Raw genomic sequence first — 141,248 nt, forward strand, 5'->3', positions numbered from 1 at the left:
ATTCTACAATACAGTACATATCATTATAAATACACACACCAAAACCTTTTTCTTTCTTTCTTTCTTTTTTTTTTTTTCCCTAGCTCTGGCTAGGACTTTTCTTTTTCTTTTTTTTTTTTTTTGAGACAAAGTCTCGCTGTGTCTCCCAGGCTGGAGTGCAATGGCATGATCTCTGCTCACTGCAACCTCCGCTTCCCGGGTTCAAGCAATTCTCCTGCCTCACCCCCCCGAGTAGCTGGGACTAGAGGTGCACACCACGATGCCTGGCTAATTTTTGTATTTTTCATAGAGACGGGGTTTAACCATGTTGGCCAGGCTGGTCTCAAACTTCTGGCCTCAAGTGATCCGCCTGCCTCTCAGCCTCCCAAAGTGCTGGGATCACAGGCATGAGCCACCATGCCTGGACTTCTGTTTTCTTTTTCTTTTTTTGATGGATATCGTGTTATGGGTTGAATTATGTCCCCACCCCTCAAAAACAAAAAACAAAAAAACAAGAAATGTTTAAGCCCCACCTACCTCAGAATGTGTCAGAATGTAGACCTGATCTGGAAATAGGATTTTTACAGAGATAATCAAGTTAAAATGAGGTCATTAGGGTAGGCCCTTAATCCAATATGACTGGTATTCTTATAAAAAGGGGAAATTTGGACACAGGCAGACGTGCAAAAGGAGAACACCAAGCTTTGATGAAGGCGACATTAGCGTGACACATCTCCAAGCCAGGGAGCACCAGAGACTGCCAACAAACCACCAGAGGCTGGGGGAGAGGCCCGGAACAGATTCCCTCATGGCCTTAGAAGGCATCAACCCTGCCAACACCTTGATCTCCAACTTTTAGCCTCCAGGACTGAGAAATTAAATCTCTTGCTAAGTGTGTGGTATTTTGTTATGGCAGCCCTAGCAAGCCAATAGCACGTGAAGGAGAATTTACCAGAAAACCCATGTCTGTGGCCCACCAACCAGCAGCAGCATTACACACAGTGACTACATCTCATGTTTTATGCATTCCAACCATCAAAAATTAAAGAGAAAAATTCAATTAACCATGCAAGGGGGAAGAGTGGATTATCTTTCCATTCTATGTTTAGAAAATGATTACAAAACCATTTTCCTGTCAAGACTGTGGTGACACCTGTGGCCGGTGCTCATCCTCCCAACACTACACTGCTCCTGAGTCTGGGCCTTTTTTCTGTTGTCTGCATCTAGGACTTCCCTGGTGCCTGAGTGTGCTCTTTGGGTCCTATTTAGAGAAACAACTGGCTGGGCTCTGCTCCCATGGGCCCAGATATCAGGTTTGAGGTTCTAGAGAATTAAGGGGTCAGAGTGGCCTGGACTCTGTCTCCAAAACTGCCCTTCTTCATCATTTTTCATTCCTTTCCTCCAGCCAGAAAATGAAATTGGAGTTATTTCCTCTCAGAACCTGAAAAAATGTTGCCTTCATGTTTGGCCACGGACAGATGAGCTGTCTCAATTCCCCTGGGAAAGGCCATCTAAACATTGGCGATTCCACTGGGTTTTTCTTTCCACCTTTTCCTCCTCCTCCTCCTCCTCCTCCTCCTCTTCCCCCCAGCCAGGCCTCCAGGCTCCCTTCCCTGCTCCACAGTGTCCTCAGGGGAACCCCAGCCCTCTTCTCCTCCTCCAACCCACCTCCTGCCTGCCTTTGCCACTAGCCTCTCTGGCTTGCTATCATATTCAGGTGACCTGCCAGGGGTCAAGTTTTCCTTAGGGTTCTGTCTGAAGCTCTTGGCTCAGGACCTGGGGAAGAACAGAGGGAATCAAAAAGTGATTCAGTTGCAGGGTCCAGGCTGGCATTTGGTGGCTGACATTGTAGATGGTTCTACCTAGAGCACCCTCAAATACAAGACTCTGAACCCAGCACCGAGGGGGCATCAGTCCGAACTCTTTGGGTGACAGAAACCCAACTTGCCAGCTTAGGGAAGAAGGAGGAATTTCCTGACTAGGGTAACCACAGGGAAGGAGACAGGATGGAATCAAGCTTCGGAGATGACTTGAACTCTTTCCACCTTTCACCTTTACATTTCTTTGGGCGTCATTGTCATCCTTCCAGACAAGTAGCCCTCACCATGACCAGGAAGGAACTAAGAGCCACTCTCTAGGTCCAAGTTAAAATGTATCAGAGAATTTAGACATGGCTGGTGGGAAAGTAAAATGCCCCTGTGGAAAATAGTTTGACGGTACTTCACAAAGTTAGACACAGAATTGCCATATGACCCAGCAATTCCACTCCTAGGTATATACCCAAAAAAGTTGAAAACAGGGATTCAGATATATGTTCCTCATAGCATTATTTACAATAGCCAAAAGGTGGAAACAGCCCAAATGTCCTTTCAATGGATAAATGAATAAATTGTAGTAAATACACACAATGGAATATTATTCGGCCATAAAAAAGAAATGAAGTCTTGATATATACTACAACCCAGATGAACTTCAGAAACATTACGCTAAGTAAAAGAAGCCACATGCAAAAGTTCGTGTATTGTGCAATTCCATTTGTGTGAAATATCTGGAATAGGTAAATTCATAGAGACAGAACCTGGACTGGTGGTTGCCAGGGTCTACGGGAAAGGGAGAATGGAGAGGGTTTCCTTTTGAAATGATGATCAATCAACAGGGTGTAGGGTGGCACTTACAAAAGAAAGGGCAGCTCCCACTGGAGTCACGTGGCTACAGTTGAGGGTAGTCACATTCTTGCAGGGTGGAAGACAGAGTACTCTTTTGGAAAAGAGTATTTATTTATTAAACTATAGTTTAATAAACAAGATGTGACACAATCAAGCATTGGAGATAGGAGAAAACTTAGAACTACTCCATCAACATGGTGGCCACTAGCTGCCTGTGGCTAGTTAGATTTAAATTAATTCAATTCCTAAATAACAATAGCCACCTTTCAAAAGCTAGTGGTACCAAACTGGGTAGCAAAGACGTAGACATTTTCTATCATTACAGAAAGTTATATTGAAGAACATTAATTTAGAGACTGCAGAGTATGACTTTTTTTTTTTTTTTTTGAGACTGGAGTGCAGTGGCACGATCTCGGCTCACTGAAACCTCCATCTCTCAGGTTCAAGCGATTCTCCTGCCTCAGCCTCCCAAGTAGCTGGGATTACAGGCGCCCGCCACCACACCCAGCTAATTTTTATATTTTTAGTAGAGACAAGGTTTTGCCACGTTGGCCAGGCCGCTCTTGAACTCCTGACCTCAGATGATCCACCAGCCTCAGCCTCCCAAAAAGTGCCAAGATTACAGGCATGAGCCACACCATGCCCAGCCGACTTCTTCATTTTATAGGTGAGAAAAATGAGGCCTAGAGAGATGAAGCATCTTATATAAGCACACACAACAATTTAGGGCCGCAGCCATAACCAACACTCAGGGCTTAGTTTAGGAAAAGTGGAGATGATGTTTTTAATTGGGAAGAAGCTCTATTGTCTCTTGTTTATAAAAGGAACATGCTTGTTGCATGCATTTTAGAAACACTCAAAAAATATTAAGAAAAATAAAGACCGACATAATTTCCATGACTCAGAGATTGTCATAGTTAACATTTATATATATTCTTCTAGGCCTTTTTTTTCCTATGCGTTTCCATTCATAGACATATATATAGATTAAAATGCATTTTATTCTGTCTCCTGCTTTTTTCTCATTTAATATATTTCGGACATTTTTTATGTCATTAAATGTAGATTTATGCCATCATTTTAATATCTGTGAGAGATTAATTTTGAACAGGAGATTCTGCAAGACTCTTTTGAGGAAGTGGCATTTGAAAACAGACCCTTGGAGAATCAGGAGGCTGAGACGGTGGCCAGAGCGTTCTCAGCAGAGGGCAGAGTGTAGACAAAGTCAAGTTGGTGACAGGACACTGTGTCCATTAGAAGCTTGCTTTTGACAGATGCAAGAATCAGGGCTCAGAGAGGCAAGGTAATGTTTACCAAGGTCATACAGTGAGTCCTCGTAAAGGGCAGGGCTCGAACCCAGGACTCCCAACTCTCAGGTCTGGGCTTTGGCCTCCAGAAAATCCAGTCTCGATTCTTCACATTGGTATTCGCAGCTTTGCATCACCTGGTTCTCACCCGCTTTGATTACCTTAATCACAGATGACATCCCATCATGGGACATCCTCTGCATCTGCTCCATGCACAGGCAGGGAGGTCAAGGCCCACTGAGGGGAAGGCAGTCTGAGTCATTAAGCAAGATGATAATCGCTGGCATGGAGAGAGCCCTCACTGCGTGTCAGGCCATGAACTGGGGCCTGGTCCGCATCCTACCACAAGACCCTCTCCTCCCTGGGGGCTGTGCCTGTGTGACCCCTGAGTCACCGTCTGCCTGCCTCACTGCTGTGAGTCAGCAGCATTCTTTGTGGCTGAGAGCAGCGCAGCTCAACCTCAGGGCCCTTCCCCTGTACCTTGGTGAGCCTGGCACATCCTCCAGCTAGGCTAGGAGTAAAAGAGTCAGCGGATGAGTGGCCTTGGGTCATGGCCTGAGAGCTGACCTGTGGGGGCCACTGGGATTCGGATGACTCAGAGCTGCCTCCATGCTGTTCGGAAGCTGGACACTGACTCTGTGAAGTAGTACTGGGCAGAAAGTACCAGCAACTGTCTGGGCTGGGAAGGGATGGTAGGAGGCAGTGGGAAGTTTCCCTGATAACCTCCTTTACCCCTTTGAGTACAAGTCACCCCCCATCTCCGGGTGGCTGTGGGGGTGAGGGTTAAGAGCATGGGTTTTGCCACAAGGCAAACCTAGTTTGGGGTTGGAGTCCTAAGTCTGCCTCTTAACAGTGTGACCTTGGCAAGTCACTTAACCTCTCTGGGCCTCTGAAAAAGGGAAACTGGGAAAACCAGTGCCTGCTACTGCAAAACTAAATGAGATCATGTATGTAATGCACTTACCACAGTATAGGACACTGATAAAGCTCTTGGAAATTGGTAGTTATTATTTAGATAATATTATAGTAGACATTACCCAGGGTCTCTTCTAACATTCTCCTTTCATTTATTCACTCATTCATTCATGTGATGAGTATTTATGTATTGAGTACCTATAGGAGTTGTGGACAGAGTTCAGAACAGGCTTTCTGAGGACTGACGGTCACCCAATTGCTAATTGTATTATTCTGTTTTCATACTGCTATAAAGAACTGCCTGAGACTGGGTAATTTATAGAGGAAAGAGGCTTAATTGACTCATCAGTTCAGCATGGCTGGGGAAGGCCTCAAGAAACTTACAATAATGGCGGAAGATGAAGGGGAAACAAAGCACCTTGTTTACAAAGCAGCAGATAGAAGTGCCAAGCAAAAAAGGAAGAGCCCCTTATAAAACCATCAGATCCCATGAGAACTCTATCGCGACCCACCCACCATAATCCAGTTACCTCCACCTGGTCTCTCCCTTGACACGTGGGGATTATGGGGATTACAATTCAAGAGGAGACTTGGGTGGGGACACAAAGCCTAACCGTATCACTGATGTTCATGGTTAACCCCTTCGTTGAGCAAAGAAAATACAGATATCAATAGACATGGTTCCTGCCATCATGGAACTTATATTCTAGTGGGGGAAAATGAGACAATAAACAGACAAATGGACAATAAACAAGAGAATGACAGATACAGTGGAGAGTGATGGGAAGAGGCCACTTTAGATGGAGTGGCCAGGGGTAACCTCTCTGAAGAGGTGGCATTTCCTGAGCCAGGAGGGCTGAGCCATGAGGGGAGCCTGGGCTTGTGAAGAGGCAGGAGGAGTGTCTCAAGCATGGCAAGGTCAAGGCAGGCACCAGTGTCAGGAGAAGGCTTTGCTGTGGAAAACACAGCAAGGAGGCAGTGGGACTGCAGGGAGAAGGGAGCAGTGCAGGGTGAGATGAGGGCAGGGAGTGGCCAGACCTTGTGGGCCATGTTAAAACATGTTCATTTCTTGCTAAATGCAAGTCCATGCCTCTGTAGGCTGGAGTTCAGAGTAAGACTCTTGAATACCTGAATGAGAACTAAGCTGAGAAGAGCTTAACCATCTTTCTGAGGGGCATCCATATCCCATCCAGACAGCTGTGAACATCAGCCCTCTCAGCACCAGCAGGGACCTTGAAAGTGAGCCCCTCCCCAAAGCAGGCAGGGAGACCACAGCAAAGCCACCCTGCACTGTGCTATTTCTGGCGGGGGGGGCCGGGCCCTCCAGCTGCATTCCAGGAGGAAATCTGACCAAATGGTTGAAACTGAGGAATGCAGAGCCCACCCCTACCTGAGACAGAAGGAGCCCTTTCTCACCCAGGCCCCTGAGGTGAGGCTTTCCGGGGACTAGGGGTCACCCGATTTCTCCTGTTTATGGTTAAAGCCTTTGCTGAGCAGAGAAAACACAGCTGTCAGCCAGAGGCTCAGCACAACACCTGCAGGAAGGGACCGGGCCTGGCAGGGGAGGGGGCTGCCCAGGCTTGCTGGGGTCCTCTCCCTGCCTGCAAAGTTCAGTCACACTGGCATTCAAGGACCTGTATCTACCTTGACTATCCTAAGCAGGGAAGACAGCCTGCCACAGATCATCCTCTGAAGCCAGAGACGGACGGGGCCACCCAGCTAGATAATAACAATTGCTAACATCAAGAACTTACTATGGGTCAGGCAGTGGGGTCAGAGCTTGAGTAACATCTAACAAACCTTTGGTGTGGGTACTCGTGTTACTGCCATTTTACAGATGGAGAAATTGAGGCTTCAGAGGTTTAATGACAAGCCCAAGATCAAGCAACTACTAAGTAGAGGACTCAAGATTTGAACCCCGGCCTTCTGACTCTAGAGCTCACTCTGGTTTTCATTGTGTTTGATTTCCTTATATTAATTTTTTCTCAAAAAGAACTTATTATAATACTACTATTAATGGAAACACGTATTAGGCAAAAGTAAAAATAAAAGCAAAAAAAAAAAAAGGAAATAATGTTAGTAAATTCCAGCTGGATACTGTTGCTGTTCAAAGAGCTAAATCTGAAACCTTTATTCAACTGATGAACAAGAGAGATTAACAAATGTTAGAAAGGTATTGATGATACACAAGCACTGAACTGAGTCAGGATTTCTCTTGAAATAATCTGCAAGCTAAAATGAGATTGAAAAGGGAATCAGTTTTTCACTGCGTGCTTCACTGTTATTTAATATGGTTTAGCTATGTAGTCATCATTAGTGCTGTTCAGCAAACATTTCTGGCTTTCTGCCTCCCAGGCACATGGAGGGTTGACACCTCCTGATTCCTTTGTGATTGGGTGGGGCCATGTGACCAGTTCTGGCCCTTTCTAAATGGCACATTACTTCTGGGCTAGAACATTTTAATTCCTGGTGTGAGGCCAGCCAGCCCTCTCTTGTCCAGAGCCTGGTTCCCAGAGTGAGGTCAGTGAAGAGGAGAGACAGCCCCCAGCTAAGCCACAGTGATTATGTAACACAAGCAAGAAATAAGCTTGGTGTTATAAGTCATTAAGACTTTCAGGTTGTTTATTTACTGCAGCGTAACCTAAGCTATTCTGACTCATACAGCATATCATCTAAAATCACATTAAAGATGCAGCCCCTGTCTTTAAAGCCCACAGTCTTAATTGCTGTGTTGTGCCAGACATTGACCAAGCCAAGACTGGAGCAAAGCCTTAATGTTCCTTGTGGAATGCTCTTACCTTTACTGTTGCCTCCTTCCCCAAGTCCACTACCTTGGAAAACTACCCATTTCCCCAAAGTGCCCTTGACTCTCCCCATGTCAGAGCATTGCTTACATTTTTCTCTCTGCCAGGAATGATATATACCTCCATCTCTGCCCCAGTTGGAGACATGGTAAAGAGATAGGCTGCCTGTGTTTCGACGTGGACTCTGCTACTTGCCAGCTGTGTGATCTGGGCTCCTCAGTTAACCTCCCTGGGCCTTGGTTTCCTAATCTGTAAAATGGGATAGTCGTGACTCTGTTATTCACAGAGCTGTTGTGAGGATTTAGTGTGTTAACATATGGAAACCATGTAGAACAATGTCTCACACATAGTAAGATATTTATCAGCATTAAGCTATCATTAGCAACCCTGCTTGTTGAAATCCTGCCTACCTTTTGAGGACTAGCTCACATTTCACCATTTCCATGAAGCCTTCTGAGGTCCCCCAAATGGAAGCACTCTCTGCCCACTCTTATGGCAAATTGCCTGGTGCTTTCAAACTCCCTAGGTTGTAAGCTCCTTGGGCAGAGTCACATCTTCATCATCTGGATATCCCCACCTCCTTCCACAGTGGCCTGGCATACAGGAGGACCAAGGAGTGGGGGTTACATTGAACAGAATAGTCCAGGGTAGGGAGAGCTACCTTGGGCATCATTGAGGTTCACGCAGGGACAAGAAGGCTCTGAGTGTTGGCCTTGCCTCTTGGGAGGAGCTGGTCTTATCAAGTCAGTGCATCAAAAGCCTGGGGCCCTCTCCCTCACTTTCAGGTGGAAAGACCAAATACAGGTAGATTTGCTGCCTGTGGCTGCCATAACAAAGAACCACAAAGTGGGTGGCTTAAACAACAGAAATGTATTCTCTCAGTCCTAGAGGCTAGAAGTCCAAAATCAAGATGTCAGTAGGGCCATGCTCCTCTGAAACTCTAGGCAGAATTTGTTCTTGCCTCTTCCATGGCAGGAACCATGTCTGTTGATATCTGTAATTTCTTCCTTCCTGGTAGTGGCCATCAATCCTTGGCTTGTAGACACATCGCTCCAATCTCTGCCTCTGTTTTCACGTGGCATTGTCCCTGTGTGTCTGTGTTTTCACATGGAATTCCATGTGTGTGTCTCCTCACTTCTTATAAGGACACCAATCACATTGGATTAGACTTCCCCACAAATCCAGTACAACTCATCTTAATTTGAGTTAATCTGTAAGCCTCTATTTCCAAATATTGTTATGTGTGAGTTAACTGCTGGGGTATGTTCTGAGAAATATGTTGTTAGGCAATTTCATCATGTGTGAACATCATAGAGTGCACTTACACAAACCTAAATGGGAGAGCCCATTACACACATAGGCTATATGAGAGGGCCCATTGCTCCTAGGCTACAAACCCGTCCAGCACGTTCCTGTACTGAATACTGTAAGCAATTAGAACATAACGGTAAGTAATTGAGTAACTAAACATATCCAAACAGAAAAGGCACAGTAAAATACCATGTAAAAGATAATTAAAAAAGAAAAAAAAGCTGCGTACAGTGGCACGCACCTGTAATTCCAGCTACAGGAGGTTGAGGTTGGGACTCAGCCTTTACTCTAAGAGTTCAAGATCAGCCTGGGCAACATAGCAACATGGCAACACCCTATCTCTAAAAAAAGACAAAAATAGGTGAAAAAGATAAAAAACATTACACTTGTGTAGGGCATTTCCTGTGAATGGAACCTGCAGGACTGGAAATTACTCTGGTGAGTCAGTGAGTCAATGGTGAGTGAGTGTGAAGGCCTAGGGCATTGCTGTACACTACTGTAGACTTTATAAACACTGGACACTTAGGCTACACTAACTCTTTTTTTGAGACTGGGTCTCACTCTGTTACCCAGGCTGGAATGCAGTGGCTCAATCATAGCTCACTGCAGCTTTGAACACCTGAGTGGAAGGACTCAATTAATCCTTCCACCTCAGCCTCCAGGATAGCTAGGACTACAGATATGTGCTGCCACACCTGGCTACTTTTTATTTTTTTATTTATTGTTATTATTTTTAGAGATAGGATCTCACTGTGTTGCCCAGGCTGGTCTTGAACTCCTGGGCTCAAGCAATCCTCCCACCTCAGCCTCCTGAGTAGCTGGGACTACAGCCATGTGCCACCATGTTCAGCTAACTTTTGTATTTTTTGTAGAGATGGCTTTTGGCCATGTTTCCCGGGTTGGTCTCAAACTCCTAGACTCAAGTGATCCACCTGCCTCAGCCTCCCAAAGTGCTGGGATTATAGGCATGAGCCACTGCACCAGCCTAACATTTTTTTTATGTACAAGTAGAAGGAGTACACTCTAAAATAATGATGTTGATAACACGAATAAAAATAATAAATAACTAAAAATAAAATAATAATAATATATAGTAAATACATAAACCAGAAATATACCAGCTGTTTATTGTCATTATCAAGAGTATTATGAACTGCCCATGATTGTATGTGTTATACTCTTGTACAACTGGCAGCATAATAGGTTTGTTTATACCAGCATCACCACAAACACGTAAATAATGCATTGTACTATGACATCACCAGACAACAGGAATCTTTCAGCTTCATTGTAATCTTATAGGACCACTGTTGCATATGCAATCTGTTGTTGACCAAAGCGTCATTACGCAATTCACGACTGTAATCTCACATTCACAAGAACTGGAGTTAGGCATTCAACGTACCTTTTGGGAAACACAATTCAATCTGTAACACCAGGAGTTAGGAGACTGGGACCTTTGGGCTTCCCCCATTTCATAGAAAGTAGGAGAGAAGGGGTCATCGAAACTAGGAGAGAAGGGGTGAGTTGGGGAGCTCTGGCCCGGGAACCAGGACACCTGGACCCTGCCTTCAGCTCATTCTTCTTCATGGTAAGATGAGGAAAAGTGTCCCCCATGTTCACCAGATAGGTTCTTGTGAAACCCAAATAAGGTAGGGAGCGTAAAGGTAGGAAAATTGCTTTGCAGCCCAAACACCATGCACAGATGAGAAGAACTTCTCCTAGGCCCTAATTGTACTCTTATGCTTCACCCGTGAGTTTGACAGAGAGTTCCTGCAAGGGTACTTTTTCTACACAACCTTATTAACTAGGCACTTCTGATGCTGTTCCCTCAGCCCTCATTAGTTTGATTTTATATTGAAGCAAGCATCATCGCCATAGAGAAATACCACATTTGACATACAGAAAAGCGGGACATGGAGACCACTGCCTCTCTACTTAGCCCCCAGGCCTTCACTCAGGCAGCCCTCTAGCAGCCTTTGCTTCAGCCACACTCAGTTCCTTGCCAGGCTTCAGAAAGGATGGGCCCTGCTCGTTTGGAAACCCCAGTGGTTTGTTGTGTGGCTTGGGGACGGGCCCGTCTCTCTGGTCCTTAGTCTTCTGGTCGGCAGTCTGTACCCTGAGGGCTTTAGGTGATCTGAGAGGCCCTGCCACCTTTCTTTTTGTGTGATTTTAGCTTGGGGTGGTCCTTTAGGACACTTTTGGGTCCTGACCTGAGGATAGGCACGGTGGCAGGAGTTCAGACAAACGCCAGGATGCCTGGTCCTGTCTCCTGCTCTGCCACTGACATGCTTGGGCAATTCCTTCCCTTTTTTTTTTTTTTTTTTTTTTTTGAGACGAAATTTTGCTCTTATTGCGCAGGCTGGAGTGCAATGGCATGATCTCGGCTCACCACAGTCTCCACCTCCCAGGTTCAAGCAATTCTCCTGCCTCAGCCTCCTAAGTAGTTGGGATTACAGGCATGCACCACCACGCCCAGCTAATTTTGTATTTGTAGTAGAGATGGGGTTTCTCCATGTTGGTCAGGCTGGTCTCAAACTCCTGACCTCAGGTGATTCCCCCCGCCTCGGCCTCTCAAAGTGCTGGGATTACAGGCATGAGCCACAGAGCCCAGCCAATTCCTTCCCTTCTTTAGGGCTTTTTCCCCTGCCATCACAAAAGAGACTGGCCTGGATGAAAGCCCTTACAGTTTGGCTTTTTTGGAGTCCAACAGCCAACACCTTTGGAACATGCCATGGTCATCCTCATCACCTGGCCTTAACATCTGCTATGCCCTCCACCAGGACCACCGTTCCCCGCTGTGTTCACATGGTGCATTTCTTCATTCAGGTTTTCACTACTCAGCAGAGCCTCTTCTTTCCACCCAACCTAAAGTCACATGCATATACACAGCCCTGATACTCTTTTTCCCTAAACACTGATCATTACCTGATCTCATACTGCACATTTATCAGTACTTTGTCTTTTTGCCAGCCCCCCCGACCCCCCACCAATAGAATATAAGCCCCATAATGGCAGGTATCTTCTCTAACTTGCTCAACATGGCACCCCAGTGCCTAACATAGAGCTGGGCACCTAGTAGCTACTTGATGTATTTTGGAAGGAAGAGAGGGAAGGAGGGAAGAAGGAAAGAGGGAGTGGGGAAGGAGGGAGAAAGGAAGGAGGGTTTTACCTATCTGTATGAAGTTAGCCTAAGATAACGTAAAATGCCTTTTCTTTCTCACCCTTGCTGTTGCTAGGCTATGTCTTTCTAGCTTGTATTTATCTGTTCAACCAATATGCACGGTTGGCCAGCTCTGCCCAGGTGTGGTGCTAAGCCCAGGTGATCGGAAGGTGAACCTGATACCCCCACCTTCTTTCTGATCTTATTGACCTACATAGTAACCAGGACTATGGTCAGTGAGGGGAGGAGGAGAACAGGGATGAATGTAACTAGGAGACAGAGGACAGGGGGCAGGGAGGGGTCGGAGGGCCTCTCAGTGCAGGTGATGTGGGCCCTGGGTGGTCACGTAGGGTTTGGGGAGGAGGCTGGTGGGGCTGGTGCGACTGGCTCCTGGTGTGGACCATGGCAGTGCAGGGACAGGGCTCAGCCTCCCAGCTGTGGCCTTTGCTATCATTTCCTGTGGGAATGCTTTCTCCTTAGCTACCCACCCTAGGGCCTCCCTGCCCCAGCTAAGGCAGGGCCCTCCCTCCACCCTCTGCACACCAAGGTGGCCAGATCCTTTCCCTCTGAGCTGCCTCTCCCTTGCCGTGGACTTCCGGCTGCCTGGACCCTCCTGGGAGCACCCCTCTCCCCTCCCTCTTGACGCATGATGGGGTCGGTCTCTGGAGACTGTCCCTGGTCTCTGCTGGGCACCAGCTTCCAGACTGGGTTCCTTTCTCTGCAGCCTTGCCTGTAGGACATCATCTCACTGAATCCTTCCACTTTTTTCCTGCCTTACTCACCTTTTCCCTTTCCCTGGAGCTCAGGTGCAGCCTCGCATTTCTTTCCCATGTGAGCCCCAGGTGACATTGCAGGACATCCAAGGTAGCCAATTTCGGGTGGGTTCCACTTAATAATAAAGTGCTTCCCTGTGCCACATGTGTCATCTCATGCATCCTCATGAGAACTCTCATTAGTCCCATTTTACAGATGAAAGCCTGTGACATTCACCATAGTAAGTAGTTGAACAGGGGCTCCAACCCAGGGGGTTCTGTGCTTCTGTGCATCCCCTCCACTCCATGCCTCTCTGGAAGAGCAGTGGCCTCAGAGCCCATCTACTCCGCGACACTGTGCGGGGCTTGCCCAGGGCCTGCTCCTTTTCCAGAGACTCCAGTTGTTTCCTCTAATGAGGGGGTGGGATAGGTTGAGAGGGGACTCAAATCATAGAACTTTCCAAGCTTGAGCAAGACCCAGGAGAAGGGAATTAGATAGGGATCCTGTCCTCTGGATATTCTCATAAATATTAATAATCGCAGGAGCTGACATTCACCTGGGGCTTACTCTGGGCCAGGCACTGTTCTAAGCAATTGCATGTGTGCTCACTGGCTCGATCCACACAAAAACTATCCTCCCCACTTTACAGATGAGGAAATTGAGGCATGAAAACTCATCCACACAGCTACTAAGTGCTGGAGCTGCAAGTGAACCCAGCAGGCTCTGCAGTCAAGCTCTTCCCTTTGAAGCATTTCTCAGGCAGTCACTAACATAGCACTTTGTCCAGGCTACCTTCAACCCAAGCATTGGGACACACAGGGACAAAGGGATGGGTTGTCACATCCCACAGACACCCCAAGCCCCTGTCCTCAACCTTCTGAACATTTGTCCTCCAGTCTAGAGGCCATTTACACAGTGATGGGTCTGGATCCCTTGCAGAAGAAAAATACAATTTTCTTTTCCACTCAACAAGCCTATGTTTCTCTCCCCTCCCTCTAGCCCCAGTGTTTATTTCAGCAAGGAAATGGCCTTTGAAGTCCTCGCTTCTTGAAAGCTGAGAGGGAGAGGGAGGCACTACAAACATTGAAAAGCATATCCACGTTTTGGTTGGAATCTGGAAGTTTTTAAGGATTAATAACAGTTTTTGGAATCCATGGACCCTGTTGCTCTTTCAAGGTGAAAAAAATAACCCCTTGAATATCACAGCTGCTGGGGTCTGGAGGAAAAAAATCATCCAGAGCCATGCCAGGGGTCTGCTTAGGCTGAATGTGATGAGGAACAGCCCCAAATTCTGGTCCAGGGGGCGTGTTCTTAGCTCTGTGGCAAAGGGGCAGTAAGAAAAGGGAGATTTTCCCAAAGCTCCATTCCCTCTTTTGAAAGGATCATCTTTTACGGGGGTTATGCCCTTCCTGCTTTGTTTGATGTCAAAAGTCCTTTCTTTAAGGAATTTGTGACTACGGTAAACAAACGTTATTTAAAAGTGTCTTCAGCAAAAGAAAATAGTTGGCAATCCTACCTCAGTCTCCCAGTTCTTAATCTTTTGGAATGTGCCTGGTTAGGGAAATCTCAGTTCTTCAGTTGAGGAGGAAGAAAGAGATGGACACGTTATCTCACCCTGAAGTAGAAACTGGGGCCTTCATAAGACTCTGCCAAAGTGCAGAGTATGGTTCAGGGGCAGTCGCTGCAGATGCAAGCCCTGGGGAAGGCTTCTCAGAGGGGGAGTGCATCCCTGGGCCGTGGAAGGCAGGTACCACCTCACCTCCACAGCCAAGGGGAACTCCAGGGAGAGGGAAGGAAGAGGCAGCAGAACCTGTTCTAAGGACACCTGAGTGTGTAAGGGCTCCCTCAGACGCTGATCGCATCTACTTCTCACAATCCTGCAATGAGTGTACTCCAGTTATTCCCATTGGACATCTAAGGAAACTGAGGCACGGTAAGGTTAAAGTCACGGTCAAGGTCATGCAGCAATCAGGGGCAGAGCTGGGGTTCTCACCCAGGCCACTCTGTGAGACTGGCTACATAATTTGCAAGGTCAGTACAAAATGAAAATGTGGAGCTCCTTACTCATAAATTATTGAGAATTTTAAAACGGGGACAGCAGACTGTTCAACCAAGCATGGGGCCCTTCTAAGTGCAGGCCTGTGCAGCAGCTCAGGTCACACACCCATGACAGCAACCCTGCTTCTGGGCTTGAGAGTCCAGCTCTTGCCGTTGTTCACCGCTGCTTTCCATTAGATGGTGGAGTTAAGTTAAACAGAGGAAGCAAAACCTAAAATTATCTATTCACTAAAAATCTACAATGTCCCTATTGAGACAGGTATAATATACAATATACCAAATTATTCATCAATGGCTGTTTGGAGGGTGAGACCATGGGGGAATTTTTCTACTTTTCTATATAGCTACTTTTTAATATAAGTATGAATTTCTTTACAATAGAAATGAAGTGGGTGTTTTGCTGTGTTTTAGTAGTTTCACCTGTAGGACAGGAAAGACTTATGGGGTTTCCTGGCCATTCCCCCAGCTTCCCTTCCAGGACCAATTGGCTCCTCTCTGCCTACCATCTCTCTGGCTCTGGACCCCTGCCCACTCCACTTCGGGGCCCCAGCCTGGCTCTAATCAATGGCTGATGACCAGAACGAGAGTGTGTTGTGATCAACCAGAGCATGTGGGCCAGCAGAAAGACCATGGCCCTGGCAGAGAAACTGAGCCTATTCCCTGCTCTGCCAGACATGCGCTGTGTGGCCTTGAGCAAGTCCCTTTCCCTCTCTGAGCCTGATGTTACAGTGGGGCCCTTTAACACAGTGTGGTCTACAGCTCAATGACTGCAACAGCCAATGAAGCAATTCCAGCCACCAAGACCTTTTCTTGAGTTTCCTCCTTTTCCACAAACAGCAGAGAGGGAGTGAAGCAGGATGATCTGGAGCAGGGCAGTGTGGTATAGGGGGAAGAGGAACTCTAATTTGGAAATACTCAGTGAGCAATATCTGCCCCTCTTGAGACCCCTGTCCTCTCTGCTTCAAACTCTCCATGGTTCCAATTGCCTCCGGAATAAACCCCAAACTCCTTACCATGGTCCTCCACAATCCATTCTGCCAGCCTTGTCTGCTCCCATTCCTGATTCTTGCTCACGCCCCGCCTGCCACACTGACCTCCCTGCTTTTGTGTCAAGCTCATTCCCCCAACAGGCCTTTGCACTGGCTGTTCCCTCTGCCTGGAACTCTCTTCCCCAGACCTTCCCCGGACTGCCTCTTTGGATTTTGAGCCACAATGTCACTCTCAGAGAGGTTTCCCTAGCTACACAGCTCTTTATCCCATGAGCCCATGTCAGCGTCTTCACAGCACACATTGTTATCTAACATTTCCTGTTTCTATGTTCTCATGTTCATTATCTTTGCACATCCCCCATCTTTCCAGTCCCATGACACTGAACACCATGCCCGTGACCTACTGTCTGGTTCCCCACTTTGTCCTCAGTGCTTAGACAGTCAATAAATATTTGATGAATGAATGATTGAATGGGCCTCAATGTGCCTAGCAATACAATTAGAGGGTAAGGAGAATTCAATCATTCTGGTCACAGATGTCTTTTAAAATATAATGAAATTTAGGGATCCTCTGCTCAGGAAAGCACAGACATAACATTGTGCATCCAGTGAGGTCCCCACCCCCTTTGAAGCCTACCCCAGAATCCCTGATCATGCTCTGAGGTTTTCAGATCTGGGAACAGAAGACAACAAAGATCAAATGGGTGTACCGTTGATTGTAAAAGGTGCTCAGGACTTGGTGCTCTGTCTTTGCGGAGTTTATATTTCCTCATTTGGAGCCAAAACTATGTCTTGGTGCCCCCTCCCACACTCCTGTCTCTAACTCAGCAGATCCGCTCAGCTGGAGGAAACTGACTCTATTATTCTTGCTCCTTGATTGGCCCCCCGGTTTTCCTTCTGGCCCTCTCCTCTCCTCTTCCTGCTGCTGAGATCTTAAGACAGCAGATTCAGGCCTCTGGAGAAATGGTCTCCCTTAACACCAACATGGTCCCCCATCTATAAAACCTTTCAACTTCATAAACTCGTAACTGCAGAAATCTGTCCGAACATTCCGGGGCGGTTGTAACTATTGGTGTTGGCTTGCAGACCTGAACTGAGCTGCCAGAGCTTTAATGAGGAAATACTTAACAGGCCCAGCCCAGGGTGACGGCCAGGGAGGGCAGGGAGCCCACAGACGGGTGCCAAGGAGTCATGAGCTGGCCTCCGCTGGGCACAGTGGACAAGACAGGCTATCGATCAGCTTCTCAGAAAAATGAAATTGACTTAATCTTGTTACACTTTGAAGGTGTGGGTGGAAGAAGGTGAGATGGGTTAGAGACGGTGGGACAGCTGTCAGGAGTGAGAACCTAGCCAGGACTGAGCTTTGTGTTGAGACACATGTAGCCAGACAGATGAAAAAGGCACTTTCTCCCTCCCAGGCTGGGGCACGCTGTCTTTTCCATGATTAATGTGGAGAGAATGGCTTAGACGCTGTTGAGGGCCGGCGAAGAGAAGTGGTCCTTTTTTTCCCTCCTCCCCAGGCGCCTGTCTGGAGAATGGTGGCAGGGAAGGGTCAGTTGTGTTGATAGGGACGGCTGCGGGGCCACCTGGAACTTGCACAGGAATCCACATCACTGAACACCCAGGGCCCCTGGCACCCGGAAGGTGGGCTGCGGGTGACCTCAGGAAGAGGGGGCTGCTGCAGTCCCAGCCAGGCAGCTCTAGAGAAGCAACTACCCCTGGTATTTCCCCTCCCAGCAGCCACATGAAACAGTTCTTGGGGGACAGGGAGAGAGAACACACTTTGGAGGTGGCTGTGAAAATTTGGGCCTGGCAGACAAGAAGTGCTATCCACAAGAAAGGGGCAATTCTGTGGTCTTGTACATCCTGGAGACTTCATTGAAGGAATTTCCCTCAATCTGATCGTCAGGAGGAAGGGCCCCTTGGCTGTGAGGTTGGAGGAAACTGTTGCCCGGCTGCAGCCCCACGACCCCACCCGCTCCTTGTGGTGCGATGAAGGCCTGGACCCCGATGGGACCACACTTTGTGCCTGTGGCTAGGTAGGCATTTCTAAAAGCTGGATACCCAGAAATACGAAGTCAGAACAGCATCTCTGACCTAACCACATGGCCCAACTTAGAACCATACCCTGAAGCCCTAATTTCCAGGGCAGCTGCCCCCAGGCCAAGGAAGGCCCATAAATTCCAGGTACATGAAGAAATGAAGTCCATGCTTGTAGAAGCAGGGAGATAGGGTTCTTTCTCAGCTGGATGATGGATTTCTCTTCCCTTCATCACACCAACAGTTCTCAAGACCTTGCCTTACTTAATGTCATGGTCCCCACTGAGACTCTCCAAGACTCCCATGGAATGAGGCCCTACTCTGTTTACAGATAAGACCCCAGAAATCCACTTTGCAGCCCTGTGGGACAGGAAAAGAGTGCTTAGGTGCCTGACTATTAGACAAAAGGAGAAACTGAGGCCTCAGAAAAAAAGCTGAGTTCAAGTCATAGAATGGATTTTCCCTTGGAGGCCATCTGGCAACACACTGGTTTTGCAGGTGAGAACTGTACAGCTCTGAGAATAGAGGAGACTAAGTATGTCCCCAACCCCCTCCACACAGCATTGCACCATTCCCTCTGCCCAGGACCCCTGAACATGGCCTCCCCTTCCTCTGCTCTCATCTCTGGAGGGGGCCCAGCAGGCCATCCCCCCACAGATTTGCTCCCAGCTCCAGCAGAGGCCAGGCCTGAGCCTCAAGAGCCTCGCCATAGCTGAGGGGGCCCAAGAAAGTACCATCTGCAGGGAAAGGCATCGAGAGTGCTGATTTCAGTCCCAGATCTCTGCTGGAAAGCCCTGTGACTTTGGGAGACCCTTTACAAATATCTTAATATTTGAAGAACACATTATGTTTCATAAGGCTCTTTCACATATGTTATTTCATTCTGTCCTGAATCTCTTGGGGCCTCAGTTTCTTCACATCAAAATGAGGGAATTGAACTGACAGATGGCTTCAAGGCTTTCTCTCCCACATGCTAATATTTTGTGAGAGACTACGTTTTAAGGCATCTCATAGATTATATTGTTCGTTTTAGGATTTATGGTGCTAAGATGCTGTGTTCTGGGATCCTAGAAGCATCAGCTTCTGAAATTCAATGGTCTTTGATTCTCAGAGTATATGACTTTTTCATTCCATGATTGCATATGTCAGAGTTTCCCAGATTTTACTTGTTCCCGTACCACCTTTAGCACATAGACTGCGTCTGCATACCACCTGTATTATTATTCATTTAGTATTTTTTCTTTAAATAGAAGCTTTTTTAACTTAAATAAATGTCTTTAAAATGGAAACTTTATATCACTATTGCAAATGGAAAACCAGTCTCACCTGCCATAAATAAGAGCTAAAAGTAAAAATAAATACAATAAAAACAATGCTATTAAATTCTAACTAGATATTGTTGCTTGCCAAAGGCTGCAAGTCCAAGGCTTGCTCTTTAAAAAAATGTTTTAATATACATACGTGTATATATATATTAGCAAGGTTTAGAGAGGTATTAAAGACACGTTAGCATCGAATTGAAATGGTATAATGAGAAGGATTGAAAATATAACTGAACTTTTCATCTCTTTCTCAGTAAGCGGTTCCATGTTGTTCAGTGCTGTACCTGGGCATCACCTAGGTTCACTGTGGGGCATGTCCCTTCACTAGGTTCACCTAGTGTAAAACTCCTTGTTCTGCCACATGGTAAAGGAACCTAAACTCTCACCTCTCAGGCCACACGAATATTGTCCAGAGAGTCCATTTGGTTTCTTCTCTTCTGAGCTAGGAAGAGCTTTGCATTATTGCAAAAGCAGTCCCTCAGATTCAGACCTGGGGCTTCCCTCTCATGGTCTTCCCCGGATAAGAAGAGGCAGACTAAAACCCCACAAGCCTATCACCTGGAGATTGTTAGAGATGTCAGTGGTTCTGGAGCTGCCGACAGGACTCAGCTGGACAGAAATACACTTTCTTTAGTGCAGGTCTGGTGACAGCTGGGCCTGCAAGTGATGCTTTTGCTTGTGGGGCAAAGAGAGCAGACACAGCTCTGGGGGTGCTGGCCTCCAGAGCCGGGAGTGGGGGTCTACAGGAAAAGCCTGTTGGAAGAGCTCAGCATACCCCGGGAGGGTCAAGGCTGGACTCATCCTCTCTGGGGCTGGCTGCAGAGCCAGGGTGGTATCAGGCCAGGCCTTGACATGTGGGCAGGAGGACCCAGGTTCTAATCCCACCTGCTGCTGGCCCACTGTGTGACCTTGAGCAAGGCCCTTTTCCTCTGCAGGGCAACATCCTCTCTGTACAATCGGTGCACATACTGGCTCTGACTATCTCTGCAAGGAGTAGGGGTATAAGAATGCTTCCTGGCTCACAACACTATCTTCAGCACATGGTTTCACTCAAATAAATGGCTGCTGCTATTATCATTATAACAATAATTATTATTTGGTCTTCATGATTCTTTGAGAAAGGGTGAGATGAGCAACAATTTTCTCATTGACAGGGGCAACATACAGAAACGTTTTGATACACAGAAGTACTCTGTATATTTGATAACAATATTTCTTTTTCCTTCCTGCCAGGCACCTTAGTGCCTGAGGGCAGCATCAGTCCTTGGCCTGGGCTCAGCTTCTGAAGCTGGCCTGATGACTTCTCTGTGATAGTGACATCGGCCTCACATTGAAGACAGCCTTTCTTTGTCTGACTCCAGAACAATACATGAAAAACCAGGGCTGCCTTTCCCCTGCTCCCTTCACCCCACACAGAGTCCCATCTCCAGGCCTTTGCTATTGCTCTTGCTCTTGCCTTCCCCTACGACGACCTCCTCTCTCCCCATGGCTTGATCCAGCCCTCAGAACCAACCTCCAAAACCCAGGTAATATTAATAGTCCTGGCTCGGCCCCAGATTCTCTGATTGGCTGCTCTGGGCCTCAGTTTCCCCATACAAAATAAAGGGATTGAACTGCATGACCTCCAAGCTCCTTCCAGTCGTGGCATTGGGAATGACAGATGCAGTAGTGCCCACCACGAAAAGGAAATGACCCTGACTGCTTAGAGTCAACTGCTCAATGAAGACCCTGTCAAACTTGGAATCAGGAGAATGGGGACAATCAGCTCCATGGCCTATGTGTATAGCCTTTATCCCATAAACTGTAGGCAACCAGAGGAGAGAGGCCATGTGTGATTTACTAACCCTCACATCTGCAGAGTGTTCAATGCATAAAAGTTGCTCAACAAATAATGATCAAATAAATATACGTATGCTTGAACTGTATGATAAGCATTCTTATTAGAAAACTGAAGTTGAAGTCAAATGCAATCAAGTTAACACTCCTTGATTTTAAACTCCAAGGAGAGAAGCCCCCTCTTTCTTTTCCTCCAGGCTCAAACTGCAGCATTAGCCTGAGCTTGGGGCCGGGGGCAGAGAGGAGAACAAGGCTCTATTAACTTATTTTAGTTATCTAGAGAAAACTCACTTTTTTTTTTTTTTGAGACAGAGTCTTGCTCTGTTGCCCAGGCTGGCAGGCAGTGGTACAATCTCAGCTCACTGCAATCTTCACCTTCCGGGTTCAAGCAATTCTCGTGCCTTAGCCTCCTAAGTAGCTGGGATTACAAGCACATACCACCAAACCTGGCTAATTTTTATACTTTTAGTAGAGATGGGGTTTTGCCATTTTGCCCAGGCTGTTCTCGAACTCCTGACCTCAAGTGATCTGCCTGCCTTGGCTTCCCAAAGTGCTGGGATTACAGGCATGAGCCATCGCGCCCAGCCAAAAACTTCAAATCTATGGGCATATTCAGGCTTTTTAATAGCTTTTCACCCTGCCTAGTATTCAATCATTGATTCCACAAACACTTCTTTTTTTTAACTTTTATTTTAGTTTCAGGGGTACATGTGACTGTTTGTTACATGAGTAAACTTGTGTCATGGGAGTTTGTTGTAGAGATTATTTCGTCACCCAGGTATTAAGCTCAGTACCCAATAGTTAACTTTTCTACTTGAGAATATCTGTGTAGCTGGGGCTACAAAGAGTGTGAAGGACAGGCATGGAATTTGAGGAATCCGAATACTTGGTTTCCAGCCCCAGCTCTGATAGGAACTCTCTGTGTGATCTTGGGCAAATCACTTCTCTCCTCTAGGCTTTAGCGTCCTCATCTGCAAAATGGAGTGTTGGACTTGTTAATATCGAAGGATGTTTCCTTTCTTATTATCTATGATCAACATCTTAACCTGTGAGCTACAGATTCCCAGAGCAGAGGGACTAGAATTTTTTTAAGAGGTCTGGGAAGTAGTCTATGCATCAAACATTATCTGTAAATAATATACAAAATTACGATTCCTTTTGTGTGTGTTGGAGACAGGAGGTTAATGAACTTTGCATAAGGGCCTCACACTTGAAAGGGCAGAAGCTCTGGTGTGAATGGCACTGGCTATCATCCTGACTTGGACAGAGCTTACAGCCTAGCAAAGATATAACCCAAGCAACTTGAATACGATGAGAGAAACAGATGTGGGTCCTGAAAGTTCAGAGGCAGGAGAGACCAGTAAAAGGCAAGAAAGTTCTCTTAGAAGTCATAGACCCCACTGAGAAATTGAGACAATTATTGGCCTCCCCCCACTCCTACCATACCAAATGCACCAAATCTTACATACAATTGCCAGGTGATCACAGGCCTTCAAGTTCATCTCACAGAACTCATCACAGTTCTTAATCAAGGTTAAGAACTATTGATTTAGATAAACCTGTAAGCAGAAGTCAGGCAAGTCTGGAGCAAATCCCTAACTTGAATTCTTGAACAAGGGCACCATACAAGCTTGTAGGAGAGGCTAGAGACACTTTGGGATCGATGGCCCCAGGACCTGAGAGGTCTTGATCAGAGAGAAGGGGGCATGGGGAAGCTTGGGTGAAATAAGCCATGAGCCACCTTCTCTGTCTCTTCTGCTAGATGAAGCAATTTTTTTATGCTGTTTCAGAAGGCTAAACTCATAAGCTTCAAAACATAAACAAGCAGAGCCTCTTAAATCACTGGGGAATTGTTTATGAATTAAATCATCTCTTCATAACAAACAGAGACCAGCCTGAGAATCCACAACCTCCATGATTAGATGTAGACAGGCAAGGAATCAAGAAGGGCCCCTATGGGGATGAGACCTCATCCGAGATGGTCCCATTCAGAGGCAAGGCCACTGGCTAGAAAACCCTGCCTCTGTTCTCATGAATGAGTTCCTTGGGGTGGTAGAAATCTGATGGACATATAAGAAGATTTAAAAGGTGAAAATATGCTTTTGATCCTGAAGTGGTAATCATTTTAAAGGCCACGGCCAACACCACCAGCATTACAATTACACTCAGCAGTCTCGTGGCAAAGGACAAAGGACACAATGGCAAAATGTAGTTTGATTGAGCCAAGGACATAGACCCCCTGAGTGACTGTGGGCGCAGAATGACTCCCGAGTGAGAGCTTCTCCCACTTTAATGTATATCTGAGTCACCCAGCATCCTGTTACTATTTGGATTCTGATTCAATAGGACTGGGATGCAGCTGAGATCCTGCATGAACAAGTGCCCAGGTGATGCCATGATGCTGATTCCCAGGTCAAAATAATGGCAGTGACAGCAGAGCACAGCTAAATCCATGGACTCTGGGGTCAGATAGGTCTGAGTTCAAATCTTGGCTTCCTTATCCCACTGGCTGAATAATATTAGTTACTTAGCCTGTTTGAGATTCAGCTCTTTATCTGTAAAATAGGAATAACAGGCATGATTGTTTATTCAATAAATATCTATTAACATCTTCTATGTGTCAGGCTTGTGCTAGACCCTGGGAATGGAATGGTGAGACAAAGCAGACTCAGTTCCTGCTCTCGGGGATCTGATGGTCTTTGAAATGATGAATGTAAAGTATTTAGCACAGTGCCTGGTACCTGGTAAGAGCTCAACAAATGATACCTATTTTTATTAGTAGTAGCATAGTATCATCAATTTCAAGCACCCGGGGGAGAGAACTCTTCCGTTAAGCACCAACTTCCTGAAAGGAGTTCTGATTCATTCTGTAATAAAGGGGACACTGAGATGAAGAGTATATGGTCCCACCACTTGAGGAGCTCCTGGTTTCATGGAGAGATGTGTATTTAGCCCAGGTGTAGAACAAGTTAGATGTGGGGTTCACTCTGTTCACAGGCTTGATCCAGAACTACTGGCCTCCGTGTGCTTCTCAAAGCTGACCCTCCTTCTCTCTTGGTTGCCCTGCCCCCAACCTTTGCTTTTTGACTCTGCCTCCCATTTTTACCCTTTTCCTACACTTTGACTTGAAAAATGCTTTACCCCCTCAGTAATGACTATAACCCAACTCCTGCTGGCTAGACAGCCTGTAGACCTCCCACCAAAGCTATGTATCACCCCCTAGGCCTCCCTACCTTCCTGCCCACCAGGGTTATACAAATGGATCAATCTAGGCACCTGCTATGGAGCTCTGGAAGAAAATCACAAAGACTTGGAATGCTCTGCATTCCATTGGAATTCTCAATACGCTGAGTATCAGGAGGTTGGAGATCATGGATGGTGTTGATAAGGAAAAGGTAGTGTGCTTTCAGGTGGGCTGGGCGTAGACATCTAGGTCTGGGCCCTCCTGTGCCCCATTCCTGGTACAGACTTCGCTACAGTGAGGCTCTAAGTCAAGGCCAGTGAGAAGGTGGGAAGGAGCAGGGAGCAACTACAAGGAACAGCTAATAGAAGGAGACTCAGAGCCTTAATCTTCAAATCAACTGAAGCAAACCACAGAGACTTATTGAAATTGTCACAAGCAGCACTGGGGCCTAGGGATGAAGTGAGGAGTGGGGCATAGTCCCTGCCCTCATGGAGTTTACCATCAAGCACAGAAAACCAACAATGGCAGGGCATGACAGCATAGCGTGGTGGGCACCGTCATGGCGGACAAACTGGAACCAGTGCAGCCCATCAACAGAGGCTTCCCAGGAAAAGCACTTCAGCTGACACCTGAAGAAGAAGGGTGAGGCCAAGGACGGTGAAGGGAAGGAGCATTCCAAGATGAATGAACAGCATTCAGAAGGCTGGACCGAGAGGACTGCTCCATGTGGTCACAGAGAGAGGTGTGAGACATGGACCTGTTGAGGGGGCCAAGGGCAAGCTGCAGAAGTCTAACCATTCCAAGTGTCCAACTTGGACACCTCCCCGAGGGCAATGGGGAGCCACTGAAGGTTCTGCAGTACAATTCAACACCAGTTATTAGTCTGCTTTTACAGATGGGAAACTGCGGCACCAAGGAGGGGTTAGGTAACTGGCCAGAGGTTACACTATCAAAAAGTGCTAGGGCCAGGATTCCCTGCCATATGAGGCCAGAGCCTACACTTTCCAGCACGTGGTTAGGTGCACACACAGGTACAAATACACATATATTAAAAAAAAAAAAAATACAGCCACGGCACAGGGCTCAGCCAGAGGCCTTACAGGCAAACTCTATTTAAACCCATTTAACAAGGAGCCTCTTAATGATCTCATTAGCCTGGACAGGGCCCTTAGGAAACTTGAGGCAAGGCCCTGCTTTAAATGGGGCTTCTTTGAAGTGGCCACCACCTGAAGCAGCCACCTGAGTGGCGGATAACAACGAGGGCCTGTGAGCCCTGCGCCCGCTTGGGCTGCAGCCACGGGGCCTCTAGCACAGCAAGACTTGGCCTCGGTGGGGCCCAGGATGCCTGTCGGGTTGCTGTTAGCTCACTCCCAGCCACCCTCTCTGCAGGCCCATTCAGATGGGCGATCTGGCTGGCCAGGCCACAATGAGGTCATGCGTCATGATGGCGGTGGCCGGAAGGAGACTGTGGCCTTCCCTAGGCCTCACCCTCTCATGTCTGGACTCCAAGCTCCTCTCGGCCTGGTCTGGCTCCTGATCAGGGATGCCTCATGGTTCTCCCTGATCCCAGGCTCTACCTCCACCCTGTCTATCCCCAGCTGCTCTTATCAGTCCTCTTGCTTCTAGACTGACACCCTTCCCTTCCAGCCACCCAACCCTGATCTCTTCATGATCCCCTTAAGGGTGGGTGCCTGATCTTCCACAGGAGCAGCTATGAGACCCCACCCAAACATCACCCCCAACCCCAGTCACCCTAGATGCCTACTGCTCTGGTCAGCTTGGGGCCTCTGGGCCCCCTCTCCCTCTGCCTGGGGGAGAGTCAGCATCCCAGCAGGGCCAGCCCACACAGCTCCCAAGCTGCCCCAGGAAACGACTGGGGGTAACTGACCTTCTGAGGAATATGCACCTGGCCAATTGTCCCACCACGGGGGTGCAAAACCCAGACAGGCAGAAGGAACCGATTCACCTTTCCAGAACTGCATGCGGAGGCCCTCCCAGCAGGCTGTGGCTGCCGCCCTGCCTATTAATAGTCAAGCAGCTGTTTGCCTCTCTGAATGAGAGTCTTTATTGCAAGCTGCGTTGACAAAACAGATCCTGCTCCTTCCTGCCCAGAATATGTGGGGGTGGAGGGGCCACAGTGAGATGTGCCTTCCTTCCAGGGACATTGAGAAGATCAGCACTGGGACAGACCTTAGCAGAGACCCCTTGAAAATCAGGGCCAAAACCAAGCTCATTCTCACCACCTCCTCAGCCCCTCACTCACTGCTCTGCTCATGTTCCCAGTTTCAGCCAGCAGCTCCACTGTTCCTGGGTACTTTCACAACATTCTCGTCTCTCCTTTGTACCACCCCAATCTAGAAGCCTCAAAGTTGAGGGCTTGGGCCAGCGTAGTGGCTCACGCACGTAATCTCAGCACTTTGGAAGGCCAAGGGGGGTGGATCACTTGAACCCAGGAATTTGAGACCAGCCTGGGCCACATAACAAGACCCCATCTCTACAAAAATACAAAAGTTAGCTGGGTGTGGTGGGTGAGCCTGTAGTTCCAGTTACTTGGGAGGCTGAGGTAGGAGAATCACCTGAGCCTGGCAGTTTGAGGCTGCAGCGAGCCATGATCCTGCCACTGCATTCCTGCCTGGGTGACAGAGTGAGACCATGTCTCAAAAAAAAAAAAAAAAAAGTTAAGGCCTTTTCTGACATCTGGCCTCACCTCCCATGCCCCACCCCCTCAATCAGCTGAGTATGTGACTTGACATTCTCTCCCTTAGCTCCTGGCCTTTGCACATGCCATTTTCTCTGCCCGATGCTCCATTTCCCCAGATCTTCATGTGATTGATGATCCCTTAAGTCATGGCTTGGAAGAGACCACACTAGGAAGGCTTGTCTCCCAAAACCAACCTCGGTGTGCCTCCATACTCTGCTGAACTTACTTCCTTACCTGAAGTTCTTTCTGGGAGGGTAGAGGTGCGGCCTTTTTCTTCCCTTACTTTCCTCTGCCAGCTCCCAGGACACTGACACTGAGCTGAATCAAAGAAAGATACATGAATGCTTCCATCTCCTTCCCGAAGCCCCCATACTCTGACCAGTCAGCAAATCCTGTTCATTCAACCTGGTGAAGAACGAGAGATCTGGAAATAGGTTGCCTGGGTTTGAATCATGGCTCTGCCACTTATCAGTTGAGGGACGCTTGAGTAAGTCATTAACCTTGCAAAGCCTGTTTCCTTACCTGTAAAATGGAGCCAATTATAGTTCCTGCTTCCTAAGGGTATTGTAAGAAGTCAAGGGATGGCTGGGCGCAGTGCTTCATGCCTGTAATCCCAGCACTTTGGGAGGCCAAGGAGGGTGGATCACTTGATGTCAGGAGCTCAAGACCAGTCTGGCCAATATAGTGAAACCTCATCTTTACTAAAAATAAAAAAATTGGCTGGGTGTGGTGGCATGCTCCTGTAATCCCAGCTACTCAGGAGGCTGAAGCAGGAGAATTGCTTGAACCCAGGAGGCAGAGGTTGCAATGAGCTGAGATTGCGTCACTGAACTCCAGCCTGGGCAACAGAGCAAGACTCCATCACAAAAAAAAAAAAAACTGTCAAGAGGCAACGCTTATAAAATGCCTAGCCCAGCATCTGTCACAATCAGTAAATGTTAGCTGCATAAATAATTTTACTCAATGTTTCAACCTGACCACAGAAACTTCCCCTATCCATGCCTCCTCCACCCCCATTTAACCATCATCCACAGTGGTGAATGTCACACAGCACATGCTGTCAGAAATGCCTGTGTAGCTAACAGTCATGCCATTGAACAAGTGAGGCACGTGGGGCCAGAAGGAACACAGGACAGAGCCATGAGCCTACATATTAGACCTGATGGCTTGGCCACATTGCTGCATCTCAGCCTAAGGAGCTAAGCTTGTGGCTGCCTGTGGGTCCAACAGCCTGCAGTGTCAGGTCTCCCAGGAAAGGACCAGGTACCAGGGAGCCACTGGCTTCACATTAGAGCAGGCTGGCACAAGTTTTGGTTCCCATGGACCCTCAGGGTAGCCTAAGGCACGCTTAGGTCAGGAGTTAATGGAGTTTTGCTCCCTCTCTGCTTGATGGGTGCCTGGAGGTGAGGGCTGTGTAAAGGAAGAAGATGTGCATTTAAGCCTTGGTGCTGATGCTCTTTGCCTGCTGGAGGTTGGCTGGCTGCTCCTGCTCCCTTGCGCTCCAGAGCCTTCTTAAATTGTCTTCAGAGAGGGAACACTAATCCCTGACTGGTGCAGGACTTTTCAGTCCCCAAAACACATCGATTTTCATAATCTCACTTGATCCCTTAACTGCCCTCCCTGTGAGCAGACTAAGCCTCTCCTCAACTTGGCCAATTCTAAATGTGAAGGTCAGAAAACACAATGCGCCTTGCCTAAGGCCACAGAGTTATGGTGTGGTCATCCTGAGGCTGGAACCCAGGTATCCTTGCTCCCTGTCCTGTGCTCTTACCGCTCTACCTGGCTGCTGTCCAAGGCATTTAGTGGAATGTTCACTGTGGTGTGAGGGAACCAGGCTCCCCTTTTTTTTAATTCAATATTATTGAGCACCTATTAACTGTTAGCCATTGTATTAGGGATAAAATTACAGGCCTTTGTGGTGTGTGTGTGTGTGTGTGTGTGTGTGTGTGTTAATGGCTTTATTAAGGTGTAGTTGATAAACAAAAACTGCACATATTTAATATATACAGGACCCAGGACTTTCAAGCAAACAGCTCTAGGCCCATAAACATATGAAAAGATATTCAACCTTATTAGAATTCAGAGAGATGCAAATTGAGACCATTATGACATCCTTTTACACCCACTGGATTGGCAAGTAATTAAAGATCCTGACAATACCAAGTGTTGGCAAGGATGTGGATCAACCAGATGCTTATACACTGCTGGGAGGAATGTCTATGGGAATAAGTGACTTGGAAAATCATTCCAGTATGATCTTGTAAAGCTGATCGATCACTTTCCCTGCAGTCTCACAGTTCCCCTCCTAGGCAACATATACTCCCAAGCACATACACACCCATGCTTACCATTGTGAACACACTGGTTGATAGAATCTTGAAATTCTTCCATGCCAGTTGGTAAATAGCTACTATTCCAAGTCTCCCCCACCCATTTACCTGTGACCACCTGTGATCCAGCTGCCCCCAGCCTTTCCTTTAGGTATCCACCCAAACTCCCCATGATCCAACAACTAAAATGTTAATACCCCATAGACTACCCCCAGGACCACATTCCAGCTCCACAGCATCCATTCTGATTGCCCAGTGCCCTCACCTCTCCAGTTGTTTATTGTTATTGTGTCCACCCTAGAGAAACCCTTGCTCACATGCACCAAGAGAAATGCACAAGGTTATTCGTAGAATCAATCTTCTTAATAGAAACAACAATAACCACAACAACCACAATAACCAAACAACTATAAATAACCTCAGGTCCATGCAAGGGAGATGCCCAACCAAGCCACTTCCTTCTGTCAGCTCAAAGAAGCTCCTGCAGGGTTCAGGACAGACAGAAGAGATGGGCTCTTTTTTTTTTTTTTTTTTTGAGACAGAGTCTTGCTCTGCTGCCCAGGCCAGAGTGCAATGGTGAGGTCTCGGCTCACTGCAGCCTCCACCTCCCGGGTTCAAGCGATTCTCCTGCCTCAGCCTCCCGAGTAGCTGGGACTACAGGTGTGTGCCACCACGTCTGGCTAATTTTTGTATTTTTAGTAGAGACAGGGTTTCACTATGTTGGCCAGGCTGATCTCGAACTCCTGACCTCATGACCTGAGATAGGCTCATTTTCTAGTGGGATCCAAGCCCAGGCAGATGGTCATGCTCACTCTGTGCCTTAGGGTTGTATCTTATTTACCATCCAAGGTAGAAGTTAGCATTCTTAATCCCATTTTACAGGTAAGGAAACTGAAACGTACAGAAGTACTATAACTTGCCCAACGTCATACATCGTAGAGCTGGGGTTTGAGCCCATGTCTTTGTGATTTCAAAGTCCAAACTCTTCTTCACTAGTAGGGGCACATTACCATAGGTGGGAGTTCTTGGCATGTGGGCCTTTTTCACTTGGGATCCCCAGCAACTGGCACAGAGCCTGACACAGAGGAAGATGCTCAGTGAACAGACTGTGATACAGCAAAGCAGTCAGTCGATCCACTGTGACTGACTTCAGCCTCTGCACTGGGCCTCACTTCCTACTTACCTCCCTGATTCCTGAAATCCAGGCCAGAAGACCATTTTGCCCTGAGATCCCTTGTTTCCGGATCTGATTTTGAACCTGGACTTGCAAGATACATCTTCTCTGAGACCACTCCAAATATTTAAACACAAAGACTGTGACTCTAGTCATTCATTCCTTCCTTCCATTATTCCTATGTTTTGTTTTGTTTTGTTTTGTTTTGTTTTTGAGACAGAGTCTCGCTCTGTCCCCCCAGGTTGGAGTGCAACGGCACGATCTTGGCTCATTGCAACCTTCACCTCCCGAGTTCAAGCAATTCTCCTACCTCAGCCTCCCGAGTAGCTGGGATTACAGGCATGTGCCACCATACCCGGCTAATTTTTTGTATTTTTAGTAGAGATTGGGTTTCACCATGTTGCCCAGGCTTGTCTCGAACTCCTGAGCTCAGGCAATCCACTCGCCTCGGCTTCCCAAAGTGTTAAGATTACAGGCATGAGCCACGGCATCCGGCCTTATTCTTTAAATATTGATTGCACACCCATATGTGCAAGGCACCGAGCTGAGCTTGGGAGAAACAGCAGTAGCCACACACAGTCCCTGCTTTCTGGAACTCTCAGCCTGCCCTGGGTGCCCCCAACCTTGAAACACATTCCTCAGAGCAGCTGGGTACTGACATGAAGCCCACACGCCTGGCTCAGTGGCCCTTCAACCCAGCAAAACAGCAAATCCAGGAGGCTGACACTGAAGTACCTGGGTGTTTTGTCCCCACATGCCTCCTGTCTGACCTTCTGCCTGAGGAAAGAGTTTGTTTTTGCTCCAGGAAGAGAGGTATAGCTGTGGGAAATTCAATGTGCTTATTTATTTGTTTGGCTTCCCTAATTTAATCTTCTCAACAAATAAAAATAAAGATAGCATGTTTGCCCAAATAGCAAAAGGCCCCACCTGAGACGTTATTACGCTTTCCAGAATTAGTCACACCATTACTGCTAGTGGCCAACGTGCCCAGGGCAACTGAGGGTTAGAAGCCCAAGCTCCCAGCCCAGCTCTGCCGATGATGGTTTGATAACGGAGATGTCGTTTCACCTCTTCAAGTCTTGTTTCCCTCCTTTATAAGATGAAATGCTTCATGCTTACAAAGTCAGAACTTTCACATTCACTACCTCATTTTGTGTTCTTAATATGCTGTGAAGAAGGCATTTTGATCCTATTTTACTGGTGGAGAAATTAAAGCAGAAGAGACAGAAGAGTCCAAGTGACCCAATTGATAAGAAGAGGCAGAGACAGGAGCCGAATCCAAGCTTCCAACTCTTGCCTGGGGTCCTTTTGTCCTCACCAGGGTTTCTCATACTTGAGTAACATACAGATGCCTCCAAAACAATTCTCACTGGTCCAAGAATATGCCCAGAAATCTTAGGAGTCTGCAGACACAAATTTAAGAACCTTCTAAGTTTGATTTACAGAAAAATCTTGGTTTATTCAGGTGGCTGTAAAGTCATTGATTATCCCAGCGCCAATGTGATCACAAAGGCAAACATCAACACAGCATTGAAATCACTTGTCCATACAATGTTATAAGGCAGATGTTCAAATTATCGAAAAATATAATTTTTTTTTTTTTTGAGACGGAGTTTCGTTCTCATTGCTCAGGCTGGAGTGCAATGGTGCAAACTCAGCTCACTGCAACCTCCACCTCCCGGGTTAGAGCGATTCTCCTGCCTCAGCCTCCCAAGTAGCTGGGATTACAGGCGCTGCCACCACACCCAGCTAATTTTGTATTTTTAGTAGAGGCAGGTTTCACCACGTTGGTCAGGCTGGTCTCGGACTCCTGACCTCAGGTGATCCACCCGCCTCAGCCTGCCAAAGTGCTGGGATTATAGGCATGAGCCACTGTGCCTGGCCTAAAATTTTTCTTTTTCTTTTTTTTTTTTTTTTTTTAGAGATCGAGTCTCGCTCTGTCTCCCAGGCTGGAGTGCAGTGGTACAATCTCGGCTTACTGCAACTTCCGCCTCCTGGGTTCAAGCAATTCTCCTGCCTCAGCCTCCCGAGTAGCTGGGATTACAGATGCGCACTGCCACACCAGCTAATTTTTTGTATTTTAGTAGAGACAGGGTTTCACCGGGTTGCCCAGGCTGGTCTCAAACTCCCGAGCTCAGGCAATCCACCCGCCTTGGCCTCCCAAGGTGCTAGGATTACAGGCATGAGCCACCGCACCCGGTTAAAATTTTTAATTATTTTAGATTATCATTGAAATGAAAATTAAAAATCAAACTCTTGAAGAACTTGTCGGAACCGTCCCCTTTCCCATTCTGAGATTCTGTCAGGCTGCCTCCACATTGCCTGAAAACCCCTCCCCGTTCTAACATTCTTTGAGTTTCCCTGGTAACCATCTGCTGGTGGAAATGACAATTAAGCTGTTCAGCTGCCTGGTTCACTTAGTTCCCCCATTATGGCTCTGTGCCAGGGTCAAGAAGGCCTGAATTTACCCACCTGCAGCGATGTGCCAAAGGAGAGAGATCCTCTCAGGGACAGGATGAGTCTCAAAACACAGAGTAGAAAAAGCCTGCACCTGGACGGACATTGTTCATCCTTCCACCACCTCATCCACTAATGCATCCATTCTGTATTCACTCTCGCCTGTTACATTCCAGGTCCTACATTTGTGGGAGAGAAGATGGGGTGAAAAAATAAGCAAGGTTTACCTTCACGTATATAATGTACTACTATCAATATTGTGTGCCTGTGCGTGTGTGTGTGTATGTGTGTGTGTGTATGCAGTCATATCTAAGCCCTGGTAATATTGCATCCTCCTGGGAAGAGAACCGAGAAGCTGGGGAACAGAGGATGGGAGCCCAGGAGATTTACTTTTCTCGGTACCCTTTGCATACCTTTACACGTTTGCATCATGTGTATACATCATCTTCTCCAAAAACAGGCTTCAGTTTTTGAACTACATTCTCCACTGGAATCCAGTGCTCTGGCCATGTGAGCAGGCTGACCTTTCAGAGGTGGTGATGGTGGGGTGACTCACGGTCAGTAAGTGGGACGAAGAAGGAGGCATCATCCAGACCTATTTGCCATGGGTTCTGTGGCCTTGTCCAAGAGGCTGCTGGACCCAGAGGCCTCTGCCTACCTCCCCTCCAAACCTGTTCCTGTGTATGCTGTGCCCAGGATTGAACTGCTCAGAGGTGATGGGGTAGCCCCCTGCCATGGCCTCAAGAGATCTGCTTGTGTGGGCTGGCATGTGGTCACATATGAGTGAAAGTGACAAGGCACATGTGTCCTTTTCTTTCCCCAGACAAATATTCTCTTGGAGCCCTCAGATGCCCTCCCCACCCTGCTGCGAGGGTGACTGGGCAGCTTTGAGTGGCCATGGTGTATGGAGGCCATGGGATACATCCTCCGTCCTCTTCCGGTTTTCTTGAGACATCACGTATGCCACTTCCATATGTTCCTGCTTCCAGAATCACCAAGCATGGCCCCAGGAACAGCTCAGAACCCAGGGCCATGGGTGGGAGGGAAAAGGAGGGAGACTGGTGTCTCATGTCTCGCATGTCCCAGCTCCTCCAGAGACTCAGCTCCACTTGCAGATGTAAAGTTAGATTTGAAGAGACTGTAATCTTGGGGCCAGGCAAGATTAGGACATTCACACTGGATGGCTCTCAGGGAGCAGCATCTTATGAGGCTTTTCTCAGTGAGTCCTCCCTCTCCCTGGGGGATTTCAAGACTTCCCACTGTGCCTTGACCTGCTTCCTCCAGCCTCATAGCACCCCTGAGAGCTCAAGACAGTTCTCTTCCCTATTTTACAAGTAAAGAAGCTGAAACCCAAAGGTAAAATGACTTATCCCCAAGTTCACCAGCCTATAAATCACTCAGCCTGAATTTCAACCCAAGTGGGCCCTGCTCTAAAGCCCGTGCTCCTAACATTCCACCTGAGGTCAAGGCCTCCTGAGGAGAGTGCCACGCCAAGAAATGGCCTCAGCTTGCTGCGGATTGTAGAACCCCAAACAATAGAGGAAGACATTGACGCAGTTCATTATATTCAAACCTAAAGCCTTTGTGCATCGCAAGACTGCACAAATAAAGTGAAAAAATAATTCACAGACTAACAAAAGACAGTCGCAGCAGACCACAAGATTAGAGCTCCTGCAAATCAATAAGAAAGACACAAACAGCACCATGGAAACACGGACAGGGGGTACAAAAGGCGATCCACAGAAGAGGAAATCCAAACCACTAGCACAATTATGAAAACGGTTTAACTCTACTCTTCAGAGAAATAGAACTTAAAAACAAGAACGAGAGACATTTGGCCCCCATCAGAGTGATAAACATCCCAAAGTCTGACTATTGCCAGGTCAAGTCTGGATGTGGAGCCACAGAAACTGACCCTTTCAGATACGGTCAGGCAATGGCAGGGAGCCCCAAGATACTCACACACCCGGCCATTCTTCCCCAGGCACATGCAAGACACGCATGAGGATGGTCACGGCAGTGCGGTTTTTATTATGGAAAATTGGACATCACTCAAATGCCCATCAACAGGAGAATGGATTGATAAACTGTAGTACATGCCCCTACAATGAAATTGATTGAATAGTGGATATGTGTATACTGGTGCTCTGCACATCAAATGTGTATAAATTTCAAACACAATGTTGAATGAAAACAAGCAAGTTGCAGAAGGCTATGCACAATATTATGTCATTTACAGAGAGTTTAAAGCTACAAAGCAACACTTTCTATGTTTTATGAATGAATACATGTATAGCATGTATACATAAACATGTGCAGGAACAACTCATGCCAACTTCCGGGAATGGGCTGGTGACTATCTCTGGGCAAAGGGAAGGGAAATGAACTGAGATGCTCTTATGTATTTGAAATGTCTTTTTTCACAATCTAGGCCGGCTGCTGTGGCTCACACCTCTTATCCCAGCACTTTAGGAAGCCAAGGCAGAAGGAGGATCACTGGAAGCCAGAAGATCGAGACCAGCCTGGGCAACAAAGCAAGATCCTGTCTCTACAAAAAGTTTCTAAAAATTATCTGGGCATGGTGGTGTGTGCCTGTAGTCCCAGTTATTCTGGAGGAAGAAACAGGAGGATCGCTTGAGCCCAGGAATTTCAAGCTGCAGTGAGCTATGATCACCATCTCAGTTCAACCTGGGTGACAGAGCAAGACACTTGTCTCTAAAAAAAAAAAAAAAAAAGTAAAAGAAATCTACGCAGGGCATGGTGGCTCACACCTTTCGCAGCACTTTAGGAGCCTGAGGCATTTGGATTACCTGAGGTCAGGAGTTCGAGACTGGCCTGGATGACATGGTGAAACCTCATCTCTACTAAAAATACAAAATTAGCTGGACTTGGTGGCGCATGCTTGTAATCCCAGCTACTTGGGAGGCTGAGGCAGGAGAATTGCTTGAACCTGGGAGGCAGAGGTTGCAATAAGCCAAGATCGTGCCACTATATTCCAGCCTGGGCAACAGAGCAAGACTCTGTCTCAAAAAGAACGAAAGAAATCTAGATCATGGGAACATGGAACTGTATGTGTGTGTCCCTGCATTTTTCACATGCCAAATATCTTAGTTATTAAAAATCAGGGAGCTGGACAGTTGCCCTAAGGTCAATTGTCTTCCAGGTCACTGATTACTGTTTGAGAGTTTCATCTGGAATTAACTTCCCATTCATTGGCCCTAATTCTCTTCCTTAAGGATCCCATGTGAAAATCCAATGGCTAATGGCATGCATGTGGACTAGCTCCTGCCCTCAGCAGGCTGACTGTTCAGGCTGGCAACTGTGAGAGGAGGCCACGTCTCCCAGCCACCCCCTCCATTGGCATCTCCCTCCACCTTCTCCCACCACCATCCCTCGCCACCCGTCTGGCCTTCTCAGCAGATGGTAGCTCATACAGCCTGTTTTCTTCTGTAGACAGTCCTTGACAAGCCCAGAGGGAGGCTCAAAGAAACCCCACTACTTTTTCAGCGGAGTTGTCTTTGCTAACCATGGACTAGGCTCAACAAGGGACACTCAGTGGGAAGAACTGAGCTGGGAGTCAGGACAACTGCTCTTGACTTGCTGGGTGACTTTGAGTAAGTGACACAACCTCTCTGAATCTCGACAGGTACACTGAGGGAGGTGTGCACTTCGAAACCTTGAAGCCTCAGAATCCACTAGAGAGATTTTAAAAGCCCAGATGTGGGGGTCCCAAAATGGGAGTTGCTTGATGTGAGGCCTTGGAATTGTATTTCCATTGACTAGCCAGGTGATTCCACTGCACAGCTAAACTTAGGAATCATTAGACAATCGTGGCAGGTTGGACATTCAGATATGTGAGCAAACTCTGTCCACATCGCCTATTTTCTCTCCCCACCCCCAGTGCCTTCCTGCATCCTTGTTAATCATCATCACCCTGAATAGTTTATGCCAAGCAGGGTGCTGGGTGAGAATGAGGGAGCAGATGAGCTTCCAGAATGAGGCCCCTTTCAGCCTCCCACTCCTTAGTAACCGCAGAGAAGCTGAGAAAGAAGGTGGGAGGGGGAGCCAGCCCTCGTACCCTCCACAGGTGGAGGAGGGTCTGGGGGGCAGGGGCACATGGCCCATCTGCTGAGTTCCTGACCCTCTGCCCAAGGCCCAGCCTCCCAGCCCTGGGGCAGCTCCTTCTCCCTGTCTCCACCCCTACCAAAGGCAGGAGTCTGCAAATCACAGCATTCTAGACATCAAAGCAGACTAATGTTTTCCCGATTGCAGCCATTCACTGCTGTCTTACCACCTGTATATTATTTAATTGGTACTTTCTTTTACATTGACTCACTGTTTTTTACTTGAATGCCTACTTTAGCCCCATTCTAAGCAATAATATCTGTGAAATAACAGGTTTGATGTGCTAGTTATTTTTTGTCTAATACACATTAAAATAAATACATAATGATTTCCATTTTAAAATGTCCATCTTTTTATCTCTTGAAGTCACTTTGTGCATCACCACACTTTCAGAAACACTGAGCTAGTCCAACCCTGCCTTTGCACAGAGATGCAAACTGAGGCCCACGGAGGGGTGGAGCTAGCCAAAGGTCCTGCCACTGGGGTGGAACCTGATATCCATAGGTGGCCACACTGGGCAGGCCCCAGGCACTCTGGTGACCTTGACCTTTTGAGAGAACTTTCTTTGGTTGTGCACTGCCCCCTCCTGGCTGGTTCTTCTGCAACACATGACCTCCGGGAGGAAGCAGCCAGGGGTGGAGGCAGGGCCACCTTGTCGCAGAACACAGATGACTGACTGCCCGGGGTTGGAAGGCTGGGCAGTCAGGGAAGGCACCATCGCAGAGGCGGCCTTTGCACTTGGCTTTGAAAGATAAATAGGAAACAGTCAAACTTCAAAGAGCAAAAAGGCAGTTCTGTCCAAATGGTGTGAAGGGAGTGAGATGTTCTGAGGACAGAGAGTACTCAAGATTTAGCTGCTGGTTTGGATGATAGGAGACACACCAGAGAACAGACTGGGATGGGCTTTGAATGCCTAAGAAGAAGCTGTGACTTGAGCCTGTGGTCAGCGGTTAAGCTAGGGGAGGTTTAATGAGCAGGGAAGTGATGTGATTCCAAGTGCAGCGTGGAGAGTGGACAGGAGAGGACAAGGCAGGGGCAGCGCGGAGGGAAGAGGATGTGGCTATGGCCCAGGGAAAGGTAGACAGGTACTTCCCTCTGCCTCTAACCTGCTGGGGTCCTTGTCGAGTCACTTCCTGTCACTGGGCCTGTTTCCTTATCAGCAAGAGGAGCGAGCTGGGCTAGATGCTCTCCAAGGACCCTTCTAGCTCTGAGAAATAAAACCACAAAAATAAGAAATTATGCTGATGAGGCTATGAATTGCTACAACCCTTTTGGCAGTTAATTGGGCTTTAGCTATTAAAATAAAACTCATGCATCCCCTCTGGTCCACTTGCAATTACATCATACAGAATTAAAGCTCCAGTCTGCAAGGATGTATTTACTAGGATGTTTAGAGCAACACTACTCTATTAGCCAAAAAACTAGAGGCGAATAACCTGTATCATATCATCTCCCATCTCTGTCTGTTGATGGCCCTACCGAGGGACTGGTTATGAGCCCTCTGGCAGCTGGAGCCTGTCTTGAGCCTCAGTTTCCTCATCTACAACCATTTGACATGCTTTATAGGATGTTGTGAGGTTTTGATTGGTTAGTGTTGGAGCCTGGAAGCACAGCTCCAGCTCACTGCACACACTCAACAAATGATAGCTGTTACTATTACTCAAAAGAGTGTGGCAGATCCCAGCATCTGGAGAAATAGCTCTGCTGTATTGTTATTAGGTGAAAAAAGAGAGTTGCAGAGTTGAGTGTTTAGTATGATTCCCTTTTGTAAGAAAAGAAGCAAAGAAGCCAGGTGCAGTGGCTCATGCCTGTAATCCCAGCACTTTGAGGGGCTGAGGCGGGTGGATCATCTGAGGCCAGGAGTTCAAGACCAGCCTGGCCAACATGGTGAAACCCATCTCTACTAAAAATACAAAAATTAGCTGGGCATGGTGGCACATGCCTGTAGTCCCAGCTACTTGGGAGGCTGAGGCAGGAGAATCATTTGAACCCAGAAGGCAGAGGTTGCAGTGAACCGAGATCAGGCCACTGCACTCCAGCCTGGGCAACAGAGCGAGACTCCGTTTCAAAAAAAAAAAAAAGAAAAGAAAAGAAAAAGAAAAAAGAAAAGAAGTAAAGAGAAGTGAAAAAGGAAAAGGAGAAGGAGGACTAAACCATATGAAGGATGTCTGTGTTTGTCTGGGCAGAGAAATGATGTGAAGGGATTGAATACCAGGCTTCTTTCTGATTGGGAAAGGAAGAGGCTCTAGTGTGGAGAAGTGGGCTGGGAATGGCTAAGAGGGAGGGAAAAATGATGGACTTTGTCTTAATATATCTCTGAATTGTTTAACTTGTTACTTCAGTAACAACTTGTAAACCTTTAAAAGCTCCTGTGAGATTAAAGATTTCGTGTCATTTCACGAAAGGGAAGGAAGTCTTGGGAAATCTACTGGCCAAAATGACTTGGCCCAGGGAAAACCTGTTGTTACAATGGATGAAGGGAGCTACTGGGAAGGGCACCCTTCCCAGATGGGCCCTTCTCTTAAGAGTTCCACTACTGGAAGGGTCTTTGTTCAACAGCTTCATTTAACAGAAGGTAATGCTGAGGACCAGAGAGGGCAAGAGACTGGCCCAAGGTCACACAGCTGAGCCAGGCGAAAAGGGCCTGACTCCTGACAGTAACACAGGGGAGAGGCCCAGTAACCTTTCCCCTGTATCGCTGCTACCTCCCACCTCTGTGTCAGAGCCATTCCTGCTGGGAGAGACAGGTAGAGTGCCCCATCTGTTGAGCTTCCTTCTCTTCTGTTGTTCATTCTTCCTTCATTCATTTCCTAAGTGACCTCGCCGTGCCCTGCATGGGAATCCAAGGTGACTAAAGCATGCTGCTTCCCCGAGAGGCACTTGCAGTTCAGTGGTCTGGGAGCATCTGGCTTCTACCACTAACAAAGGCATTTTCTCTTACTGGTAGAGAAATGCTCTGAGGCTAATTTTTTTTTTAATGCACTGTTTTGTTTGTTGCTGTCTTAATTGTTGCCATGTTATATTTTATCAGTTTAATGTTCTAATTTTGTGCTTGGGCCCTGAGGCAATTCAGTGAAGGGTATGATTTGGAAAATGAGGGAAATAAAGAAATTGTCCACAGAAGAGACAGCCTCCCAGGAGCCGAGGACAAAGCATAAGTGCCGACAATGAATTTTATTAGGAGCAAAACAAAAACAAACAACCTGTTGCCAGACAGAAGGTATTAGACAATCCTGGTGTGGTTTTGTTTTCGTTCTTTAATTTAATTCCAGTTCTGCATTTCTTCCAGGGTCAGCCAAGGATGCACAATCCAGTTCCTTCCCCACTGCCTTCCAAAGCCTTCCACATTCCTGCCTCCAGGCCTAAACTCAGTGAGAACCTTGCCTGCCCTGCCCTCCCTTCTTCTTCAGGAGAGGTCTGTAACCATTCCTGCACTTGCCAATACTTATTAAGTGCCTGCTGTATGCAGGCACTGTGCAAAATGTTGGAAATAATGCAACCAACAAGGCAAAGGTAAGTCTGCCTTCAGGGAGTTTACATTCTACTAAGGCATGCATTCTCAAATGGGGCCTTGATGCCCTCGAGGAAATGAAAACTGGTTCCTGGAGGTGTTGGTGGAAAAAAATCTTAGATCTTACAATGGTTTGTATGCTCATCATGTATATTCATCACCCACCCAGCCACCCAAGCAGAAACCTGGGTGTCACCACCAGTTCCAGCTCCCAGCCCTCTCTGATCTCAGGGGTCCCTCATAAGGCCTGGCCCGTGAAGGATTCCACTCTCTCCCTGCAAACATCCCATCTGCCTTGCTTCCCTCGCTACCCAGTGTAGATCCCAGGACCCAGAATTTTAGCATCTCTTTGCCAATACTTTAGACTCCTGTGCCCTTTTTTCCCCACCCATCTGGCAAAGCCCTAGGCCTGGATAAATCCCACTATGTACATACATCTCCCCAGCCTGCAGCTGGGTAGGTGAGCCCTGATGGAGGAATTCACTCAGCAGGACAGGACGAGACACACATACATAAGGACCACCAACCTCAACTGGGGAGCCAAGGCTGTCAGGCAATTGGGGATTTTGTGGGCAAGTTGCTTCTCAACACTCTGAATGATCATTCTTCTTTCAAACTCCTCACCACCTCTTCTTCACTCTCAGCAGAAGACCTTGCCTCCCACTTTGCAGAAAAAATAGAAGCTCAAAATGAAATCTCCCTTAACATCCCACTATAAACCTACATCTACATCTGCACCCATCCTCTCTTTGTTCCTGCTTTTGGGTTCTAGAGAACTCATCCCTCCTCCTCCCCAAGACGAACCCCCCCAACCCACATGCCTGATCCCAGCCCCTCGCACATGCTTGAGAGAACTTTACTCGCTGATTATCTCCCCTATTTCCTACACTCTTGGTTAACCTCTCTCTCCTGGATCTGCCATTCACTTTTAAACAAATCTCAGGTTTCTTCTACCTTGAAACACACCTCCCCTAACATACATATTGGCCCTAGCACTTTATCTTTCTCGTCCTTTTTATACAAAAACTTCTCGAAAGACCCACTGCCTCCCTCATCCCTCCTGCACTCATCTGACCACTGCCATCTGACCCCCTCCATCATGCCACACGTAAATAGCCCTCCCTAAGTCCCCAACAATCTCCACGCCTGTCCATAAACCAAAGCCCAGGGCTGCACCCTCCTCCTATCTGACCTCTCAGAGCATTCCCTCCATCAAGTCTTCCCAGCTTTCTAAAATGTCTCCCTTGGCCTCCTTCCATAAGCCCACTCTCCTGGGCTTTCTCCAAGCTGTCCAGCCACTCCTGATCAGCCTTTGCAGGCAGATCCTTTTGTACACAGCCCTAATCTGTAGATGTACCTCAAAACTTCATCCTGGGCCATCTCTCTTCTCTCTCCACATTCTTCTCCCTGGGTAAGCTTCTCCTCATCCACAGCCGCAATTATCATCTCTCTATCGACAACTTCTCATCTTCATCTCTAGCCCAGACCTCCACGCCACGTCCAAACCCAGGTTTCCAAGAACCTTCTCAACATCTGCATGTGGTGACTGTAAGGCATTTCAAGCTCAAGATGTCTAATATAGAATATATACTTTCACCTCTCTGTCCACATCCTCCTCTCCTCAATCAAACCACCCCCCTGTCTCAGTCCTCTTCCAGTTTTTTCTATCTCAGTGAAAGATACTGCCTACTTGTTTGCACAGAAACCTCAAGGTCCATTCTGACATTGCCTCTTCCTTCCCCTCCCATTCCAACACACCTCTGTGAAAACTTTAGTTCCTGATTAACTCTGGGAACCTTCCACTCTCTTCAACTCCACTGCCACCAGCACCCTCCCCGCTGCCCCCGCCACCTACCACCCGCCCCCCCCGCCGCCCCCACACACACACACTGTCTTCTCCCTGGATGCCTGCCTGCACTCCTAACCCTGACTTGTCTTCCCACATCTACTCATACCCACCAGACACACTCCACTCTCCACTGGGCAGGCACACAGGTCACAGTAAAATTCAGATTTCATCCTGTACCTCTTGGGCTTACACCGTCAGTGGCTTCCAATGGCTCTTAGGATGGAGAAAAAAAAACCCTGATGTGGCCAATCCTTCACATGGAGTCTGCCCTCTGCCCACCTTCTACACTCCCCAGTCCCCCTGCTCTCCCTCCGGACCATGCTACAAAGGCCTTTTTGTGTCTATTCTCTCAGCTGTACCTTCTGCCCTAAGCCCTTTGCACAGGTTCTTCCCTCTGCTCAGGTTTCTTCTCTCTGACTCTCCCTTACACACAGTTCTGGTTTCCTCATAACCATTAATTTCTCAGGGAATCCTTCCCTAACTCCCAAGAAAAAAATAGATCCCTCCTTCCTGTTATATGCTTTCACAATAATAGCACACACGCACACAGAGAGCGCTATTGTTCAGAGCTCCTCTAAGCATTTCTGCTGAGAATTCATTTACTCCTTATGACAACCCAGTGAGGTAGAAATTATAATTATCTCCATTGTACAGATAAAGAAACTGAGTCACAGTGACTTGCCCAAAGTCACCTAGTTAATGAGGCAAAGCCAGAATTTGAACCCAGGCAGTGTGACTCCAGTGCAGCTTTTAAACACTATATTATTACATAAGAAAACACTATCCTTTTCCTTCCTGCACTTAACCCGCTGTTTGTAACACTATTGTATGACTATTAGTTTAGTATGTGTCTCCTCCGTTAGACTGTAAGCTCTATTGGAGTAGAGACAATTCCATCACTAGACTGTAAGCTCTATAGGAGTAGAGACTATTCCAACCCCAATGGTAGGTACTCAATAAATATTTGCTCAAGAAAAAGGGAAATGTTGAATGTGTACAGACACATAACATTTTCCATTCAAGTTCAAGACAAAGATAACCACATACCTGGACCTCCTAGGGTTAGAGACTCCTGCACCCGTAAGAAACATGCTGCCCTCAGATTCTCAATGGGTCCATGAAGTTAAGAACAGCTCACTCTAACATTCTCCAGCCTACCTCACCTTTTCCCTGCCATCCTTCCCTCAACAACTACAACAGCCTCACATTTAGTATTAATGGTATGTGCTTTGGTTTTAGCAATCTTTCAAAAACACAAAACAGGGTCAACCTCCTCAGAAAAGCCAGTCAGAGACTATCTAATGCCCTCAGAGCAAGTCCAAACTCTGTTGGGGGTGGGGGAGTTGTAGGCCTTGTCTACTTCTTCATCCTCATGTGCCCTCATTTGTTCCCTCTTCCCCACCTCACCCCACCCCACCTGGACAGCCCAGCAGCGCAGACTAGGGGTTCTGGGTTTAGGGTTCCCAGGCAATAGCAGGGTGTTTTCTCATGCCTAGACTCATGCAGCGCCCTCTGCCAGTCCTCTCCTTTGCACCCAGCAATTTCGGGTGTCTTTATGCCTCAGCTATCTCTCTGGGGTTCGGTGCTCCTCCTTGGGGCGCCCATAGGCTGCATCTGTCCCTGACAAGGCACACCAGATATTGAACTATAGTTGCTTGGTTACGGACAGTCGTCTCTGTGAGCTTTGAGGGCAACTGCCATGTATTATGCATCTTTTGAATCCCCCTAGCCTAGCCGGGTGCTAGCCCAAGTTAGGTGCTTACTACAGATTTGTTCAGTTAGCGAATGAATGAATGAATAAACTGGCAACTCGTGTCTGGTTCATGGGCACCAAAAACCGTGCGAAATGGATAAATGAGCAGGTAATGGCAGTACAAAGTTCGGATCTAGAGAAAGATCCAGATTAGGGAGTTCAGAGATGAGTAAAACGCAGACCCAGCCATCAGAGAATTAACAAGGAAGATAAATCTCTTCAAGAAGCCAGCCGGAAGGATTAAAAGAGAGTCGTCCAAGTCCCGGCCGGCCCCGGGGGCGGGTCCCTGTCTAGCCCCGCCTGCTCCGCGCCCATGGGCGGTCTTGTTGATCACGAGTCTCCGCCCCCTTCGCCTTGAGGGGCGGGGCCGGCCACTCCCGGAGAGGGGACTACGTTTCCCGGCGCGCCGCGCGGCCGGAGCGAAAGAGGAGCCGGAAGTGGGGCGCGCGAGGTCTAAGGGCGCGAGGGAAGTGGCGGGCGGGGACTAAGGCGGGGCGTGCAGGTAGCCGGCCGGCCGGGGGTCGCGGGCATGGCCGAGGCCAGGAAGCGGCGGGAGCTACTTCCCCTGATCTACCACCATCTGCTGCGGGCTGGCTATGTGCGTGCGGCGCGGGAAGTGAAGGAGCAGAGCGGCCAGGTAAGCGTTCGTGGGCCGTGTGCGAGGGCCGCGTGCAAGATGTGGAGATCAGCGGCCCGCGGCCCGCGCCCCGTCCCCAGGCGACCCGGCAGGCGCCCGGAGCCGGGTCCCGCAGTGCTCGACGGCGCGGCCAGGGGTACCGGAGGAGCCGCAATCTCTGCCTCCCCACTGCGACTTCAGTTCCCCTGGGCCTCACTTTCCTCATCCGGGCAGTGGGTTGGGCCAGAAAGTGTGCTCGCAGGGGCCGAACTTTGTAATTCCCGCTTCCCTTACCTCCACGCCCTTCCTGGTAGCGGGTATTTTAAGTTTCCTAAGTCTCCCGCCACGTGGCTAGGCTCAGCGCGGCCCCCCCTGGGGCAAGGAGGTTGCTGCGAGTCTCGGGGGTGGATTGCGACCAGCCCCTCGGGGGAGCGCCTGGAGAAGGGACCCTACAGCCTCTTAGTTGAGCTGGAACTCAGGCCTTTAGCGATTGTCTGTACTGAGACGGTCAGCTTTGGTACTCGAACTCGTGGTACAGTCATTTCTTACTTGATTAATTCAACGTTAATCCGGTACTCGGTGCTTCCTGGTGTTCGAATGGTGAGCACCGTCTCTCAGCCCTCCTGGAGCTTACACTCTAGTAAGGTAGACAAATCAAAGAATCACAAAAGTGACTATATGCTTAGCACCGCAATAAGTGTTAAGAATGAGAGGGATGGGCCGGGCACGGTAGCTCACGCCTGTAATCCCAGCACTTAGGGAGGCCGAGACTAGCGGATCACCTGAGGTCAGAAGTTCGAGACCAGCCTGGCCAACATGGTGAAACACCGTTTCTACTAAAAATACAAAAATTAGCTGGGCGTGTTGGCGCACGCCTGTAATCCTGGCTACTCATGTGGCTGAGGCACAAGAATTGCTTGAACCCGGGAGGCAGAGGTTGCAATGAGTCAAGATCGTGCCACTGCACTCCAGCCTGGGCGATAAAGCGAGACTCTGCCTCAAAAAAAAAGAGAGATGGATGGCAGATTGCCCTGGTCAGGAATAGCTGAGGTGTAAATGCCTTGTGGTAGGAGGGAACTTGTGTACACACTGGCCTGGAGAAAGTCCACTCTCTTGAGCCCGGGAGTTTGAGGATACAGTATGAGCCATGATCATGCCACTGCACTCCAGCCTGGGCAACAGAGCAAGACACTGTCTCAAAAAAAAATTTTTTTTAAGTCCATAGCAGGCCAGGTACGGTAGCTCACGCCTGTAATCCCAGCACTTTGGGAGGCCGAGGCAGGCGGATCACTTGAGGCCAGGAGTTCAAAACCAGCCTGACCGACATGGTGAAACCCTGTCTCTACTAAAAATGCAAAAATTAGCTATGCATGGTGGCGTGCACCTGTAGTCCCAGTTACTCGGGAGGCTGAGTCAGGAGAATCACTTGAACCCAGGAGGCAGAGGTTGCACTGAGCTGAGACTGAGCCACTGCACTCCATCCTGGGTGACAAAGCGAGACTCCATCTCAAAAAAAAAAAAATGTCCATAGTGGCTGAAGTGTGAAGTACAAGGGCCAGATGCCCCTGGGGAGATGGAGGCAGGGGCTGACTGGAGTGGTCTGGTGGGCAGTTTGATCTTCCTTGGAAGAGCAGTGGTAAACCAATGGAGAGTTTTGAACTGGTGAGACAGTATCCTAAGTAGTCAGATCCCTTTGCCCTGTGGTGTAGGCTCTGCTCCTAATGCTTGCTCTCAGAACCTCCTGGAGGGACTGAAGGGTGATGGGCCCTAAGACGTTATCTATGCTTTTCCCAATTTCTCTGAACCTCACTTGCTCTTCCTACCGCAGTTATGATACTTCACAGATAAGGGGAGCAAGAGATAGTACCCATCTTCATTGGAGCAAAAATATCCTGCCGTCATGGAGCACACATTCTAGTAGGAGCAGACAGGTGACAAATAGAAAAAGTTTAATAAGTTAATGATATAGTATATCCAATGATGGTTGGTGCTTGCTATAAAAGTAAGGCAGGCAAGGGGGATAAGGGATGTCAGACTTCGATTGTAAGTAGGGTAGTCAAGGAAGTCTCATTGAGAAGGTGTCATTTGGGCAGAGACCTGAAGGAAATGAGGGAGTGCGCTGTGTAGTTAACAGGGGAGAGACCATTCCAGACAACAAGAATAGCAAGGCTGCGTTAGAGGCAGGGTGGCCTGACACATTTGAGGACAGCAAGGAGGACACTTTGCCTGAGGTGGAGCAGAGGGAAACTGACTCTTGAAATCTTAGTGTTACCGCCTCACTGCTGGGCACTGACAGATGGTCTTGTTCAAACCAGATAGCAGCCTGCAAGGTGGGTATCGCTGTTGTCCCCATGTTAAGTAGAAATCTGAAGTTTGAAGACGTGACGAGATTAGTTCAGTCCACCCGTGCCCCACATTGCTTAGCCTCATTAGAGTACTTGATATCCTGGCTTATTGACATTTACAGAGACAGTGGGCCCTCTGGCCTCTGCTCCAAAGGCCTGGATTCCACCTGGTTCCCTCTGCTTCCACCAAGGGACTGGTACCATTTGGGCCCAGTCTTCTCCCAGCAGACTAGTAGACTGTGGTCGTGCCACCTGGATGCCTCAGGTGTCTGGGCTGTGATTCGTGCTTTGGGAAGATTGGCTGGCCACGTCTTTGAAAGCTTTTTTAAAGGTCAAAGGTGGGGAAAACCCTGTCTCATGGCCACTAGGCATGGATAGTGCCAGAGAGGCTGGGAGCTGGATGAATGCTAGCTTGGAACATTCCACCTCTGGCCTTTCAAAGGCGTTGTCTAAAAAGGTTTTAGTTGGGATTGGTTGTTCTTCTTGTCTCTGGAAGGTTTTGGACAGAACTGGCAGGGCCAAGCAGACATACTTCCCAGAGCAAAAAGACCCTCTTTTTTTTTTTTTTTTTTTTTAAAGAAAGGGTCTTGCTCTGTTGCCCAGGCTGGAGTGCGGTGGCACAAGCATGGCTCACTGCAGCCTCGATATCCTGGGCTCAAGTGATCCTCCCACCTCAGCCTCCTGAGTAGCCGGGACCACCAGTGCATGCCACCATTCTCAGCTAATTTTTAAATTTTTTTATAGAGACGGTCTCACTATGTTGCCCAGACTGGTCTTGAACTCCTGGGCTCGAGTGATCTTCTGCCTCAGCCTCCCAAAGTGCTGAGATTACAGGTATGAGCCACCATGCCCAGCCAAAAAGACCCTCTTCTGAACCACCTGTCTATACAAGTCATGAGTTTGGGGAGATCTGGGCCCAAGAAGGATCCTTACTGTGCTGGTGATTAATTGTGGCTCTTTATCTCTCTGCAGAAGTGTTTCCTGGCTCAGCCCGTAACCCTTCTGGACATCTATACACACTGGCAACAGTAAGTGGTGGGGCCGACAGGGTGGAGTAGGGACACCCCAAGCAACTCAGCTTGGAATAAGCTGGGATACCTATCTGGTCTAAGATCCGTCCCCATAGCCCACTGTGGACACCATTGTTGCCTCCAGAAAGCCAGCTCATATCACATGGATGGGTATTTCTGTGTGGATATCTGGTAGTGGGAGGGGACATTGAGAGCTGTGATCTCTTAAGAACAAGAGCTTCTTACCAGCTTGTCAGTTGCTCAGCAAACGTATATTGAGCACCTCCTGAAAGCCAAGTCCTGTTCTTACTTAGTATGCAAATATTGTCACAAGTGAGACAGACATGGTTCCTTCTTTCCTGCAGCTGACATTGTAGCCAAGGAGGTAGGCATGAGTCAAAGAATGAAACAAATGAATGTTAAATTACAGTGGTAGTAAGGATTACAAAAGAGAGGAACCTATTGCCACAGCCACATAAATGGGTAAGTCTGGCTTCATCTGGGGGTCCAGGGGAAGCTTCCCTGAGGTGATCTTTGACTTGAGAGCTATAGGAATTGGAGGAGTGAACTATGCAGTGGGTAGAGAGTGGCAGGCGGAGGGTACCTGCCAGTGGAAATTGCTAATGCTAAGTCCTGTGGCTGGTGGACAGTACAGATGGGGCTAGGTCATCGCATGGATAGCCACGCATGGGCTGGTTATCCATGGTGAGGAATTTTGTCTTTATCCAAGAGCAGTGGGGCCATGGTAGGGTGAAAAAGTGAGGAGATTGCTCTGCACCATGGTGAGACTGGTGGGGCCATGGACACCATCGTCCAGGCAAGAGCTGATGGGGCTTGACACAGGGAGAACAGGGTAGAAAGTGGATTCCCAAGAATCATAGGGAGGAAACCAGGGCCTGTGGATGAGTGGGAGAGGAAGTATCTGATTGACTCCACATCTAACTTGTGTACCCATGCATAGAGCTTGAAGGGAACTCATTTTGGAGGGGAAAGATTTCAATGACATGTTGAGTGTGAGATGCCTTTTAAACATGTAAAATTTATGTACTCTTCAAGGAAGGGGGAATCATCCAAGGATGTATCAAGAGAGGAATGGTTGGAAAATGGAGAGAGTAATTGTGTTCTCTTCATGCACTGGCCTGACCACAGCTGACTAAGGGAGTGAAGGACGTGCAGACATATCCCATGGGGAATGGTAGAGAGTACTGAATTGCCTTGGATGGAAAGGAGGCAGGAGAGGGGTGTGAGGGACCACTGCACATCTTTGAGGACCAAGAATAGTGCGTTCTCTGAGGCCCTGGAGACAGAAGTGGGCCCCAAATGTTCCTGCTTCAGGAAGACAGGTTTCAGCTTCTGAATATAACGACATCAGAGCTATCTAAAAATGAGGTGGGCTAGGTGGAAGTGGTGAGCTCCCTGTCATTAGAGGTGTGTAAACAAAGGCAAAAATGGTGTGGAAGGGATTACAGCCTCTGGTGGAGAGCTAAGGTCATTGAAAACCCTGCCAACCCTCAGTTCTTGGCTGTCCTCTCCTGCTAAGGAGAGCTTAGAGCACAGGGCACAGCCCACACTTCCTCACCCTGACTTGCCCAGGTGAATGGGTGTTATTCGTAGTACTTCCTTCCCCCAAAAAACTGCTTCAGTGAGCTGCTCTGCACACTCTTCCCTGCCACTGGCCACTTCTATGGGTGAGGGGGACAAGGACCTCAAACCCACGAAAGGCAGCCTAGCCTAGCAATTCCCTGCAGAGTTCAAACCCAGCAACTAGCTGTATGTATGACCTTGAGTGGATTTCTTGGCCTCCCTGAGTCTGTCTTCACCTATAAAATGAAAATAATGATGGCAATTATCTCATTGCATTGTGAAGGTTAGACACAGTGCTCCATATAAAGTGCTAAAACTACCGGTTGGAGGCTCCCCCACTTCCTGCACCCACCTCAGTATTTATTGAGCATCTACTACAACCCAGCAATATTCTTGATATAGCTGGGAACAAACCAGAGCAAAATCCCTGCTCAACATTTTTGTTGGGGGAAAAGAGGCAGAATAAATTGATACATGTAAAAATGAAACCTGTTTTTAACAGGAGAATCCTGACAAGTGGCTTTCCTGGGAACAAGGGACCCGAGTATCACATCCCAAACCATGACAGAGCAGAGTCCATCTCAGCTGGGAAACCTGGGGCCTAGACAGTGACTCCCTGGGATGGGGGTCAATGGGCGTGAGACTTGAAAGTCCAGGGCCTCAGCCATCTGGGTGCTTATCCTACCCATGCCCTAGACTCACTTTGCCATGAGCAAGTCACTTAGTTGTTCAGTTTTTGAGACATGTGCAAGGCACTGAGGATACTGTAGTGAGCTGCCAGCTGCCCTCCTCCCTGGGCCTTTCTGTGTAGGGGAGGAGTCTAGGAAGTAAGTAAAATAACAGGAGATAGAGAAAAGCTATGAAGAAAATGAAACAGGATCACAGGGCAGAGCATGCCTTGGAAGAGGGGCAATCTTCGAGGGCCTCTCTTGGGGGGCTACATTAAAGTTGAGATGGGAAGGACGAGGACCTGGGCAGAGTCTTCCAAGAAGGCACAGTACACACAGCATGTTCTGCAGGGGGAAGAGCCTGGGCGGTTCTGTGAGGTGCCTGCATGGGTCAGCTCCTCTCACTTAAAGACTGGTAGCTGCTGCAGCTGTTATATAACATTATCCAGCATTCCTGATTATTTTAAAGACTAATCAAGAATTGTAAAAGCACTTTATGAAGTGAGTGAAAATGCAGAATACAAAATTGTGTCGATACTGTGTTTTCACCACTGTTTAGATTCTATGCACATTGCCTTTAAGAGCTGGAAGGATGCGGGAAGGTCTGTCTAGTCAATTCTTGTGGAGTTGTTCTGTCACCCAGTTGGTATAGACAGTCACCCTTGTCCTGCAGAACCTCAGAGCTTGGTCGGAAGCGGAAGGCAGAGGAAGATGCGGCACTGCAAGCTAAGAAAACCCGTGTGTCAGACCCCATCAGCACCTCAGAGAGCTCGGAAGAGGAGGAGGAAGCAGAAGCCGAAACCGCCAAAGCCAGTAAGAGCCTTGCAGCTTTGGGAACAGGCTATGGAATATTGATTGTTCTAGGGTAGAGTCTACCTCCAGCTTCTTCTCTTATCACTAGAAGACCTAAAAGACCCTGGGGAGGAGATTGAGGGGGGCACCACATATCTTTGGCAGTATTTGAGCCCTTCCTCTGTGCCAGGCATTGTATCTCCATGCTCTGGGGGTGCAAGGCCGAACCAAAACAACCAGATGGGCCCTTCCAGTCTCATTTGGTGTATGGGGCCCAGGAGCTGCCCTGGTACAGGCTCCCAGGTGATTCTTATTAGCTGGAAAGAAGACACACATTCAGAAGTACTGCTGGAGGGGTTTCAGAAAGCAGCTAGCGGACACATTTTCTGTGTGACCTGTGGGATGCTTTAGGAATTGCTGATCTTCGTGTTCATTTAGAATTGTACCCATTAGCACTGGAAGGCTGTACTGGGCACTGGTTTTACACCGTTTGCAGGAGTAACTCAGTCAAAGCTTTTATAGCCCCTTCTTCTTCTAAGGTCCCAGGGCTCCTTGTACTTTCCCCAACAGCAGCCATAACTCTACAGAGGAATTGCTGTGTCTCCTTTGCATCATATTATCTTCTTTTGCTTACATAGAAGACACATTTCTTAATACTTATTTTTTATTTTTCAAGACAAAGTCTTGCCATGTTGTCCAGGCTGGTCTTGAACTCCTGAGCTCAAGTGATCCTCCTGCCTTAGCCTCTTGAGTAGGTGGAATTCCATGCACATACCACCATGCCCAGCTTCCTGAGTCTGCTTTTAAAGTGTTTGAGATCATACTAGATATATATTTTATTATTTTTTTGAGACGGAGTTTCACTCTTGTCACCCAGGCTGGAGTACAATGGCGTGATGTCAGCTCAGGGCAACCCCTGCCTCCTGGGTTCAAGTGATTCTCCTGCCTCAGCCTCCCGAGTAGCTGGGACTACAGGCATGCACCACTACTGCCAGCTAATTTTGTGGGTTTTCTTTTTCTTTTTCTTTTTTTGTTTAATAGAGACGGGGTTTCACGATGTTAGCCAGACTAGTCTCAGGTGATCCGCCCACCTTGGCCTCCAAAAGGGCTGGGATTACAGGCATGAGCCACTGCGCCCTGGATATATATTATATATTGCTTAATTTTACATTATAAATGCAAAACGAGTTCACTTTGAACTGTAGAAGAGCATATAGAAGAAAACTTAAAGGTTTCTTGTTCTCCTACCCTGTTCCCCATCATTCCTAAGTGCATCTCCTCGTAGGTAACCTTTAAAACTTCCTCCTTTGCCTCTATATTCATTCAAACATGTATTCTTACGTGCGTATATACAGACCTGCATGCTATTTGAAACACAAATGGTAAAATTTCTTACTGATTGGCTATTTGGTATTAATCAATTTTATAAGCTGTGATAATGGAGGTGTAATTACATTTTTTTGTTTGTTTGTTTGGGGCTTTTTTTGATACGAGGTCTTGCCATGTTGCCTAGACTGGCCTTGAACTCCTGGCCTCAAGTGATCCTCCTGCCTCAGCCTCCGAGTATGTAATTTTATTTTTTTAAAAGTCTTCACTGGGTTGGGCATGGTGGCTCACACCCACCGGTAATCCCAGCACTTTGGGAGGTCAAGGTAGAAGGATCACTTGAGCCCAGGAGTTGGAGACCCGCCTGGGCAACAGGCAAAACCCTGTCTCTACAAAAAATTTAAAATTTAGCCAGGCATGGTGGCGTGTGCTTGTAGTTTCAGCTGCCTAGGAGGCCTGAGGTGGGAGGATTACTTGAGCCCAGGAGGTCAAGGCTGCAGTGAGCCATGACTGTGCCACTGCACTCCAGCCTGGGCAACAGAGCAAGACTGTCTCAAAAAAAAAGGAAGAAGAGTCCTCGTTGGCATCCTGGGCAACATAGTGAGACTCCGTCTCTGCGAAAAATAATTAGCTGGGCATGGTGGCATGCACTGGTGGTCCCAGCTACTCGGGAGGCTGAGATAGGAGAATCATGTGAGTCCAGGCATTGGAGGTTGCAGTGAGCTATGAATGTGCCACTGTACTCCAGCCTGGGCAGCAGAGCAAGACCCTGTCTCAAAAAAAATTTTAAAAAGCATCCTCATTGAGAGAGAAACATGCTGAAGTATTTGTGGGCAACGTGATAGGATATCTGTCATTTTCTTCAAAGTAATGCTTGATGGGGAAGGGTGAGTGAGATAATACATGAGATGAAAAGATTGGTCACAAGTTGCTAATGGTTGGAGCTGCCTGGTTCTTCCTTTCTATTTACTACTTAAAAATTTTCCATAATTACAGAGAGAGAGAGATGGAGTGAAGTGCCAGGAAAAGAATTAGATCATGCCATTCATCTCAGCAACATTCTTCTTAACAAAAAGAAATCTGAGATTTAAGGAGACAATACCCTGGTATAAAAGCACTGAGAAGCTGGGTGCGGTGGCTCATGCCTGTAATCCCAGCACTTTGGGAGGCCGAGGTGGGCAGATCACGAGGTCAGGAGATCGAGACCATCCTAGCTAACACGGTGAAACCCCGTCTCTATTAAAAATACAAAAAATTAGCCAGGCATGGTGGTGGGCGTCTGTAGTCCCAGCTACTCGGGAGGCTGAGGCAGGAGAATAGTGTGAACCCAGGAGGCGGAGCTTGCAGTGAGCCGAGATTGTGCCACTGCACTCCAGCCTGGGCGACAGAGCGAGACTCTGTCCCAGTAAATAATAAGCACTGAGAATCAGTGAATATCGATATCTAACAGGGCCCAGATGGCATGGTTCAGCCACCTCTCCACTAAGAAGCCATTTGAATTCCAGGCAACTTTCTCTGTGGACCTGAGGCTGGCTGCCTGCCTGACCACTGCCCCTTCTTGCCGAACAGCTTTCAGGGCTACAGTATGGTGGCCTGTGTGAATGGTGCCCATTGCAGTGTGCAGTGCCCAGTAGGCAGCAAGAATTTGGGCCAGTCCTTTTCCCTCCAGGGGCCTCCACGTCTCATGCTGCAGGGGAGTTGGGAATCCATCAGGGATGCAGACACGTAGCTTCATGTTACCATCCTCTTCTCTCTTGCTCCTGGTGGACCTGGCTGATGCATCACAGAGCTCATTCCTGCAAGTCTGGGCTCAGCCTCAGATCCTCACGCCAGCACCAGGCAGCCAATACCAATAGAATTGTTAGGTGAGATGAAACCTGTTTGCCATTCATAGATGAGAAAAGCTCATCTGGCTCCTTTAGCAGATGTTGGTTTCTTGCAGCCCCAAGACTAGCATCTACCAACTCCTCAGTCCTGGGGGCGGACTTGCCATCAAGCATGAAAGAAAAAGCCAAGGTGAGTGGAACTGCCTTCCAAGCTATTGCCTATGGGATTTAAGGTGCCTGGTAGGGGACAGTCTTCCATGTCAGAGAAGGATAGGGTTGTGAGTAATTGCCCCACCTGGATTCAGAGCTCAACCTGTGTCACCAGTTGTGGAATCTTAGTCCCTTCACCTCTCTGGGCCTCAGTTTACTTTTCTATAAAGATGAGGATGATGCCTGCTGCAGTGGGCCACTGGGCACATTCTACACCTGGGGTAGGCGATTTCTTTTCTCTTTCATGCCTGCATTCACCCGTTCACTCAACACATCTTGACTAATACCCGTTATGTTCCAGGCACTGTGCTAGGTGTGGAGGCACCATAGTGATCAAGACATCTGTGGTTCTGAAACTCTAAAAGCATTTTCCAAACGAGAAACTGCTCAAAAAACAAGGTGTCATTTTCTAATAATCCAGAAAGCAGAGTTAGATACATACATGTATAAAGAATTGTGCCTCTGCGATTGCCTGGAGCATTAGCAACAATGTCTCAAAGTAATTATGAAGTAATGATAAGATCAACAACAAACTGCTACTTACCACTTGGTAAATAACTACCATGTCCCAAGAACTGGGATTCTGTTTTCTCAACACCTCGGGTGAGAGGAGGTGCTGTTTTTAACCTCACTTTAAAGATTGGGAAACAGATTGAAGGGGTAGTTTACCCAAACTCACACAGCTAAGAAGTGGTAAGATTGGGTTCAGATGCAAGTGGCCTGTGCTCTTAGTTCACCATGCCATACCAGATGTGTCTGTCACTCTTGTTCTCTGTAGGCAGAGACAGAGAAAGCTGGCAAGACTGGGAATTCCATGCCACACCCTGCCACTGGGAAGACGGTGGCCAACCTTCTTTCTGGGAAGTCTCCCAGGAAGTCAGCAGAGCCCTCAGCGAATACTACGTTGGTCTCAGAAACTGAGGAGGAGGGCAGCGTCTTGGCCTTTGGAGCTGCTGCCAAGCCTGGTAAGAAGCCCCCACCTCTAGGAACCTAGTCCCCAGAACTTGGGCTGGTGAGGCAGGCCTAGGCATTGCTTTAAGTTCTGGGACATTTCTGGAATCAAAAGTTTGTCTCCAAGACAGCCAGGTTCCTGCATCTTAGGACTTTTCTCGTCACCTAGACGAGGGAGGGTCAGCTTACAGGGACCTGGCCTCAGGCTGAACAGCCCACCTGGTGGTTGGAGCATTTTCTGCTTTATGACTCCCTGGTGAGTTACAGGGACAACTGGCAGCTCAGAGACTAAACTGAAAGGCCTGATTTGCCTCTGTTTCCTATGTAGAGTAGACATCTGTCTGGCCTGCATCAGTGGATATGATGGTGGATGGAGGTTCTGTAGACTGTCAGGTGCTGGTGCATGTTTGTTGGGTCCCCTCACAGCCCTTCCCAGGGCCTCAGAGATGTGTGGGAACATAGGGATGGTGATGGTACCCATCTCAGAAGGGGGCTTCACAGCTCAGTGCATGTGAGGCACACGAGGGGTGAGCGCTCAGCACCTGGCTTTGATGAGCAGCTGGTTTGTGGGGAGGTGCTGGGGAGGGGCAGGTGAGGCTGGAAAGGGAGTCCCTCAGTCCCCTCCGTGTCCGATCCTCAGGGATGGTGTCAGCGGGCCAGGCCGACAGCTCCAGTGAGGACACCTCCAGCTCCAGCGATGAGACAGACGTGGAGGTAATTGCCACCCATCCCTAGGAGTTGCCCTCTCCCAGCCTCTAACCCTTCCAGGAACCTGTCTGGGGCTTCAGACACCAGTGGGCCCAGATGAGTTCAGCAACTGTGGCAGGGTGACCAGGAGCTGGAAAGGCTGCAGCCGGGGAGGGGCAGGGAGAGGAGCCTGGTGCTGCTTGCTGCACTCTGAGTGTGAGATCAGCCCTGGGGGCAGGAGAGGGACACCCTCCTGCCTGTGAGACTAGACAAGCCTTCCTGGGAGAGGTGCCCTGGAGTAGGGCCTCAAAGCACAGTGGGCTTCACTGGGAAGGGATGCGGAGGAGGCAGGGCATTCCAGACAGGAAATGGGGCAAGAACAGGGCCCAGAGGCAACAGTGTGGCTGTCGTGGTCTGGCTAGGGCTGCGGCTGCTGAGAGGGTTCTGGGCCAACTGGTGAATGCCAGGCCTAGACACTTGGCTAGAGTTGGGCAGGACTCTTGGGTTTGTGAACTTTGACCTGGAAGAGGTCTCCACAGGTTACTTTTTATTGTGTACCTACTAAGTGGCAGACCTGGGGAATATAGTGATGAGCAGAACAGGCAGAGTTCCTGCTGCCATGGGGCAAGGGAGCGTCCCTCAGATATTTAACTGGTGATGGCTGCTATGAAGTGGAAATGTAGAGGGCCACGCAGGGCAGGAACCTGACATTGATGAGTAGGCGTAAGCAGAAGGAATGGCATGTGCAGCGAAGGCGGCAAAGAGAGTTTGGTGCTTTTAAAGAACATTGATCTTTTTTTAAGACAGTCTCACTGTGTCACCCAGGCTGGAGTGCAGTAGCGCAATCTTGGCTAGCTGCAACTTCCACCTCCCGGGTTCAAGCGATTGTCGTGCCTCAGCCTCCCAAGTAGCTGGGATTACAGGTGCACGCCACCACGCCTGGCTAATTTTTGTATTTTTTGTGGAGACAGGGTTTCACCATGTTGGCCAGGCTAGTCTCGAACTCCTGACCTCAAGTGGTCCATGTGCCTTGGCCTCCCAAAGTGCTGGGATTACAGGCATGAGCCGCCACGCCTGGCCAAAACCTTGATCTTTAAATGAGAGGGAGAAACCAGGCATGGTGACTCACACCTTAAGTGCAGCACTCTGGGAGGCCAAGGCAGGAGGATCATTTGAAGCCAGAAGTTTGAACCCAGCCTGAGCAACATAGTGAGACCCTGTCTCTACAAGATATTATTTTTTAAAAAAACAAATAAATTATGGGGAAAGTGACACAAGATGAAGTCCTAGGTAGACAGGGGCCAGATCTTCTGTCTGACCTTGAGGACCACCATAAGGAATTTGGGTTTTATTCTAGGGGCTGTGAGAAGCCATGCCAGCAAGGAGAGATGGCCTGATTTGCATTTAATAAGATTGCTGGCTGTAGCCTGGGTTGGAGGGCAGTGCAGAATAAAAGCAGTAAGACCATGTAGGAGACTATTGGAGTAATACTGATACTGGCATAAGAGGCTGGGGGCTGGGAGACCAAGGTGTCCACAGTTGGAAAGATGTTTTCAAGGGAAAACCAGCACAAGTCAGGGATGAACTGATCTGGTGCCCAGGGAACTTCTCACTTTACTGTGCTGCCTGGCCCAGTAACCCTGTGAAGGTTGAAAGCTCACCCCCATCTACCCCAGGCCTTACCAAGGGCTGCCCTCCAGCTTCCGTCCTCACCCTTGGGCCCTAGATACCACCAGCTGTAAGGACATCCCTGGCTTCTGTCACCCCAGGCCTTGCCAAAGGGAAGAAGACCACTCCCAGCCCTCCATAAACACACAACCTCAATGGGCTGAGGCTGTGCAGAGCTCCAGTAGCAGATGCCCCAGAAACCCAGGGCCGCAAGGGGTCTGATGGATCTCAGAGGTAGAAGTAGGGCACTGACTGCCTGGGAAATGTCTGAATTGTGGAAGTGTAGGAAAGAGCTCACAGAAGGAAGGAATTTGCCCAAGGTGTGGCAAGCCAGTGGCAGAGGTGGTGTTCACATCCTGAACTCCTGGCCCTCAGGAGGGCTGCTGTGATCAGATACTTGAGTTTAAGGGGCAGACAGGATGAGCTCTCCTGATTGAGAGATGCAAGCCGTTCTCTTAGGCCGAGCCCTGTGTGTGCCAGGTGGGAGATGAACATAATGGTTTTGAGATCTGTTCCAAAGTCAGACAGTCCAGGGTTCCAGTGGGGCTCTGTCCCTTCATATTGATCATGAGTGATTTTACCTCTTTAAGCCTCTTGTACTTTTCTGGAAAATGGATCTAAAGCTAATAACCATCTCAGGGAGTTGCTTAAAAATCCAGTGACATTAGGAAAGAGCTTCATCAACTGCTGAAGCACCTAATACAGAACCTTAGGGGGAAACAGTAATTATTATTCATTTTCTAATTCCATCCTCTTGTTCCAGGGGAAACCCTCAGTAAAACCAGCCCAGGTCAAAGCCTCATCAGTTTCTACTAAGGAGTCTCCAGCAAGAAAGGCGGCCCCAGCCCCTGGGAAGGTGGGGGATGTGACACCCCAGGTCAAAGGAGGGGCCCTGCCGCCAGCCAAGAAGGCCAAGAAGCCAGAAGAGGAGTCAGAGAGTAGTGAGGAGGGATCTGAAAGTGAGGAGGAGGCCCCTGCAGGGACACGAAGCCAGGTGAGGCCTGGAGGAGGGCTGCCCCTTGGAGGACCTGCGGGTCCCCCAGCAGCCTGAGCACTCTGCCATGAGCACCTCTGCCACTGGAGTTGGGGAGAGGGAGGAGTATGGTGTGAAGTTGAAGAGCAAGAACAGCCTGCTTCCCACAGGGGAGTCTTGCACTCCACTTTGTCTGTGACCAACTTTACCTCAGTTTCTCTGCCTAGTAAATGGGCCGCTGTCCTCATCCCAGCCAGTCCTGCTGTGAGGGACTTGAGAAGTTTTGATTGCCTAATCCTCTGACTTCTCAGGACAAACCAGACCCTGAGCAGGCAAACACTATGTTAGCTAAAGGGAATCCAGTTCCCTTCCCCATCTGCTGGGAGTGGGCAGGGCTGCAGCCCCAAGGCCCTGGGTGCATCCCAAGGGCAAGACAGGGGGGCTGGAAAGCAATGGAAGTCAGAGCAGGAAGGAGGAAGAGTGAGGGTCACCCACCGAGCCCCAGGCCTGGGGCAGGACAAGGCGGGGGCATGCAGTAGATAAGCAGATCCCCTGTGTTAGCTGCTGGTAAATGGTAAAGAGGAAAGTCGGGTGGGGGACATAGGAATGGCAACTTGAAGCAGAGTGCTTTGGGCTGGCCTTGGGAGAAGGCGTCTCAGTAAAGACCAGAAGGAGGAAGCACTCTTAGGAAGGTCATTCCAGGCAGGGGCTCAGCAAGTGTCAAGGCCCTGAGGTGGAAGTAGGACTACGAATTGTGACAAATTGTTGTTCCCACCCCATCTACAGGGAACTTCTACTTCTCGGCTGTCTATTTTGCAGTGTCTGGGGGCTACACAGTGTTGGATGGGCATCCACTTTGAGAAGGAACACAAATGTGAATTTTTTTTTTTTTTTGAGACAGAGTCTTGCTCTGTTGCCCAAGCTGGAGTGCAGTAGCGGCAATCATAGCTCACTGCAGCCTCACTCCTGAGTAGCTAGGAATACAGGCACACACCACCACACCCAGCTTGTGTGTGTATGTGTGTATAGACAGGGTTTCACTGTGTTTCACAGGCTGTGGACTCAAGCAGTCCTCCCACCTTGGCCTCCCAAAGTGCCGTGATTACAGATACGAGCCACCGCACCTGGCCATAAATGTGAACTTTTATGTAAAATCTGCTTTCTCCATGTTGGCTCAAAAATTTAAAAAGGAGCTAGCCAAGCAAGACCTGTGTGGAGCAGCCTGCACTTTCTGCATGAGAAGCTTCTTAGAAGATCAGAGCTGCTGTTTTCTAGGGTTGTTGGCCCAGGGCTGAACACCCAGGGCCTTCCAGGGAAGACAGGGCCTGCAGCCACCCTGCCAAAGCCCCAAGACAGTGCAGAGCCCCACCGAGGAGTTAGTGAAGAGGGGGCCAGGTGTGCAAACCTTGCCCCATGAGGCTGAGGGTGGGCTTCCCAGGGATCCTGCTGCTGTCCATGTGCAGAAAGTCCAGTGAGGGCCTCCCTCAGTCCCTTCCCCACTTTCAGACTGCCTCTTCATTCCTTCCCTTCCCTGGGCCTTTGCACACCCCCTCCCCACAGCCCAGTCTGATGATGCTCCCGATAAGCCAGTGCCTGTGCCTCCAGAGCTCTCTGGCCAGTGGGAGCCCAGCAGAGGACAGGCTCTAACTACCCAGTGTGCTGGGGCACCAGGGGGAACCATGTTAAGGAAGTGGTGTCTCTTAGGGAGCCAGAGACAGAGGAGGCAGTGGCTAAGTGAAATGGAACAGGGGGCATGGAGGCTCCAGGAGTGAAAGTGTGTGAAGCTGATCGATTTTTGAGAAACCAGGAGGCCAGTGTGGCCAAAGTATCAGTCAAGGTGGGGAGTGGGGAGGGAAGCAGGAGAGGTCTTAGGAGCCTCATTAAGGCCTCTGGACTTTATCCTAAAGGCATCACCAGAGAGTTTTCACAAGCAGGAGAGCAAGCTGCCCTTTCTTTTTCACCAGGTAAAGGCCTCTGAAAAAATTCTCCAGGTCAGAGCTGCCTCGGCCCCTGCCAAGGGGACCCCTGGGAAAGGGGCTACCCCAGCACCCCCTGGGAAGGCAGGAGCTGTAGCCTCCCAGACCAAGGCAGGGAAGCCAGAGGAGGACTCAGAGAGCAGCAGTGAGGAGTCGTCTGACAGTGAGGAGGAGACGCCAGCTGCCAAGGCCCTGCTTCAGGTGAGGCCTGAGGAGGGAGACTCCATGCAGCCAGGCCCGTCCCCAGAAGGCCTTCTCAGGACTTGTTCTCCCACTCTGGGCCAGAGCCCCGGGCGTGCCTCAGACCCCAGCCCCTTACTCCCCTCTCACTGTGTGGCATCAGTTGCCCTATCTGGTCTTCTGTACCTGGTGTCCTGTGTCTCCTCACACATCCATCCTCTGGGCTGTCTCCCCTTGTCTTGTTTCTCCAGGCGAAGGCCTCAGGAAAAACCTCTCAGGTCGGAGCTGCCTCAGCCCCTGCCAAGGAGTCCCCCAGGAAAGGAGCTGCCCCAGCGCCCCCTGGGAAGACAGGGCCTGCAGTTGCCAAGGCCCAGGCGGGGAAGCGGGAGGAGGACTCGCAGAGCAGCAGTGAGGAATCGGACAGTGAGGAGGAGGCGCCTGCTCAGGTGAGGCAGAGGGGAGGGGTGGAGAGTAGCCCCATGCCTAAACCCCAGCACCTGCATGGGTGTGGCCACCTTTGCCACATCCAGCTCCTGTCTCCACACGGCCACCCTCCGGGCTCTCCCCTCATCCTGTTTCTCACTCCAGGCGAAGCCTTCAGGGAAGGCCCCCCAAGTCAGAGCCGCCTCGGCCCCTGCCAAGGAGTCCCCCAGGAAAGGGACTGCCCCAGCACCTCCTAGGAAAACAGGGCCTGCAGCCGCCCAGGTCCAGGTGGGGAAGCAGGAGGAGGACTCAGGAAGCAGCAGCGAGGAGTCAGACAGTGACAGAGAGGCACTGGCAGCCATGAATGCAGCTCAGGTGAGGCTGGAAGCCGCCCTGCATGGCCTGTGCCCTGCCTCAAAAGACCTCCTGTGGTTTTGACTTTTCCTCTCTGAACCTAGAGCCCTGTGCGGCTGGCTTTGTTTGCTCTCCTCCCCTCACTCACATTCTCCTTCTGGACTCCCTCCCTAATCTTGTCCTTTGTGTCTCCCAGGTGAAGCCCTTGGGGAAAAGCCCCCAGGTGAAACCTGCCTCCACCATGGGCATGGGGCCCTTGGGGAAAGGCGCCGGCCCAGTGCCACCTGGGAAGGTGGGGCCTGCAACCCCCTCGGCCCAGGTGGGGAAGTGGGAGGAGGACTCAGAGAGCAGTAGTGAGGAGTCATCAGACAGCAGTGATGGAGAGGTGCCCACAGCTGTGGCCCTGGCTCAGGTGAGGCCCCTTCCTGTAAGGCTCTTCCCCCGCACCCCCCCCCCCAGAGTGGAGCTGCCTGTGGCCTCCCAACCTCACACTGGGACTCTGTCTACAATCTTAGTTTCTTAATGTCTGCACACACCTACCCTGGGCTCCCTCTCCCAATCCTGTGTATCTCACTCCAGGAAAAGTCCTTGGGGAACATCCTCCAGGCCAAACCTGCCTCCAGTCCTGCCAAGGGGCCCCCTCAGAAGGCAGGGCCTGTAGCCGTCCAGGTCAAGGCTGAAAAGCCCATGGACAACTCGGAGAGCAGCGAGGAGTCGTCGGACAGTGCGGACAGTGAGGAGGCACCAGCAGTCATGACTGCAGCTCAGGTGAGGCCTGGGGAAGGAGGCTGCCACATGGCCTGATCTGCCACACCACAGTCAGCACCCCCGGGGAGCTGTGCTCCCTCAGGCAGAGCATGGGTTCTAGCTGGTGGGGCAGAACAGATGGGGGACTCTGAGTTCAGGAACCTTCTCCAGCCTTTCTTTGGTGTCCCCTCAGGCAAAACCAGCTCTGAAAATTCCTCAGACCAAGGCCTGCCCAAAGAAAACCAATACCACTGCATCTGCCAAGGTCGCCCCTGTGCGAGTGGGCACCCAAGCCCCCCGGAAAGCAGGAACTGCGACTTCTCCAGCAGGCTCATCCCCAGCTGTGGCTGGGGGCACCCAGAGACCAGCAGAGGATTCTTCAAGCAGTGAGGAATCAGATAGTGAGGAAGAGAAGACAGGTCTTGCAGTAACCGTGGGACAGGTGAGGCCTGTGTTTTCTGGGCGGGCCTCAGGGCCGCCCCTACATGGTCCTTTGGACTCCTGGAGACACCTCTCTTCCACTTGTCATCCCAGGCAAAGTCTGTGGGGAAAGGCCTCCAGGTGAAAGCGGCCTCAGTGCCTCTCAAGGGGTCCTTGGGGCAAGGGACTGCTCCAGTACTCCCTGGGAAGACGGGGCCTACAGTCACCCAGGTGAAAGCTGAAAAGCAGGAAGACTCTGAGAGCAGTGAGGAGGAGTCAGACAGTGAGGAGGCAGCTGCATCTCCAGCACAGGTGAGACCTAGAAGGAGCAGGCCCATCCCACCCACACCTGTTCCTGAGCCAGGGCTGAGGATGGGCTTGACTGGGGGCTAGTGTTGCCTGCAGGTGTGCAGAAGCCTCAGAGGTAGCCTCAACACAGCTTCCTTCCCTATCTTTCACTCCATGTCTCCTCTGCCCATCAGAGCTCCAGGGTCTCTGTCTTGTTTGCCTTTTGAGGTCCTCCTGCTGATTGATTCCCTGTGGTTTTCACAAGCTCTGGAGTTCCCACCCTGCCAGGTGCTGCCCTTGTCTGGGGCTGCTGAGGCCCTGTTCCTCGGGGAAGTCCTGTCTCTGTGGAGCATGGACATGCTCCTGCAGTGTGGAGCGATGGGGTTGAGATAGAGGGTGTGAGCCTGGGCTGCGCAGCATGACAGGTGAGAGCATCTAGGCCTTTTACAGGAGGTGGCAGCATCTGAGCCATAGGCTGAAAGAGTTGGCCAGGTGAAATGGGCAGGGAGAGTGTTCCAGGCAGAGGAAGCAGTCTGTGCGAGGCCAGGGAATGAGAGAGTGCCTGGCTTGGGTGCCTTGCCACAGGCGGCACATTGTGGTGGGATGGCTGGCAGGTGTTTAGAGCCAGACCGCCTGGGTTCAAGTTTCAGCTCCACAGCCTGGCAAGTGCTGTAAGCCCTCAGAGCCCTTACTCTCCTATGAACAGGAAATCAGCCCTCACAGGTCTGGGTGAGAATTTAGGTGAGATCTCACCTGCTACACCCAGCAAGGGAGCTGCACACAGCAAGTTGTCTCTGTCACCCTGACGATGGGCCAGGCTAATGTGGAACAGATCAGGAGTGAGGTCTCCAAGCCTGGAAGAGCTGAGAAAAGATGGCTCACTCCCTGCACTCACCCACCCACTGTTTATTATTTTTAATTGTCGCTCTGTTTTTTTCTGTAACCACTCAGAAATTAGTCATTTCTTTTTTCTCTGTACCAGAGCACACATTTCTACCGATTTTTTTTTTGTCCGCCTCTCGTTGACTTGTGGGACCTCAGGGCCCTCGAATTCCTCCATTGAGGTTTTTAAGCTCTGCAGGGGCCCCTTCCAGAGCCGCCTCTACTCTTTCCCAAGCTGCAGGCACATTCCAGACCCAATGCCTTACAGAGTTTCATTATGCAGATCACTTAAATATTTGTCTTCCCTTCTGAGCCTCCCACCTGTACCATGAGGTGGGTGTTTTATTTTTATTTTTTGAACCATGGGCTATTTTGAAGTAAGCTGTTTAATTTCCAAATATCTGGGATTACCCAGGTTTCTTTTTGTTGATTTCTAATTTAGTCACATTGTGGTTGGAGAACATATTTTGTATGATTTCAATCCTTTTTTGTGTATTGAGACTTGTTAGGTCAAGTCAGTCTTGTGTCTTGTTTCTTGTGGAAAACATGGCTCCCCTCTGGAGGATTTACGTGCTCTACTGATGAGCACCTCGGCCTGAGTCATACTTGGTCCACACTGTAGGGAATCTTCTTGAAGTCCTGATTCTTCACCTCACTTGACCTCATGTGTTTGAGGAATGCTGGGGGATGGGGTTGTTTTCTGACACTGACCAGATGCCGTCCCTGAGTGAGGCAGGGGCCTTGAGATGCTGCCAGAGTCCTTGTTCTGTTTCACCTTAGGCTTGCTGTCACTCCTGTCAAGGATCTCACTCTGGGAATTTCCCTTTTCTTTGTTCTCCTTCTATTTGTTGGAATCCCTGACAGGCCTTTTGGGGGGTCTCTGGATATCGGTTAAGGCTAGATTAAGCTGAAGAAAACCTTAAACAACAAGTATCTTGTTCTGCCGTGGCTGCTTGAGCTCCAGCTCTGACCTCAGCATTCCATCTAGCCTGGAGGAGGAAGAGACATGTTTCTGACCTTTTATGGCACTCAACTTACATCCTATGAGCCAGAATTTAATGACATTGCCACCTAGCTGAAAGGGAGCCTGGAAAACATCTTTGTTTTAGGTAGTCTTGTGCTTAGCTAATGCTAAGGAAGGCACGCACAATGAGTTTGAGTGTTTATTATGTTCCAGACATCATGTTAAACTCTGAATCTCCTATTTAGTCTTCATCATAACCCGTAAGTGCGCCTTACTATTATCTCCATTTGATAGAGGACTGAACTGAGGCCCAGTGAGATCAAGTGATGTGCTTAGGTTCACACGCCTATTGCATGGAGGAGCCAGAATCCAGACTCGGGCTCCAGCTCCAGAGTCTGTATTCTTGGCTAGCTGCTTTACTCTATCTCACCTTCTCCCTCCTTAATTCCCTTTTCTCCACTCAGGTGAAAACCTCAGTAAAGAAAACCCAGGCCAAAGCCAACCCAGCTGCCGCCAGAGCACCTTCAGCAAAAGGGACAATTTCAGCCCCTGGAAAAGTTGTCACTGCAGCTGCTCAAGTCAAACAGAGATCTCCATCCAAGGCAAGTGGGGCCAGAAGCCACAGGAGGTGTGGAGGGTTGGGGTAGAGAGGAGGACCAGTCACTGAGCCCAGCCAGGAGAAGGTCCGTGCATGGGCAGGCCACCCACCCAGAGTTGTGCCATAGTGGGGAGTGGGACCTGAAAGGAATCACTTCTGCCTCCAATACTATTATCCCCCTGCAATTCAGGTGAAGCCACCAGTGAGAAACCCCCAGAACAGTACCGTCTTGGCGAGGGGCCCAGCATCTGTGCCATCTGTGGGGAAGGCCGTGGCTACAGCAGCTCGGGCCCAGACAGGGCCAGAGGAGGACTCAGGGAGCAGTGAGGAGGAGTCAGACAGTGAGGAGGAGGTGGAGACGCTGGCTCAGGTGAGGGGGAGGGAATGGAGATCATCCCCTACATGGGATGTAACACCTTTGCCACATCCAGCTCCTGTCTTCTCACACGTCCACCCTCCAGGCTCTCTCCTCTCATCCTGTTTCTCACTCCAGGCGAAGCCTTCAGGGAAGACCCCCCAGATCAGAGCTGCCTTGGCTCCTGCCAAGGAGTCCCCCAGGAAAGGGGCTGCCCCAACACCTCCTGGGAAGACAGGGCCTTCGGCTGCCCAGGCAGGGAAGCAGGATGACTCAGGGAGCAGCAGCGAGGAATCAGACAGTGATGGGGAAGCACCGGCAGCTGTGACCTCTGCCCAGGTGAGACTTGCCAAGCCTCTGAGCCACCAACACTCACTCCTCAGAACGGGGGTATAGGGCTGGGCGCAGTGGCTCACACCTGTAATCCTAGCACTTTGGGAGGCCGAGGCAGATGTATCACTTGAGGTCAGGGGTTCAAGACCAGCCTGGCCAACATGGTGAAACCCCGTCTCTACTAAAAATATAAAAATTAGCTGGGCATGGTGGTGGGTGCCTGTAATCCCAGCTACTCGGGAGGCTGAGGCAGGAGAATCCCTAGAACCTGGGAGGCGGAGGCTGCAGCAAGCCAAGATCATGCCACTGCACTCCAGCCTGGGTGATGAGAGTGAGACTGTCTCAAAAAAAAAAGAAAAAAAAAGAAAAGTGAAAAACCAGGGTTTAGGGCCAGGTAAGGAAAAGAAAGGAAGGCCAGGTTAAGGCTTAAGGCTCCAGCTCCACCATGCCCTCCTCCGTCTGCTGTCATCCACATCTCCTTAGGTAAAACCTGCTACTAAAACCCCCCAAACGAAGACTTCCCTAGCTAAAAGTGTCCTGGGTCTATATCTAGGTCAAGGTCTCCACCAGCTCTATAAGCTAGGCCAGTATTTCCCACCAAGGCATATGAGACCAAGAATCTACGTGTTAGTTATTGTGCATACGTTAACGTAATACAAAATGACTCGCCCTGTCAGAGTCCCAGGGAAGCTTGGAGTGTGGCACAGGTCCCCCTGAGGCCCTGGAGAGATGTAGGAAGTCTCAAACTGCACCTTGGCCCGGAGCCTCACATAGGCAGGCGCATCTTCTCAGGCAGGGCTTGTCTAGCTTAGTGCAAAGCCTGGACCCTGGAGAGTGGGGAGAAAGAAAATCTGAACAATTCCCTCTGTCTGCTTGCAGAAGATAGCAGGGCTTGCTACATCCTACAGAAGTGTAGGATGACAAACTCCAGCACTGCCAAGGCACAGGTGTGTGATGGAAATGACTGATGCAGGCCTGGCAGTAATGATAGATGTCCGCCGGGTGCGGTGGCTCAAGCCTGTAATCCCAGCACTTTCGGAGGCCAAGGCGGGCAGATCATGAGGTCAGGAGTTCGAGACCAGCCTGGCCAACATGGTGAAACCCTGTCTCTACTAAAAAAATACAAAAATTAGCCAGGCGTGATGGCAGGCGTCTGTAGTCCCAGCTACTCGGGAGGCCGAGGCAGGAGAATCGCTTGAACCCGGGAAGCAGAGGTTGCAGTGAGCCAAGATCATGCCATTGCTTTGCACTCCAGTCTGGGCAACAGAGTGAGACTCTGTCACAAAAATAAAAAAAAAAGAGATGATAAATGTCAGGAGAGATGGTAGATAGTGGTAGCAAGTAGGGCAGACCGGGGAGCCCTTGCCCCATGCAGAGGGGCAGTTCTTATCAGCTTCAGCCAGTCATGACTGTGGAGATGGACCTTCTGTGTGGCCAGATCTTCCATTTCTTAAGGGAAGCTGGAAGTCCCTGTGCCAGGCCAAGCTCCATAACCTCTTAGATTTGTTTTCTTCATGAGTAAAACAAGCACCGAGATGAATGCTCCCTAGCCCTAACCTCTGCCTTTGATACACCAAACCAACAATTACTGGGGGTGAAAGACATTGGCCCCACCCTCAAGGAGCTCACAGTCTGTGGGGCAAGACAGGTGACCGGATTATCGCAGAGTATGCTAGTGGTGCTGACAGCTGAAAGAGCAGGTCTCTGAGAGGCCAGAAGAGGAGGAGATGATTGAGCTGAACCTGAAGGATGACCAGGCACAAAAGTGGAGAGGGCCCCTCAGTGCGTGCAGAGGGGCTGGGCATGAAGGCGCATGGTCACTGAAGGCAGCTGTCCTGCAGGCCGTAGGCCCTCCCAGGTGCTTTTTACTGGTAGATTTATGGAGGACCTAAATGCCAGACTAAGACATAGGCCCCGGCCATGTTTTGGGCTGTGTAGTTTTTTTGTTTTTAAGTTTTCAATGAGTTCTTAGTCAGAATGGCCTAATCTGTAGGAGAAAGCCTCATTCAAACGAGCTTAAATAAGGGGATTGACTGTCTTAAAGTGCACAAAGTCCCAGGTTCCAGCTGCTGAAAAGCTGGTTCCTTCAGGTGAGTGTCAGTGGTGACCAGATTTCTTCATCTCTGCACTCCACTAGCTTTATGGTCATAGCAGGGCTGCAGCATCTCCTAAAGTGCTGGGGGCAGGCCGGGCACGGTGGCTCACACCTGTAATCCCAGCACTTTGGGAGGCTGAGACAGGCGGATCACTTGGGGTCAGGAGTTCAAGACCAGCCTGGCCAACATGGCGAAACCCCATCTCTACTAAAAATACAAAAACTAGCTGGGCCTGGTGGCACCGGCCTATAATCCCAGTTGAGGCAAGAGAATCACTTGAACCTGGGGAGGAGGAAGTTGCAGCCTGGGCAACAGAGTGAGCAGAGCAAGACTCCATCTCAAAAAAAAAAGAGATTAGGGGGTAGACTTAAGGCTACTCAGACCTCAGGCTGGACGTTCTACCGCCTTAGCCATAGACAAGAGGCCGGTAGTTCCCATGACTGGCTGGGAGGAGGGCCCACCCTCCCTGAAGCATGTGGTAGGGGCCACTGAACAGAGTGAGGGTTCTATTAGCAAGGAACAGATGGGGGCTTGGCTGTTAGGAGGCAGCCTGCAGTGTGCATTGTAGTTGCCCCATTTAAAAATTGGAAATGACATGTACAAATCTTCCAGCTTCTCTTGAGAAATTGGAAGCTCAGGCAGCCTGGGTCCTACTTCTTTGGCTAGGCTGAGTAGGGAAAAGGGGGGCCCCCATTCCAATAGGGACCACTGAGCTGCCATCACCACCAGCATTTCCACCCAGATCTCTGAGTCCTCCTCTGACTGCAGTGCTCATCCTTCCAGCCCCCATCATCACGCCTGCCCCAACAGGAGGGGATGATAGCCAGTGGAACACTTCTAGGCGGCTCCTGCTTTTGGCTGGGGGTGTTACAACCGGAGGTGAACTGTGCTGGGACCACTGGCTTGTGCCTGCAACCTTGTCCCAGGCTGCTGTCACCTCTTGTCGAGACATTGGGCCAACAGCCCTGCAGCCCTCAGGTTTTAGCTGCATCGGAGTCATAAATCCCTTTCATGTTCGGAGTCAGCTCTGGAAGGAGCTAGAAGGGTGGAAGCATGATTCCAGTGGCTGTGGGGCAGGTCAGGCCAGCAGGTATCCCTGTGCATGTGCAGGAAGGGGCCACGCTGCCTCCCCTGGAAACCAGAGTGCCTGAGGGTCATTGCCTACTGGCTGTTTCCCCCTCAGCAAATGCCCCTCTCCCCGACCACGTGCTTATCCAGGTCTTGTCCCCTCAGAAGGACAGTAACTCCAAACCTGCCAGAAGCAAGGCCCTGGCCCCAGCACCCCCAGAGAGGAACACGGAGGGGTCCTCGGAGAGCAGTGAGGAAGAGCTGCCACTGACCCAGGTGCGCCATGCCTTCTCTCTGCAGATGCTGCAGGATCAGAGCTGGGCTGGCGGGCCTTGCAGGAGAGGGTAGATCTTGCCCATAGGGAAAATCTCGCCATATTTAAACAGCACCTCACAGCTTCCAGAGCTCTTTCCTCTATTGTGACATTCATCTGAGCCCTGTGAGGCAGGCAGCAGTGGACAGTTAAACATACAGGCTTCAGAGCCAGGTGGTGTTGGGGCGAAGCCCAGCTCTTCCACCCAACAGCCCCCGTGGTCCTGGGCAGATGCCTTTTCCCCTGTGTGAGGCTCAATGTTTCAGCCATAAAATGGGGACAGTACTGGCACCTCTCTCCTGCCTCTGTGCACTGGTGCCAGCACACAAGGTACTTGCCACAGTCCCCTGCCTAAGAAAGGGTGCCTGTTAACTGTGAGAAGGGCAGGGAGTGTTGCCCCATTTGACAGATTGGGTATCAAGCCTTAGAGTTGAAGCAGTTTCCCCAAATTCTCATGATTCATAAGAGGCTGAGGAAAAGTCCAAACGCTGGTCCCCTGGCTCCCTGTATCTCTCTGTTTTCTGTTTAGGACCAGGAGTCTTCTTGAATCCCATGAGCTCTGCCCAGGACCCTCTCTCAAGCACCTGTGGCATACCTTCATGTGCTCCACTGCACCCAGAGCTTAAGCCACAGTCCTGCTCAGGCTACACCTCCAAGGGTGGGACCAGGCCCACCTTATCTTCCTGTACTCCAGAGGCCCAAGTCAGCCATGCTGGTGTGGTCCAAGCTTCTGTGTGAACCCTGGCCCTTCCATCCGACAGCATTACCCTTTGTCCTCCTCTAGCCCCAAGCTCCCAGAAGCTTCTGCCAGGCACCTCAGAGCACCAGCTCCCCTGTCCCAGGGCCTAACCACAGATCCTGGAGTTCTGCAACCTCCAGACCAGAGCGGTCTCATGAACCACCTCCCCTTGAATATCACAAACCACATTGTTATCAATTCATCAGTAAGGTCAGATGCTGTTTGCACACCTCCAGCAATAGGGTGCTCACTGCCTCTCACTTTCCAATGGCACAGATTACAAAAGTAAAGAACAACCACCACCACCATCGGTAACTCCCTGTATTCGCATTTTTCTGCTTAATCTCCACAACAGCCCTATGAGGGTGGCTTCCTTTGTTGTTTGCATTTTAAGGAACTGGGAATGAGGCTCAGAGAAGTTGAGGGACCTGTCCCAGCATCACATGGCTGATGACAAGTGGACAGACCTGGTGTTTGAGCGCAGGCCATTCACATTCTGACCCATTGCCTGGCGCTGCCCCGACACTCTCCTCTCCCGGGCTTGGGCATTGCCCTCTGGCTCTGTGTGGAGCCTTTACGAGGCCACCTGCCTCTCTGAGGGAGCTAAACAACTGGGAGGGAGGGGACTGCTCCCCCTTTCTCTATGGGGGTGGACTAACACAATTAAAATGAACATCCTGCTTAAACTGAACCATTTAATTGGTATGTTAGTCCTGAAGATTCTGGAGTCTCTATTTAAAAAGCAGAAAAGAAGTCAGCGGTTTGTACATTCCCCCAGGAGGATTCGGGGAAGACGGGCATAGCCCGGGGAAGCTGCAGCCTCTTCCTGATTGAGAGATTTTTAGTTCCTAATCCCCAGCTCACTAATTATGATTATTTTCATTATTGTACATGTATTGAGCACCTCTCTATTGACAAGTTTCAGTCTGATTTTATTAGCCCATCAGTGGGGAAAGGGATTGAGGCCAGGGTGGTGGGCAGAGTCCCAGGCTAGGAGGCAGGGATAGATACCTTGGCTCCATTCCTAGACCCCTCGCTGTGCCTCCGCCCTGTTGTGCAGAGTAGACCTCAGGCCAGAGTCTGTGCTGGGGTCAGGACAGCTTCCGGATTTAAAAACAAGTAGGTGATACATATGTTAAATAACTTAATTTAGCTATTCCACAATGTATATGTGTATCAAAACATCATGTTATATACCACAAATATATGCAGTTTCACTTGTCAGTAATATAATTTTTTAAGGCCAACTTCTTCTATTAGTTTGTCAAAGATGTAGGCCCTGCTCTCGAAGTTTTAGGTTGAATCAAAGAAAAAAGAAACCTGTAAGAAACTAAATTCTGGTGTTAAATTGAGGCCTAGCGTAATTGGTTTTAGAAGGAGCTCCAGTCTGGTGCCTGGAGAGCTAACTTCTAATCCTGGCTCTGGCACCAGTTTGCTGGTTGCCCTGGGTGAGGCCACTTGCCTTCTCTGAGCCTCATTCATCTCAATCTCTGGGATGAGACTTCCTGGGTGGGTGGGGTGGACCTTGAGGCTCCAGGCCACATCCCCAGAGAGTAGAATTTCTCAGTCCCCTGGAGTGGGGCTGGCCTAGATCTGTTAAGCAGCAGCCCCAGGCAATTCTGAGAGAGGTTCTTGGAGTGTTTGTTGCCTTTGTGGTCATGTCCCTTGCCAGGGTCCGCAGCCTAGGCCATCAGCCCCTTCTCCCCACTCTGTGACTTGCTGGAATGAAGGCACAGTTAGAATGAGCTCAGCTTTGACAGGAGGGGGTGAGCACTGTCCAGAAAGCCCTTAGGTTTGGTTCTGCAGGCATCAGACCTACAGGTAGGAGGGGTATCCCAGGGTTCCCTCTGGGTCCTTACTGCCCAGCACCTATAGGGAAGTACAACCAAATGTTCAGGCAGTGCTGGTTTTGCTGCTTCACTCCCATCAGTTTTTTTTCTAACTGACCCCAGAACTACATTCCTGTGTATACTGTGCTTTGCAGTTTCCACAGTGCATTAGAACCCCTCCAGTGAATGAGCCCAGGCTGGGATAACTACTAGCCGTTTCATTAAATGGGAAACTGAGGATCAGAAAGTTGAGGGGCTTGACCACACAGTGAAGTCATGAGAGAGGCGTAATGAGAAGCAGGTCTCCCCCTATACCCTGGGCAAGCTTCACTGCCCACCTTTATGAACTCTACAGGCTAATGCCCCGCCCCAACCCCCCACAGCCAAGCCCCCTGCACCACCTCCCTCCTACGGACCAGAGGCCCAGTGGGGTGGCGTGGGCAGGTGGAACTAACAGGAGGCTTTTGCTGCTGAGCTGCTTTTAACATCCCAAGACGCTATTGTTTGCCTCAGTGGGTTCGTTGCTTCTCTTCGTCCCCGACAATCTGTTCCTGTCTTCACATATATATAGATCCCCCCTCCCTCAACTGTAAGCCTTCTCCCACTTTCCATCCTTCTCTTTTTTATATCGTGGGAAGGAAGGCTCTGGAAGTGGCAGATCAGAGCAGCCGCGGGGGAGGCTATTTGGCAGGGGTAGGAAAGGCCTAAGCCCAGAGAAGCTTCCACCCTCAGGCAGGCACCTTTCTGTTTTACTTTTTACTTTATGCCTCTCCACAGCACCTTAGCACCCTGAGGAGCCAGGTGTGCTAAGTCAGGCTCAGGGGGTAAACAGGATGGTGAAACAGAGACCAGTCTGGACCTGACTCCACTCCTCTCTTAGCCTCAGGCAGCTCCCTCTTCCTGCCCTCCAGCTCTTCACTGGCCAGAGAGGGAGCAGAGCTCAAACCAGATCTGACATTTGGGGAATGGAAAGTAGACCTAACCAGCTCCCTGGCTCACAGCCATGTGTGTTCTCGTTAGCTGGAGGTTCAGGAAGGAAATGGGCCTGGAGATGCCCTCGTGTGCAGTGAACATGTTCAGGGATGGTGCAGTTCAAAACCAGACTGGCCTGCAGAATACCAGGGAGCTGCTGTTGCTTGTTTGCTTTTTCTTTTATTGTTTCCTTGGAAAATTTAAAGCATACCCAAAGATAGAATAATGTAAAGAACCCCCACGTACCATCCCCAGCCTCAACAGTTAGGAACTCCTGAGCAGGCTCGTTTCACGCAAACCCTCCACTCAGTTCCCCAACGCCCCTGGATTACTTTGCAGCCAGTCTCAGACATGTCAGCTCATCCACCAGGATTTCAGTATGCAGCTCTCAGTTATGAGGACTTTTTTAAGCACAACTACGATACAATGTCACACCTAATAAGTTGATCTACCCAGTCAGTGTCCCTATTTCCCTGATTGTCTCATGGAGTTCAGTTAAAGGCCACATACGGCATTGAGTTATTAATCCTCTAAGTCTTAATCTGTTGGTTCTCACCCACTCACCCAACCCTTGTTTCTCTTGTGCATTTTTTTGTTGAAGAAACTGAATTGGTATAGCTGGGGAGTTTCATCCTGGGCCATGTATCAGGAGGGCTGCGTCAGAACCTCTGGGGTTGGGGCAACTAGACTGTAAATACCTCCCCAGGTGAATTGCATATTCCAACCAGGCAGCCTTGGAAAACTGCTTAGACCACTCCCTGCATTCAGCAAGTAACTGTCTCTGAAGCCAGCCGGGGAAAGAAGGCAGAATTGGACATTCTGGCCGTGGCTTTGCTTCCAGTAGGGACAGCAGCCTTGGGTCGCTCCCTTTCCCTCTGGGCTTGTGGTTTTCCCACTTTGTATAAGGGAGCTGATCCTGCTGAATGTAGGGCTTCACTGTGAGGGTCAGGTGGGCTCTGTGAGTTGTGAAGTGCTGTGCTGGGTCTTAGCAGATGTGTGGGGTGGGAGGGGGCACCCTGGGCAGCTGGAATGGCTTCTGTGCCCAGCTGCCCCGAGCTCAGTGGACCCCTTGCCTTGTAAAACACTCCCTAACCCCATCACCTCCTTTCCCTGGCCAAGCCTTTAATCACTGGGGGGGTGTTTTGTTTTTGTTTTTCAAGGTGATTAAACCCCCTCTGATTTTTGTCGACCCTAATCGTAGTCCAGCTGGCCCAGCTGCTACACCCGCACAAGCCCAGGCTGCAAGCACCCCGAGGAAGGGCCGAGCCTCGGAGAGCACAGCCAGGAGCTCCTCCTCCGAGAGCGAGGATGAGGACGTGATCCCCGCTACACAGTGCTTGACTCCTGGTGAGCGCAGCCCTTATGCAGTGGTGGGAGGGGCTGCCAGCACTGCCCCACATTGAGGCCCAGAAGGGACAGGACACTGGCTGAGTCACATAGCAAGGTGTTGGTCGGGAGGGGCTTGGGGTCAGGTCTCTGGGCCCTGCATTAGCCATTCTGATTAGGGCCTGGCTCAGACCTGCAGTTCTGGGGGAATAGTTGCCAGAGCTTTTTTGTGGCAGCCCCAGGCATGGAGCCCAGACCAGTGGCTAGAAGCTGCAGGGACCAGGTTCCTACATAGTCTAAGAAAGAATTCTGTATCAGTTGACTGCCTGTGGAACAAGTGGTCAGGGTGGTAGTGAGCTTCCCGTCCTTGGTGGCATGTAAAGTAGGTTAGGCAATTCCTAAGCCAGAGACATCACAGGGATAGATTTCATCTATCAGAGAGACAGGACCAATCTGAGGTTTCTTTGACTTCTGAGAATCTGTGATTCTACCAATAACAGGAAAAGGGTTAATGTTACTATTACAGTTATTGTAACAGTTTTACAAGCAATAATACCTGACCCTGATAGGACAATTTAAAAATACAGGCGGGTGCAGTGGCTCACGCCTATAATCCTAGCTCTTTGGGAGGCTGAGGCAGGCAGATCACCTGAGATCAGGAGTTCAAGACCAGCCTGGGTAACATGGTGAAACCCCGTCTCTACTAAAAATACAAAAAATTAGCCTGGCGGGCGCCTGTAATCCCAGGTACTTGAGAGGGTAAGCCACGAGAATTGCTTGAACCCAGGAGGCAGAAGTTGCAGTGATCTGAGATGTGGCCACAGCACTCCAGCCTGGGCGACAGTGAGACTGTCTCAAAAAAACAGAAAGCAGGCAAAATACAGATTACTGCTGGGCATGGTGGTTCGCACCTGTAATCCCAGCACTTTAGAAGGCCAAGGTAGGAAGATCACTTGAGCCCAGGAGTTCAAGACCAGCCTGGGCAACATAGTGAGAGCCTTATCTCTACCTATCTACCTACCTACATACATATATACATATACATATACATGTACATATACATATACGTGTGTGTGTATGTGTGTATATTTTTTTAATAAAAATACAGATTAGCACATAAGAAACTATATCACCTGTAATTCTGCCCCAAATAATTACTGTTAACATTTGACAAATGCTAACTTTATAAAAACCTAAAATATACGTGTGTTTTTAAAGCAAGACCATACTGTATCTAATGCTCAGTAACCTTTACTGGATATTTTATGACATCGGGTTTTTTTCATCTTTACATATTTGCAGCACAATTCCTAATGGCTACAAAGAAATCCCTTGGGTGGACATGCCACAGTGTGTGTAGCCAGCACCATGTTGGAGGAAGCAGAGGGTTTTGTTTCAGGGTGGAGGGGTGAGGGAGTTGGCTGTTATAAACAGTGCTTTGAAGAACATGCATGTAACCAGGCCTCTGCAGATAACCACGGGGACTCTTAGGAGAGATGATTTTAACTGCAAGGAGAGTCGTTTGGTGCCGGTGCTCTGGCCCATTGCTCAGGAGTGGCAGCCCGACCAGTTGGGAGGGGAGGGGATGAGGAAGCCTGGGGTCACCCCCAGAGCAGCCATTTGAGCTCCCTGAGCCTTGTCAAATGACATAATGACATCTCCTGCCTGGGAGGCTTGGAGAGGGAAGTAAACAAGCTTCTACCTCTGTAAGCCCTGAGCACAGCTCTAGATCACCAGCACAGGCTGGTAAATTGGGTTATTGCCGCTGCTGAGGAGGCGATGGGGCTTTTGTGCCCTGATGTGCCCCCGTCTCGCTCCATTTCAGGCATCAGAACCAATGTGGTGACCATGCCCACTGCCCACCCAAGAATAGCCCCCAAAGCCAGCATGGCTGGGGCCAGCAGCAGCAAGGAGTCCAGTCGGATATCAGATGGCAAGAAACAGGAGGGACCAGCCACTCAGGTACCTGGTGGGCAAGGGAGGGTAATGCAGGCCAGGCCAGTGGGGTGGGGCCCTACTTCCATACTTACCCACATGTGCTGATGGGATGGCCTGCAATTGCTGTTACCCCCACACTCCAGAGGTCGTGGCCTCACAGCCAGAGGCTTTCTGGCCTCCTAGCTACAACCCCCCAAATCACCTTTGAGTTATGAGGAAGAGTAATCTGGGGACACAGCCTCCTGGCCAAGCAAGCCCTGCAGCACTCGAGTCCCTCACGAGATTTTCCAGCATAGTGGGGCTTTTGATTTTTTTTCTTCCAGTTTTGGAATGCCATGAACAAAAGTTGCCCTTTTTTGGTGTTTGTAATAGTGACTTCAGCATTCTTCCAAGCCTTCACCATCTTCAGTGCATTTTTATTTGGTCCTTGCCTGAATCTAAAAGCTGGGCATTTTAGGGTTAATGGCTGGTGCATTGTTTAGATCATAAAACTTAGCACACATCCCCACCCCAAGGGCTGCGATGTGACCAGCATTCAGCAAGGCCGGAACCCGGGTCTTCTGAGACCCAGTTCATTGCTCTTTGGGCCATATCAGTCTGGTTTCCCATCCCATTGAGAGGATGAAGTCCATGACACACTCTGACCTCTCTTCCTGAGGGGTGGGCTAGGGGGGTGTTGTGGGGGGCAGGGCTGGTGTGCCACCCACTCCCTGGGCTCATCACAAGCTCCAGGTCAAAAACTTCTGGGAACATGGGTGTCGGATGGGAAATCAGGCTGTGGTCACTGCATCCATGAGCATCGGTTCCTGCCAGGTCCTAGGGATACTGCAGGAACCAAGACAGGGACAAGGAATTCCCAGGCCAGTCAGGGAGTGGTGAGGGGCAGCGATTAAACAAGGAAACCCACATATAAATAAAAGTATTCACCAGCTGGTAGGAGAGGAAACAATAAAAACTAGAGACTAGTGGGGTGACCTGCTATATGAAGGCCACCTGAGACAGCGATGCTTAAGCAGAAAAAGCAGCCAGTCACAGGATGAGCTGGGCCACCCTCCAGGCAGGGAAACTGCAGGGACCGGGTCTTTGGGGGAAGCGCTTGGGGATGAGGGAAACTGAGAGGTGGGGACAGCTGGATGAGGAGCTGGGGGAGAGGAGATGAGCCAGGCCATGGCAAGGGCCACGCCACATTTGAAGGCTCTCAGCAAGGGGTCATGCCCAATTTCCATGCCCACCACTCTCCCTGACTGCTAGTGGGTATAAGAAGTAGAGATGGGGGTCCACCAGGTTGGAGATTATCCCCAGTGAAGGTGCAGATTGAGTAGTGGGGCCTAAGCTGCTTCCCTGCCCTGGGCTGGGAACTGTCCCTTGCTCCTTGAGAACAATGTGATTAGCTCATAACCTGAAGCCTGCCACCAATTTTGCCCCTTTGACTGCCCCTCAGTCCCTGCTCCAGCCCTCACCCCAGCCAGACAGCATCTGACCAGGGTGTGGCACAGCTGGCATCCCAAGGACTTGTGAGTCTCAGGGCTACCTCTTGCCACCCACAGGTGTCAAAGAAGAACCCAGCTTCCCTCCCACTGACCCAGGCTACCCTGAAGGTCCTCGCCCAGAAAGCCAGTGAGGCTCAGCCTCCTGTTGCCAGGACCCAGCCTTCAAGTGGGGTGAGCTTGGGGAGCCAGGGGAAGCAAGCCCACGGAGCATAGAAGGTGCAGGCGTGGCCCTGCATCCCGGCACCAGCACTCACCTGCCCCATGACCTCTGCACTTGGTTTGCCTCCCTGGGCCTCAGTGGCCTAATCTGTAAGAAGGAATTACAGTACCTTTCGTAGTTGGAAGGATCAAATGAGGCTGCATGTGTGCCCCATCTAACACAGTTCCTGGCCCTACAGAAGTGTTCAGGAAGGACCAGGTCTTACTTGCCCTAATTTTTCCTTCCATTCCTTCTCCTTTCACCGAATTAGGTTGACAGTGCTGTGGGAACACTCCCTGCAACAAGTCCCCAGAGCAGCTCCGTCCAGGCCAAAGGGACCAACAAGCTCAGAAAACCTAAGCTTCCTGAGGTCCAGCAGGCCACCAAAGCCCCTGAGAGCTCAGATGACAGTGAGGACAGCAGCGACAGTTCTTCAGGGAGTGAGGAAGATGCTGAAGGGCCCCAGGGGGCCAAGTCGGCCCACACGCTGGGTGAGGGTGCCAGGGGAAAGGCAAGGGTGGGCCAGGAAGAGGGTGTTGTGTGGCCTGGTGAAGCCATAGCTCTGGCCTCAGCTCCGTATCTCAGACTCATTCTGCACCTGTGGCTGAGCCTGGGCCTCAGTTTCCCCACCTGTACAACTTCATGAGGAAGTCAATCCAAATGATTTCAGAGACCTGACTTTGCTGTTTGACCACTCTCAGCTTTTTGGTATCAGACTCCCTTCACTGGCTCCCAAAAACTCCAGGGCCATGTTTCTGGAACAGTGGAAAGCAGGGAAATAGAAATGGGGCCTCAGGAATTAGAAATAAGGCTTTGGCATTCAGATGTCGCACCTAGCATGCTGTGACTAGCGATGAGTGTGCAAGGAGTGTTGAAGCAGTAGGAAGACTTGTGGTGAGGCGGGGCAGGGGATGGGGGTGAGGGACCTGCAGAGAGACCAGGGCCTTCCTGAAGGGCTCTGCCCTTCCCGGCTGGCAGGGGCCACCTGGGGCTACCAACAGGATACTGTGCTTCTCCGGTAGGTCCCACCCCCTCCAGGACAGAGACCCTGGTGGAGGAGACCGCAGCAGAGTCCAGCGAGGATGATGTGGTGGCGCCATCCCAGGTAACTGCAAGGGAGAGGACTGGCAGCCCATAGGCCTTAGGGTGGAGCCCTAGGCCAGGCTCCTGTCTACCCGATCCCTCAGGTCAGGGGTCTGGGTCCCCTCTCTTCACAGAGGCCTTGGGCAAGGTCCTGTCTGCAAGGCACCACGTGTGGCCCAGCCAGCAGACCACAGCCAGGCTGCCTCCGTCCCCTCATAGAGCCCTGAGTAGCTGACCCTTGGGGTCTATAGAAGGGATTGACCTTGATTCTGGGTGATGTCCGGACAAAAACATTCTTTAGCAGATTTATTTTAAGGTTACTATCTGTATGTGGCAAAAGCTAGTAATTTTCCATTTGTATTAATAAGAAATTTCCTTTTTAAATGTGCCTGTCTAGAAAGTGTATTAATTAAAATAGTTCAGGAGGCACACGCCAAGGGCTGAAGTGCTGCTCTGTGCCTTGCTGTCCACCCACTCTGCACTGATAGGGCAGGGTGATCCTAGAGGCCCCAGGCTGCTTTCCTCACAGCAGGCCATGACTCGGGCTGGGTTATGGCAGTGGGGTGGGGTGGTGGCAGCCTCTTTCACAATGGGCTTCTTCAGTCTCTCCTCTCAGGTTATATGACCCCTGGACTAACCCCAGCCAATTCCCAGGCCTCAAAAGCCACTCCCAAGCTAGACTCCAGCCCCTCAGTTTCCTCTACTCTGGCCGCCAAAGATGACCCAGATGGCAAGCAGGAGGCAAAGCCCCAACAGGCAGCAGGCATGTTGTCCCCTAAAACAGGTAAGTTAAGGTCTGCAGGAGGGACATAGCAGGACACAGAGGGACAGGGCAGTGGGCCCCTTCTTGCCCTCCTGTAGCAACAGTCCTCCCAACATGGTCCTGTCTGCCCCCAGAGCCTCTCCAAGTGAGACCTTGTGGCCTTGCATTGGACCTGAAGATGCTCATCAAAGTGCAGGTGGGGCCAGGTGCAGTGGCTCATGCCTATAATCCCAGCACTTTGGGAGGCCGAGGTGGGCAGATTGCTCAAGCCCAGGAGTTCAAGGCCAGCCTGGGCAACACAGAGAGACCCCATCTCTAAAATTTATTTTAATTAGCCGGTGTGATGGTGCACGCTTGTAGTCCCAATTACTTGAGAGGCCGAGGCAGAAGAATGACTTGAAGCCAGGAGGTTGAGGCTATAGTGAGCCATGATCATGCCACTACACTCCAGCCAGGGTGGTACGGTGAGACCCTGTCTCAAAAAAAAATTACAGGTGGGCCCCACGCCCAGGTGTCTGGCTCCCATGGCCCTGGACAGCCTGGAAGTGGGGGTGTATCCAGCCCTGGGTGGTGCTGATGCACCTGGTAGGATAGCCCTTGCCTCAGAGGAAGCTGCGTCTTTTGGCTTGTGGAGCAAGCGTTGGCTCTCTCCAACCATCCCCATCAACTTTTCTTCCCTGTAAATAGGCTCACGGTGTGGGGTGTGGGCCATGGGCCTCAGAGGATAGCTTAGACAATAGGCTGACAGTCACGTTTGGAGGACACTCAGCACATGCAGGAGACCCCAGGCAGTAGACTGGCCCCAGGCTGTTCTGACTCATTGTAAAGCCTTGGAAATCCCCTGGCCACTCTGGACCTCTGTGTCTTAACCATACAAAACAGCAGTTGATGTATCCAGTCTGTGTCAAGGCATGGCACATGTAGAAAATAGTCACATTGTATTTGGAGGGCAGACTGGATTATTCAATTCACCCAACCTGGGGCATCCACTATCCCTGACCCTACTGGAGCTAAGGGTCAAATATGTACCAGCTGGGCACACTTGGGACAGCTCCAGGGCTTCCCCAGCCTTGGTGTTCTGGGTGATTGCAGATAAGCAGCAGAAAAGTGGGCCTGGCGCAGTGGTTCGTGCCTATAATCCCAGCACTTTGGGAGGCCAGGGCGAGTGGCTCACTTGAGGTCAGGAGTTCGAGACCAGCCTGGCCAACATGGTGAAACCTTGTCTCTACTAAAAATACAAAAAACTAGCCAGCATGATGGCAGGCACCTGTACTCCCAGCAACTCAGGAGGCTGAGGCAGGAGAATCGCTTGAACCTGGGAGGTAGAGGTTGCAGTGAGCTGAGATTGCGCCACCGCACTCCAGCCTGGGCAACAGAGCAAAACTCTGTCTCAAAAAAAAAAAAAAAAAGGCAGCAGCAGAAACGTAGGCTCTGGGGAGAGAGGTTTCCGGGGCTAACTGCCCTCCCCAGCTTCCCTCTCCATTGGCTCCTGCCATCTTGAAGAATCCCCAGAGGATGGAATTGGGCCTCCAGCCGTCCCGGGGACCCCTCTGCCTAACCTGGCCTGCCCTGCCCAGTCCACCTCCCCCAGCCCACCGCAGCTGTAGAGCCAAAAGTCGCCAGAAATCCTGGGTGGGGCTGAGGGGCCAGGCTCACTGCATGCTGCAGGGGGCAGCCCTAGCCTCAGTGTGACATGAGTACCACATAGAGTGTGACATGGAGTATCCACCTGGGCCTTCCTCCAGGCAAACACCTCCAGGACCAAACCACCAAGCCACCTTTCAGAGCCCAGTGTGCAGGAGTGTTGTGCCCATGAGACCCAGAATGGGGCAAAGACCTCCAAGTCACTTGGAAGTTAGAGCCGGTGAGGAGACCCAGTCATGGGGCTTTCAGCTGCAGCTTGCCCCAGGCTGGGTCGGAAGAGGAATTGCTGCTCACTTTCTTCCCCAACATTCTCTGTGAGAGGTGGTGCGACAAGGAGACATTTTAGAGGGGGCTGTGGAAGGTTTTTTTTTTTTACACGTGTAGTCAGCACACAATTATCAAAGGCAAGCAGAGGCGTGGAAAATTCTAAACAAAGGCTGCACCAGAAGTCTCTCTGGCAGGCAGTAAACCTGCTTAGTCAGCCACCACGTGTATATACACTGCACCCAGAGCTCCCCACCTTGCCTGGACCCCCTGACCAGGAAGGGCCGAGTGTGGGTAATCATCAGTTGAATGTCTGCATGGCCCCCACTTTTATTATAAATCTACAGTGTATCATAGGAAGCCTTACTGTTCATCCACCCCTCACGTTATAGACAGGGAAACAAAAGCCCTGGGAGGAGATGGGTCCTGGCCAGAATCACACTGAAAGTGGGTGGGAAAGTCAGACCTAGAACCCAGGTCTCCTTCCTCCCAGCTCCAGACTCCATCTCCCTCCTTTCTGAATTTTCATTCCATTGATAGATTTCAGGCCCTTTCATTAACATTCTGGAGTCATTTTCTGTCCCCCACCCTAACTGGAGTTTTTAGTATAAAGAGACAGGGAAAAGCTGTAAGTTAGAAACGAAGTCAGAGTGTGAAATTGGTGGAAAGGTGTGGAGACCAGCTGGGGCAGAGTGACCGCCAAGCCTTGCTCTCCCCATCTGTGCCATTGTAAGAAAAGATGGAGTCACTCCCTGCACCCTCTTTGCTCTTAGGTACCATAAGATCTGTCCCCCAACTCTCCGAGATCTGTGACCCCACATTCTCTCTCCATAGGTGGAAAAGAGGCTGCTTCAGGCACCACACCTCAGAAGTCCCGGAAGCCCAAGAAAGGGGCTGGGAACCCCCAAGCCTCAACCCTGGCGCTGCAAAGCAACATCGCCCAGTGCCTCCTGGGCCAACCCTGGCCCCTGAATGAGGCCCAGGTGCAGGCCTCAGTGGTGAAGGTCCTGACTGAGCTGCTGGAACAGGAAAGAAAGAAGGTGGTGGACACCACCAAGGAGAGCAGCAGGAAGGGCTGGGAGAGCCGCAAGCGCAAGCTATCGGGAGACCAGCTGGCTGCCAGGACCCCCAGGAGCAAGAAGAAGAAGAAGCTGGGGGCCAGGGAAGGTGGGGAGGCCTCTGTTTCCCCAGAAAAGACCTCCACGACTTCCAAGGGGAAAGCAAAGAGAGACAAAGCGAGTGGTGATGTCAAGGAGAAGAAAGGGAAGGGGTCTCTTGGCTCCCAAGGGGCCAAGGACGAGCCAGAAGAGGAGCTTCAGAAGGGGATGGGGAAGGTTGAAGGTGGAGATCAAAGCAACCCAAAGAGCAAGAAGGAGAAGAAGAAATCCGACAAGAGTGAGTGACCGCTTCTCCCAGCCCACCCCAAGGGCTGCTGGGCACCCCACGGGGGCGGGAGGGACCCTCAGCCAGCACCTGGTCTCATTCCTCCCATGTAGAAAAGAGAGGCTGAGACCAGCCTGGCCAACATGGCAAAACCCCGTCTCTACTAAAAATACAAAAAATTAGCTGGATGTGGTGGCGGGCACCTGTAATCTCAGCTACATGGGAGGCTGAGGCAGGAGAATTGCTTGAACCCGGGAGGCAGAGCTTGCAGTGAGCCGAGATCATGCATTGCACTCCAGCCTGGGTGACAGAGCAAGACTGTCAAAAAAAAAAAAGGCTGAGAAGTGGTTTGTCCAGAGTCACAGGGGCAGCTTGTGGCAAAGCCAGAACTCGATTCCAGAGCACTTGAGCCAGCACTGCCAGGAATGCTCCAGAAGGACGAGGAGTCATGTCCTCTTTCCCCAAGCCCAGTGCAGCAGATCTTGGAGGAACCTGCTTCTCCAGCCAGCTCCTGGGTGCAGAATGGACCAGGAACCAGACTGTCAGAATCCTCATCCCAAACCCTATCTTCTCTCTAGACCTCAGTCTTCCCTCCATAGTAACACTGGCCCTTTACTGAGTGCTATTCTAGACTCTGCATGCAGCAGGACCTCATTTAGGTAGAAATGAGGCTCAGCAGGTAGAAAACTGCGGCTCGGAGAAGTAGAGATGCTGTTCAGGGCCACAGAGTTTTGCTAGGTGGAGCCAGAGTCAAAACTAGGCAGCACTCTCGAGCATCGCCCTGGACGGTGGGTTGCCAGTGATGCCCGAAGAGCCAGCTCGTTCTGGAACAGAAGTCGGGCACCCTCAGAGCAGGACTTGCAGCCCCTTGGTGCTCAGAACTGTGCTAGATTTCCATTTACAGTAGGGATAGATAGTGTCCATTTAAAATAAATTTGTGGGAGTTTTAAAAAGTGAGTTGAGCTAAAGAAAAATGGTAGTCATCCAGGTGGTCCATGGATGGGACAGAAATCATGAGCTGGCCTCCAGGGGGCAGGTGAACTGGCCCTGCTGGGTGATCACCACAGCTGCCAGCCTGTTTTATTTTTATTTCTTGAGACAGGGTCTTGCTCTGTCACCCAGGCTGGAGTTCAGTGTCAGGAACGCAGCTCACTGCAGCCTCAGCCTCCCAAGCTCAAGCGATCCTCTTGCTTCAGCCCCCCAAATAGCTGGGACCACAGGCGTGCACCACCATCCCCAGCTAATTTTTGTATTTTTTGTAGAGACAGGTCTCACTATGTTGCCCAAGCTGGTCTTGAACTCCTGGGCTTAAGCAATCCTCCCGCCTCAGCCTCCGAAAGTGCTGGGATTGCAGGAATGAACCTCCACGCCCCGCCCTGCTGGCCTGTTGTGATGGCTCCTGGTGGTGTGGGGAAAGCTGGGAGCCCTGCCCTGTGCACCTCCCAACATTGACCCCAGCACTTAGGATTACCATCTGTTGTTCAGGAACTTTACTTTCTTCCCTTAGGAAAAAAAGACAAAGAAAAAAAAGAAAAGAAGAAGAAAGCAAAAAAGGCCTCAACCAAAGATTCTGAGTCACCGTCCCAGAAGAAAAAGAAGAAAAAGGTAGAGAGTTCCTGGGGTGTCTCAGGCCAGAAAACAGACCCAAACCCAAGCCCCCTCCTACACACCCAGACCTGGTTCCTGCCCCCTTCCCATTTTCGGGGCCCAGTGGGGGGCGTCAGGGGTTGTGACACACCAGGGAAGAGGCTGGCAGGGCATGTTCCCTGAGCACATGGAAGCCGTAGAAGTGGCCTGCCGGAGGTAGAAGGGTGTTGGGGAAGGAAGGAGAGACTCCCCCCAGCACAGGGAAACCAGGTAGACTGTGGCAGGTTTCCAGGTGAAAGGAAACGTTGCCTGGGCTGCGTGTGCCCCGGCTGGCAGGCTAGCCTTGAACAACAGCTGTCCTCATGGCCCGGGGCCTTAGCACCTCAGACACAGATGAAGTTCTCACCTTGGCCAGCAGGGCCTCAGCTGTATTTAGGAGAGCTGAACATCTGTTTGCCTCTGCCCTTGGAGGTCCCTGCAGACCCAGTGTCTGTTCTAGAGGAATTCACTAGTCCTCAGGAGGTGGGGGCAGCAGTGGGTGGGGAAAAGCTGCAGGTCTGAGAGCCTCTCGTACTTCCCTCCTCACAGAAGAAGACAGCAGAGCAGACTGTATGACGAGCACCAGCACCAGGCACAGGTACACTTCCCAATCATTCCTGAGCATTCAGGGTGGGAGGACAGTTCTGGTGTCCCCTGTGGTCCCAGAGAGCCAGGCAGACCTGATAGGTGGGCTGTAAGGGGAAAGGAGGCTGGGGAAAGAGGTTCTGTTGCCAAGGGTCCATGGGGCCAGTGGGGTGACATCAGGAGCTGGCACTGCAGCATCAGAAGGATCCAGAACAGTAATGGCAGTGGTGACACCGAGTGCACTCTGGGTGCAGGGGTTGTGCATGCTTTAGGGGGTGTGCCCTGGGATGGAGCCTGTTTGTAGGTGAGGTCGCATACAGCTTGGTTCCTCCTTCAATTGTGAGCAGTTCATTTTCCTCATGATCCTGTAACTTGGGGGCATTTTCTTTTGGGAAGGACGATGGTTTACTCAAGATGAGCTATCGTCATGGATCTGTGCTTCCTTATGGAGGACAGGCCCTGCCAAGTGGTGGTGACAGTTAGCTGCTCCACCTGGCTCTGCTGGCCCTGTGGTCACCCAGCCTCCTGTAAATGGGGGTGATGCAGAGCCCGCCTCCTGGGCCAGTGATGAGGCTTATGTGAAGCTAAACTAAACACTAAAGGACTCAGCCCAGTTCCCAGAACATTCCAGGTGCTAAAAAATGTCCACTGTGGTTAATGCCTCCCCCCTGCATTGGAGATGCCAGATTTCATTTTCCTTGCAGGGGAAAAGGGTCAGGAAATTTGACATCTGCATGTGTTTCCTTCCCCCAGGGATTTCCTAGCCGAGCAGTGGCCATCCCCATGCCTCTGACCTCCACCGACCTCTGCCCACCATGGGTTGGAACTAAACTGTTACCTTCCCTCGCTCCACAGAAGAAGACAGCCAGCTGCAGGGGTCCCTGTGCTGGCCAAGCCAGTGAGCCTGTGGGGAGGCTGGTCCAAGGAGAAAGTGGACCAGCTCCCATGACCTCACCCCACTCCCCCAACACGGGACGCTTCATATAGATGTGTACAGTATATGTATTTTTTTAAGTGACCTCCTCTCCTTCCACAGACCCCACATGCCCAAAGGCCTCGGGACTTCCCACCACCTTGCTCCACAGATCCAGCTAGGCCTGACCTGTGCCTCATCCCATGCCGCTCGGTCTCTGGCTGATCCCGAGGCTTTGTCTTCCTCTCGTCAGTTCTTTTGGTTGTGTTTTTTGTTTTTTTTTAATAACTCAAAAAAAAAAATAAAAGACTTGGAGGAAGGGTGCAAGCTCCCAGTGCATCTGGGGCACATGTTTCTTGGAAGGGACCGTCTCGCCGACACTCGGGATTCCTTCTTGCCTGCGTGTTGAGGCTATGGGTGACTGTGGTTAGTGGGACAGGCAGTGAGCAGTGAAGTGCCTGAGTGCCGAATTGGTGGGGAAGGCTTCCTGGATGAGGTGGCATCTAAACTAAAGGATGGTCATGGTTGATTTCCTGTTGCCAGAGTAAGTCATGTAAATACCCAAAGACAAGAAATGGAAGGGGCTGAGAATCCTCGAGTTAGGCCTCGAGCTAGGGGCAGGCTCCCTGGAGGTGCCTGGTGAACAGCTGTGGCAGGCACAGCAGGTCTAGGAAAATCGGAAGTGAGTTGCCCCTCACATCAAGCTCACCATGGTTCTGTGGTGGTGAGGGCAAGAAGTGGATGAACATGAAAGACAGGATGATGTCTTGGGTGTGGACTGAGGGAGGGGAGGGGTAGCAAAGGAGGTGGTCTGCTGCTCCAGCCTGGAAATGCAGAAGCCCACTTCCCTGGGCCCAGAGCCATGTGGAACACCAGGGGTCCTGGAGATGTCTCCAGAGCTTTTAGCCTCATGCTGGAAACAGCTAGAGGCAGTGCAGAAAAGGAATGCATGGCTGGAGGTGTCGGAGACCCAGGTTGGCATCCAGCTGCACCCTTGACTCGGGGCCCGGGGCCAGACCCTCCACCATCTGGCCTCTCTCCTCTCAAGCATGTTGCTCTAGAACAGAACTACAGAGTAGTGTCCTCATTGGGCCTTGTTGACCCACAGCAAGACTTTAAACTTAAAAATGGGGTGATTTCACTGCAGTTCTTGATTTCTGGCTCCTCTTAAAAAGATAACATCTGGCAACGGGGGCTGTGCTTCCTCCTGGCAGCAACCAGATAGAGCTGAGTAGCAGTCAGCCCCTTAGGTAAGGCATGGGCACCCAGTTCTCCACCGTCCCCTACTTCCTGTCCATCCTGACACGGAGGCCCTATGTCGGTTGCCATCTGTCATCACATTCACACTGTTCTTAGTATAGAAATGAAATTGGGGACATAGGAAAATGAAAGCTGTACCAAGAAGAGCTTGTGCTTAAACTAGGCAAGAGCCTATTTCTTTTTGGAAGTAGAGTGTTCGTGTGTGTTAAACATGTAATCAAGTATGTCTGTGTCCAAAGACTACAGGCCCCCCGCCCCCCCAGGCCTGCCTGGCCCCGCAGGCATCTCTGTGGGTTACTTGGGCTGCGTTCTCCCACCTCAGTGACTGGATTTAGCGTCTTTAGTTACCTCTTTAGGATAAATGAACTAGATCTCAACAGAGGAGCCAGGAGCCAGAGTGTTCTAATTACTACCTTTTATTCTAACGTGAACCATAGCCCTGAGAGCTGATAACAAGCTTGGCTGAGCAGAGGGAACTAGGAGTCGGCAGAAAGGATTATGGGTGGAAAATCTTGGCTCTTCCTTGGGGAGTGATGCTGGGGAAAGGGAAGAGAGTGGCTCAGCCTGCAGGTAAATAGGCTAGAAAATCCAAGGCCAAAGGCCAGAGGGGAGAGGACAGTCAGCCTGTCCAGCCTGGGGTCTGGGTGTAGGGTTATCCGTTCTCCCTGTGCCTTCCCATCTCGTCCATGAGCCTAGATATTGGAGCCTCGTGTTGGAGGCTGCTGTGATGTCAGGAACGGGGATCTGTCTAGCTTTTGGCCACCTCCTGGGACCTCACGCCCCTGTTGACAGATGGAGCTTGGGCAGCACGGCCTTGCTGCATTGTTATCTGCTGTTCCGACTTGGTTTGTCTTGTCCAAGGGTGACAAAAGAGCCAGGCACCAGGGTCTCATGGGATGAGGTACAGGGTGGGAGATGGGGGAGGGGCTGGGGGCTGAAGGGAGCAAGAAAGCTGTAGCTGTGCGGGGCCAGCAGGATGTTGAAGACCGCCTCTGCTGCTCTCACATGGGGACTGGAGAGAGAAGCAGCAGGTTGAGGTTGGGGTCACCCATTTGTTGTCCCTGCCCCTTTCTAACATCCTGGACCTGCAGAGCAGTTAAGGACTGTCCACCCTCCCCTGCCCCCTGCTCAGGTCCAATAATGACCATCATGGATTTGTGTAACTCCCCACAGCCCCCCAACCCTGTTCCTTCATCTGTGAAATGGACATCCCAGGAATGTTGGAGAGTGGCCCAGCGTCACACTCCTTCACCTGCCCACAAAGGAGCTGGCCCTGCTGGGGATGAGCTGCTGGTGACCAGATGCCCTTCTGCAAGGCCCTTACCTGGGCCCAGATCCTGCTTGGTCACACCCAGCCCAGAAGATGGGTCCTCCAGTTCCAGTGACTCTGCAAAGGAGCAGCAAGTCCATTTGTCACTTGAAGTGCAGCCTACCTGACCCAAGATGCCTGAGGGCAGTGTTTCCCACCTAGCCGCAGGCTTAGTGCCTGGGAAAGCAGGTACCCAGGGAAGGACAGCTGCAAGCAGCAACAAAGAGGTGTAATGGGGGCTCGAGTGAGAAGGGGGTGATGAGATGGGTGGGTCTGTAGGACTCCTGGATGCTAGAGGATGGCGCATGGATGGATGAAATTCACAGATGAAAGGACTGACAGATAAGTGAACAAATAGATGAGTGGATGTAAGAGGAGAGATGATAAATGGACAAATAGGAATGCACAGGTGGGTGGATGGATAAAGGGCTGGACGCATGACTACGTCACTGCCCCCAGGAGCTGCCATCCCAGGTGTCCTGGTCCCATGTGCTTCAGAGGGGACCTCTTGCCCCTCAACCTTCCTAGTCCTTCCTGGTCCTCTGACACTGGCACAGTGCCACTGCTTACCACTGCAGTTATGGTGCCCGCGGCTTCTGGTGTTGGGGACCTCCGTGCCGTTGGGGAAGACACACCAGCAGTAGCCGATGCTCCCATAGCACTGGAGTGGCAGATAGTTGCCGTTCTCGTCGCACTTGGGCCTGAATGAACCCGGGTGGACAGCAGGGATGTGGCTGACCTCTTCCTGGCACTTGGTCAGTACTGAAGCGACAGGCATGATGAGGACACAGTGAGTGAGTGAGCTCTGAACCAGGGTCTGAGCAGAGCTAAAGACCCACACACCACTGCTGTGGGCTTAATGCCTTCTTCCCAAGTGGCTTTACTCACTCCAGCCATCACACGGATGGGAAAACTGAGGCCTAGACCAACAAGGTCTGAGATCAAAAAGGAAGTGAATGGCCATGTGTCCAATTCACCTCAGAAGTTGATGGTTTCTTCTGACACTCAAAGCCCATTACAGTTTTGGGCCAGGCACAGTGGCTCATGCCTGTAATCTTAGCACTTTGGGAGGCCGAGGTGGGCGGATCACTTGAGGTCAGGAGTTCAAGACCAGCCTGGCCAACATGGTGAAACCCCGTCTCTACTAAAAATACAAAAATTAGCTGGGCGTGGTGGCACATGCCTGTAATCCCAGCTACTCGGAAGGCCGAGGCAGGAGAATTGCTTGAACCCGGGAGGCTGAGGTTGCAGTGAGCTGAGATCGCACCACTGCACTCCAGCCTGGGCGACAGAGCCAGACTGTATCTCAAAAACAAACAAACAAACAAAAAGCACCATTACAGTTTGGAATTGCACTTGCGATTCTGATTCTAGAGAAAAGCAATGGGCACCTTGGTAAGTCTAAGCTTCCTGTTACTGGGAGTTCTCAAATAGAAATGGGGGTTACCGTTTGTTGGTCTTAGAGGGGTTTAAGCATCAGCTAGGAGTTGGAGATAGCATGTAAAGTGCCTTCTATGAATCTGATGCAGAAACTGAGGCCCCAGGCAGGGTGGCCCTTTGACCTTCTACTTCAGGACCCTGAATCCCAGAGGGAAGGAGACTTGTCCAAAGTTACATAGCAAATTAGAGACAGCACCGGGATAGAAACAGCACTCTGTCTTTGGGTCTAAAAACATCCTAGTCTGCATTGTCCATGAGGTGGGAAACGCCCAAGGCTCTCTTGGCAGCAGCTGTGACCTTGGCGCCCTCACTGGATTGTGGGCAGCGCTGGGGCAAGGTCATTACAAGGATTCCTTTCTGCAGTGTTTCGGGCAGGTTCTACCCCAGGCACCCTGTGCTGTACCATCCTCTATGAGAGAGGTCACCTGTACCCTGTGGTGACAGGCCTCTGTGGGCCCTTAGGAACCCTTAGACAAGATGGGGGTGGGTCAGGGGAGGGGGACAGCCAAACCAAGAAGGAACAGACAGGAGAGAGAGAGAGAAGTGAGAAAGAAGTGAGAGCTGAGAGGATGGGAGATTCCGCGGTGCTGGGACCAGGGAGTGCTGGAGGCCCTGGCCTCAGCAGCTCCAGGAGAGCCCCGAGGGTCCAGAAGCCCTGGCACGCTAAAGCTCCCACTCCCTGTACCTTTCGGTGGAGCCTCAGTGGGCTTTTGCTCCAAGGAGTGCCTGCTCATTTCAAACAGGAGCCAATGGTGCATCCAGCTCTCGAAGACCTAATACGGATAGAGGTGGAGGTCAGGTTCGATGGCCACCACCAAGCCCCTACACTGCCTGGCTTTGCCCCTGGGGACAGAAACATGCAGGGCCAAATAGGGCCCCAACACCCGGGTCCAGCTGCAGCCTGGTTCCCTCTTAAAGACCCATGGGCCTGAACCCCACATACTCTGCAGCATCCAGGTTTTGGAAGTGCTGGTAAACCCCTTCAGCTTCCTGAGAATGGCTTCCCCAGCCCACCCTCACCCCACCTCTCCTAGCCCTGCCCTAGACACCAGAGGAAAGAGAGAGTTCCCATGCAGGGAAACCTGCTGACCTTCCAGTCTATGGTCTCCATGGTGTTCTTAAGGTGTCTCAGGTTCTCCGGGAAGCTCCCCTTCAGTGGCGGGTACACCTTCAGGGGGTCAGCATTCTACAGGGTAGCAGGGCAGGAAGGATGGTTCAAGAAGAGCTCCCTGGCAGGCAGTGTGAAATGTGTAGCCCACGTTCCCTTGGTCTTCCATTCTGAGGAATGGACCAGAGCTGCACCAAGCCTAAACCCTGGACTTCAGCCATGATGGGAGGGGAGGGGAGGGTACGGGTAAGGGTAGTCCAGCTGTTCAGCTACAAGACTGCAGCGTTGCGAGTCGAGTTCCAGATTCCAGGCCAGCTCTACCAACAAGCCCCAGTGTCCTCCCTGTGGATGGCTGCTCAGCTTTCAGGTCTCACCTGCTCCAGCAGGTGAGGACCCAACCTTGACTGTCCCCAGCTAGGTTGAGTCCTCTGCCTCTTTCTTTCTTCACAAAGCCCCCTGCACTTCTGTCATCACCTGGTCACTTGTCTGTCTCCCACACTAGCCTGGGATCCCCATGGCTTCAGGAGCTGGGTCCAATTGCTCCCCATTGTGGGCCCAGAGCCTTGCACAGTGCTGGCATAGGACAGACACGCAGTACAAATTTGGGGAGAAAAAAAGGGTGTCTTGAGCAAGTCACTTCCAAACTTTGAGCCTCAGTTTCTTTTTTTATTTTTATTTTATTTTATTTTTTGAAATGGAGTCTCACTCTGTCACCCAGGCTGGAGTGCAGTGGCGTGATGATCTTGGCTCACTGCAACCTCCACTTCCCGGGTTAAAGCGATTCTCCTGCCTCATCCTCCTGAGTAGCTGGGATTACAGGTGACTGCCACCACATCCGGCTAATTTTTGTATTTTTAGTAGAGACTTTCACTATGTTGGCCAGGCTGGTCTCGAACTCCTGGCCTCAGGTGATCTGCCCGCCTAGGCCTCCCAAAGTGCTGAGATTACAGGCATGAGCCACTGCACCCAGCCGAGCCTGTTTATCTCAAAAATGCAGAGGCCAGACTACATATAACATTTAAGGGTCACCCTTGTATTCAGTAATCCAGAGAGCACATGTTGAAAGTCTGCCATGAGCCAGGTATACAGGCCTTGGAGCTTGGCCCGGCCAGGGTCCTGGGTGGGCAGGCAGGGCCACCCAGCTAGCTCCCTGCACTCACCTGGAGCAGGTGCATCACATGGTCCTCTGTCATGTTGCCATACTTGGTGGCATTCTGCATGGGCTGTGGGAGGAAGTAACAGAAGGTTACCAGAGCTGGTCCCTGGAGCAGGGGGTATGGAGCAGGAGCCAGTTGCTGGGATCTAGGTAAGAGACTGGAATCCCAGGCACTTGGTCAATGGTTCCATCTCTGCCACCTCCAAACATGAGAGCTCGAGCAAGTCACTTTAGCTTCCTGCCTCAATGTCCTCATTGGTCAAACTGGCATAAGCTTTCCTGCCCAGGGTTTTGTCCACAGCACAGTATTGTGAATATAAATATTGTCAATGCATGATAGCAAGGTCTTTGAGAATGGGAGAGGACAGTGAGATGCTATAGGAAATGAGAAGCACTTTGTAAACTGTAGAGGGCTGAGCCTTCCTCCCAGGGATGGCACCAAGAGACTCTTCACCTGTGCCCTCCACACCTGGGGAGCCCGATTCTTCCTGAGGCAGGCACTGTCCCTCCCGCAGCAGTCAGGACCCCTCCCCAGCTGGGCTCTCCTCCCTGCCCCTCCCCTTGGCACTGTCCTCCATCCAGACGGGATAACCTTGCTCCTCCCACCACCCTGGGGCTGTCCTTACCCCCTGGGGCAGGGCTCCCATGGGCAGCGCCTGCATCAGCAGCGGGGTGGCCATGCGCATCTTGCTCACAGGCTTGGGAGCTGTGGGGACAGGAACGAGGGTAAGTGTGGCCCCGGTGCCCAGGGAGGGGGGTATCAGACCCAGATGAGGAAGGGCTGGAATTCCAAACCGGAGGGAGAGGACAGTGGGCCCAGCTGGGTGCAGGGATGCGGGTCTCTGAGTTGAGGGATGGTGGGAGGTGGGGGGTATCAGGATGTAGGGGTGCACGCACGCTTGGGAAGCTTCATGCGCAGGTTCTCCAGCTGCAGGTTCTGGGAGGTGACTGTCAGTTTGTCCAGCCGGCCCTGCTGCTGGTACAGGAAGTAGGCGGTGGTGGCCTGGCCAGCCAGGAGCAGAGTCACCAGGATGGAAAAGCCTGTGTACAGGGCTCCGCGGCTGCACTTGCTGTGGGAGGTGGGGAGGATAGGTCAGAGGAGGATCCACAGTGGTGGCTGCCCCAAGGACTGGCTAGGAATGGGGAAATGTATACCCCCATCTCCATTAGACCCCTAAGCCACCCCTAACAAACAATGCACTTGAAGCACAAACAGTAAGCTGGCTATGGAAACGCAGCTTGAAGACCTCGCCCCACCCCTCCTTCCAACCATCGATGTGCCTGAAGTCCTCCCTGGCAGAGACCCTGCAGCTGCCACGGGCCTGAGTTGAACAGAGAAGAGCAAAGAGGCATGCTCTTTGTCCTCTCTGGACCTTAGGGTCCTGCCTGTGCAATGAGGGGTTGAGGTGGGGGGGTCTTCCCAGGCTCCCTTTGCCGTGCGGATCTCCTGAGGATCAGGGCTGCCCTCAAGGGGAACAGGTTTGGTTTTTGTTTTGTTTTGTTTTTTGAGACAGAGTCTTGCTCTGTCGCCCAGGCTGGAGTGCAGTGGCGCGATCTCGGCTCACTGCAACCTCCACCTCCTGGGTTCACGCCATTCTCCTCCCTCAGCCTCTCCGAGTAGCTGGGACTACAGGCACCTGCCACCATGCCTGGCTAATTATTTTGTATTTTTGATAGAGACGGGGTTTCACCGTGGTCTCGATCTCCTGATCTCGTGATCCACCCACCTCAGCCTCCCAAAGTGCTGGGATTACAAGCGTGAGTCACCGCGCCCAGGCTTTTGTTTTGTTTTTTTTCCTGCTGGCAGGATCAACCAGGTATGTTATTTTTTTTAATTGACAAAACCAAAAAAAATTGTATGTGCTTACCAAGTAAGGGGAAGAGGGTTTTCACCCCTCTGCCCAACCTCCCACCCTCACAGTGAAATCAGATTTAAGGAGAAAAGGTAAGGAAGTGGGACCGGGACAGCAGAAAATGTAGCCCACCTGGGAAGAAGTGGGGCCTGGCCATTTTAGGAGTGGGCTGGGGGAAGCTTGGACAATGTCAGGCTGAAGCAGGGCCAGGCACCACCCACTCTGGGGCCATCCTCTGCCCAGGCTCTCCATGTCTTTGAGCATGTCCCTGCCAATCTCTGTGCCTCTGTTCCCTCATTTGTCACATAGGTGACCCCACCTCTGCGATTCTAGAATTTGGTGGGTTTCTTCTTTTAAGCAAGATCTCACTGCAAGCGCCAAAGTATTTCAAATGGTAATATCCACCCTGCAGGGGGTAGGCAGGAGTATAGGTGCCTGAGCCTGTGTGGCCTGGATGAATTTCTCATGCTCCCTGGACTCACCATCCAGACCCTCGGACCTCAGCAAGCCCTTGTATCTGTGGGACTTGGATGCGATTGGGGGGTGCATGCATATGTTACAATACAGGGGATGTAAGGATCCTGCCCCTACACCCCGGGAGTTTCTGATCTGTTCTTTGACGACCCCAGGGGTGGGACTACTAAGACCCTAGTCCAGGTGTTGCCAATGTGAAGGTATTGGGAGGTGATCGGGCCACGAGGCCTTCTCCCTCACGAATGGGATTAGGTGCCCTGTAAGAGGGCTTGATGGAAGGAGTTGGTTCTCTCTTGCCCTTCTGCCTTCCACCATATGAGGACACATCAAGGAAGCCCCTCACCAGGCTGGGTGTGGTGACTCACGCCTGTAATTCCAGCACTTTGGGAGGCCGAGGCAGGTGGATCACTTGAGGCCAGGAGTTCGAGACCAGTCTGGCCAACATGGCGAAACCCCGTCTCTACAAAAAATACAAAAAACTTAGCCGGGCGTGGTGGCGTGCACCTCTAGTCCCAGCTACTTGGGAGGCTGAGGTGGGAGAATCACTTGAATCCGGGAGGCGGAGGTTGCAGTGAGCCGAGATCATGTCACTGCACTCCAGCCTGGGTGACAGAAGGAGACTGTCTCAGAAAAAAAAAGAAAGAAAGCTAGGCCGGGTGCGGTGGCTCACACCTGTAATCCCAGCACTTTAGGAAGCCAAGACAGGTAGATCACCTGAGGTCAGGAGTTCGAGACCAGCCTGGCCAACGTGGTGAAACCCTGTCTCTACTAAAAATGCAAAAATTAGCCGGACATGGTGCCGAGCACCTGTAATCCCAGCTACTCGGGAGGCTGAGGCAGGAGAATCACTTGAACCTGGAAGGTGGAGGTTGCAGTGAGCTGAGATCATGCCATTGCACTCCAGCCTGGGCAACAGAGTGAGGCTCCATCTCACAAAAAAAAGAAAAAATTAGCCGGGCGTAGTGGTGGGCACCTGTAGTCCCAGCTACTCAGGCGGCTGAGGCAGGAGAATCACTTGAACCTGGGAGGCAGAGGTTGCCGTGAGCCAAGATCACACCACTGCATTCCATCCTGGGGGATAGAGTGAGACTCTGTCTCAAAAAACATAACAAAACAAAACAAAAAAAGAAAGCCCCCCAGAACTGTGAGAAATAAATTTCTGGGTGTTTTTTTGTTTGTTTGTTTGTTTGTATATTACGCAGTCTGTGGTATTCTGTTAAAGCGGCACAAAATGGACTAAAACAGACCCATTGGGAACTGCAAGGATGAGGCTGCACCCTGCCTACTCCAGCAACCAGCAAGGATAGTTTAGGACGCTCCAGGAGTCCCTTGTGCCTGGTAACTCATGACATCACAGACTGGCTCATTCTCATTGGCTTGCTGTGTGCCAGTCTGTGCTTTCTGGGATAAGACCCAGCCCAAGGGAGAGTTATTCAGGAAGGAAACAGCAAAAACCCGACGCGGGGGGGGGGGGGGGGGGGGATGTGGGGAGACCAGACAGGAAGGGAAAACAAATTCTACTTCTTGGCCTTCTCAAGGAACAGGGGTGGCCTGGCCTGTGTTCAGGCTCTCCAGCCTCATCCTCCACCTGTTCAGTGCTTCTGCAACCCCACACCCAATTCTAGCCCCAGCTCTACCTCCCACACATGACATGGGACAGTACCTTCCCCTGTCTGCACCACAGTTCCTCAGGAGGCCTAAGAACCTAGAGATTCACCCTGAAGATGAGACCACATAACCTAGATTGGAATCCTGGCTCTGGAGTCGGTTAGTTCTGGGACCATCTAAGTTGATTAACCCTCTGTGTGAGTAAAATCGGGTAAAACATCTGCTCCAAGGGCTGTTACATTAAATAAGATGATGAGGGTAAAGCTCTTGGCTCCACACCTAGCACATTGTTAGCACTCTATAAATAAATTACACTCAGTGCAATTCTCAGGGGAGTTCGTAGTTAAGTTTAGCATCTGCTTTTCTTCCTCTTTATGCATCTTGAACGCCTGTCCCCTGGTTCTGGTAGAGTGCCAACTCTTGTCACCCCCCTCTTTATTTCCTCATTTACACTACCTTCTTCTGCAATTAAAAAAAAAAAAAAAAGCCAAAGTCAGGAGCCAACCAGAGCTAGCAGGAATCGTGACACAGATGTTGCCAGGCAGAAGCATTCACAAAAGCCTCCAAAACAGGCTCCAGTCTGGAATGGCCTAAGCACACATGGCCAGCTTTAGAAGCAGTAACTGAATAAAGGGAAAACTAGACAAGGATTAGACAAGGGGACATGCACTCTGAACACTGAGCCCACCTGGGTCTGTAGATCACTGAGTGGTCTGAGCTCAGAGGGGTCTCACCTCCCCTTCCCACAAAATGCACCTCTGAAAGGGGGCCAAATGGTGGAGTGAGCTAACACTTTGATGTCAGACTAGTCCTGGTTCAAATTCTGCCTCCAACCACTCACTAGCTATGATTACTTGGGTAAGTCACTTACCAATATGACCTCAATTTCCTCTTCTGTAAAAAGGGACAACAAAAGTACCTGATTCATAGGGTGACTGTAAGAATTAAAATTGAGTTTAGCCTTTACGTATGTAAATAATCACAGTACTAACTAACAGTGGCTGAGGCCTGGTGACAGGTACACAGTGGATGAGAACTATTATGGCTATTATATTATTACTGAGACTCAGGGAGAGGCAGTGATTTATCCAAGGTCACGCGTGGCCTAGACCTGAATCCATTCCTCACAAAACAGTCTCCCTCCTTGCCATGGGATTCCCTGGGGTTTTCACAGGCCACAGCTCTAATGGTCTGCAGCAGGTTACCTTGTTCCCCAGAACATAGCTTGTCATAACATCTCTGCAGGGCTCTCCCAAACCCCTTTCTGCCTGGCAACAGCTGACATCACACCTAGCTGTAAGTCCCTGTAGATCGCAAATTACTTTTTGGAGACTGGGGGTAGCAGGGGCATTGGGGTAATAGCCTTCTAGCCCTTTTTGAGGGAAACACATGGGTGAGGCTATTTTGGGGCTGGGAAGTGGGGGCCTGGGGTCCCCTGGATGGCTGTGCTGGCCTCTGGCTGCAAGGGAGAGGGGCACAGGCAAGGACATGACCCCCGTCAACCCTGAGCCCCCTCCAGAAATTTAACCAGAGCCTGTCCCTCCTTTCTTGCCTGCCCCCAACATCTCACAATCCCTCCTGTGATGGCAGACGTCTCCATCTACTCTACAGACACCTGCAACTATCATTCCCTTGATCCGTGGTAATTAGGAGGGAACTCCTCTGTGAAGAACTGCTTCTACCATCCTCTTTTAGAAACTCTTTCTCCACTGGGATCTTCAACATTTTCAAAATCTGGTGCAAGGTCTTTATTTATTGATTGATTTATTTATTTTGAGACAGAGTGTCACTGTGTCACCCAGGGTGGGGTACAGTTGCACAATCTTGGCTCACTGCAACCTCTGCCTCCCAGGTTGAAGTGATTCTCATGTCTCAACCTCCCAAGTAGGTGGGATTACAGGTGTACACCACCACATCTGGCTAATTTTTGTATTTTTAGTAGAGATGGGGTTTCAACATGTTGGCCAGGCTGGTCTCGAACTCCTGCCCTCAGCTGATCTGCCCGCCTCAGCCTCCCAAAGTGCTGGGATTACAGGCGGGAGCCACCAGGCACAGCCTGTTCCAAGGCCTCTAACCTAGCATTCACAGCCCAGCTTTAGTGGGGTCTCAAAGCCCCTGCATAGCATGTGAAACTCTAGGGAGAGAACCCATGCTCTCTTCTGCTTTTCAGAAGGAGGGGGTGTGATGCAAGGAAAGTTACAAACTCCTGCTCTTAAAGGAACCCCCTCATTTGACAAGAGAGGGAGCCGGAGCCCAGAGCAGGCCAAAGACTTGCTCAAAATCACCCAAAAAGTCAATGTTAGAGTCAGAGCCTGAATCCCTCTTTCCTGTGACTCCTGGCCAGTGCTTCTTCCCAGCACATGCGCACGGCTCTGCAGTCCAGGATCGGTGTGCCCTTTCCTGGTGCTCACACATACCTCTCCGGGGCCCCAGGGCGCCGGCCCAGCATGGGCAGTTGCTCATTGTTGGAGATAAGGTCGCGCTGGTCATCCATGACTGGCTTCTGATCTTCCCGACAGCTCCTGCTTCTCCGCCTGTGCATCTGGGACCCTGACCCCCTGGCTCGCCTCTTAAAGTCGGTGCTGGAGAGGAATCTGATTCGTCCACAGAAGGCCACTCCGCCCACTTGGTAGATGTGGAAGTGAAAGCTACAAAGGCTGGAAATACCCCACTTTGGTGAAGCTGCCTTTTGCGGGGCAGGATGTGGGGCGGGGGGGGGGGCTCCCCAGGCAGGTAGAAAGGCCAGCACGATCCCATTGGCTGCCCAGGGCCCTCATCACTTGTTTCTGGGCAGGCCTTTGGATTCATAAGGCTCTTTGAATGTTTCAAGAAACAGGCAAATGTCCACTCCCTAGACAGGAAAGCACTTTGAAACAGAAGACACCTTTGTTTGTCTCCCCTTCTCATCCACAGATGAGTGGGTGCAGAAAGGGGCTGTGCACCCTCGGTGAGCTCAGACAAGTCCTCTTCTCTGGCCTCCGTTATGTCGTCTCAAACACGCAGGAGGAAGTTTGGACGACGTGCAGGGGTGAAAACATTTCTTTTCTTTCCCTGTTTAGGTTCTTAGTTGACACGCTCCCCTGGAAACAAAAGTCAACTTAACAAAAGAAAAATCAGCCAAAGTTGATTAACACATGCTGTACCCATTATGCAGTAGAGGCCTCAGTTGAGAAGTATTTCTCTCTCAAGGCAGTGGCTTAGGGGCCTTGCTTAAATAGTATTTTAACAAAGAGCCGTAAGTCCCATAGAGTGACAGGACAGAGAAGAGGATATCTTCAGGGTTCCAAAGGGCTGGAAATGTGGGAAGGTGAATGTATGGGAAGAGTCAAGTCTGATCCAGGATCCTCTGAGCTCTGCTTCTGAGCTGATCAAGACAGAGAGAAGGGGCAGAGGGTGCCCCTGGGTTTTAACCTTTTACCTTTAACTAAAATCTGCAGGTTTTTAGAGAGGAATATTTTGATTTCCTTCAAACCTAAGAGTCCATGGTTTTAAGGCTCTGGCACTCAGACTTGCCTCCACTTACCAAGCCCTCCTTCGTGCCAGGCACGTTGTCCATGCTTTGTTTCCTGTGATCTTTACGGAGGCCCTTTGAGGAGTGTTTTATCATCTCCATTTACAGATAGGGACACAGGGGCTCTTGTCCAGGATCACACCTCCAGAAAGTAGTAGCGCCTGCATTTTTAACCACTCTACCCCTCTGCCTCCTTGTGTGGTTCAGATCCAGGAGAATGGGGGCCTGTGCTGGGAGGGAAGAGGACAGCCTGGGAAAGGGTGCCTGGGAGGATGGGACTGTGTTGGCAAGGCTCCTGTGCTGTGACATAGTGAAAAACGTCTCTGGTCTCTGTCCCTGGTTCCTGACACAAGGACCACTGAGAACCAAAGAATCTCCAGAGTAAGCCTGGGTGTGGTGGCTCAGACCTGTAATTCCAGCACTTTGGGAGGCTGAGGCGGGAGGATCAGTTGAGGTCAGGAGTTCGAGACTTGCCTGGCCAACATGGTGAAACCCTGTCTCTACAAAAAATTTAAAAATTAGCCAGGCATGGTGGCACACGCCTGTAATCCCAGCTACTTGGGAGGCTGAGGCAGGGGAATTGCTTGAACCCAGGAGGCAGAGGCTGCAGTGAGCCAAGAACGCACCACTGCACTCCAGCCTGGGTGACAGAGCAAGACTCTGTCTAAAAAAAAAAAAACAAGAAAAAAAAGAAAAAAAGACCAGGCACGGTGGCTCACGCCTGTAATCCCAGCACTTTGGGAGGTCGAGGCGGGTGTATCATGAGGTCAGGAGTTTGAGACAAGCCTGACCAACATAGTGAAACCCCGCTACTAAAAACACAAAAATTAGCCAGACATGTTGACGTGTGCCTGTAATCGCAGCTACTCGAGAGGCTGAGGCAGGAAAATCGCTTGAACCCTGGAGGCGGAGGTGCGAGATCGCGCCACTGCACTTCAGCCTGGGCAACAGAGCGAGACTCCATCTCAAAAAAAAAGTATCTCCAGAGTGAGGAGAATGTCTTTTTTTATATATTCAGGAAATGCTGGTGTCTGAAAGCCCCTAGAGAGCTTCAGATGGAGGCTGGGTGCCATGTGAGGAGAGGGTCGGGACTTTCAGACCTCACCCCCACCCGCCCCACCCCGACTTCCAGAGAGGAGAGAGGGGTTGGAGGTTGAGTTCAATCAGTGATTTAACCAACCATGTCTACATAATGGAACTTGCATAAAAATCCCAAACAACTAGGTTTGGAGAGCTTTCGAGTAGACGAACACATCCATGTGCCAGGAGGGTGGTGCACCCCAACTCCACAAGGACAGGGACAGAGGCTGCTGTGTTCAGGACCCCTCCCACATGCCGTACGCTATGGATCTCTTCATCAGCTGCTCATCTGTATCCTTTATAATAAACTGGTAATAGTAAGTAAAGTGCTTCTCAGTTCTGTGGGCCATTGTAGCCATTTGTCAAGTATGAAGAGGGAGTCGTGGGAACTCCCAATTTGCAGCCAAGTCATCAGAAGTACTGGAGTCCCGGGACTTAGGATTGGCATCTGAAGTGGATGAGTCTTGTCTGACTGAGCCTCAACCTATGGGTTCAGATGCTAACCCCAGGTAGATAGTGTCTGAACAGAATTGAATTGTAGGATGCCCAGTTGGTGTCCAGAGAGTTAGAACATTTGTTGTTGGTGTAGAAAAAATCCACACATTTGGTGTCAGAAGTGCTGTGAGTGTAAAAAAACAAGTTTCCTTTTATATACCATATTTGTTTTATTAATCTTTATGTATTGTGTGTGCTTTACAATTTGCATTAATAATTTTTTTTTAAAATAAATTTAGACTTGTGGTTCGAAGGTTCAATGAGTTTTGGATTTCAAGAGTCAAATGAGATAGTACATGTATTTTGGGAGGAGAGCGAAGAGCAGACATGGCCTTTGATGTGGCCAGACCTGAGTTCAAATCCCAAGTCAGAAACATCCTAGGCATGTGAGTCCCTGAACCAGTCCCTCAACCTTTCTTTTTTTTTTTTTTTTTTTGAGACAGAGTCTTGCTCTGTTGCCCAGGCTGGAGTGCAGTGGCACGATCTCGGCTCACTGCAAGCTCCGCCTCCCAGGTTCATGCCATTCTCCTGCCTCAGCCTCCCAAGTAGCTGGGACTACAGGTGCCCGCCACCACACCCAGCTAATTTTTTGTATTTTTTTAGTAGAGATGGTGTTTCACTGTGTTAGCCAGGATGGTCTCGATCTCCTGACCTCGTGATCTGCCTGCCTTGGCCTCCCAAAGTGCTGGGATTACAGGCGTGAGCCACCACGCCTGGCCCCTCAACCTTTCTGATTTTGCTTTCTGCTTTGTAATGCAGGGATGGTAATACTAGCCTTGCAGAGCTGTTAGACTAAATAAGCATTTAGCCAGAGCCTCGCACCATAGAAGATGCTGAAGATATGAAACTGGATGGAACTGGAGACATTTTGTAAGTGAAATAAGCCAGGAACAGAAAGTTAAACACAGAATGTTCTAACTCATATGTGGAAGCTAAAAAAAGTTCAACTCATAGAAGTGAAAAGTAGAACAGAGGATACTAGAGGCTGGGAAGGGTAGGGGGAAGGGAGGGACGGGGATGCAAAAGGATACAAAATTGCACCTAGATAGGACTAAGTTCTCATTTTCTATACCCCTGTGGGATGACTATAGTTAACAATAACATACAGTTTCAAATAGCTGTGAGACAGAGCAGGGACCCTTCTTAGGGGCCAGCCGAGCACCCCACCAACATAAAAAGAGAGAAAAATCTAGGCCAGAAATGGTGGCTCACACCTGTAATTCCAACACTTTAGCAGGTCCAAGGTGGGAGGATCGCTTGAGGCCAGGAGTTCGAGACCAGCCTGGGCAACACAGTGAGACCCCCGTCTCCACAAAAATTTTTCTAAAATTAGCCAGGCGTGGTGGCACGTGCCTGTAGTCCCAGCTACTCAGGAGGCTGAGGCAGGAGGATCCCCGGAGGCTTGAGTGTCCAGGCTGCAGTGAGCTGTGATGATGCCACTGTACTGCAGCTTGGGTGACAGAGTAAGACCATCTCTAAAGAGAAAAAAGAAAAGAAAAGAAAAAGAAACTTACGTTTCTTCAAAAGTATTTCAGGCACCTAGCTAGCCTTGAGAAGTAAATGAGCAAGCTGATAAACAAAAATATAGTAATAACTTAAGACAATAGCCAAAAAAGTTAGAATCATGGGGTATTTGGCTCCCTATAAAAACTAAAGATAACATCTTAACTTATGTCCCTGCATTGCGTTTCATAAACCCAGACCCCCACCAAACAGATCCACTGGCTCATAGATCTCAGACAAGGGGGAGCAGAGGACTAAACTCTAACCACCAGTCTTTGCTCTAAATTTCTTCCTTTCACACCTGTAATCTCAGCACTTTGGGAGGCCAAGGTGGAAGGACTGCTTGAGGCCAGAAGTTCAAGACCAGCCTGGGAAACAAAGCAAGACCCCCCCCCCCATTTCTACAAAAACAAAACAAAACAAAACAAAATTTAGTTAGCCAGGTGTGGCAGCACATATCTGTAGTCCCAGCTAGATGGGAGGCTGAGGCAGAAGGATCACTTGAGCCCAGGAGTTTGAGGCTACAGTGAGCACTGATTGTCCCACTAAACTCCAGTCTGGGTGACAGAGCGAGCCCCTATCTCAATAAATAATACATTTTAAACATTAAAAATAAATAAATTTCTTTCTGAGGGGCCTGGAGGTCATGCCCACAGGCCAGAGCTAACATTCCTTTTTTCTGACCCCAGATTTTTAGACAAACGTTCGTGTCCTTAACCAATGACAAATGAGAAAATCTTTAAATCCACCCATGACCTGTGGACCCCCACTTCAAGATGTCCCACCTTTTTAGGTCAAACTAATATATAACCTTCATGTATTGATTTAGAATTTTGCCTATAACTTCTGCTTTCCTCAGATTTACCCCTGCCTTTAAAATCCTAGCTTATGGCTGGGCGCAGTGGCTCACGCCTGTAATCCCAGCACTTTGGGAGGCCGAGGCGGGCGGATCACGAGGTCAGGAGATCGAGACCATCCTGGCTAACACGGCAAAACCCCATCTCTACTAAAAAAATACAAAAAATTAGCCGGGCGTGGTGGTAGGCGCCTGTAGTCCCAGATACTCTGGAGGCTGAGGCAGGAGAATGGCGTGAACCCGGGAGGCAGAGCTTGCAGTGAGCCAAGATCGCGCCACTGCACTCCAGCCTGGGTGACAGAGCGAGACTCTGTCTCAAAAAAAAAAAAAAAAAAAAAAAAAATCCTTGCTTATAAGCCACTCATTGGAGATGGGTTTCTTTGTTTCGTTTTGTTTTTTGAGACAGGGTCTCACTCTGTCCCCCTTGAAGAAGTGCAGTGATGCAATCATGGCTCACTGTAGCCTGAACTTCCCAGGCTCAAGGGATCCTCCCACCTCAGCCTCCAAGTAGCTGGGGATACAGGTACACACCACCACACTCAGCTAATTTTTCTGTAGAGACCATGTGTCTCACTATATTGCCCAGGCTGGTCTCAAACTCCTGGACTCAAGTGATCCTCCTGCCTTGGCCCCACAGTGTGCTGGGATTACAGGCATGAGCTGTTGCACCCAACCAAGGTCAGCTCTTAAGCATGAGATGCCCAATTCTTTTACTTGGTCGTCTACAAATAAATACCCTCTTTTATTCCACTACAAACCTCGATATAAATATTTGGCCTTATGATGCCATGTGAGCAGAACCTCGCTAGGTTCAATAACAGCTGGAAAAAGGATATTGAATGTTCCCAACACAAAGAAATGATAAAAGTTTGAGATGATGGATATTACCCCCACCAAAAAAAAAAAAAGTGAAACTGTACTGTTCAAATATTTATTTATTTATTTATTTAATTAAGACAGAGTCTTGCTCTATCACCCAGGCTGGAGCGCAGTGATGTGATCTCGGCTCACTGCAGCCTCCACCTCCCAGGTTCGAGCGATTCTCATGCTTAAGCCTCCTGAGTAGCTGGGACTACAGCTGTGCGCCACCATGCCTGGCTAATTTTTTTGTATTTTTAGTAGAGATGGGGTTTCACCACATTGGCCAGGCTGGTCTCGAACTCCTGAACTCAATTGATCCACCCGCCTCGGCCTCCCAAAGTGCTGGGATTACAGGCGTGAGCCACTGTGCCCAGCTCAAATATTTATTAAGCTATTTTCTGTGTAGTCAAGACAAATGGTATCCTATATCCACACAAAAATTTGCCCACAAATGAATGTTCATAGGGCCATTATTCATAATATCAAAAAAGTAGGAACAACCCAAACATTCAACTGATGAATAGGTAAACAAAATGTGGTGTATCCATACAATGAAATAGTACTCTGTCATAAAGAGGAATGAATACTCAATAAAACTGTTACTTTAAAAAATAATGAAGTACTGATTCATACCACAACATAGATGACCCTTGAAAACATTATGCTAAGTGAAAAAAGCCAGAGACAAAAGGGCATACATTGTATGATTCCATTTATGAGAAGTGCCCAAAATAGGCAAATCCACAGAGACAAAATATAGATTAGGGGTTGCTGGGGGCTGTGGGGAAGAAAGGAGGGGGAGTGGTTGCTAACAGGTATGGGGCTCCCTTTTGGGTAATGAAAATATTCTAGAATAGATATGATGGTTGCACAACTTTGTGGATGTACAAAAAACCATTGAATTTTATACAGTTTTTAAAGGGTGAATGTTATGGTACATGAATTAGGTCTCATTTTTTGAAGACTGTAATGATGGATAGAGCACACATTTACTTTTGCTTCCTCTCTCACTTTGCTTTTGTCACTAAAATGACCATAGGTTGTTTTAAGTGTAAATCTACAAGAACAAAGAGAACAGGAGATGAGAAAACAATAGAATTTGAGAAGCAGGAAAGCAGGTGAGCAAGTGTTAAGTCCCTTAGTAGACCCCAAAAAAACTGCATCCTAAACCTGCGGCTAGAAAAACTGAGAAGCCACGTAGTTAGGTGGCAGAACAGACTCAGGAACTGGTGTGTCGGGTACCTGGGTGGCGAGTAGAGGTGGGGCTAAAAAGAGGAAGGTAGTTTGGAAGTCTGTTTCTGAGGCAGTGAGATACCCACGCCCTCTCCCTCCCCGAGGGCCACCCGTCCCCCTCCTTGAGGGAAAATTGCAAGTGTCTTTCCCAGACAAATAAAGAACGTGAGCCTGGTACTGAAGCTGAGAGGCCCAGTGTTCTCCCCTACCCACAGTGTGAAAGCCAGGCCTTCACCCAAGCCACAGCCTGGAGGAAGCTTCTCTGTGGAGCATGACCATCCCAGGAAAAAAAGGCCTCAGGACTCTGACACTGGGAGTTTCCTGATGAAACAACTCAACCAGAATACCCTATAGGAAGCCCTTGGTGGATAAGTCCTACTCATGGGTCACAGCTGTCTTAGACAATCAGGTTTTTTAGATAATCCAGAATCCTGGGACATCTAAAGAAAGCCTTTAACATAAAAGAGAGTGAACAATACAACCACACAGGAAAAAAAAAAAAAGCACTATGGAGGAAATGAACTGTCATTAATAGCCCTAGGGAGAAAAAGGAGGATACTGCACCCATGAAACAAGAATAGGATGCTATAAAAGTATAAGTAGTATAGAAGAACAAAGCATAGCTCTTGAAGATTTAAAATATGAGGGCAGATATTAAACAGTCAATAGATGGAAGATAAAGTGTTTTTTTAAAATCTCCCAAAGTGTAGACCACAAAGATAAATTTAAAAATCAGACAGAAAAGATAACAGAATTAAACACCAGTCCAGGAGGCCCAACAGCCAAATACCAAGTTCCAGAAATAGAGAACAGAAAATATAGAGGGGAAGAAATCATCAGTGAAATAAGTCAATACATTTTCCGGAACTCAAGGACATAAATTTCCAAACTGAAGAGGCCCAGTGAGCACTGAGGACAAGGTGTGAAAGCAATTTCACAGCAAGGGATGCTGTTGTGAAGTTTCAGCAAAATAAGAACAAAGAGAAGATTCTGCAAATTTCCAGAAAGGAAAAATCAAGACAGATACAAAGGATTAGGAATCAGAAGATTAGGAATCAGAATGACTTTAGAGTTCTTTCTCTTTTTTTTTTCTTTCTTTCTTTTTTTTGAGATGGAGTCTCGCTCTGTACCCAAGGCTGGAATACAGTGGCACAATCTCAGCTCACTGCAACCTCTGCCTCCCATGTTCAGGTGATTCTTCTGCCTCAGCCTCCCAAGTAGCTGGGATTACAGGCACCTACCACCACCACTGGCGAAGTTTTGTATTTTTTTTTTTAGTAGAGATGGGGTTTCACAATGTTGGCCAGGCTGGTCTCAAACTCCTGATTTCAGATGATCCACCTGCCTTGGCCTCCCAAAGTGCTGGGATTACAGGCGTGAGCTACCATGCCCAGCTGAAAAAGTTTTAAATTGGGTAGGCGGTTTGGGGACGGAGATGGAAAAAAAAATTTTTTTTAAGTTTGAAACTGATGTAAAGAGGATGGTGAAGATCTGCTACTCATTTTACAGCAAATCTTGTAGAACTATTTGATGCTTTTTTGTTTGTTTGAGGCAGAGTCTCACTCTGTAGCCCAGGCTGGAGTGCAGTGGAGCGATCTCGGCTCACTGCAGCCTCTGCCTCCTGGGTTGAAGTGATTCTCCTGCCTCAGCCTCCTTAGTAGCTGGAACTACAGGCTCGTGCTACCATGCCAGGCTAATTTTTTTGTGTTTATAATAGAGACAGGGTTTCACCATGTTGACCACGCTGGTCTTGAACTCCTGACCTCAGGTGATCTGCCCGCCTCAGCCTCCCAATGTGCTGGGATTACAGGCGTGAGCTACCGCGCCCGGCCTGATTCTTTAGACTATGTGAATTTACAACTTCAATACAAGGTAAAACTAAATTTATAGTCTTTTTGTTTTGGGGTGTGTGTGTGTGTGTGTGTGTGTGTGTGTGTGTGTGTGACGGAGTCTCACTGTGTCACCAGGCTGGAGTGCAGTGGCGTGATCTCAGCTCCCTGCAACCTCCGCCTCCTGAGTTCAAGCGATTCTCTTGCCTCAGCCTCCTGAGTAGGTGGGATTACAGGTGCCTACCATCATGCCTGGCTAATTTTTGTATTTTCGTAGAGACGGGGTTTCACGATGTTGGTCAGCCTGGTCTCCAACTCCTGACCTCAAATGACCCGCCCACCTCGGCCTCTCAAAGTGCTGCGATTATAGGCGTGAGCCACCGCGCCCAGCCTAAATTTAAAATAAAGGGAATAATGCATCACAGTCACTAGATTCTAAACCAATGGTGATAGAATGGCAGTCCAAACCCTTTTCTCTGTGCAGCAGTTTCAGGACACAGCTGAGGGAAATCCCACGGTCATCCTGCCCGTGCCCTTGGAGGTTAGAGACTGATGCCAGCCAGGAGGGAGGGTCCCAAGACTGAGTTTCCCAGAGGGCCTGGACAATGGCTCCCTGCATCTTTCCTTACAGGGTAAGAAGTCCCAGTTTCTCACTTGTCACACAGGCTCCACCGCCCAGGGGAGGAGCCCTGTCCCACCTACCTCTGACCACAGGAGGAGGGAGACAGAGTAACAGGAAGCAGTGGGGCTTGGATGCCACACCCTGATGGGGAGATGGAGTAAGGTGGAACCCAGCTCCACAGAGTTTCATACAGAGAAAGTATGACTTAGAGAGGGGAAAGGAACTGGCCCAAGGTCACACAGCAAGGTCCCCAGAACTGGAACTGGCCCCTGCAGTTTGCCATGAGTGTGAAAAACAAAAGAACTTGAGGCAGACTGCCTGGGGCCACATCCCAGCTTCCAAATGGCTGGTTTCAGGGCTGGAGATGGGGGAATGCAGGTGATGCTGAGACATCTTTGTTTTTTTCTTTCCAGAAAGCCAAGAAGTTCTCAAAGACTCCTGGGGATTGAAAGAAGGACCCAGGAGCCAACTTGAAGGGGCACCGCCAGCCAAATACGGAACAATGCCAGCCTCAATAAGAATAATTTGGCCAGGCCTGGTGGTTCATACCTGTAATTCCAGCACTTCAGGAGGCTGAGGCGAGAGGATTGCTTGAGCCCAGGAGTTCAAGACCAGCCTGGGCAACATAAGAACCCTGTCTCTACAAAAAATTTAAAAATTAGCAAAAGCGTGGTGGTGTACACATGTAGTGCCAGCTACTTGGGAGGTTAAGGTGGGAGGATGGCTTGAGCCCAGGAGGTTGAGGCTGCAGTGAGCTGTGATTGCGTCATCACACTCCAGACTAGGCAACCGAGCAAGAGACCCTATCTCAAAATAATAATAATAATAGTAATAATAATTTGTCCTGCCTCTTTAGAAGGAGCTGTAGTTCAATCCCAGTTGATGAGAAAAAAACTCTTCTTTACAGAAGAGTGCAACCTTCTTGCATTTCTGCAGAAGAAAAGACAGAAATAGAAAATCATCTTGTTGTAACCCTTCGTAAAATAATTGATCAATAATTGATCATATAATAATTGACAGGATTATCCAGGGAGTCAGAACCCTGGGATGAAAGGCTAGGGGAGGACAGAACAGTCACATGCCAAAGAGTCCACCTGAAGCCTCTTGCTGGTTGCCAAAGGGGAGAGGTGTTTTACAGTAGTAAAAAATGGTGCAGTCTTGCTGTCACCACCTCAGACAAGTGATCAAATTTAGCATCATCAATAGTGGAACAATCTGACATGTGTCTCTGGATGGGATATAATAATAATAATACTCAGCATGAGCTGGGCAGTATCTTTACCAAAGATTGTTCACCTGAATCTGCCTTTTTTTTTTTTTTCTGAGACAGAGTCTCACTCTGTCACCCAGGCTGAAGTGCAGTGGGGTAATCTTGGCTTACTGCAACCTCCTTGCCTCCCTGGCTCAAGCAATCCTCCCACCTCAGCCTCCCAAGTAGCTGGGAGCACAGGCATGCAGAGCCACACCTGGCTTTTTTTTTTTTTGGTGGGGGGGCGTATTTTTAATAGAGACAGGGTCTCACCATGTTGCCCGGGCTGGTCTCAAACTGTTGACCTCATGATCCTACCACCTTGACCTCCCAAAGTTCTGGGATTGCAGACATGAGCCACAACACCCAGCCTGAATCTGGCTTTGGACCTAAACTCCAGTTTAGAGTCAATACAGGGGGTAGAAGAACAAGTTAAATAACACCATGAAGAAACAATCAGATATATCCAGGGACAGCCTATAAGATAACACCTGCTGCCAGGCACGGCAGCTCACGCCTGTAATCCTAGCACTTTGGGAGGCCGAGGTGGGCGGATCGCCTGAGCTCAGGAGTTCGAGACCAGCCTGGGCAACACAGTGAAACCCCATCCCTACTAAAATACAAAAAATTAGCCGGGCATGGCAGTGTGCACCTGTAGTCCCAGCTACTCAGGAGACTGAGGCAGGAGAGTTGCTTGAACCCGAGAGGTGAGGTTGCAGTGAGCCGAGATCGCGCCACTGCACTCCAGCCTGGGTGACAGAGCGAGACTCCGTCTCCAAAAAAAAAAAAGATAACACCTGCATTCTCCAAAGAATCAATGTCACAAAAAAAGGTGTATATGTGTAGATCTGTATTTTAAAGGATTTAAAAAACAATAAACTAAATGCAATTTGTAAATCTTTGTAAGATGTACGATTTGAAAAAAACAAGTATAAAAGATTTTTTTTTTTTTTTTGAGACGGAGTCTGGCTCTGTCGCCCAGGCTGGAGTGCAGTGGCGCAATCTCAGCTCACTGCAAGCTCCGCCTCCCAGGTTCACGCCATTCTCCTGCCTCAGCCTCCCGAGCAGCTGGGTCTACAGGCGCCCGCCACTACGCCCGGCTAATTTTTGTATTTTTAGTAGAGACAGGGTTTCACCGTGTTAGCCAGGATGGTCTCGATCTCCTGACCTCATGATCCGCCCGCCTCGGCCTCCCAAAGTGCTGGGATTACAGGCTTGAGCCGCCGCGCCCGGCCGTAAAGATTTTTTTAAAAGCGGGGAAATTTGAATATCAGATGGACATTTGGAAATTGTTATTGATCTTCTTAGGTATGATAATGAAGTTTTAGTCTGGTAGGAGAATTTTTTTAGGAGATGAGGCTGAAGTACTTGGAGGTAACATGACATGATGTTTGAACTTATTTTCACATTGTTTAGAGAAGAGAGAGAGAGTGGCCGGGTGTGGTGGCTCATACCTGTTAATTTCAACACTTTCGGAAGCTGAGGTGGGAGGATTGCTTGGGAAGCCAGCTTGAGGCCAGGAGTTTAAGACTAGTCTAGGCAATATAGAGAGACCTTGCCTCTTAAATTTTTTTTTTTAATTAGCCAGGCATAGTAGTGCGTGCCTGTAGTCCTATCTACTCAGGAGGCTGAGGCAGGAGGATCGCTGGAGCCCCGGAGTTCGAGGTTGCAGTGAGCTGTGTTCATGCCATGGCACTCCAGCCTGGGTGACAGAGCAAAACTCTCTCTCAAAAATAGAAATAAAGGCCAGATGCAGTGGCTCACATTTGTAATCCCAGCACATGGGGAGCCTAAGGCAGAAGGATTGCTTGAGCCTAGGAGTTCAAGACCAGCCTGGGCAACATAGTGAGACTCCATCTCTACAAAATTTTTTTTTTATTATCTAGGCCTGGTGGCAAACAACTGTAGTCCCAGCTACTCGAGAGGCTGAGATGGGAGGATGGCTTGAGCCCAGGAGATGGAGGCTGCAGTGAGCCGTGATCACACTACTGCACTCCAGCCTGGGTAACAGAGACCCTGTTTCAAAAAACTAAAAATAAAGACCTAGGCATGGTGGTTCATGCTGTAATTCTAGCACTTTGGGAGATCAAGGCAGGCAGATCACTTGAGCTCAGGAGCTCGAGACCAGCCTGCGCCACATGGTGAAACATCATCTCTACAAAAAATAAGCCAGATGTGGTAGCACGTGCCTGTAGTCCCAGCTCCTTGGGGAACTGAGGCAGAAGAATTGCTTCATCCCAGGAAGTCAAGGCTGCAGTGAGCCAAGATCATGCCACTGCACTCCAGCCTGGGTGACAAAGTGAGACCGTGTCTCAAAAAATAATAATAAATAAAATTAAAAGTAAGAGGTCAGACACAGTGGCTCACATCTGTAGTTTCAACACTTTGGAAGGCTAAGATGGGAGGATCCCTTGAGCCTAGGAGTTCAAGACAAGCCTGGGCAACATGGAAAGACCCCATCTCTACAAAAAAATGTTAAAAAAAAAAAAAAGAAAGAAAGAAAAAAGAAAAAATGAAAATAAAAAATTCACCAGGCATGGTGGCATGTGCCTGTGGTCCCAGCTACTTGGGAGGCTGAGGTGGGAGGATCACTTAGCCCAGGAGATTGAGGCTGCAGTGAGCTGTGTTGTGCCACTGCATTTCATTCAGCCTTGGTGACAGGAGAAGACCGTCTCCAAAAAAAAAAATAAAACAAAATAATAATAATAAAATAAAACACAGAGAGAGAAGTGAAATTGATAGTAGTTGAAGCTAAGTGGTGGGTATCTGATCAATTTTTCTGTATGTTAAATTTTTTCATAATAAATGGTTAGAAAAAATTTTAAGTCAATTATGTACAAACTCAGTTTCCTTTGTACAGGAATTGTCCTCACTGCCAAGAAGACATTGTTCATTCCCATTGTGGTTATATTGACAACTGGGGGACAATGGGCTCTTTCACAGCATAGGCACATAATGTGTGTGTGTTTTTTTTTTTTTTTTTGAGACAGAGTTTCGCTCTTGTTGCCCAGGCTGGAGTGCAATGGCGCGATCTCGGCTTGCCGCAACCTCTGCCTCCTGGGTTCAAGCGATTCTCCTGCCTCAGCCTCCCAGCCTGTAGCTGGGATTACAGGCATGTGCCACCCCCGCCCAGCTAATTTTGTATTTTTAGTAGAGATGGGTTTCTCCATGTTGGTCAGGCTGGTCTTGAACTCCTGACCTCAGGTGATCCGCCCATCTCAGCCTCCCAACATGCTGGGATTACATTATGGTCCCCCATGCCTGGCCCATAATGTGTGTTTTAATCCTCATCAAAATGTCTCAGTACTTTATGAGAAGTTTTCTATTTTGTTTTTCAGTTTTGTGTTTTTTTGTTTTGTTTCGTTTTTTGTTTTGTTTTATGGAGTCTTGCTCTGTCACCCAGGCTGGAGTGCAGTGGCGCGATCTTGGCTCACTGCAACCTCCGCCTCCCGGGTTCAAGTGATTCTATTGCCTCAGCCTCCCAAGTATCTGGGATTATAGGTGCCCACCACCATGCCTGGATAATTTTTTTTTTTTCCATAGAGATGGAGTTTCACCATGTTGGCCAGGCTGGTCTTGAACTCTTGACCTCAAGTGATCCGCCCACCTCAGCCTCCGAAAGTGCTGGGATTACAGACATGAGACACTGCCAGTTTTCTATTTTCATAGGAAAAAAATTCCAAGTCAAACCACTTACCAGATGTATGATTTTTAGCAAGTTACTTAAATCCTTTGTGCCTCAGTTTCCTCACCTGTAAAATGGGCATGCTAATAGAACCCATCTCATTGGGTTGCGAAAGGATTGAGTGAAGTAATACACGCATGGCTGGCATAGAGACAGCGTGCAATACATGTCAGAGAGTTCAGCAATATGTTCTTTTCCATAAACATGTTCATTCTGAATCTGGGACCCTGTGCATGTTCAGAGATTTGGAGCTGCTCAACAGAGCCAGAGGGAGCCTCATCCTCCCTCTCTGGACTTTCCTGGGGTTCTCATCTCGGGAGTCTCATCCCTGGTGTCACCCCTGAGCTAGTCTGAGTGACTCTCTAAGATGTCTGCCCTCTTTTGGTCTGGACACTCCAGGCCCCAGAGGTGTGAGTTCCTACCAGTTCACCCTGGGTGAGCCGGGCAGGTGGAGTCTCCTGAGACCTCCCCTTCCCCATTCTCCTTCTTGGTCCCTGAGTCCCTGATGAACTGCCTCAAGAAGCAGGCAGGCAGTGTGCACCCAGCCCTGCCCACCGGCCCACATGGCCCAGCCCACCCATCTTGTGTGGGGCCTCTTGGACCCCAGTACACCTTGGCCACGAATAAGGGGCTGGAAAGGGGGCTGTTTGTGTGGAGGGAGCAGGCCTGCGCTCTAGTCCTATACCTTCCATATGTGCCCCAGGCAAGTATACATCATCCCTTCTCTCACTTGTTCAGCAGTTATTTATTGAATACTTTATGCCAGGCACTGTTCTAGGAGCTTGGGATACATGGATGAACAAGGCAGACAAGTATCCCCATCCGTATGGAGTTTACATTCCAGGGGCAGGAGACAGGTCAGTAAATTATACTTTTGTTAGAGAGTGGTAAGTGCTATGGAGGAAAGGAAAGTTGTTTCTGGAGATGCAGGGTTGGGGGCAGGTTGTAGTCTTTGATAGGGTGTTGGGATGGGCCTCATTGACAAGGTGAGATTTGAGCATAGGCCTGAAGGAGGGGAGGAAGTTCACCAAGCCCACAACCGGGCAGAAATCACAGCCAGAGCAGAGGTCCCATGGTGGGAATGTGTCCGGCCTGGTTGACGAACCACAAGGAGGCCAGCATTGCTGGGGTGGAGCGACTGAGAGGAAAAGGGAGAGGGAGGGACAGACGGCAGGTCACGAGGTGTGCAGCCAGATCCTGCAGCCACCCACTGGACTTTGGCTTTATGCCGAGTGAAGCCGGGAGCCGTGGGAAGGCTCTGAGCAGAGGAGTCGCCTCCTGACTCTTGCTGTGAAAGGGTGGCTAGGGCTGCTGCGTGGGGGATCTGTACAAGATGGGCAGATCATCCCCGTGCCTCACGGGCTGCTGTGAAGGTCACGGGGGGACACTGGACAAGGAAATGCTTAGAAACAAAAGGCCCTGAGTGTGGTTACAGGGCTTCCAGGAGAGAGAGCTGAGTGGCTCTGCTCACAACCGTCTTATTGAAGGGTCAGTGGAGCTCAGGAGAGGGTTATAATTTGCCCAGGGTCATATGTTCTACAACCAATTCAAGATCGGGGACTTCCCACTCTTCTCCCAGGGCAAATACCATCTGGCAGGTGGCTAAGTAGTGCAGCCTTTGGACCTGTGATGGCTGTAGTGCGGCTGACGGGGACTGAGTCCTCCCCTGAAAATCCATTCACTCCACAAATATTTGTTAAGTGCCAGTTATGGGCCAGGCACTGATCTGGACTAGAAGCTGGGACCTAGAGACATTGGGAGACACCTGGCAAGGGCTAAGTCCTGGTCTCTGTTGGGGCTGGTTTCTGGTGGGGCTGGTCTCTGGTGGGGTTGGTCTGTCTCTGGTGGGTTTGGTCTGTCTCTGGTGGGGTTGGTCTCTGGTGGGGTTGGTCTCGTCTGGTGGGGTTTGGTCTCTGGTGGGGCTGGTCTCTGGTGGGGTTGGTCTCTGGTGGGGTTGGTCTGTCTCTGGTGGGGTTGGTCTCTGGTGGGGTTGGTCTCGTCTGGTGGGGTTTGGTCTCTGGTGGGGTTGGTCTGTCTCGGGGCTGGTCTCTGGTGGGGTTGGGCTCTGGTGGGGTTGGGCTCTGGTGGGGTTGGTCTCTGCTGGGGCTGGTCTCTAGTGCGGTTGGTCTGTCTTTGGTGGGGTTTGGTCTCTGGTGGGGTTGGTCTCTAGTGGGGTTGGTCTCTGGTGGGGTTGGGCTCTGGTGGGGTTGGTCTCTGGTAGGGCTGGTCTCTGGTGGGGTTGGTCTGTCTCTGGTGGGGTTGGTCTCTGGTGGGGTTTGGTCTCTGGTGGGGCTGGTCTCTGGTGGGGTTGGTCTCTGGTGGGGTTGATCTCTGGAGGAGTTGGTCTCTGGTGGGGCTCAGTCGGTCTGTGCAGGAGTCAAGTGTTAGAGGCCACACTACTGAAGGCTGGTGTTGGACTTAGGGTCAAGAGTCCATCTGGGGCTGGGGTCAGGTCACTGCTGGAGTCAGGCAGCCCAGTCAAGAGGCTGTGGAAAGTCAAGCTGGAGAGGCAAGGCCTGCTGGGGGCTGTGGAGGTCAGGAGAAGGCCACACACCACAGGCCAGACTGTGTATGGTAGGGGTGGGACCAAGGTGCCACTGAGCTTTTACGTTTAGGTGGCAAAGAAGATGATGTCATTCATAAAAGCAGGAAGGCATTAGCTCATTTGAGGAACAGAAAGAGCGCAGTGCGTCTGATGAGCGGGGAGAGGCATTTCAGATGAAGAGACAGGCTGGGACCAGGTCATGTAGCCTGGTAGTCTCTTGGGGGATTATTCCAAGAACAATGGGAAGCCCTCAGAGGGCCAGGCGGGAGGTTCTGGGTCTGGTTTGTCTTTGAAAATTATGCGTAGCACACAGATTTAAGGGGGCCAGAGGCCAGGCACGGTGGCTCACGCCTGTAATCCCAGCACTTTGGGAGGCGGAGGAGGGCAGATCATGAGGTCGGGAGTTCGAGACCAGCCTGGCCAACATGGTGAAACCCCATCTCTACTAAAAATACAAAAATTAGCCCGGCATGGTGGTGCACATCTGTAATCCCAGCTACTTGGGAGGCTGACGCAGGAGAATTGCTTGAACCCATGAGGCGGAGGTTGCTGTGAGCAGAGACCACGCCATTGCACTCCAGGCTGGGTGACAAGAGCAAGACTCCCTCTCAAAAAAAAAAAAAGCAGGGAGGGTGGCTGGGGGGCAGGAATGGGACCGGGAGACCAGTGACGGGCCAAAGTAGTTTAGAGATGGTGGTGACTTTGAGTGGTGGTGGAGAAGAAGAAGGGGGCAGATTCCATAGCTGTCTTGAAGGCAGAAGTGTCAGGATTTGCCGTGGGAGGAAGGGAGAAGGAGGTGAAGGTAGTGCCCAGGCTTGGGGCTGCGCAAGGCATGGTGCTGGCCTCCACTGAGATGGGGAGATGGAGAACACCTCCTGGAGTAGGTAGAAACCAGTTTTGTTCTGGCTGTCTTCTGCTGTGGCACTCATCTGTAGACACCAAGTAGGTGGCTGAGGATGCACACTGAAACTTCCTAAAGAGAGAAACGAACATGTACCTTTGTGGGTTATCAACGTGCCCCCATACTTAAGAGTGTGGGGCCGGGCGTGGTGGCTCACGCCTGTAATCCCAGCACTTTGGGAGGCCGTGGCGGGTGGATCACGAGGTCAGGAGATGGAGACCATCCTGGCTAACATGGTGAAACCCCGTCTTTACTAAAAAATACAAAAAATTAGCCGGGCATGGCGGCACGAGCCTGTAGTCCCAGCTAGTCGGGAGGCTGAGGCAGGAGAATGGCGTGAACCCGGGAGGCGGAGCTTACAGTGAGCCGAGATCGCGCCACTGCACTCCAGCCTGGGCAACAGAGCCAGACTCCGTCTCAAAAAAAAAAAAAAAAAAAAGAGTGTGGATGGAGGAGCAGCTCTGATCAGTGAGGAGGAGGGGCAGGGAGGTGGAAGGAAACCTGGGAGAGGGGCCACCATAGTCCCAGGAAAGACTTGAAGGACGGTGTGGTCAGCTGTGTCGGATACCGCTGAGAGGACGAGTCAGACAAGCGCAGAGGAAAGCCCGGTGGACTTGGGCACGTGAGGTTGCCGGCGATGCTGACAAGAGCAGGCTTGTGAACTGCTTGAGGATGGGTGGAGCAGCACTGGGAGCAGCGGCAGGAGGTGAGGCAGTGGCTGGACAAGATGCAGCCCCGGGTGCGAGCATGCTTGTCCGCAGAGGGAGTGACTCCGTGGGGAGGGAGAGCCAATGATGCTGACGAGGGGAGGCAGCAAAGGAGGGGTCCAGGCCGGGTGCGGTGGCTCATGCTTGTAATGCCAGCACTATGGGAGGCCGAGGCAGGAGAATCACTGGAGCCCAGGAGTTCGAGACCAGCCTAGGTAACATAGGGAAACCCTGTGTCAATCAGTCAATCAGTGAATGGTCCCGCACAGCCCAGGCTCTCTGATTAATGCTGCCACCACAGTTCCCATCCGCTGGGTTTGAAGGGAAAGTGAAACTTCCAAATCCCACAAAGGCCCTGGCTCCTGAGCCTCACCTCTTTGATTGAGTGTAAATTATTCCCACTTGGCTTCTCATTTTATTGTCACAACAAGCCCTGTGAGTTTCAGGGGATTAAATGAGCTGCATAAGCACCAGCTGAGTGCTAGTAAGTGGCAAAGCCACGATTTGAAGCCAGGTCTGAGCTGTCTCCAGAGCACTTCCTCTCAATCCCCATGTCATACTGCTTCCCGCAGGCTTCTTACTTCGAGCAGTCTTAGGATCAGGTCACCTGCAATCTCTGTTCCCACGGGGATGGATTAGGCAGGCAGATGGGATTCCTTCCCAATCATTGTTTCTTATGGGCAATTCCTACCTCTAGTACTTTCGAGACAAACTTAATATCAGTCCTCCAGGCTTCCTTCCTACCCAGGAATGATGCTTTTTGAGCGTTTCCTCACATGCCTGACGGTCTACTTACATGCCGCCAGAGACAGAAAGCTCACTATCTCCATGAGTAACCCATTCTAGGCAGTAGGCTTTGCATGACAGCTTAGAGTCTATGCTCTTAAGTTGCTTTGGCTGAATCTCAATTCTGCTGCCTACTAGCATCCTGTGCTTCAGTTTCCTCATCTGTAAAACGGTAATAACAGCCTGGCACAGTGGTCCATCCCTCTAATCCCAATAATTTGGGAGGTCAAGGAAGGAGGATTGCCTTGAGCCCAGGAGTTCAAGACTAGCCTGGGCAACATAGGGTGACGCCCATCTCTTAAAAACAAAAAAATTAGGCCAGGTGCGGTGGCTCACGCCTGTAATCCCAGCACTTTGGGAGGCCGAGGCGGGCAGATCACAAGGTCAGGAGATCGAGACCACGGTGAAACCCCGTCTCTACTAAAAATACAAAAAAATTAGCTGGGCGTGGTGGCGGGCGCCTGTAATCCCAGAAGCCTGAGGCAGGAGAATGGCGTGAACCTGGGAGGCGGAGCTTGCAGTGAGCCAAGATTGCGCCACTGCACTCCAGACTCCATCTCAAAAAAAAAAATTTTTTTTGATTAGCCAGGCGTGGTGGTGTGTGCCTATAGTTCTAGCTACTCTGAAAGCTAAGGCAGGAGGATCACTTGAACCTGGGAATTTGAGGCTGCAGTGAGCCATGATCGCACCACTGCACTCCAGCCTGGGCAACAGAACAAGACCCTATCTCTGAAAAAACAAAACCAAAAGAGGCAGGCCAGGTGTGGTGGCTCACGCCTGTAATCCCACCACTTTGGGAGGCTGAGGTGGGCGGATCGCTTGAGGTCAGGAGTTTGAGACCAGCCTGGCCAACATGGTGAAACCCTGTCTCTATTAAAAATATAAAAATTAGCTGGGCAAGGTGGCAGATGCCTGTAAATACCAGCTACTTGGGAGGCTGAGGCAGGAGAATTGCTTGAACCTGGGAGGTGGAGGTTGCCGTAAGCTGAGATGGTGCCAATGCACTCCAGCTTGGGCAACAAGAGCAAAACTCCATCTCAAAAAAAAAAGAAAAAGGTAATAATAGCAATACCTAATTCCTCACATCTCTGATAGTCTCGGGAGTTTGAGGCTGCAGTGAGCTATGATCACACCATTGCTCTCCAGCCTGGGCAACAGAGCAAGACCCTGTCTCTAAACAAACAAAAACAAAAAGGGTAATAATAGCAGTATCTACTTCCTTACACCTCTGATGGTCTACTTGCATGCTACTTCCTACTGTGAGTATGAGAATTAAATAAGCTGCTACTTTTTTTTTTTTGAGAGAGTCTCACTCTGTCACCCAGGCTGGAGTGCAACGGCATCTTGGCTCACTGCAACCTCCGCCTCCTGGGTTCTAGTGATTCTCCTGCCTCAGCCTCCTGAGTAGCTCGCACTACAGGTGTGCGCCACCATGCCTGGCTAACTTTTGTATTTTTAGTAGAGACTGGGATTCACCATGTTGGCCAGGCTGGTCTCAAACTCCTGACCTCAGGTGATCCAGCCGCCTCAGCCTCCCAAAGTGCTGGGATAACAGGTGTGAGTCACCGCACCCAGCCGATAAGCTGCTACATTTAAGTTGCTTGATAAGTGCTTAATAAATTTCAGCTGTATAACATCGTCAGTATAGTTAGTGCTATTTTCCCTAAAGTCGCACTACAGCTTGCCTCCCTGTAACTTCCATACTTTAGGTCTAGCTCTGTCCCTTGGAATTCTACCCTCTTTCGCACTCACCTGCAGGTTATTCCTATTGTTCTGCATTTCTCAATTTTTCTTTTTCTTTTTTGAGACAGAGTCTTGCTCCATCACCCAGGCTGGAGTGTAGTGATTCCATCTCAGCTCACTGCAACCTCTGCCTCCTGGACTCAAGCCATCCTCCCACCTCAGCCTCTTGAGTAGTTGGAACAACAGGTTCACACCACCATGCCTCGGTAATTTTGGTATTTTTGTAGAGACAGAGTCTCCCCATGGCTGGCCTCGAACTCCTAGGCTCAAGTGATCCGCCCACCTTGGCCTTCCAAAGTGTTGGGACTACAGGCGTGAGCCACCCTAGTCCATTTCTCAATTTTAATTTTCTCCTGATGCCAGAGTTTTTGGTTTTGTTTTATTTTGTTTTTTTTTTTTGAGATGGAGTCTCCCTCTGTCGCCCAGGCTAGAGTGCAGTGGCATGATCTCGGCTCACTGTAATCTCCACCTCCTGGCTTTAAGCAATTCTCCTGCCTCAGCCTCCTAAGTAGCTGGGATTACAGATGACTGCCACCACACCTGGCTAATTTTTTTTTTTTTTTTTTTTTTTTAGTAGAGACAGGGCTTCACCATGTTGGCCAGGCTGGTCTTGAACTCATGACCTCAAGTGATCCGCCTGCCTTGGCCACCCAAAGTGCTGGGATTACAGGCTTGAGCCACTGCGCCCAGCCACTTGATGCCAGATTTTCTTTTCGCAAGTTCCATTTTTCATCATGCAAACATAATTTCCCCAAGATCATGGTTTCTTCTTGTCAGAGTCATTGGTTGTTTGCCAGGCAAGCTCAACTTTGCCAGACACACAACTGCGGCGGGTGGGAGAATGTAGCTTCAGGGCCTCCCCTCCTGCCCTGACAGGCCTGATTGTTTACTCCCAGGAATTTGCATTACTTGGATTTGGAATCCCTGTCGGTGGGCCTCTCTGAGAGCATACCCTAAGCATCTGCCATCAGGGCAGGATGATGTCATGATGAAGGGCCCGGACTCCAGAGCCAGACAGAGCTAAGTTCAAATCCAGACTCCTCCACTTACTTGCTGTGTGATCTTGGCTGAGGCACTTAGTCTCCCTAAGTACGCCTCAGTTTTCTCATCTGCAAAACAGGACTAATAATAATGATAATCTTGCCTACTTCATAGCATGTTGTGAAGATTGATTAAGAGAATACAGCCAGGCGCAGTGGCTCACACCTGTAATCCCAGCACTTTGGGAGGCCGAGGCAGGTGGATCATGAGGTCAGGAGTTCGAGACCAGCCTGGCCAATATGGTGAAACCCCATCTCTACTAAAAACACAAAAAACTAGCCAGCATGATAGCAGGTGCCTCCTGGCTACTCGGGAGGCTGAAGGGGATAATCTCACTTGAACCCGGGAGGCGAAGGTTGCAGTGAACCGAGATAGTGCCATTGCACTCCAGCCTGGGTGACAGAGCGAAACTCTGTCTCGGAAAAAAAAAAAAAAGAGAGAGAATGCATGTAAAACACTCGGCATAGTACCTACCTCAATAAATGTTTGGCATTAATATCTAAGGCTGTGCTGTCTAACATGGCAGCCACTAGCTACACATGGTGGTTGAGCCCTTGAAATGTGGCTAGTCCAAATGGAAGTGTGCTATAAGTGTAAATATATAAGGGACCAGTCGGGCTCAGTGGCTCAGGCCTGTAATCCCAGCACTTTGAGAGGCTGAGGCGGGTGGATCACCTGAGTTCAGGAGTTCGAGACCAGCCTGACCAACATGGTGAAACCCTGTCTCTACTAAAAATACAAAAATTAGCCAGGCGTGGTGGTGGGTGCCTGTAATCCCAGCTACTTGGGAGCCTGAGACAGGAGAATTGCTTGAACCTGGGAGGTAGAGGTTGCAGTGAGACAAGATTGTGCCACTGCACTCCAGCCTGAGTGACAGGGAGACTCCGTCTCAAAAAAAAAAAAAAGTACAATGGATCTCAAACTTCACACAAAAAAAGTAAAACATCTTAATAATTTTTATATTGATTATATGTTGAAATGAAAATATTTTGAACATATTGGGTTACATGAAATATATTATTAAAATTAATGTCATTTTGTGATACTTTATTAGTATGGCTACTAGAAAATTTGAAATTACACCTGTGGCTCACTTCTGTGGCTTGCATCATATTTCTTTGGTGCTAATTCTCGTGGGTTTTATTGTTGTTTTCAGTGGGAGGGGAAGAGATAGGGTTTGGTTTGGGAGCATTTGAATTTCACTGGTTGCACCTTTCTCTTTTACACGGTATCTGAGGTGCAAGGGCTCTTTAGAGATCACAGAGATGCAATCTCCTTTTTGTAAAGATGAGGAAACGGAGGCACATAAGAAATGGATAGGCTGAGGGCCACTGAACCAGGGGTGGCAGAACCCAGATCAGAACTAAGACAGCAAGGCAGCAGGCGGCTTCCTGTCAGAACAATGCTGCCACCTGGTGGCCACCTATATATGACTGATGTAAGCTCCCACGGCAACGGGGCTCCCTTCAGGGACAGGACTCTGCTACCGTGTACTTCCCAGCCCTCTGAAGAGATGCTAAGACAGGGCGGGTCCTCCTCCTCCTCGACTTCCTTGGTAGCCTGATTGCACTGAGCCCCAGCCTGCTAGAAGTGAAAGAGTGTGGCGATTAAGGGCACGGTCTGTGGTTATAGACAAGCGTATGTATGTTTGAATCCTTGCTCCTGCCCCTTTCCAGCTGTGTGCCCCTGGACGAGTCACTTAACCTCTCTGACCCTCAGTTTCCTCACATGTTAAATTTTGATAATAACAGTACTTACCTCAAAGCGACTGACTGAGGTAATACTTGTAATATGAGTCATAAATATTTATATGATACCAGGTACGCATTGTCTCAGGTGCTGGGACAGCAGTGACCTGAACGGAAAAGTCCAGTAGTCACCAAGCCCAGTGGTTCTCAAAATGTGGTCTCTGAACCATCAACATCAGCACTACTTGGGAACTTAGAAATACAAATCTTCAGACCTGGTGCGGTGGCTCATGCCTATAATCCCGGCATTTTGGAGGCTGGGTTGGGTGGATCAATTGAGCCCTGGAGTTCAAGACCAGTGAGGGCAACATAGCAAGACCCCGCCTCTAAATAAAGAAAAAGAAAGAAAGATGGAAGGAAGGAAGGAAGGGAAAGAAAGAAAGAGAAAGAAAGAAAGAAAGACAGAGAGAGAGAAAGAAAGAAAGAAAGAGAAAAAGAAAGAAAGAAAAGAAAGAAAGAAAGAAAAAGAAAAGAAAGGAAGGAAGGAGGGAGGGAAGGAAAGAGGCAGGCAGGGAGGGAGGGAAGGAAGGAAGGAGAAAGAAAGAAGGAAAGAAAAAGAAAAAGGAAAGAAAGAAAAGAAGGAAGAAGGCAGGGAGGAAGGGAAGGGAAGGCAGGCAGGCAGGCAGATCTTCAGGCCTCCATCCCAGATCTACTGAATCAGAAACTCGGGGTGGGAGCCCAGCAATCTGAATCTGATGCATACTTGTTTGAGAACCACTGACTTGGTGATATAGATGTTAATACCAAGTGGGGCTAAGATCTACACATTTGGCCGCATACATGGATAAATAGCTTGAGAATGATGGGCAGAGGTGAGGGATGCTAATGGATCTGTGATGTCAGGGAAGTTTGTCTGATAAGGCGACAGTTTCCAGCAGAGATCTAAAAGTGAGTATCTAGAGGAAAGAGAAGAAGGTCATGCCATCTCCTCTTCAAGACTCTCCCTGTAGACTGTAGACTGCATTCATGACTCTGCTTACTTCTCACTGGCCACAACTTAGTTGTGTGAGTGACACTTAGCTGCCTGGGAGGGGGCTGGAAACTGTAGTCTTTATTCCTTGTTTCTCTTAATTCTATGTTTCTTCTTTTTTTTCTATTTTAATGTTGCTCAGACCATCCTCCATAAAAATGTCGTCTTCATTCTGATCAGCCATACACGCAGCTAAAAATTGAGATTCCTATTTCCAATAGAAGATGAAGAGAAAGCATACTGGGACACAATTATCTCTGCCACATGGTGGTTGAGTCCTTGAAATGTGGCAAGTCCAAATGGAAGTGTGCTATAAGTGTAAATGTACAATGAATCTCAAACTTACCACAAAAAAAAGTAAAACATCTTATTAATAATTTTTATTTTGATTATATGTTGAAGTGAAAATATTTTGGACATATTGGGTTAAATGAAATATATTATTAAAATTAATGTCACTTTTTGGTACTTTATTAATATGGCTACTAGAAAATTTGAAATTACATATGTGGTTCACTTTTGTGGCTTACGTCGTATTTCTTTGGTGCTAATTCTAGTGGGTTTTATTGTTGTTTTCAGTAGGGGAGAAGAGAGATGGTATGTTTGGTTTGGGAGCATTTGAATTTCACTGTTTGCACCTTTCTCTTTTATGTGTTTCTGATATAACTAGCCTTTGGAAGTCTTTTACACGTGTATGCCTCCAGTGATGGAGAGATCACTATCTCATGAAGCAGTTTAAATCTCTGAGCAGCTCTTTTAGAAAACTCCTTTTTAGGCCAGGCGCAGGGCTCACGCCTGTAATCCCAGCACTTTGGAAGGCCGAGGCAGGCAGCTCACCTGAGGTCAGGAGTTCGAGACCAGCCTGGCCAATATAATGAAACCTCATCTCTACTAAAAATACAAAAATTAGTCGGGTGTGGTGTCAGGTGCCTGTTAATCCCAGCTACTCAGGAGGCTGCGGCAGGAGAATTGCTTGAACCTGGGAGGCGGAGGTTGCAGTGAGCAGAGATGGTGCCATTGCACTCCAACCTGGGCAACAAGAGCAAGACTCTGTCTCAAAAAAATAAAAATAAAAATAAAAAACTCCTCTTTAGGCCAGGGATAGTGGCTCACAACTGTAATCCCAGTACTTTGGGAAGCCAAAGTGGGATGATTGCTTGACCCCAGGAGTTCGAGACCAGCCTGGGCAACATTGTGAGACCCTATCTCTACAAAAAGTGGGGAAAAAATTAGTTGGGAATGGTGATGCACACCTGTAGTCCCAGCTACTCAGGAGGCTGAGGTGGGAGGACTGCTTGACCCTGGGAGGTGGAGGCTGCAGTGAGCTACAATCACACTACTGCACTCCAGTCTGGGCAGAGGTCTTGTCTTCAAAAAAAAATAAACATAAATAAAGAAGGAAAGAAAGAAAAAGAAAAGAAGGAAGGAAGAAAGGAAGGAAGGGAGGAAGGAAACCCCTGTTTATTTGATGTCAAGTCTACCTCTCTACAACTCCTTCCCTAGCCAACTTCTACCATTGTAGGACCACACATAACGACACTGCTGCCTCTTCCCTGAGACAGAACTTTACCTATTTGAAATCCCTTATACGTTTTCCTTTTTGGCCCATTTAAAGTAAATAACCCTCCTTTGCAGCCACATCTTGGGAAAGGTTTTCCTGATCCTGCACCAAGAGATTGAGGATGGCCTTGCTAGTGCCCTCTCTGGACAACAGGGGGTCACTGCAAGGTCCCCCAGGTGAATGGAGGCTCACTGGGCACCAGAGGGGCTGGCAAGGCCGGTGCTCCCTCAGGCAGAATTGTCTTCAGTTCCAAATCCTCTTGGAATCTTCTCTGTTTTATAATTTCTTCAGATTTATTTTGCAGTTCAGTAACTTTTTTTTTTTTTTTTTTTGAGACAGAGTCTTGCTCTGTCACCCAGGCTGGAGTGCAATAGCACGATCTTGGCTCACTGCAACCTCCACCTCCCAGGTTTGAGCAATTCTCCTGCCTCAGCCTCCTGAGTAGCTGGGACTATAGGCACGCGCCACCAGGCCCAGCTAATTTTTGTATTTTTAGCAGAGATGGGGTTTCACCATGTTGGTCAGGCTGGTCTCAAACTCCTGACCTCGTGATCTGCCCCTCCTCGGCCTCCCAAAGTGCTGAGATTACAGGCGTGAGCCACTTCACCTGGCCAGTAACTCTTCTTGCAGCTGGCTCTAATCTGCCATTTAACCTATCCACTGAGCATTTCATTTCATTGATCATATGTATTTTTCTTTCTGAGGGTTTTCTCTGGTTCCATTTTGAATATACATGATTTTTTTAATAGGTTTTGTCCACTCTTTTTGTTCCATTGCATATTTCTTTCAACATTTCATATGTAGTTATATTCTAATTCGAATATCATCAGAAGTCTTTTGGGTATCTAAATCTGTTTGTTGTTTCTGCTGCCTCATTCTGGTGGTTTATTTGCATGTGTGTTGATTTTTTTCTATGAGCTCTGAGAGGGCAGGGAGTGGGCCCATATTTGGTTTTACCTAATGTGTGGGAAACTGGAGGGATTCCGTTGTCAAGGGCTTTACTCAGAGAGGATGTGCTTTTGCTTCTGTGAAGAGCTCAAGGACACTCCTACCTGGGCTCACGCTAGCCCAGAAATCAGAGTATTTAGGGCTTAATGTGAATGTCAAGTTCAGCTCCCTCACTTTGTTTGGGGTTGGGGATGGGGAGTGATAGAACCTAGGTGTAACCTCCCAGCCGCTCTCCAGGATTCTCCACCATTCTTCGCCTGCAGCTTTCCATTCGGTTTTTTCTTTTTTCCTTTCTTCTTTTTTTTTTTTAGATGGAGTTTTGCTCTTGTTTGCCCAGGCTGGAGTGCAATGGCATGATCTCGGCTCACTGCAACCTCCGCCTTCCGGGTTCAAGTGATTCTTCTGCCTCAGCAGGCTGGGTGCTGATGTGGCAGACATCGAACAAGACATACTCCCTTCCCTCTCAGGGTTCATAGACTTTGGCAGTGCGGGGGTCAGTAGGCTGTTGTGATAGAGGGTGACCAGTGGTACCATGGGGGAATAGAGGTGTTATGAGAATTCAGCGGAGAGGTACCTTGAAGGCATCCAGGAAGATACCTTTTGATCTCAAACTCCTGACGTCAGGTGATCCACCCGCCTCGGCCTCCCAAAGTGCTGGAATTACAGGTGTCAGCCACTGCGCCTAGCCTCCAGGAAGATACTTTTGAGACAGTGATGAAAAATTGATTCCAGGCCAGGCACGGTGGCTCATGCCTGTAAATCCCAGCACTTTGGGAGGCCAAGGCAGGAGGGTCACTTGAGTCCAGGAGTTCGAGACCAGCCTAGGCAGCACAGGGAGACCCAGTCTCTACAAAAAATTTAAAAATAGGTGGGTGTGGTGATGCACACTTGTAGTCCCAGCTACTCAGGAGGCTGAGGCGGAGGGGGATCACTTGAACCCAGGAGGTCAAGGCTGCAGTGAGCCGTGATTGTGCCACTACACTCCAGCCTGGGCAACAGAGTGAGACCCAGTCTCAAAAACAAACAAAACAAAACAAAACAGATTCTAACAGGTAAGCAGATGATAGTGAGGCCAAGCTGGGGAGAGTAGATGCTCCATGAGCCAAGCTGGGAAGGAAGACACAGAGGAGAGGCTGAAAGCATGAGAAGGCATGGAGGAGGGGAGAACTGAGGGAACCAGGCTTGGCTTGGGCAGAGTGAGAGGAGGGCGGAGGATGGGGTGGGGCCAGCTAAAACACAGGAGATTCACTGAGGAGATTGGATCCTATTCTAAAGACAACAGGGAGGGCAGTGATAAAACAGCAGGGGAGGGCCAGGCGTGGTGGCTCATGCCTGTAACCCCAGCACTTTGGGAAGCCGAGGCAGGCGGATCACCTGAGGTTAGGAGTTTGAGACCTGCCTGGCCAATATGGTGAAACTCTACTAAAAACTACAAAAATGAGCCAGGCATGGTGGCGGGCACCTGTAATCCCAGCCACTTAGGAGGCTGAGGCAGGAGAATCTCTCCAACCCAGGAGGCAGAGATTGCAGTGAGCCTGAGATCATGCTATTGCACTCCACCCTGGGTGACAGAGCGAAACTCTGTCTCAAAGAAAACAGCAGGGAGTGACAGAATCCAGTTAGTTTTAGACGGCATGTTGCAATGTGGTCTAGAGATAGGCAGAGGCCAGAGGGAAGACTGGGAAACGCTAGGAAGGAAACCTTGGCATGGGAAGGCAGCCAGAAGGGGAGCAGGGGAGAGGGGCAGCGACTGTCTCTAGAGGCCTGGTTGGGGCTGCAGTCGCAGCTTCAGGCGCCTCTGCTGCAGGCTGCAGTCTCAGGTGGGCAGCAGCCCAGCCGCCTCTGCGGTCAATAGGCTGCTACGTTCCCACCTGAGCCACACCACAACTTGGCTCTCCTTTCAGGCAAAACCCCCGAAAGGAACTGCTTTCAAAGACCCGGCTGATTGCATCCCTGGTTACCAGGAAAGAGCAGGACAAGTTACAGTCTCACCACAGGAAATAAAAAGAATGCTCCGGCGACTGGCAGCATTTTTCTACCACGATTCCAGCCAGCTGTCCTTTATGCTGCTTGGCACAAGACCTGCACCAGTGTAAGAATAGCAGCAGCTTCTTCAGTGCCAGGCACTGCGCTGAACACTTTGATCTTGTGTGATTCCATCTGAGGCAGCCATCATCACAGGAGTTTCCACTAACCGGCTGAGAGGTTAAGTACTTTGCCTAAGGTTGAACGGTCTGAAGCTGTGGAATAGGATTTTCCTCCAGGTGTGTCTGCCTCCTGAGGGTCTGTGCACCACATCCTGCCTTAGAAACCAGACTGACAGTATAAAAGCACCCCTCATTTTTTTCCCTAATAATTTGACTTTGGAATAATTTTAAGTTTACCAAAAAGTTGCAAAGATACAGTTTCTGTGTGCCACTCACCCGGTTTCACCTGTTACCATCTTACATCGCCATGATACATTTGCCAAAAGTAGGAAACCACTGGTACATTACTACTAGCTTTATTCCAGACTTTAACTCCAGACTTTATTCATATTTTTAAATTTATTGTTTACTTATTTAGTTTTTGAGATAGGATCTTGCTCTGTGACCCAGGCTGAATGTAGTGATGCAATCACGGCTCACTGCGGCCTCCACTTCCCAGGCTCAGGCAATTCTCCCACCTCAGCCTCCCAAGTAGCTGGCAGTACAGACATGTGTCACCATGCCCAGCTAATTTTTTATTTTTTGTAGAGATGGGGTCTCCCTGTGTTGCCCAGGCTGGTCTCAAATTCCTGGGCTCAATCCCTCCTCCTGTCTCGGCTTCCCAAAGTGTTGGGATTATAGGCGTGAACCACTGTGCCCTGCCTTTATCCTATTTCACTAGTTTTTATGCTAATACCCTATTCTGGTTCCAGAATCCAATCCAGGATACCACAATGGGCATTTAGTTTTCACGCCTCCTTAATCTCCTGTCCTTGACTTTCATGACTTTTAACAATTTAAGGAGTACTGTTATATTTTTTTTTGCAAGCTTTTTTTTTTTATTATACTTTAAGTTTTAGGGTACATGTGCACAACGTGCAGGTTTGTTACATATGTATACATGTGCCATGTTGGTGTGCTGCACCCATTAACTCGTCATTTAGCATTAGGTATATCTCCTAATGCTATCCCTCCCGCCTCCCCAGGAGTACTGTTATTTTGTAGATGTCCTCTAACTGGGTTATGGGTTTTTAGGAGAATATCAGAGGTGAACTGCTCTTCTTATCATGTGAAACCAGAGTATGTATCAATGTGATTTTTCACAAGCGCTGTCAACCTCAATTTGGTTAAATTAGCGTGTGCCAAGTTTCTCCACAGTAAAGTTACTATTTCCTTCCTCCATATTCTGTTCTTAGGAAAGCAAATCACTAAGTTCAACCTACACCCTAAGGGGTGGGCAGTTCCACTTAACTGAAGAGGTGAGTATCTACTTATATTATTTAGAATTCTAAGATCTGTACCTTCTCCCCCATTTATTAAAATCATCAGTATCAACACAGACTCATTTATCTTATGCTTTTGGCTTAAACACATCCTTTATTTAAAACCCTTTTTTTTTTTTTTTTTTAGTGGGATTGGGTCTCTGGTTGCCCAGGCTGGAGTGGAGTACGCTGGCACAATCACAGCTCACTGCAGCTTCGACCTCCCGGGCTCAGTCTCCAGAGTACCTGGGACTGCAGACAAGCGCCACCATACCCAGCTAATTTTTTTTTTTTTTTTAAGAGACGGGGGTCTCGGTATGTTACCCAGGCTGTTTCTGTCTCAAGCCATCCTCCCACCTCGGCCTCCCAAAGTGCTGGGATTACAGATGCGAGCAACTGTGCTTAGCCCACACCCTTTTAAGATGAAGGGATTCAGTGGGGCACAATGGCTCACGCCTGTAATCCCAGCACTTTGGAAGACAGGCAGGAGGATCGCTTGAGCAGAGTTCAAAACCAGCCTGGGTAACACAGTGAGACCGTGTCTCCAAAAAAAAAAAGAAAAGAAAAAAATTAGCCGGGCATGGTAGCACACGCCTGTAGTCCCAGCTACTCAGGATGCCGAGGTGGGAGGATTGCTTGAGCCCCAGAGATTGAGGCTGCAGTAAGCCGTGATCACACCACTGCACTCCAGCCTGGGCAAAAGCCAGACTTTGTCTAAAGAGAGATTCAAAAAGGTTGTCGAAGGGGGAAAAAAAGAGTTGTGGAGTGCAGTCTGTACATCCAGACAACGGATTATCATTTGGCAATAAAAAAGGAACTTACATGAGACCATACAAAGTAGATTTCACTTACAGTCATGCACCAAATGTTTCAGTCAACAAAAGACCATACACACACCAGGGGTCCCATGATTATACTGTATTTTAACTCTACCTTTTCTTTTTCTTTTTTTTAAGACGGAGTCTTGCTCTGTCGCCCAGGCTGGAGTGCAGTGGCGCGATCTCGGCTCACCACAAGCTCCGCCTCCCGGGTTCACGCCATTCTCCTGTCTCAGCCTCGGGAGTAGCTGGGACTACAGGCACGTGCTACCATGTGCCTAATTTTTTTTGTATTTTTAGTAGAGACGGGGTTTCACCGCGTTAGCCAGGATGGTCTCTCATCTCCTGACCTCGTGATCCGCCCACCTCGGCCTCCCAAAGTGCTAGGATTACAGGCGTGAGCCACAGCCCCCGGCCTTAACTCTACGTTTTCTAAGTTAGGATACACAAATAGTATTGTTATAATTGGCTACAGAATTCAATACAATAACATGCTGTACTGACTTGAAGCCTAGGATCAACAGGCTGTGTTATCTAGGTTTGTTAAGTATAGTTTGCACAAAATCACCTGACATTTCTCAGAATGTATCCCCATCATTAAGCAATGCATAATTGTATATGAAATGCCAATAGGCAAATTTATAGATGGACTAATGATTGTTCAAGGCAGGGGAAGGAGCAGATTGCTAATGGGTTTTGGTGCGTGTGGAGGTTGGGGGGCAGGGTGTGAAATGCCCTAAAGCTCATTTTGATTGTTTCATAATCTACAGTGCTAGAAATCATTTTATAGGTGAATTGTATGTAAATTACTTGAGTCAGAACTGTTATCCTCTTGTAAGCTGTGACCTTTGCCAAGTGACTTCCCATGCTGGTTTTCTTAGCTGTATGATGAGCATAGCAGTTATCTTTTTCATCAGGTTAAGATTCAATGTTATTATTAAAATCCCTAGCAAGGTTTGGCATGTAACCAACGCCGCCTCATCACAGTAACCCCTTGTCTCAGGACCCATTTATTTGCTTATTCCCTCTGCCTGGAACACGCCATCAAAGGCTAAAAGCAGCATCCCAACAGATTTTCCCCTCTTGCTGGTTTCTTTCCTCTACAACTGACTACCTCAATGGTCTCACCTCTCCAGCCTGTGACACACAGCATCCTCTCCACCGGGTCTCACTAACCCTACCCAGCCATCAGCCTGTCCTAACCATGGCAGGCACCATCACGGGGCCTTGTGGTAATCCCTTGCAAAACGCTGAGTACCATCTGGTGTCACTGGGTACTCAGAGCCGCATGCAAGCTTCCGGAAAGCAAGAACTTTTCTTTTTTATCGCTGATGAAAATAGGACTTGGTGTGTATTTGTGGGGTGACAATCTTTATGTACTTTATGTACTGATGTGGAACAATCTCCAAGATCTGCCAAGTGAAAAAAAGCAAGACGCAGTGGAGTGAGCTCCCAGCTTTGCACAGAAGGTGTGGGGGGAGAATGCACACCCACGTGTGTTTATATATGGCATGGGTCTGGAAGGCTCCTCTTTCGCTTCAGGCTACACTTGGATCAACAGTTCCCACTCTGGCTCTTTAAGAATTGGTCCATATTTAGAACCAGCATCTCCACTCAAAACGAGGTCTCCAACGCCTTGGTCTGCTTTAGATGACCAAGGCAACTTAATGCCGCAAGTAGCATGGAAAAGACCCCAAATGCAGCACCAGGATCTCAGCTCTCCTCAGGTTCCTTCTCCCAAGAAGCCAAACAGGAGGAAGAAATCAAATGCCTGAGTAGCCCCTTATGAAGGAGAGAAGACTGGAGTTGAAACAGTTTACATGAAGGCAATTTATTAACAGAAAATATTTTGAGGAATCTTGTTCACAGACGGCGACCACGGCGACCCCCCTTCCTGCGAGTGCTGTCAGAGGGGATGGGGGTGACATCCTCTGTGGGGAGGAAGAGAAAGCGTCATTGCCTGGAGCTGGATGGGAAGGGCCCCCAGGACTCCCTAGACCAATGGCCTAACCAATCAGCAACAGATCCTGCTGCTCCCCAAATGACTCCCCAGTACCTAACAGATGGATGTGAACATGAAGCGGCCCCATCTGCCAGTTCCTCGAATTTCCTGACGTGGTCTTAACTCACTTTCCAGAAAGGGAAACAGGCTGAGCTGTGCGCAAGATGTCAGTGGCACAGGACAAATCCAGGTTCTGACATCTAGCCCACCGTCTTCTCTAGAGGAAAAAACCCTTCTAGACAGGGTAACTGCAACTGTCTCGTTTTCATTAAGTAAAAAGACACTGAAAAAAAGCCTGAAAAAATCTTTTAAGGCTGGGCGCGGTGGCTCATGCCTGTAATCCTAGCACTTTGGGCTTTGGGAGACTGAGGCTGGTGGAACGCCTGAGGCCAGGAGTTTGGGACCAACCTGGGCAACATGGTGAAACTCCCCGCTACAAAAAAAAAAAAAAAGCCCGGTGTGGCACACACTGTTGTCCCAGCTACTCGGTAGATGCAGGTGGGAGGATCCTTTGGACAGATCCGCCCACGAGGCGAAATTTACAGTGAGCTGAGATTGTGCCACTGAATTCCAGCCCACGCAACAGAGCCAGACCCTGTCTCAAGAAAACAAAATCATCCTTCAAGTAGGACACAGTAGGAACTTTGGCCTGGGGCGTCAGTGTATGTCGCTACTAACTGCACAGAACAATGTGCAGGGAAGGACTACTGTCCCCTTCCTAAGAGCTGTAAGGAGCCAGGAGATCACAGGCCTGAGGGTATTAATAACAGAAGCTGGTACCCCCCGCTTCATTTTTGGCTGTCACACGACTGGCATGCCCAACTGATATTTAGTGGGCGGAAACCAAAAATGCTGAACATCCTACAATGCAGGAGATGGTACACACAAAATGCTAATAGCAATGACCTCAAGAATGGAGGAAAGGACAATTCATCTCTTGTCAGTTTTACCTGCACCAGGCAGTGTAGGACAGAGATTCACAAATGAAACAGGACATTCATATCAAGGTGACAGAGATATTCAGGGAGAGATTTTTAAGTCACAAGGTGCCTCTTGCAGCCTCCCTTAACAAACTTAACTGCCAAAAGTGACCAGACCAGCCGCTGCACATCCACTGGGCACAGCACGTGCTTTTTGGGGCCAATGCTTCAAAATAAACCCAAGCATTAGCTAGAGGGGGGCACTTACCAATCCGCCCGATCTTCATACCCGAGCGGGCAAGGGCTCTGAGGGCCGACTGGGCCCCAGGTCCAGGGGTCTTGGTCCTAGAAAATGAAGGTTTAAGTTAAGAAGAGCCTTTGGCCAAGTCAATGGAAGATCTCCTTTCTAAGATCCCAACACCCCGCTAGTTCAGAGGTCTGCAAACTTTCTGTAAAGAGCCAGACAGGGCTGTACACAGTGGTTCACACCCATAATCTCAGCACCTTGGGAGGCTAAGGCAGGGCGGACTGCTTCAGCTCAGGAGTTCAAGACCAGCCTGAGCAACATGGTGAAACCCCATCTCTACAAAAATACACAATTTAGCCAGGCGTGGTGGCACTACTACTAGCAGTCCCAGCTACTCGGGAGGCTGAGGTGGGAGGACTGCTAGAGCCTGAAAGCCAGAGACTGCAGTAAGCTGAGATAGCACCACTGCACTCCAGCCTGGGTGAGAGTGAGACCCTGTCTCAAAAAAGAGGAAAAAAAAAAAGCCAGACAGTAAATATTTTAGGCTGAGGGGGCCACTATGGTTTGTTGTTATGTTCTGACCACTGTCTGGCTTGTTCACGCAACAGTCATCTATTTCAACTTTCATGCCCCCATCACTCAAATCCAGGTCCTTCCCCTCTCCTACAGGACTCCACCTCTTCCCCTCTGACTGCACCTCATGCCACTCTTTCCTTCACAGGTGCCCAGGTTCACCCCCACCTCAAGACCTTTCCCTGCAGTTGTCTCTAGCTGGAATACCCTCCTCTTGTCCTTATTTCACTGGAAGGACTCCGGACTTATCATTTAGACCTTAGTTTAAATTACACTTTATCACCAACTCCTTACTTGTGCTTCCTGGCATTTGTCACAAGTGAAAACCACATACTCCCTGGTGCTCTGTTGTTTAAAGTTTGACTCTCCCACCAGCCTCGGTCCCACACAAGGAGGGTAGAGACCATGTCTGTTTCCCCATCACTCTCTTCTAGTACCTGAAACACAGCTCCTGGTATACAGTGGGTGCTCAACACTGAGCTGCTGGGGGGTGTACACAGGAGCCAATTATTAAGTATATCTATGCCTAAAATATCTTGTTCAAGGTCACAACAAAAAACCCAAACCTCAAATCCAGGTGCTCCAGCACCCAAGCCCAGCAGGTTTTCTACCACCCAGCCATTCCCTCTGCGACTCGTACCTATTTCCTCCTGTGGCCCGGAGTTTGATGTGTAGGGCGGTGATACCCAGCTCCTTGCACCTCTGGGCCACATCCTGGGCAGCCAACATAGCAGCATATGGTGAGGATTCATCTCGGTCTGCCTTTACCTTCATCCCACCAGTCACACGGCAGATGGTTTCTCTGGGGACAAAAGCACAGGGTCATTTCTTCCTCGTCCAACAAGGAGTGCTTACGATATCCTAATGAGTGAAGAGCAACACAGCTCAGTCATGGTGGAGGATGATGGTCATGGGCTCTGCCCTCATGGAGTTCAGTCCAGTGGGGTTGAATGGCCCAATATAGCTATACTCAGTATTAACATTTTATATATCTACTTTTGCATTTAATCCTTACCATTACTCCACAAGGTAGACATTACTGTCCTCATTTTACATATGAGGAAACCAAAACTCAGAATTTGAGTGATTTCACACAAGTCACAACAACTTGCTAAATGGCCGTCGAACCCACACCCAGAGCTCACTTGCAGTCCACTGCTGCTCCTACAAAGGGAAATAAGGAAAGAAGAGAATTCCCAAGAAACCAAGGATTCAATGACCATCACGCTGTAAGGACGAAGAATGTGTCTCCTCTCTTGTAACCCCTGGGAAATCACAATATTTGTGGGCTAAATGGACAAGCACATTTTCTTACCTGGACAAAACAGCATTTCTTTAGAGAGAATCCCCTGAACTGCTAGCCCATCCCAGCCATTGCCTTCCTCAGCCTTTTGCCAGCTGGATGCCTCTCCACCCAGGTACTCACTTGCCAGAAAGATCAGTGACATGGACAAAAGTGTCATTGAAGGATGCAAAGATATGGCAGACACCAAATACATTCTCTCCTTCAGCCACCTGAGGTCCGAGGCTGATGACCTGTTCTTCCTTCTTTTCCTTCCCCTTTCGAGGTGCCATTTCTGAGTGGAAGGAAAAGAAACTCAAGGTTAACAGACAAAACATTTCCAGAATCCCTTTCCCCTGGCTATTAAATGAAACCCTAAGTCTTGCTTCATGTCCCTGTCTTCTTCCATCCAATACTCTACTGTATTCTCTCATTTCTGCCTCACTAAAACTTCTTTCTCCTTGCACTTGGGGGGGTATCAACTGTGGCCATATGGCAAAGTACCATGAGAAGTATCCTTTCCCCAGAAACTACCAACAGCGCAGCTCACAGCACCTACAGGATAGAAGCCTAGGGATCTAGCAGCAGATGCCTGAAGGCTGCATCCCAAAAGGCAAGAAGAAACCCAAGACCAATAGCTACCCATGTACTGGTACCATTCCTAACACCCTTCATGGGGCGAGGGAGCTGCTTGATTCCTGCATGAACTCCTCAGCTTAGAATTCAAGAGACCCTTACCAACACAGCCCTCAAGCCTCTCATCTCCTGTTTTCCTGTGCTCCACCTGATCCCTTCAAAAGCCAAAAATGCAACTGATTTGACTCCCACAACTATTTAGAACTAAATCTTTGTCACCAACATCAAATATCAAAGGCACTAAAATACATCCGAAAGGCAGGCTAATGGAAAAGACCCATCTCAGAAATCTGATGGGTCCTGAGACTAAATAACTCTAACCTATTATGGCCTTCATAATAAGTGCAATCATACTGTCACAAGATCTAAGGGAGAGAGAAACTGACAGGAGGAAGGCGGGTGAGAATGAATGAGAAAGTGGAAGGCTAGGATAAGACTGCTTCCTGCCTAAAGCCCCAGGCCTTCTGAACCTCCTGGTGTTCAGAACAATTTAACATTTTCAGAAGACACTAACACTAATCGGTATCCTGCAGATGGTGAAGATAGAGAGTGCCTCAGCCTATGGTCACAGTAAAGACAGTGGCAAAACCAAACCTAGAAACAACGTGTCCTGACTCCCAGCCCAGCACTCTCTGCCTCCTGCCAAGATGCCTCTACACCACAAATAACTACCCTAGTCTGTCTCAGGTGTTCCTAGATCTCTCCTGTGCCTTCCCTATATAAACTTTAGTTAAATGTGTGACCACAGTAAGTACTTCAAGTGTAAGTCTTGGGTGTACGAAGTTAAATGTTCCTATCTTCAAATCAGACCAATGAGCACGACCCAGTGCGTTAACTATTCTAAGGAACGCGCCACAGGAGAGAAGCCCAAAGTTCTGCCTCGAGAAGCATAGAAAGGCTCCAGCATATCTCAAATACGTAAGCATGAGTATGTTTCGGCATGATGGCCATTCAGTAAATGCCAATTTGCAGTTTCTCCGTTCCTAACATCCCCTAAAGTAACGAGCAGAGTGGTCATCAGGAGTATATAAACGCAGGGCAAGCGCACAGCAAACATTGGTGCTGGGCCCTGAGCGCCCAGAACTTGCAACGTGCCCGACTCAGCAACGGAAAGAATCGCCCAGATTTAGAAGCATCCAACATAGTGCGAGAGTTTTCCCTGCTTTCCTTCTTTGAATGATCACTACAAACCCATGGGATCGGTGCTATTGTTATTCCTATTTTGCAGACGAGGAAACAAACGAGATTAGGCGTGGGCCTGCGATCACCAAGAAAAAAATTTGGCGAGGTAGAGGCGGGAGCCCACGTCTGTCCCGGGTTCCCTCAACTACGCTGTGCAGCTCAAACGCGGCCGTGGCCGTATTGCGGGGCCGAGGCCTTAAAAGGCTGGACCCGCACTCACCCTTACTTCACAAGCTCCTCCCTGAAGCAAAACGGGCCTTCTGAGACCAGGAACGAACTCAATCCCGAGTTGGCCAGGATCCAGGTGGGCCAGCCGCGCGTCTCTTGCCCGGCACCTAGCTCGGTTCCCACGGAAAGAACCCCGTCTCTCGTCCCAAGCCCCACAGGGTCCCCTCGCCGCAGGATGCCCCCCGATTGTCGCGCCCGGGCCTCCTACCTGCACGTCGTCTCCAGACTCCACACCGGAAAGAGAGAGTGGGAGAGGGCGGAGCGACGGGGGGTCACTTCCGTGTCCCGGAAGTATACCTCTGAGGTCACGGGGCGAGGTCGGGTCCCGGAAGACGCCGGCATTATTCCTCCCAAAGAGTTTAAGACTCGTCATAGGGAAAGACGGTTTATTACTTAAGGGAGAGCGAAAAGAGGTAGAGGGCTGGTTGTCGCTGCGAGCGGGTCGGCCTAAGCGACAGTACGAAGCGGCTACACCCGCGGGGTGAGGTGGGCCTGTATTCCATGATGGCGGTGGTCGTGTCTAGACAGACTTCCGCCATCCTGACTCCCGCCCTGGCAGCCTCGGAGCGGCAGCGCCCCTTGTGTGGAGCAGGGGAATAACAACAACAAAACGGCCTTAATTAAAGCTAGGGTGGCGCCGGCCTGTGGTCCCAGTTACTCAGGAGGCTGAGGATCGCTTCGTCCAAGTAGTTCGAGGCCAGCCTAGGCAACATAGTCGGGGAAAACACACCGTAATCACTTACTTTGGCATATTATATAATGGGCAAAATAAGAATAAATTATTCAATATGTGTTTTCAGACCGGTCTGGGCTAAACAGTTTATATGCATTGCTTCATTTACTCCTCAAGACATTATCAAATAATTTTGATTTCCCTCTTACAGATAAAGGATGTTAACTGAGAGCACACCTTTGCAGAAGGGTTTGGAATTCTAGCTTCAAAGCCCACGTGTTTAATAGCTACTTCCACATAGCCCTCTAATAACAATATACATGTATATATTTCGACCGAATCTTGTTCTGTAGCCAAGGCTGGAGTGCAGTGGCACAATCTCGGCTGACCGCAACCTCTGCCTCCCAGGTTCAAGCTATTCTGCCTCAGCCTCCCGAGTAGCTGGGACTACAGGCGCGTGCCACCACGCCCGGCAAATTTTTGTGTGTGTGTGTATTTTTAGTAGAGACGGGGTTTTACCGTGTTGACTAGGGTGGTCTGGATTTTCTGACCTCGTGATCCACCTGCCTCGGCCTCCCAAAGTGCTGGGATTACAGGCGTGAGCCACCGTGGCCAGCCTCTAATAACAATATTGAAGGACCTTGAAGGCTTGGGAGAATATGTCGGAGCTGTGGGGAAGGGCCAAGAAGTGTACCTCACAGAGCTAGGCAAGCGGTAGATACATTTTATCTATGTACTATATGTAATATTTATATGGAATATATATAGTATTTTTGAATTACATACTATATAAATATTATAAATATATTTTTAATATATAAATATATCCTGTGGCTCCAGCCTGGGTGACACAGCGAGACCCTGTCTCAAAAAAAAAAAAATTTACTCTGCTAAACTGAAAAACTCAACATACCTTCTTTTTTTTTTTTTTGAGACGGAGTCTGGCTCTTGTTGCCCAGGCTGGAGTGCAGTGACGCCATCTTGGCTCACTGCAAGCTCCGCTTCCTGGGTTCAAGTGATTCTCCTGCCTCATCTCCCGAGTAGCTGGGATTACAGGTGTGCGCCACCACACCCGGCTAATTTTTGTATTTTTAGTAGAGACGGGGTTTCACCGTGTTGTCCAGGCTGGTCTCGAACTCCTGCCTCAGGTGATCCACCCGCCTCGGTCTCCCAAAGGGCTGGGATTATAGGCGTGAGCCAATGCACCCAGCCTCAACATACCTTCTCGTTGCATTGCATTTCTTCCATGATGAGTGACGTCAAACATCTCTTTACGGATTGTTTTAACCATTTGCATCTCTTCTGTGAAATGTCTGTATTTTTTGAAGGAGAGGGCTTTTTTATTTTAAGTAATGAGCTTCCCAGTATGTTAGCAGAGACTGGAGTATTGTGGAGTGAGTTCCGCTTTGATTAAGAGTTGTATTAAACAGACCTCCAAACCTCATGTGGCTTCATGGAGGGAGCAAGCCTTGATCTTATGGCTGAAGGCAGCCCACACAATCACCTCAGGACAAATTTTTCCACAGGGAAGCCTATCTTTATCCCAGAAACCATCAAAGTCACTGCTTTCAAACTCCACTTTATTTAATCAACATATTTATTGTTTCTGCAGTTATTAGCTATGGGTCTTTGGGCAAAAATTGTAACCTCTCTGGGCTTCAGTTTTCTCATCTGTGAAATGGGATGATAATAGCATATTTTTATTTTTATTCATTTTTTTTTTTTTTTTTTTGAGACAGAGTCTCACTGTTGCCTTCCCCTGCCTCAGCCTCCCTAGTAGCTGGGACTACAGGCACACACCACCACACACGGGTAGTTTTTTTTTTTTTTTTGTATTTTTAGTAGAGACGGGGTTTCACCATGTTGGCCAGGCTGATTTCAAACTCCTGACCTCAGGTGATCCACCCCGCGTGGTCTTCCAAAGTGCTGAGATTACAGACGTGAGCCACCACGCCTGGCCGATAATAGTACATTTTTAAATGTATATTGAAAACTTGAGAGCTCAGTGGCTCACGCCTATAATTCCAACACTGTGGGAGACTGAGGCAGGAGGATCACTTGAACTCAGGAGTTGGAGACCAGTCTGGGCAACATGGTGAAACACCTTCTCTACAACAAATAGAAAAATTAACCAGGTATGGTGACCTGCACCTATAATCCCAGCTACTTGGGAGGATCACCTGATCCTGGGAGGTGAAGGCTGCAGTGAGCTGTGATCACACCACTGCACTCCAGCCTGGGCGATAGTGAGACCCAATATATATATTTTTAAAATGTGTACTGAAAACCTGTATCTTCTGTGTTTTGAGACAGAGTCTCACTCTGTCGCCCAGGCTGGAGTGCAGTGGCACGATCTCGGCTCACCACAACCTCCGCCTCCCGGGTTCGAGCAATTCTCCTGCCTCAGCCTCCCAAGTAGCTGGGATTACAGGCGCCCTCCACCACACCTGGCTAATTTTTTGTATTTTTAATTGAGACGGGGTTTCACCATGTTGTCCAGGCTGATCCTGAACTCCTGACCTC

At 49.6% G+C, this 141,248-nt stretch overlaps 3 protein-coding genes across 15 annotated transcripts; 1 reads left to right on the forward strand and 2 right to left on the reverse strand.

Moving 5' to 3' along the window:
• The first annotated feature begins 44,596 nt into the window (after nt 1-44,596).
• On the forward strand, nt 44,597-86,956 carry TCOF1 (treacle ribosome biogenesis factor 1). 10 transcript variants are annotated; one of them, XM_016954040.4, is made up of 28 exons: nt 44,666-44,864; nt 48,161-48,216; nt 51,124-51,263; nt 54,511-54,584; nt 55,383-55,569; nt 56,196-56,269; nt 58,674-58,904; nt 60,848-61,060; nt 61,291-61,485; nt 61,628-61,837; nt 62,013-62,228; nt 62,396-62,584; nt 62,757-63,005; nt 63,098-63,295; nt 65,582-65,719; nt 65,906-66,085; nt 66,209-66,409; nt 69,733-69,843; nt 74,581-74,767; nt 76,572-76,708; nt 78,232-78,345; nt 78,645-78,864; nt 79,396-79,478; nt 80,060-80,240; nt 82,962-83,522; nt 85,018-85,115; nt 85,686-85,734; nt 86,475-86,956. In XM_016954040.4, exons 1-27 carry the CDS (start codon nt 44,757-44,759, stop codon nt 85,710-85,712), a joined length of 4,578 nt encoding a protein of 1,525 aa, XP_016809529.3. In that variant the 5' UTR covers nt 44,666-44,756; the 3' UTR covers nt 85,713-85,734; nt 86,475-86,956. The 10 variants fall into 10 exon arrangements, with proteins under 10 accessions (XP_016809535.3, XP_016809531.3, XP_016809529.3 ...); XM_016954041.4 differs by having other exon boundaries at nt 69,736-69,843; XM_016954042.4 differs by lacking the exon at nt 69,733-69,843 and having other exon boundaries at nt 44,650-44,864.
• Nucleotides 86,957-88,294: 1,338 nt separating this feature from the next.
• CD74 (CD74 molecule) lies at nt 88,295-100,558 on the reverse strand. 2 transcript variants are annotated; one of them, XM_009449776.4, is made up of 9 exons: nt 99,260-100,558; nt 93,805-93,977; nt 93,534-93,613; nt 92,912-92,974; nt 91,734-91,829; nt 91,329-91,416; nt 89,774-89,965; nt 89,219-89,281; nt 88,295-88,906 (listed from the first exon to the last, which is right to left on the reverse strand). In XM_009449776.4, the coding sequence occupies exons 1-9, from the start codon at nt 99,382-99,384 to the stop codon at nt 88,896-88,898; spliced, it is 891 nt and encodes a 296-aa protein (XP_009448051.3). In that variant the 5' UTR covers nt 99,385-100,558; the 3' UTR covers nt 88,295-88,895.
• Nucleotides 100,559-132,797: 32,239 nt separating this feature from the next.
• Nucleotides 132,798-138,594, reverse strand: RPS14 (ribosomal protein S14). 3 transcript variants are annotated; one of them, XM_003310899.6, is made up of 5 exons: nt 138,261-138,594; nt 136,151-136,301; nt 135,365-135,526; nt 134,173-134,249; nt 132,798-132,913 (listed from the first exon to the last, which is right to left on the reverse strand). In XM_003310899.6, the coding sequence occupies exons 2-5, from the start codon at nt 136,297-136,299 to the stop codon at nt 132,846-132,848; spliced, it is 456 nt and encodes a 151-aa protein (XP_003310947.3). In that variant the 5' UTR covers nt 136,300-136,301; nt 138,261-138,594; the 3' UTR covers nt 132,798-132,845. The 3 variants fall into 3 exon arrangements, with proteins under 3 accessions (XP_003310947.3, XP_016809539.1, XP_016809538.1); XM_016954050.3 differs by having other exon boundaries at nt 138,051-138,315; XM_016954049.3 differs by having other exon boundaries at nt 138,045-138,295.
• Between the last annotated feature and the right edge of the window lie 2,654 nt (nt 138,595-141,248).

This window comes from Pan troglodytes, chromosome 4 (genome assembly GCF_028858775.2).
Source record: "Pan troglodytes isolate AG18354 chromosome 4, NHGRI_mPanTro3-v2.0_pri, whole genome shotgun sequence".
NCBI classification, from domain to species: domain Eukaryota; kingdom Metazoa; phylum Chordata; class Mammalia; order Primates; family Hominidae; genus Pan; species Pan troglodytes.

Coding starts and splice junctions, on each gene's coding strand:
- TCOF1 (XM_016954040.4), top strand. CDS start 44,757: ATGGCCGAGGCCAGGAAGCGGCGGGAGCTACTTCCCCTGATCTACCAC. Junction 62,585..62,756: donor CAGTCATGACTGCAGCTCAG/GTGAGGCCTGGG, acceptor GTGTCCCCTCAG/GCAAAACCAGCTCTGAAAAT. Junction 74,768..76,571: donor TACACAGTGCTTGACTCCTG/GTGAGCGCAGCC, acceptor GCTCCATTTCAG/GCATCAGAACCAATGTGGTG.
- CD74 (XM_009449776.4), bottom strand. CDS start 99,384: ATGCACAGGCGGAGAAGCAGGAGCTGTCGGGAAGATCAGAAGCCAGTC. Junction 93,978..99,259: donor CGCCCTGGGGCCCCGGAGAG/GTATGTGTGAGC, acceptor CACCTCCCACAG/CAAGTGCAGCCGCGGAGCCC. Junction 89,282..89,773: donor CGGGCACCATAACTGCAGTG/GTAAGCAGTGGC, acceptor GCTCCTTTGCAG/AGTCACTGGAACTGGAGGAC.
- RPS14 (XM_003310899.6), bottom strand. CDS start 136,299: ATGGCACCTCGAAAGGGGAAGGAAAAGAAGGAAGAACAGGTCATCAGC. Junction 135,527..136,150: donor GTCACTGATCTTTCTGGCAA/GTGAGTACCTGG, acceptor TTTTGTCCCCAG/AGAAACCATCTGCCGTGTGA. Junction 132,914..134,172: donor TATGAAGATCGGGCGGATTG/GTAAGTGCCCCC, acceptor TCCTCCCCACAG/AGGATGTCACCCCCATCCCC.